This window comes from Plectropomus leopardus, chromosome 1 (genome assembly GCF_008729295.1).
Source record: "Plectropomus leopardus isolate mb chromosome 1, YSFRI_Pleo_2.0, whole genome shotgun sequence".
Classification (NCBI taxonomy): Eukaryota; Metazoa; Chordata; class Actinopteri; order Perciformes; family Serranidae; genus Plectropomus; species Plectropomus leopardus.
This window is the reverse complement of record NC_056463.1, coordinates 28,183,237-28,327,415: the sequence shown is the minus strand read 5'-3', so window position 1 is coordinate 28,327,415 and position 144,179 is coordinate 28,183,237. Positions and strand designations below refer to the sequence as shown.

Below are 144,179 nucleotides of genomic sequence, written 5' to 3'. Positions count from 1 at the left end.
GGTAACACACCAAATGAAAGCATGACATTATGATTTTCACCTTTATTTGGTGGTCAACTGCAGTGCTCATTGTACACTTACTTTTACCACATGCCTTATGCACCACAATGCTGTTATCCATCTACTGTAGTTATGCTATTATCGACTTGTGCAACTGCAAAAAGCCAGCCAGCTTAGCACTGTTGTACCCAAGGACTGTTGTAGTGGTGAAAATTTAGAATTAAAAAACAAATATATCATATTTGTTGGCGGGTACATCAACATGCAGCTTTTATTCATTGTTCACTGCAACATCTGATGTTAACCTTTTTACTACAGACTTAAAATAGTAGCTATTTCTGACATGGATCAGTATTCCTTATGAGCATCTCTCCTGCCCTCTGTTTCTTCAGGGTCTGAGCCCAGGCTGCTACGATACATACAATGCTGATATTGACTGCCAGTGGATCGATATCACGGATGTCCAGCCTGGAAACTACATACTAAAGGTAGGAGTCAAGTGAGAATCCAGAAGGGTATGGACATGGCAAGTTTGTGGAGAGCACAAGGTCACATTTCTAGAAGAGAGTGAGGGTGTAGGCCACCAAAACAAATTGATCTGGGTTATAAAAGAGTTATAAAGCTTATACAATTTTTAGGTTTCGAGTTACCTGGCATTTGAGCACTACATGTATCAGTAGCAGTGGTTTCCCATCCATCTTATTGTCTGCTCTCATGCATATTTTATTTGGTCAGTGGGGCTGCAGAAAGATTTTGTACATGATGTGTTAAGTGTTATTTATCTGAAATACCTTCAGTCTGAGGCATTATTGGGACTATTAGCTGTTTTATTTTAATTTCATGATTGTGGTGAGTTTATAATGTGCCTTCTGTTCTTCGTCTCTCAGCTCCAGGTTAATCCTAAATTCCTGGTGATGGAATCAGACTTCACCAACAATGTGGTCAGGTGTAATATACACTACACAGGGCGGTTTGTAACAACAACCAACTGCAAGATCGCACAGTAAGTAAAAAAGAACATAAATCTTGTATCACATAGTTTGAAACTGATTAGAAATCATTTTTATGTCCCTGTGCCAGCAACAGCCGTGGCCGGATGCATTATATATTCAATTTGACTGTATGTACATAAGTCTATCTGTCTATCTGTCCATCTATCTACACATTCATGTGAACGCAATATCCCAAGAACCCCTTGAGGGAATTTCTTGAAATTTGGCACAAATGTCCACTTGGTCTCACAGTGAACTAATTAGGTTTTGGTGTTCATGGGTCAAAGGTCAAGGTCACTTGGACCCTGCCTGTCTCATTCTTGTGAACGGATATCTCAAGAACACTGTGAGGGATTTTTTGTGGCACAAACGTTCACTTGGATTCAAAAATGAACTGATTAAATTTCGGTGATCAAAGGTCATGGTCAGTGTGACCCCACAAAACATGGTTTTGGCCATGACTTAAAAGCCAATTATGACAAAATTTTCACACAAATATGTAATGGAATAGAATGAGGAAGTGATGACATTTTATATTCAAAATGTTCAGCTTCACTGTGATATCTTAATTTTCTGCAAAAACCACACGTGTAACTTCTGTACGTCTGGGTTAAAGATATGTGTGAAGCATTCACATTTACAATATGTAGCTTCTTTGCAGCAACATCCATATTTGAAGCATTGTTAACTGTCATGGCTACATATGAGTCTGGACAGACATGGATGTAAACTGTAACTTGACTTGGGACTTGACCCAGAGGCCTACAACCACCAGGTGGTAATTGTAATTTTTAGAAATCCATTTATTTGTAATGTTTTCATAATCTACTGCCTGTTTGTTAAAGTAAAACCTTTGCAATTTTTCCATACTGTGCTTATGTAGAACAGGTATTTAAAAGAAAACCATAAATCACGTTGTATCATGTTCCCACTGGGTTACACTGAACCACGTGACAAGGTGGCAGCTAAATGCAGTTTTATGAAGAGCCTCACAGTGTTTTGAATTACTTAGTGGACTTAATGGGTTCCTGGCTGAAATATTTGATGATTTAATGAATTATGTTCTCATTCTCCAGTTAAGATTAATAGCCTCTGAAACTTTCATATTCTCCCTCAAAGGGAGATGTAGGGGTGTTGAACTTTTGAATAGCGCTATTAGGAAGTGTATCATTGCACTCAGAATTACTATAATATCCACTTGAAAAGACTTTATATAGAGAGTTGATATACATGAGGAAAGCATCATTAGGTTCAAGTGCTCTAGTCGGGCTCGCTTAGTTTCACTGGTGCAGTGAAACATACTCTTAAAAGTATGTTTGCCAAAGCATTTATGCAGTGAATGAAAGCTGAATATACTAGTAAGGTACAGATGCCTGTAAAAAAAATTACAATAGCAGATGCCATAAGCCCTATCCCCATCATTAAAGTCTGATATTTAACAGTTTTAATACTTGGAGGGAAAAAATCCCCTCACATCATGTTAATGTATGTAATTATGTCCACACTAATATGGTTACAGTTTAACAGGCATTTTCTGCCCAGTGTGGTATGAGGGATGAATGTTAAAAATCAGTAAGCTAATAAATGGCAAATTAAAAACAAGTGAGCAAGATTATAATTGCAAATGAACCGAATACATTTTAAACTGAAACAAAATGGCAAATATTCTGATAACAGTATGTCTTGATTATAACAAATGGCTTCAGATATAACCAGGATGAAATACCATATATGCATTTGAAAATAATTTTTTTTGATTATGTGTTGACACACTGTAGCTGATTACAAACAGAGGCATTGTTAATGGCATGAATTTCAAATTTTGTTGTAAAATAACTGCACAAGCATGAAAAAGTTATATGACTAAATGTTTCAGTGCTGCAGCCGACCCAGGAAAAGAACAGTTATTTTTTTATGCTAAGTCCATCCCACCAACAGTGATTGTCCAGTCTTCAAAAAGCTATCAGAGTTTTGATAGTGGCTCTGTCCTGCTCTTTGTTAGAATAGGAAAAGTTGACTCTCCAGCAACCCCAAAACACACTGATTAGTCCTCATCCTAAAAGCTTTTTCTCTTGTAACTTTAAAAGTTAGAAATATAAAAATACCAATTGTAAGCTATCCGGCCAAACAGTGATATGTTCAGATGAAAAAGTCAAATCTTAAGTTTTTTTCTGATATTTCTTATGTTAATTTTTTTTTTTTTTTTTTTTTGCTTGGGACATGCGACTTGTGCATGTTTAAGACCCCTTTTACAAAAGTGTCATTGTTTTCGAACAGTTTATGAAGCTACTATTAGCTTTATTAGCTAGCTAGAAATCTGCCAGCAACAAATAAAAAGATAGCTCATGATATATTTGCTCTGGCAGATGCGTCTGGTCCCTCTCCGCTACGGATAGATTTCCTGCCGGGCTAATCACAACCATTTATCTCATATGGGACATGTTTAAACATTGAGGTGCGCCGTTGAGGCCTTTTCAGAAACAACCAAGCTGACTGCAGCAGATGTGGAACTTTCTGTTGAAGCTGCTGTCACTGAAAGAACAATCAGCTGCACTTTTTTCTGCATGCTGTAGACAGTTTTTAAATTTTATTTTTGCTCAAGCTTTTTTGTTTGTCCTTTGCTCCAAGTTCCAGTACTTCTGTGGTAGCTTTAGATTACCCCTGCCTGAAATTTAGGCCCTACTGTTTTAAAATTAATTTTAGAACTAAAGTGGTAAATCTGCCACTGTTACCACTGCAAACTGCATTATGTTTGGTCCACGGACAGGCATAGTAACACAAAGTAAGGGGGTGGGACTCATCCAATCTCCTGAGCAGATGGTGGCTGTACTTTACAATTTAGAAGAATCAAAGTACAAGATAAAAAGTTTTTGTTTACTTTTGTCACACAGTGTGAATAAAATGGTCTAAAAATTAATGTGAACAGAAAACATCTTTCATGTGAATGTAATTTTGAATTTGCATTAACATTTTTTGTAAATCATTGGGTCGAAGATAGTTAATAATGCCATATAAGCAATTCATTTGTTTGAGTCGAATTGTTCAGTAAGTAGGGTATCTCATATTGCATTGAAATTCTCCATTGACTCTGGAGTGTTTTGGCTGCTCTAACAAAAGTGTTATTTGTTGTGTGTTTCTGTTACAGGTCTTGATCAGGCGCTGGAAGGCTGCCACACTAGAGTGACCCTGATTGCTATTCCATTGAAATGTGAATGGAATCCATTTGTTGTTGGTTTATTGTTGATGTTGTTTGTCTCTACTATTTTGTGCTGTCTCGGTATCTCGAGCCCATGGCAAACAAGGGTTCCACTGGCACTGAAAAGATTGTCGGGGTTAAAAATAGACAGACACACACACACACACACACACACACACACACACCATGTTGTATGATGCGTGTTACATGTTGATATCCAAATAGTGAATCAGCAGTTGACATCCCTTCAATCTGTGTTATGATATTGTCCCACCAACTACATTACTCATATTGCATCTCTACCATTCTGGTTTGGTTAATGCGAGGACCTTGCATTGACTTTCAAACGAGGTGTTTACTGTATCTGCACACAAACATCTATGCACACCCCCGGCAGTGTGACTCTGTTTGAATTATAAATAAAGCGTGAAACAGTGCTGGTGCTGAAATTAGTGGTTCCAGACAAGTCAGGGTTCAGCTGCGATCCAACAAATAACATTAGGGGACAAAATCTTCCCAGGTGCATTCATCCATGCTGCGTGGGGACAGACAGAGATGCCAAGTGACTCAGAAGAACTATAATGTGTGAGGGTTTTTTTGTTTTGTTTTTTCTCTTCACTGCCTCGGTGGGTCAGGCTGGGATACTGTGATTCTCTGGGCACATCCTGTTTAATGTTGTGTTAACAGCAAGAGGAAGACAGCAGGTCATATTTGTATTTGTCAAATTATAAGTCAACATAAAAACAGACTGTCAGTACTAGGCGCTGTACTCCTCTAAATCTTTGCATATTTATGCCATATCCCCGTTTGTCCTTTCTTATTTCAGTAAAACAGGAACAGGAAACTCAACTTGCTTTTCAGAAAACAAGCCTCACAGTATGTAAGCTGTATATTTATACTGTCTTGGGGTTTCTTCTTCAACTACCAACACTGGTCAGATGGCAAAAAGGTCGTCTTTACCTTTTGAAGAATGTACATACAAATATTCCACTGATGCATGACTTCAATGATGAAAATGATTTTGTTGTAACTGATTTTACTTTGTTTATCCAGTTTGACTTGTTACTGTATTTTGTGATATTCAAAGAACTTTTTTTTTTCTTGATAATCTGAATCATTCAAATATTTGTTGGAAAAAAACACTACTGCTACGGCAACGGTTCTTGCATGAAACGTAAAACTTTTGTTGCGGTTTGGCCTTTCGTTCATATGACAATGCCATTTTGGGGGCCTGAAAACGCAGACTTTGGAAACTGGGTTCCAGAGTATAAGCTTTAGAAAACAGAGCCCCCATCTGTTGCCGTGTAAACTGGCAATGTGCGGATCCTGTAAGAACGGCTATGTCATGGCCGCACTTTGCACATGCATGTAGTGTTCTTCTGTGGTACACCACCAACAATTGGCCTGGCATGCATACTACAGCACATTTGGTTGTTTTTGCAGATCCGTATTCACCAGGACTGTTCTGACAATATTATCATATGAACGTGGATTTTTTTTTTTTTTAAACGCAACGGAAAGACTTTCCGTTTTTAGTAGGGCCATTCCTGTCTAAATGAGGCCTCAGTATTATAATGCAGAGCGTAAGAAAGCCGTCTTTACCTACCTCTCCAATTGAGTGAGCTATCGTTTCCTATTAGATGTTTGCTTTCTATTGGAAATCCATGCAGTGGTTCACTGTGGCCTTTTACAATTGTCGCAGCAAACAACTAAAAGCCACAAATCTGTTCAATTTATCAAAGATTACAAAATCTTTGATAAATTGTAATAATAACATTCCAAAAGACCTGAAATTAAAATGCGTAAGATTTCCAACCTGGTTATTGATGGTAACAGCAAATGTAGGTTAATACTTCATCAGGCACTCCTTAAACAGCTACTTTGTTAGCCGCAGTACAGCAGAAGAGCACCTGGTGTATCTGTTTACAGTGGAACCAAACAGACTAAAGTTTTAATAAAGAAATCAGTCAGTAATTGGCCTCCCTCCATCATGCCATGAGTTGTGATGTGATTTCATAGTGCACAAGGTGTGAGCAGTTTTCAGTGCAACAGCAGGGCACAGTATTTGGGTTTTCATCCAGATGTAGTGCAAATCCCAATAGACTTGGCAAAAAAATGCAGATCTATGTGTTTTTCCATCTATTCCTGTTATGCAAATATTTAGAGTTTGATCACACACATGAGCAGTAGGTTACGCTAACTTTCTAGTCAGGCCAGATTTGGCCCAAGGGTTTTGAGTTAAGTATCATTGCTTTACAGCATCATTATCAACAACATTTGACAAAGCCTTTAGCCTCCGTTACAAACTTTGGTTGTGTAATTTCAAAGAACTGGTCACTTAACCGACAAGGTAAGTCTAATGGCAGGTGCTACTGAGTTATGGGAAATCTAGGATCTGGGTATTTGGAGCTTGGCCCACACTAGTGACTAAAACTTAGGGCATCTCAAGCTTCGATTTTGGCTAGTCCTAAAAAGTCTCTCATGTAGGTCCTAAACTTTATGAAAATTCAGTGAAAAATTGGTGGAATACCATATGTAATTTAATAACTTTCTCATGAAGTTGGTAATTAAAGAGAAGAGTTTTTGCTGACAACAATAGAAGGAACTGCATAAGATATGGATCTATAGTTGGCTAAAACAACAGGATCAAGCGTGGGCTTTTTAAGATGAGGTTTAATTGTAGTTACTTTAAAGCACTGGTTCCTAATGTGGTGGTCCTGGTCACCACTAGGGTTTGCCAAAGCTTAACAGGGGGTCAACAGGCCTTCTTGATTTTATGGGGTATAAAAAAGATTTTTTTATTATTAATATTATTATTTTTAATATATGGTAGGCTTATACTTCAGAAATTTATAAACTTATGTGAAGAAAACTAAATTAAATTGACATTTTTAGTGTTTACATTAGTTTTCAAGATATTCATTAAAATAGATAAAAAATGCTTACAGTGCACAATGAAGACTTTAACACAAGCTATATTCACAGTCTTCACTCTCTACACAGCCTTGTCCTGCATTAGAAAAGTATACAGATAAAACCAACATAGAGCTTATAGAACAATGGCCAAGCAAAAGGAAGACAAAAACAAAACAAAAAAGAGGCCTTTTAGTACAAATATGATGAAATATGATATGTTAAAAAAAAACCCTCAAAAAAACCCCAACACAAACAATCCTATAAAAAGTTCCTACAAATATCAGAAAACTTATCTCGGATGCAATATTCGCAGGAAATAATCTGCTTAAAATTAATCATACATCATACACAAACTGCTTACAGTTAGGCATTTAGTTTAAATGTACAATTTATCTGCTGCTTTGTACTGTTGTTGTTATGCACTGAGTAAATATAAGCAATATCCATAAAATATGTCACTTAGTCAGGGGTCGTCAGTTTACTTATCCAATTTATTGCCCATAAAAAAAGCATGTAAATAGCCAGCCCCTTAATTTCATCTGCATTTTCCCACATGGGTAGCTTAAGACTGTATGCTCACTGACAAGATGCAAGAGCATGATTCTGACGTTCAGTGGAACAACAGCACAAGAGTAGGTGACAGTTATACAGCATCTCTGTCATGCAGTGATGAAATTTGTATTCTCTAACAGCGAACACCTGTCAAAAATGTCATATACAATAAATACATTTACACATCTGCTGTGTGCGCTGAGTGGAATATGAACGCTATACACCGCTCTTCCAGCAGATCCCTGCGCTTCTTCATATGAGGTTTACACAGAATACGTATCAGTAAATTCTAAGGAAATGCTTTGTGACAGGTGTGACAGGTTACCGAAATCATCCCCGTCATAAAAGATTAGGTGTAATATGTTTAATTCATTAAGGCAGTTTCCTGGGTACTGTATGTAATTCTGTCATGCATGATTCAGGCAGGGATGCAAATCTGACCTTTATGAATACAAAAAAAAATACACACTGCATATAAGATGCCTGCAAACACCAAACATTGGATGCTGGGTGGTGGCACTGAGGCTGTGCATAAAAGAATCAGTCACACCAGTTTTTACGTTGTAGTTGATTTCCCACAATGTGACATGTTGAGATGTGTGAAGACATTCTTAAAAGTAATCAGCTTGGGCCATACTCTGTCACTGCACAGCCACAGATTGATTCATTTCTCTCAAGTTCGCACTCCAGCTTTCTCTCAAGTTAAAGCTGGAGTGCGGGAATTTACAATACACCTACTGCCGCCAGGGAAAGCTCTTGGTATTTCGCAGTAGGGCCATACTGGAATTTTGGTGTCTGTGGCAACCTGCCTGCACTGGTGTACTGGAAGCAAAGCATTTTATGTGAACCAGCGAAAGCCTAAGAAGGCAGGAGGAGGGGTGACACCAAAGCAACAGAGCAGCTGGTACGTACGAGTATGATGGAACCAATGGAAGAAAATCCCCAGAAGAGCCCAAGAAAGGCTTTTCTGGAATGGATGACGCCGATAACAGAAGAAACTCTGCGTTCAGAGGATGGATTAAAGTTTTTAAAAAGAGCACTGCTGGGAGCAGGGAAAAAGCAGCAAGCTCACCTGGAGGCATATGACGTAGGTGCGGACATTTTCAGTTGCCTCTTTGTCAGCTCAGCTAAATTTGTGCTAAATTTACATATTTTTTGCAAGTCTCAGTGGTGCTTTTTGTGTTTGGCTGTGGACGGTGGCGTGTGGCTGTGAGTCACTCATCGGGGTGTGGAAATCACCTGTAAACTCTCCTCTCGCCGGCTTCAAGCTGGCTAGCTGCTAGCTGGCCAGGTCGAGGTATTCAAATGTAGATATAAGTAAACATCGAGGAAAAGTTGGAGAAGAATGGGAACCAGCTGGACTTGCATCATGCTAGACATTGTACAGGTGTTCAGAAAATAAAATGGACGGCCTCTGTGCTGCATTAGTGTCCAAGAGGATACCAGGCACCTCCTTTGAATCACAAAACTAAATCCTTGACAATGCTATTCAACCAGGAAACTCTTTTTCTTTATGCCGATCGAACAGAGTAGAGGACTCTGGCGAGAGAAGGAATAGAGGCGTGTGCTTCACAGTGAGTAAGGACCGGTGTGATGGTGAAAATGTGAGGTGCTGTCCCATTCCTGCGTTGGATCACTGCTACATGCTGTTCAGAGGCGGCTGCAGAGCGGAGTCGCTACCATTGCTCAGGAGAAGCGACCATACAGCTGTCTTGTTTAGGCTGGGATTTGTGGAAACATGGTCGATGATAAAGCAGTAGCCAACAATGCAAGAGGGCGCAAAACAAGGAATAAATTGCAGTCCACAAGTTAAAGGAGCTGAAGCATCATGCATCATTACATTAAACACACCACCATGTTGCAACAGTAATAGAGGAGCTTATAATGTTATCTAATCCTAGAACTACACAAAAAGTAATCTTTGTTTTTTTTCCAAGTAAGGATATTGACTCTCCTCTGTTTTGTTTTTCTCCAACTTTGTTGCAAATTTCTCATAACCAAACAGTAACTGGAGAAGAGGTAGCAACTTTGTACCATACTGTCATTTCAAAATGGAAATTTAGACAAATGGGCGGTACTTGTGGAGTGATTACAAACTTCATCACACTTTTATGACTAAGTGTCGAGATAATCTGTTGTCACTCTTAACAGAAAACCATTCAATCGGGAACAGAAATTACAAGCTCAAAAGAAATAATCTACTTCAATAGAAATATGAGGACATGCCTTCCAAAATATTTATTCAGTCTCTGAAAATAAGATATAAAGAATGAAAGGAAAGAAAACAGAGGAGAGGACATTACAGCAAGCACCAACAGAAAGTACAACACACACCTGCACTGATACACACCAGCACCAAGTCTAACAGAGAAGAGGCAGGTTAAATTTTATTCTGTCTAGAAGGCCATGTGTAATCCAGCTGTTCAAATGGTAATTTGAATTTTAATTACATCAAATACAACAACATTGTCCATTTCCTCTACTTTTTTTTGTTTTCATCCTTGACCCGATAAGTATTCATAGAAAAAATTGAAATAAGATAAAAAATGTTAAACTGAAGTTTTAATCCAATTTTTAGCCAACATGAATGAGAAGTCCTCAATATATTTAAAAAATAAATCAAAACATCTAATTCCTTGGTGAATGGGCAACCGTCATCTTTTGAAGATAACCATGTATTATGATTCAAGCTCTTAAGCATTTGCTAAAGGACACTGTCCCATGATATTTTACCTACAACCTAAAAAATGACAATAAAGTTGGGTCTGACTAAGTCTTGACATAAACTGGTCATGATAATCCTCTCAAACATAATATTCATTGAACGGCTATTGTATTACATTGTGCAGTGTACCAATACCACCAGTGTACTAATAAACTGGTTACAGTGCAGTTGTTTCAGTTGAGAACAGTGGCAGGCTGTCAGGGCCATCAGGCTGTCAAAATCAAAACCATAATTTTAACCATAACTAAATAGAAATGTGCCTGAAACGTGTGTGTATGTTATTACTTGTTCAGTGTGCTACCTATCCACAAAATATGTTTTTTTTTCTCTTATGGGGCTATGCTAGGATTTCCTATGTCACATAAATGCATCACAGCTCCTCAAACCAGCTCTTGTGGTAGTGCTAGCCTTTTGCTGGAGCCCAGACTATGGGTCTATCATAGACCTGCAAATTGATAACAACTTTGAGTGACAGTATTATCAACCAATCAGATTTCGATATGTAGTGACAGACCGCCCCGGGGGCGCTCGTCATCAGCTTTGAATGTACCTGGCGGGGTTTGACGTTAGCGCACGAGCTATGTACGCACTGATGGGAAAATACAATGGCAGCTGCAACCGACCTTGTTGCCAACCTACTTCAAGTTCCTTTTTCAAGAAGACAGGAAAAAACTGATACAGGAGAAAGAAAGACCTACACCTAAACTGGGTATGCGGCATTTCACCCGGAGCAACTATGACCGCTATTAGTGGCTAACAGCTAGCACGGAGCGGAACAAGCTATTTAGCTGGCCATGTTTACTGTTTAACAGCACTGAGGGGACGCGGAATATCTCTGGTTTTAGCAGCCTGGTCAACTTCACCGAGGCAGCTATCAAACATCAAGCCTCTGAGCGTTATCTCATGGCTGTGGAGCATCTGAGGAGGTTTGGTGAGTCCAGAGTGGATTTACAGTAGCGGAGACGTGAGACAAGTCTGCACAATGAGAGAATTAAAAGCGAAAATGATCTTACAGGGGACATGAGGAAGCGAAAGAGTCGCTAAAACGAGGTAGTTACTCGGAGTTACTAACTTTGCCATCAGAATATGATGCTAACTTGCAACGCCACCTTGCCACCACCACAGTTTTTACTGAGACATCGGGAAAAATTCAAAATGACTGCTGAGGTGCTTCATGATGCTATCAAGAAAGAGATCAGCCAAGTTTGTGGCAGTTATGAGACCAGGACTTCAGCAATGCTGCCCAGCTGTCATGTGTTTACTTAGGTACGTCACTGAAACAGGTGTAAAAGAGATTTTTAAAGTTCCAGGAGCATTGAAGGTGAGCGGGGAACATTTAATGGCATCTTTGACAAGACGGTAGAGACCATGGGACAGCCAATGGCAACCAGATGAAGACCAAACTGTCGCACACACTACAGAGAGGTACACACAGCTGTGATGGACAGCATCCTTGCACAAACTAAGAATCGTTTTGAAGATAACAAGAGGCTGCTGTTTGTTGCATTGCTTGATTCGCAACTGTTCCCACAATTCAAGCAGACATTTCCTGAGTCAGAGCTGAGGAGCCTGAATGAGAGCTATGGAGCACAGTTTGACCTTCCCAGACCCAGAGCTGAACTCAGAGTGATGTGTAACATGACAAACTTTCAGGAGAAGAGCCCAAGTGATCTACTGACATTTCTGAGGAGCACAGGGCTTGCAGATAATCAGATAGCCATCACATGCTTGATCATAACAATCCCAGTGTCCACAGCCTCATTCATCTAAAGCAGGAAGCGCAACCGCAGGAGGTCATTGAATGTTTCATCAGAGAGGATGGAAGGATGGATTTTATTTACAAGTGATGGGTGAGTGCTATTTTTTTTCCTCAGATATCGTTATTGTATTGTGTTTTATACAACAGTATGCATTGTTAAGGCTGTAATAAGTATTGCTGGGTGTAACTTACACATTTAATTTTTTCTTATTGAACTGAAGGTAATTATTGCTGGCCCTGACTGACACCCCACGGTATGCTACTGGTTGTGAAATATGATATTTGGGAAAAACACACAGACATTCCTCATAGAAGTATTTCCTGTCCCCCCCAGAAGAGTGAGAATCCATTATCTGGTTGTTTTCATACGATGTTCTCACTCTCATATTTGGTCTGTCCTAACAAAACCCTGACCCCCGTGATGGGACATCCTGTTGGTATGGGCTGTTTGTTCAGGCTGCTCACACGAAATCACCCCATTCCAGCTCTCTATGCCACATTATGCTGTTTTGTTAAAGTGCTGCAGTACATGTTGCCATGTACTCGACTTTGACCGTATGTGTTTATGTTTGAGTATTTGTGTGTGTGTCTGTGTCTTTGTATGTGTGTAAGAGAGAGAAAGACAGATGGGTAACTCCTAATGAGGGAGAGATGAGCCAAATGATGCAATGAATTGTTTTACTTAGAGGTACTCTTCCAAAAAGAATGGACAGTCTTTGCCTGTCCTGTTAAAAAGTCTGGCTGTTAAATATCCATTTTTCATAAGCACGCCCCGGTTTTTGCTCCTATGTATTCTTGTGCAGCTACTGGTTAAGCAGCTTAAATGAAGCCATACATTCCTCTGTAGGGTAAAGGCAGTAATGCAGTGTCCACCAGGAGCCTCTTTTACAGTGCTGGCTTCATGCTCTTGTTATTGATAATGAAAAGGACATACTGCAGCACATTCCCAGCAGCAGTGTCTGCATGGCTGTCAATGCATTTGGATTTCGTAAATGATTCAGGATTGTTTCTTGCAACAAATGAATATGCAATTGTGTTTATCAGAGATGTGCTAGAGGGTGTTTCCCAAGTGAATCCAAACAGTGTGCGATTCTGAGTGGAGCACATAAAAATACCCCAAGGGGCGTACAGAACAAAATCCCACACATACTGTATCGCTGAGATACAGAATATACATGATGCACAATGGCAGAGATGCCAACGCAAGCATGGTCGTGAGAAACTAGAATAGGAGGAGACTGGGGGGGGGATTAGCACAACTAGAAGCATATAGCAGGAGGAAGTGTTTGTTTTCTCAGAGTATGAGGTGAGGGGTTGTCACTGCTCTTTCTGATCCAGGAGTTAAATCATGCTGAGGTACTCTATGGGGCATTAAATATTCTGCACTTAGAGCTCCATCCCAGGGGAATTCAGACATCAAAAATGATCTCAAATCTATCTCCTTAATATTACATTTTCCTGCTCCGACTTCTAGGAATTATGTTTATATACTAGTGATTTGAAAACGCAAATACATTTATAGGAAAATGTAATGTGGAGCATATTACTGTTTTTGTTAACAATTAATTAATGTATCTAATATTTAACATTAGGTTACATAACGTAGATGTAGACAAGGCTGAGTGTTTTTCGCTATCTAATCTTGTGGAATATTCACATGAAGCAGAGACAAAAACAGAACCAATAACGGTTGGCAACAGATAAATGAGGAGATCAGCCTGTCAGGAAGTCAGTTTTATGGAATATTTTGTGGAAAGACGTACAATCCACAAAACACGCACTCTATATGTTGCACAGCTAGCATGCTACCAATGTTAGCTAGATGAATTTTCACTTAGAAAAAGTGTAATCAAGGCAAAAGGTTGTAGGTTCTTATAGGAATGAATGAACTTCCTGCCGTCTCACATACCTATACATAGCTATGTGGAGACAAGGCTTAAAAATAACTCAGACTTCACTTGTGCAGTTCCAAAAACTGGGAAAGCTGCTCAACCTTGTAGCATTTTCCCCCAGTGGCCACTTATGGTACTGCAGCAAAAACAATCTGTGATGTCATCATAATGTGAAGTCTATGAGGTGGGAGCTGGCGGCCAGGGCCAGTGGGAGGCATGCTGCTGCGAATAGTCAGTGGGCAGCATCTTTTTCGGCCTATGCACCAGGCAAGCAACTCCATGGACATGAATAGGCACAGTCTTTGGTCTGCTGTCTAGGTTAAACTGTTAAAGTCAGTGGGGAAGTCCTGTGTTTTGTGGTCTTAATATTAAATCCTCATTGGCGCATTTGTCACATGATCACTGCCTTCCCGATTATGTAGGTTTTATACAAATTATGGTGCATTACTCTTTATAAACAGCCTATACATACCAGCAGTGCATGAAGACAGCCAGATTTCAGTTATGTACTTAAATGATGTACACTTCCCAAAAAGGCAATCTTGTAGTACAATATCCACTTGTTCTGAATTCGGCATTTTTTAATTACCTTTTTAGTATAATTTTCAAAACAGTCTTTCATAACCAAAGTGCTTTTGTTGCCTAAACCCAGGACAAGTGTCTGCACGCAAAAAGTTCTGGTGTCAAGGTTTTGCACTTGTAGTCTGTGCCTGCCATCCTCCTCAACCACCTCTTTCCGAAGCATAAGCGGAATGTGAATTTAGTGTTTTGTCACCTGACGGAAAAGTTGCCTCTGAATGTAAGCCCAGGCAACAGTTCCATTGCTACAACAGCATTATTAAGAAAGCAGTTTAGTGACATACAGCTGTAATTTCCAGGAGACAAGATTGCATTTTCTGACTGTATCTGAAGTAACAAGCATGTTGTAATTCTCCTTGAACATTGCAGGCGCCTTCTCTTTCAGCGCGTGAGCTCTGCAAGCATGCTGGCACCTGATCAAAGGAACATGTGGCGAGATAGTCGTATCATGAGAAAAGGGAATGGCTCATACAGATGAGGTTGCAACATGATAAGAGCAAATGCATAACATATGTAAATACCTCGCTTTGGGCAGCAAAACGTTACGTCTGATCGTCGATAAGCGGAAGATCTGTAGGGAGGGCTGTAAAGAACCTCAAGACAAATATTTCCCCTTACAGCAGGCTGCGTTTACTTTACCAGCAAACCCATGTAAAGCAACAACCATTTTGCAGCTGCAAGCTTGCAACCTAATTGAGGAAACAGATCAAGTGAAGTGAAGCACGACTGATTAGATCTTCTAGCGTTCTCAGTGGCGAGACGTCATTGAATACACAATACCCCCATGGGAACAGGAGCCATGGGTGTAATGCTGCTGATGCTGAAAATGGAAAAACACGAGGAAACACCTTTTTGGGGGTTGAAGTTGTCAGTCAGGACCAAATGAGGGCTCGGTATCATCAGTGGCCTTTGGCTTAAATTTCTGGCAATACCAGTAAAGCAGGATGATAGTGGGCCATTACAGTTGCACTGCCTGCACAGTGATGAAGCTGAAAGAGGTCAGACCTTGGGGATCTGTGATGAGTACAAGCAGATTGTGGAGGTTGTTATGCCTGTCATCACTGACCTATCATCATCCACTGAGGCTGAGCTGTCCCTCTCCAACATCCATCATATCTCTGCTAAGCCATGATCACAGTGTAGTTCGGCACCTTAGGCAAGTTGTGAAAATGATAAACACAAAATAATAAATTGAACATAATAAATCAATGAAATAAATATAACAAACTCCCAATTCTCGTATAACCTTTTCCTTCACTTTGAAAGATATTATTACAAAATGACATCCCTGCTCCTATCTCCTTTACCTTCTTTTTTCTTCCCCTGTGCACCAGATAGTTTAGTTGATCTGACATTTATTTCACTCATGCAGCGCATAATCATAAGTTTCTGGTGACACTGATGACAAGGTGACAACATTCTGCTTCAGTAATTTGCTCACCCTCCCCACGCCTGTCCTTTTTTAGCCACAGTGTGTGTGTTGGTTCATGGCGAGGTCACGTCACGAGGGAGTGTTTGTGCTCAAATTATAATTATTATTTGTGTTTAATCAGACTTTTTGTTTGGGGCACTTTGCCTCGATAATCCACATGCTGCATGTGAAAGAGCTTAATTAAGCTTTTACTGAATGCATACATCTTTATTTAATAGTTTGGACTATCTCTCAGGCAGTTTTTTTAAATTGTAATTTGCAAGATTTATAGATGTAACATTCAAAAGCACAAGTCCTTCTGGAGCAAATTGCTCAACTTACGAACGCCCTCTTTGTCCAACACAGCGACAAAGTTTCCTTCTACATCGTTTGACTTTCTCCCATATTAATAAAAAGACTATTGACAAATACTCAGACTACTCCACCCTAATGTAACCATCTGGCGTACACTGAGACAGGGCTAAAAGACACGACTTGAGACCTTTATTCTTCACTCCAGCAGGTTTATGTGAGGATAATTGAATTTAGTAGAAAGAGAGAATAGGGACTAGCCTGTGAGCCAACATTGCCAAAAAGCCCACCTTCAGACTTGAGGTCTAATTTCTGCAGAGCCTACTGTGTAGAGATTCTGTGGCACAATATCAAGGCCACAGGTAATTCATCTTCTGGCTCTAGCTCTGCTTTGCGACCTAATTAAATGAATAAAGATGTGAAGAAATCTTCATTTCCGTAGGGATAAACACATTGCTGCACGGGAAAGGTAAGAGGAAAGGCTGGCTTTGTAAAGGAAGAATAGATGCAGATGAGAAACCACTGGCTGGAAGATAGTGAATGGCTGAGGACATTTGAATAGTGAGAGGGGAAAACTGTGCTCCGATTTACATGCAGCTGCAGTTGCTGGCTCATTTGTTTTGATAATACCTCATCCTGCACACACTTTGTGCAGCGCTGACTCCACCATATATGTCTGAGTTAACAAACATTTCACTTCTTGTGTTAACACTCCACATTGAAAGCGATGGGCGTTATACGAGACAAAGAAGCAGCTTGTGTCATAGACACAAGACACACTCGAGTGCACTGCCTGACAGTTTAAATACCGCCTGCCTCATCACTGAAACATCTGGCTTGTATTTGGTGTCAGCTGCAAAAAAGCACCCACTCTTACAACTTAGTTCCCTCACTTTCCCCACTCATCAATTTTAAGGAGTATGCAAATGGACAATTCCTCCAGCATCCCTAGGAGTCCACACAGTTACAACAACAGGGCAATAAATTCTCATTAAGGCTTTTCTTCCTTGAAAGGCAGAAATTGAAGTTGGGATATTCGTGTTTATTGTCCCAGGCAATTGGAACAAATGAGGAGATCTTGTGGAGGGAAGATAGGCTTCTAGCCTTAATCGGGCCTCCGCAAAAGCCCCGCTACTGCACCCACCAACCCACCCACTCCTCCACTGGCTCCATGGGGAGTGTCAATGATGAAGTCAGTCACGGGGAGCATCAGCCCTGCACTGCTGTGCTCAGCCTCTCTCCCCACTGACAGGCCCATATTTCACCAGACTCATTCTCCAACCTCCACTGTCACCGTTTCCTGTGCTGTCAGGGGGACGACTCCCATCATCAGATCGGTGATTTCACAGGCTGGTGGCAGCAGCACTCCCTCGCTGTAGCTGACTAACACGGCCCCGCTCCAGACAGCTGGGTGACCCCTCCTTAGTAGCTGGCTGGATGCTCTGATTCCTCTCATCATGCACATGTAAAGATGATCTAGGGTGGGATTTTGTTGTTGCGTGATGAAGCAGCTAGCCTGCTTCAAAGGCAACAAAATCTTCCTTGACTCAGAGCAGTAACTCCTTGACATCACATCCCTAGCTGCTTTTAAATTGCACATTCAAGATGGGAGTATCGCTCCATTATGCCGTTTCGAATTTCTATATAAGGTATGATCGCAGAAATTGGGGGGGGGGGGGCTCTTCTTGCCTTCTTGCCTTTAAGCTGCCACTGGAGGTTGTAACAGTGTTGAAACGGCACCTGTATAAACAAGACAGCCGGCAGGACAGGACCATGGGCAGGATGGGTGTGACGTTTTCACAGTGTGTTGTCTGTGTGACCCACAGCGAGAGATTTAAAAAGCAACTACAGTTAGCAGCTAACTCAAAGAAGAAGAATAGCGACCGTAAATGTCTGCAAATTAGAAAAAAAACAGTGACATTCGGAAGCTTCTTACCCTCCAAGCAGAAAACGAGGTCAACCACCACATAGCAGAAATGAAAGTGATTGTTTTTGTCATGTTATTGCTAAGAAAGGGCTGCCGATGTATGTGTAATGTCACATGAGAGGCAGACGCTGTTGTGTTAAACATCACGCCTGTCCAACATGTTCTCACTCCAAACTCGTCACATGGTGCCACTCTGGCCTGCCACGCCCCTTTTGGTTCCACGATGGAGGATACAATTATTCTACAATTATTGCTTAGTCTCTTTATGAAGATACGTGGACTACAGAGAACATGTACAATGTTTTAAAACAGCAAAAAAGTCAAAACAAAATGGCTTCTTCTGACTGAAGACAATATTTAGTGTGAAACATGGAATCATACAACCATAACAAAAGGTAGCTCAAACAATCAATATGTAGCTTTGGACATGCCTTGAATGCTACCTGGTGTAAACACACCAGAGGTTGAGTATTGTAAATATCATATTGCCTGCCTAAGAGAGGTCGAGACATGCTGAGTGGAAATGGTGGAAACAGTAAATATTTGCAACTTAAGCCTGATGAGGCTGTTTTACTCTGAAATATTTGCATTTTTTTAATACTGTATACTGGTTGTATTTTAGTAATGAGACTACTGAGAAATAAATATGATATATATAATAATAATATAATAATACTGTATATTGTGTGAATTAGCTTTAGAGGTACTGGTAGGCGGGTTTTGAAAGCTTTGCAGTGTTGCCGTGTAATCATGCATTTTAGTAAAGAGACAAAGCGTCCTCACTGAAGGAGAAACAATTCGTTGCTCTCCAGTGACTTTGTATTGTGTAAAGGAGCCTCCTTGTCATGTCCATCTGCTAGCCAATAACAGGAAAAAGCTGAATAGCTGCTGTGTCATGGGATGCAGTAGGCCCACTAAATGGATAAAGAACCAACAACTAAGTTTTTATAAGCATGCTGAGTTTTTTTTAATTTTCTTTTTTTAAACAAGCCTTTTAAGCAAGACACGAGGCATCAGCAGGAAGAGTCAGAAACTGGGATCCTGACAGTCAGTACGCTGTGAGCAGCAAGCATTTTGCTTATTTGGCCAGACAAACTGTAGAGATTGAGGCTAACTAAGCTCAGCAAAGCTATTATGATCTTCCCTGGTGATCTGATAAAATAGTTGTAAATATCAAAGTGTTTCACTACTAGCCATTCTGTGGGATTATTTCTCCAAGATAAGCAAGATAAGGAGACGTGACACTGAGGCAGACCAACAGCATCTAGTATGTCAATATAATGTTTACAATCTGGTAGCCATATGGTGCTAAATAATCCTTTTTCATGCAGAAATCTAATGTTTTTAGCCAGCTGCCGGCATTTTGTCGACATTTCAGCCCTGTTTTCCGCTCTGTGGTGTGTTTTTCAGTGTGTAACATATTGCGCTCTGTCTCTTTAGTTCCCCAAAATCAATACTGTAGCTACACATGTCCAGTCGGGCCTGGACTTTACGATGGTTGTGTCACGTCCAAATATTTTGAATTATTTTTCCTTTCTTCATAGTCAACTATATTCAAGATTACAAAGCTTCAACTTTCTATCAGTCTCATATGACCATTGGAAGTCACACCAAACTTTTGATGATCTATGTGAAATTCTTTGATTTTAGTTGCTGTTATGTTACTAGTGACATCTTGCAGTGACATCGGTGATCACACATAGGGAAAGAGTTTTTTGGTTCACCAGCTTTAATTCCATCATTAACAGCAACCACTTACAGAGATGCAAATGGACAATTTTGCAAACAATTATGAATGCAATTATTTTTTGCTGTCTTACTTTTCATTCTATTTTAAGCCAGCCTGATCTTTAACTACCCAATTTGCAGAACCTCAGGCTGCAGATGCACATTCACAGAGGCAGAGGTAAATGACTCACTCCCAGACATTGATTCCAGTCTTTTTCTTGAGGTCATTTGGTAAACTCAATCCAAACATTTGTTTCGGATTCTTGTCATGTGCTTATCATTAGTCTTAGTCAACTTTGTCTCCCTTAGACCAAAAAAAGAAAGTCTTAAACAGGTAGCATTTTGAATAGCAACATGGCCAATGAGTTAGATGTATTTGCAAGCCTGTATGATCCACCATGTTTAGGACAGCACCTCCTACTTAGCCTTCTCCCCGAACTCAGCTCTGCTACATTTCACCCACAGGTAGTCTGAGTGGGTTCATGACCTCAGAAAACACTTTTATAGCATACATGTTGAGTAGTGGGACTCCAGCTCTATGTGTACATGTGTGATACACAAGCATAAATGCATGCCTGTGTGAGTGCATGACTCCACATCTGTACACCTTTGTCGAGACGGTAACGTGTGTGTGCATGTGCGTGTGTGGGTGCGTGTGTGCGTGTGCATTTAACAGTATGAAAGGGCACTCTATCTCCATCTCTCCTGAGAAATTAAACAAAAAGGCCCTCTGTGCTCCGTCAACTTTAGGTCATACTGTGCCCTTTATGTGGAATTCACCTCCTCCGTCCTTCCTCCAACCTCTCTGTTCTCCCCTGTTGGTATGACTGATAATGAGGAGGAGTTGCGTATCAGAGAACTCTTGTTGGTGTAAATGTACCATCATTAAGAGGAGTCATGAAAACATCATTTTTCATTAAATTTATGGATTCTCACAAGTAATAAATTGATCTTTCTTGTTCGGTCATGCAGCGATTGACGTCCAATCGAAACACGAGGTCTTTACATAAGATAAGTGACTTACAGCTTCTATCATCAATATTTTTATATATGGATCAAAAGACCATATGTAAATGAAAGGTGTCACCCGTAATGCCATTCCCTCGACGAATTATTACCCAACTATGTAGCATTTTAGCATCCTTAACCCCATTGTTTTGGTTTTAAGGCCCGCAACTCTACAGTTTTGTTTCACTCCAGACACAGCAGGCAGCAATTTGAAGAAGTGAAAGAGCTCTTAAAAAAAAGCATTCTAGGCTACCTGCTGTGAACCAGTCTGCAGACAAACAAAACTGCCTACTTGCTGTCTAACACAGTGGAGCATTTAGCAGTGGAAGATATTTGCCACAGGAGTCGGTGTAGACCAAAAAATGAGCAAAAAGGAGAGAATGTTGATGAAGTAAATATTTCTCTTATAGTACACTCATCTGGGAACTATAAACACTGTTTACAAATGAATACTAATGTTGCTCCACATTGGCTGGATGTATAAAATCAGCAGGCTGTTCTCATGCACTGCTCATGTGTATACAGATGTACCACAATTCGTGTATAATCCACTTAATCATGAGACAATAATTCATTAATGTTCCACATAATTGGGAAAGCTGCAATCACGTGACCCGTGCATAAATGGCATAGACTGTGTAGAGTAATAGACATAGCTACCAGGATGTCACCCAATTGTTTGCTGACTGCTTGTTTTGAAGCCTTTAAGTTTGGCATTTCAGCTGTCACTATCTTGTTTTTTGAGACATTTTTTGAGCCCTTTTTTAAACCTAACCTACATAACTTTACTTGCCTAAACCTAAAGACGCTCAACCAGGTTTGTTTTCCTAAACCTAACCAGAGTAACTTTATGTTTAGTATGTAACTTAACATTCTATACGTCACATCCTTCTTGGGGGCGCAAATTAATTAAATGTCATACAAATTTTTGTATGTACATTTTCATAAGATACCTTACGTTGTACCATTGTGTGTGGATACGATGGAATAAACAATCATTTGCTAACAAGCTTGCCAAGGGGATAATATGTCAGCATTGTGTTTACAGCTTGTTTTTATACTGAAATGAATTGTCTGTGCCTATGTAAAAACAAATCATAACAGCTGCTGAATGCTAATAATATGAAAGTTGACTAGTTTGTTAAAATTACAAGATTTAGATATACCAAAGCAAGAAACCCCGTGTACATAAAAGCTGTGAAACACTGACCTGTTGAACACAGTGACAGTGAGGGTTGAGACTTTTGCTTTTGTAACCCTTAAATACCTCCCACCTTTTCCTTAACCAAAACAGAATGCTTCAAACTAGTCTTTGCAGCACTCCCAACATGATAGTGGCTATGAGGGATCTTGCTCAAGAGTACCTTGTTAGCTTGTATGGAAATCACAAACCAGATGAGAACCTGGCCCTCTTGTAGTGGCGTGGCTTGAACAGCCACTAGCACACTGTAAATTGGGATTTAGGTCAGATATGCATTTTTTTTGTTCCAGCCAGAATGAAACGATGAGAGCGTGTTGGATGTTTTTCCACCTATGTTTTACAATTGGACAAATTTATTTTAAAAGGAAAAGCATCTGTGCAGTTTTGATTTGTCATGAATCATTGACTATATTCTGTAGCTGACAACCAGTTCTGTTTACCTGAAGGCGCAAGTCTTTGCTGTCAACACTTGTCACAAGAGATTTTCAATGTGTATGGCAATTACAGTGTTTGTTGGTGGCTGCTGGTGGGTCCTCTGGGTATCTATATAGCTGTATAATTTCATCCCCCTCTCTGCAGAGTAATTCTATCACTCTCACAACACAGGGAGAGGCAGACAGTAGGGAAGAGGGCATCCACAGACAAATCCTTTTAAAGTGTATTTTGAATCCGATCTATGATGGTCACCTTCTCACAAGAGAAATTGTATTTCCTCTTGTGTAAGTTTAAAAAAAACCCACAATTTTTGGTCAATCAAGTCACATCAATTATCTCAGATTCCTTATGTACTTGTACAGACTTTATAAATAGATCAGTGGCAAGAAAAAGGAAGGTCATATAGTGCCCCCGGTGGACAGTCTGTGTGATTATCAGATGGCTGCAGAGAACCAATACTACCACCTGAAGGCAAAGAAAGTTCCTCCTCTTTTTAATTTCCCATTTTAACAGTGTTTAAATGTGGCTGCAGCACCATTTGCTGTGTGTAATGTATTGGAAACAATTTAAAATCACATTTTAATGATTGAGTACAATGTCTTGATTAAATGGGGCAAACATAACAAAATACTCAAATGAGAAACAAAGAGGATCTATGCAAAGCAACCTTCTTGAGTAATAATATAATGAATTGTTTGCAGGCTGTTGATATAGCAGCTTGTCTCAAGACTTTATGTAAACAGTCGGGTGGTCAATACCCCATGATCCCTGATCTCAGCCTATGAAGTTGTGTGAGTATGAATGTAATAACTGCTGTGTGGCTAAAATGTAGCCCACAGTACCTTCATATAGCCACAATTTGTTACAGGAGAAAAACAAAACAAGAGTCACATCTCGCATCTTTTGGCAAATATGAGTTAAACGAATTGTCAAGAGTGATGTGTCTATATATCAAAGCACCTTTAAAGGAGCTATAGGCCTATGCGACTTTCAGAGCATACAGCAGCATGCCGCTTCTTGCTATGTAAAGATGCAGTGTAGTAATGGCATCCCGTACAAATAATGAAGTCACACTACCTTTGTGTGTGATGCAATCTGAGCTTCTCTGTTGTATGTTTTGGTCTGTGGTCTGGCCGTGCGTGCATATTAGTGCATGTAAGTCCTGCTTGTGTACCCCACTTGCTAGCTAATTGCTGCTGTTTAGTGTTAGCACTGTTTCTCTTATTAGCGCTTTCTTGAGTTAGCACCATTAACTGCTAGCTGCCAACTCAGCCACCTCCATGTTGAGAACCATTTGCAGATTTCCATTTCCAATTTGTTTCATGTTGTTTTATTTTAGCACATATTCCTCAATATAGAATCAGAAGTGAAATGCGGATGGTGGTGGTTAAAAGGGGGCTGAGAGAAAGTCTATACCTGTTGTTTCATACCCAAGCTTGGTGGGAGGAGTGACTGAGTGAGCGATAATCTGCCATTCACTACCAGCTGTCCTTGAGGTGCCTTTGAGCAAGGTTTTTTTTACCATCCCCTGCTGCAGTACAGCTATATAGGGTCCCCAGCGACTTCAAATAACCATATATGTAACTGTGTCAATATGATGCAGATTACTATTAAAATAGAGCATAAAATAACAAACAATACTTGATATGTGTTGCTGTAGTTGGATAGTAATTACCTTTATTTCCAAAGATCTCATTCAGTGTGATGGCAAGGGAATGCAAGAAAGTGGAGGGGAGGGAGGGACACAAAGAAAGAGAGACAGAGAAAAAGAGAGACGCAGGAAATAGAAGGAGTATCATAAATTCAGACTATGATCTGTGAAGGATGAATGAAGGTAATCTGTACATGTTGGAGCTTTTTTTATTTCTTACTAAAACCACCAGTGCCTCCCTGTGGCAGAATGGCCATACTACAGGAGAAAAGTTGACATTCAGTACAAAACTAGAGCAGATTACAGCACATGGGTCAGATATTTCACTTGTTTTTTTGCTGAATTAACATGGAAACATTAACACTGATGTAATTCCTCTGTGATGTAAATCTGATGTTTTCAGTGAAAGATAGACACATCAACAGAGAGCTTCAAGTACATCAAAGAGTGAGCTTCAAGTAAGTTTAAATTTTGTGTTTCTGTTGAAATCCAGCTGAGTTCTTGCAATAATACTGTTTCTTACTGTGCTGCAGATAGACTTCCTGTCAACATTACAGCATTCTTTCATCTCACAGTGCAATTGTTGATGAACTGCATAGATATGACCAAATGATGCTGAGGTCATATGAAGTATCATGATTTAAATTAAAGTTACAACATTACAACAATATTCTTTGGTTTATATTTGAACTTAAAGTACAAGAAAAAACCTAACATCCCGGACAAATTACCATTTTAATAGTGTACTGATTAAATAGATTATACTAAATCACTGAATCTTCATCACAAAAAAATCACTGTACTTCAAAAATGATGTTTTGCTTTCTCTTGTAAAAATTGCCAAAACCGCAGATCAACACAAACAATACATTTGTATGCAGCTCTTACAGAATTGCTAAGGTAAAATACACATTCAACACTATGTTCTTTTCAACCTCCCGAACAGAAAAAAAACATATGAAATTATATAAAACACTACAAATAATCAGTATGCCCTTCAAAAGTCTAGTACAGGATTAGGTGGCATCTAGCAGTGAGGTTGCAGAGCTGAAACTTCTTTGAATCTGACAGACATATAAAAAAACACGTGACCCAATATAGAGCCAGTATTTGGTTTGTCTGTTCTGGGCTTCTGTAGGAACAACATGGCGGACTCTGTGGGAGAGGACCGGTTCCATATGTAGATACAAACAGCTCATTCTGAGGTAACAAAAGCACACTTTTATTTTATTTTATTTTTACAGGTGATTTTAAACTAATAAAAACATAGTTAAAGATATTAAATAGGCTGCTATTTCTGCCAATAGATGTCTCTAGATCCTACATACTGGACCTTTAATCCAGGGAAGCAAAAACCAGCTTCCAACAGACTTTCAGATGTGATTGTTTGCAAAATGATAAAATTGCTAGAAATCACTGATAATGTAAAACCTGTATATGCTAAATAAAGAATTATTCTTTAGTTTAATAATCACCAATATAGTGGGAAATGGTCATATCTACCTAATCCTGTTGCTCAAACTTTGGCATAACTGACACATCTTTCCTTAAACACCTCTAGGCTACATCTGGTTGTCATTATATTGTGGGCTGGAGTACTGTTCCTGCATGGCTCCAGCAGCCGCACCCATGGCTGCCTGCTGGGCCGCAGCCTGGACGTGAGGGTTCTTCCAGGCTCCTGTAGTCCATTCCTCCTGAGCTTTGGACATGCTGGCCCCACTGCCACGGTAGTAATTATGGATCTGTAGGCAAGGTGTGTTCACAAGTGAATATCAACAAGACCTCATGTGTGTAAGGTAAGTGCTTTAAACTACTTCAATTAATGTCATTATGTAGATTTTTGAAGTTATGCAACTGTATTTTCTTATCAGTAAATTTGTTTAAGGAGTAATGTTTTAGGTACAGCTAAGTATTTAATGTGACTTTGGCATTTAGAATTTTAAACCTAAAAATGCTAAATATAAATACATCTTGAATCCTGGACTGACAAAGACCTTAACCCTTTGAAACCTGTGCAAACTGGTTTGATTTCTTTCAAAAGCATAGGTACAAGGCAACAAGCAACTTAACAAGACATGGCCTAAAAACTAGCCAAAAAAAGGTTTAAAAAAAACCACACAAACAAAAAGTCATATGAAAATTACCTGTCAATGAGGAAAAAAAAGTAAAAAAAAACCCCAATGACTTAGAAAATATAATATATAAAATATTATTTTATATATTATATTTTCTAATGTAACATCATTTTAAATATAAAAACACTACAATTATAGTTTTGGACATTTTACCCTATGTTTTGGGGTTGTTTTCTAAAAGTCCTCCCCTCTTTTTTAAAAAATATTTCTAAGTAAAATTTCTTGCAATTTAAGGGACATTTCTTGTTAAGTTGGTCATTGCCTTTTATCCCATATAAAAAAATCTAACCAATAGGCTCAGGATTCAAAGAGTCAAATAGCTTGTGAAAGGCATCTGCACGCAGCTCAAGAAAACTGGTGTCGATCCAGGTTTCTCAGGGTTAAACATTATTTTCTCCAAAAAACACAAAAAACACTTCTTTGCAGGAGTGTACAAATGAAATTCTTACCCTGGTGAGGGCGATGAAGGACAGTGAGGCCACTGCAGTGAACATGATAGTAGGGACCAACATGATCAGTGCAATCAAAATGTTATAGCTGAAGTAGGAGATGGTGGCCAACCAACCACTGAAAAAGACAAATTCATACAAAAAAAAAAAAAAATTAATTATGCAAACAACATGAAGCATAATTATCTGTTATTGGGTTGTCTGGTGTTCCTTATCATGACACCACCACCGAACATCTGGATGTTAAATGCCAGTAATTTTTGTGGACTTTAAGTGCTGCGATATAAAGTTTAAAAGTTTTATAGCTCATACATGAGAATATCCAATTGCACATGGTGACATTTATAAACTTTATGGAGGCTGTCATAATATTAATTTCTGATCATCAGCCTGAGTGAGGTGACATTTTGAGGATCTCTTTAACGGCCTCTCAAAATCTAATAACAGGACGATCATAAAAGTTATATGAGGGCAATTTCTGATGTTCCATCACTGTCGTGTTAATGAAAGCAGCGAACAAGGTCTTTATGAAAAAAAAAGAAAAAAAGGAAGAAATATTCCCCCTGAGAAGACAGTTGAGCTCAAAATGCTCCATTCAAAAGTAAATTTGTAGTCTTATTAAAACAACTTCTTATTCTATTCTCTGTTAATGAATGCGTAACAATGAATTAATTATTTAAACACTTGTAGAAGAATCTTAACTTCAGTAATGGCTCTGGTGCCTGAGTTGCATTAGACTGGCTGACTCCAAGTATGAGTCTTTGTACCTTGGTGTAATGGCACTCACTTGAGAAGTTATTTTCTCTTCCTTTAGTACTTAAAAAAAGCGAATGAAGATTTAACCTAAAAAATGAACGAATAGCTGATGAATATGCAAAAAAAAACTGAATATGATTCCTTTTGTATTCTGAATGTTCTTAAAAACATTAAAAACTATTTGAGAGAATATTTTTAATGCATTTTAAATCTCTGAATCTTACCATACTCCCCAACCAGGGATGCCTATGCACTGGATAATGCTGATGCCAACTTGGGCCATGAACACGAAAAAGAACTGCATGAAGTTGAAGGAGCTGTCAGTCCTGAGAAAAAAAAACAAAATGAACAAGAAATATTTACATGTGCATACAAAATTTATCACCACTACATGTCTTATTTTGCAGTTGCATGCTGTACCGTGTTTTATGTTATCCATGATGTATTTCAGGGTGATGCACGTTTGACACAGGCTTCACCCTCCACTGTGGTTCTTCACTCAGGTATTCACACACTGATCATTTCCAGGTTTATTCACAGTCAGTCACAATGAAACTATTTGATCACATGCCTCTATAACCATGGTGTCACTTCTCCCACCTTTCTGTAGTGATAATAACGCAGCCATCAACGGCCTTGTTGGAAGGGTCTGGAAATGACGCTGCCCTTCAGTGAAGGCAAAGAGAGGATGTTCTGGGTGCCCTTCTGTCTCCAGAGGAAATGACTGAATTATTTATTTTCGGCTGCCACTCAACATTTTCAGAGAATGGAGGAAAAATTTGCTTAAAGCCGCCACCCATGATGGACCATTGCCCTTGGTAAGTACACATTGCTATTCTGTTGACTATGGATTGCAGAAATGATTTAATGGCAGAGTGTGATGATGAGCCTCTCAAACGCAAAGTATAAAGCGATTTTTTTCCTGCATTTTCACATTAAATGTTTCCCAAAATATGGTCACCTATTATATTTTACTTCAACAGATTAGACACTGAAGTAATAACAAATATGAATGCCACCATCCTCACCAGTAGTTTCCCACTTAGTCTTTAGTAACACTTGATATATGTGATTATAGAAACTCATTGACAAGAGTTATGTTAATTGTTAGTTCTTATGGACTCTCATACTGAGAGATGTTTTTTGAATATCTATTGTTAAACGCACAATAATAATGTGTTTTAAAAAATGTTTCACTTCGTGGTATACTCAGCTGGCACCAGATGTCAATATGACGTCAGAAAGACATTTAAATTTTTCGGCAGACAGACATTAAATTTCGGTCGGAATGAAGACTGGGTTAGACATTTTAAATGTCTAACATTGGAATTTCACATTGTTTGGACATTTTGACGTTTTGCAGGCACTGGGTTTTGTTCTGGATACCATACAACTAAATGTCATTATCACACATCAAGATGACGTTGGCATGAGATGTTTGGAAAACGTTGGATATTGGTTACTTAACAACCCAACTTAAAACCAAAAAAATGTTATCTGTCGTCTGTATTTGAATTAACAGTGGCATTAGACATCGTCTTGACATTGAATCTTGGTGACCCAACGTTACAACCTAAATTCAACCAAATATCAAAATCTTACAACGTGGTGGCCATCTGGGAGAAGAAAATATCCGGTGATGTGTACACTGATATATCAAATCTCCACATATTTTTGGCATGTTGATATGTAAAGAAGGGAGGAAGCCAAAAAAGGGCAACTGCAATGATCATAGACGTACTACCATATGCGTCTCAGCCAGAATTCATCTCTATGCAACTCGATGTCACTTGTGTTACTTGTGCACCAACTAAACAGTATTGTGTGTGTCTGTGCTTTATGTTTGACTTACTTGAAGGCCTTGTAGATGGGCCTGAACCAACAGACATAAGAGCAGGGAGTGAACATGATTAGCCAGATGATAGCCAGTCCAAAGTTGGTCACGCCACCTCCACCAAACATCCAAGCAAAGCAGCCAATGAGATTCACCACAAGAGTAGCAGTATTCACTGTAAGACCAAAACATAAAACACATTGTATTTTAGGTACAAATAAGGTATCTTTTTGGTACACCGACATAAACACGCAGAAACGTGTTTGAACAAAGACTGATATGTGATTATGAAGGCAGCCAGCATTAACATAATGTGAAATATATAATTGCTATGCTTCACTCACAAGATGGCTTGTGTTCCCTGAATAGCCTTTTTGCCCGCGTCCTTTTCTATTAATTCTCAGTAATGTTATGAGGCTACAGTACTCCCCGCTTAAGTTGCACTTAGTTCTAATTGGAGCTCTGTGCTTTGGTCCCATCTTTCTTCTCTAAACCAGCAAAGAAGACCAATCAGCTTCAAATTTCGGTCTATGGAGAAAATGCAGAGTACTTTACAAGAGAATTATGAGGCAAAACACAGCTGCAACATGACAGCCATTGAGGATCACAGTTAAGTGTCTTAAATACACAGAAAAAAAAATCTGTGGGCTTCAACTGATTTTCAAGCATGAAATGAGAAAGGAAAAGTAAATGCAAACGGAAAAAATAGTTGAATAACACTCGAATATACAAGTGATGTGCATGCCATGCATACAGTAAACTGCTACAGAGGGAAACAGAATAACAGCACATCCAAAAGCAGATCAGGAATATGAATACCTGCTGATGTTTAGGTTTACTAAAAAAGACGACACCTGCAGAGAGAACAGAGTTGCAATGACAGACAGTTCACAATAATAGATAAATATTTCTAGTGTGAAAACCAAATAGAAAACATATTTTTATGTGGGCACAGCAAAGAAAATTGAAATCAGGTATACGAGAGTGGAGAGGCACTTCTGGAATTTCATTGTGCCAGTTGCCACCTGGCATCAACATGCCAGCTTCAACTTTATTTTCGTTATCTTCATGTACCTCTACTGTATATTGGCTCACTGTGTGACTCCCCACTGCTAGTGTCATTGCACCTATGTAAATGTTATAGTAGCTTTGAGCTATTTCGCTCACTCGGCTCCCTCGCACGCTTTCATGGACGGGCAGGGAGCTTCCAGACCAGAGCAATATCACAAACATCATTGTACTGCTTGTTTATGGTGTAATAAACTTTGATGAAAGTGCTTCTGGCAAAAATTGTTTAACACAATTTCAATGTTAACTACTCTGCTCAAACCAAGGCCATCTGGTCAGCGCTATGACTCATTAGCAAATAAACCAGTCAGGATAACACAGCCACAGCCAATAAAAAGAATATATTTTTGGAGCAAAGGGACACTTGTAAACCATTGCCCTTCTGTTGCATAGTTCTTATTACGAGGTAACCATAGAGGAGAAGACAGTTTATAGGACCTTCAGGAAAATTCTGGGCTTCTGTTGTTTTATTGAAGCATCAGGTGGCGTCTGCAGGAAAAAAAGTCAGTTTAAAGTTTCATAGAGGAGCCTGATGCAAGGATAATGTAACATAATGTGTTGGAAACCACTCACTCACAATACAACTTTACTTTAAGCCACTCACACATCCACAGGTGGTACATTTTTTTGCACATGCTGCGGTGCTGTTCAGGGATCTCATCAAAGTCCTGGTAGAAGCATGGCTTGACTGGAATGAATCCCGGCAGTGGGGGAAAGTTGGGCTCTGAGACAAATAATTTAACAGTTAGACATGGCAGCTTGCACATAGTAATTATTTCCTAGCATAGCTTGTAGCACCCAATAATGTAATAACTTCCTAAAAATTGAATAATACCTTAAAATTAAATGCAATTGGAACTTAACATAATTTAGAATATAATTAAACACAATTATGTAATAACGTAACAAAATGTCCTGACATGTATTGTGGTAACATTTCTATCAATAATGTTATACTTTTCCAGTAGTTTTCTTCTCAAAACTAATTTTGACAAGTAAGGTAAAAAGTATGCTTTTTTTCCCTCAGAAATGTAAAATGCGCAAGTTTATAAAAATGTACAGTAATGTTAGTGTAATGTTAGCCTTCATGAAAACATTTGACATTGATTTCATGTTTGTAAATGTAAACTCTCAGCTTTATGTTGGATTTAAAATTTACAACAGATGGAATGTGGTACATTGTTATCAGGCAAAAAATGCATCGAACTAATATCAATGGGAATTAAAGCCATCCACACCCATGTTGATCGTCTTTTTGACCAGAGTGACAACATCAGAAATAGACAAATAAGATGCTTTGCCTTTGCATGGTCTTATGAAATTTCTGCATAGGTAGAGGGGAGCTTGCACAACCAATTGTAAACCTAATAAATACCAATAACTATCTTACAGAGGAACAATACATTTGAACAGTAACATCAAACTTCCTAAATAGTCCTGCAGGGATAAGTTGATAGGAATTCAGTTGTACTATTCAAAAGTATGTATTTGTTATTTGCTATGAACTGGAGCTTTACTGACAGCGAGCCCTTCTTCTTACACCAGTACAGCTTTTTTAATATATGTTTTGGATTAGGGTTAGATGTGTTATTATTTTTTTTTTTTAATCACAATACCAGTAAGGCCATTTTATTACATATTTTGTGTACATACTGGTGTTTACATGAATGGGTTTTATAACAGTTTTGATCAAGTTAAGTGCAAATTTTATTATACTATCAGGCATAATTCTATTTTCAGGACATTGTTGCATTGTTGGCATTATTATTACATAGCTATTTCTTTATAATCACTGACCTGCCATGTGGATAAAGTGTGGAGTTTGCTGCACAGATTTACACCTTCTTCGGTCTCCTGAGCCTGTCAGATAAGAAGAAACTGGAGGTTAGGACTTACTTGTTGGTGCTTGCTTATTTTTGCAGCCCTCGTATAAGCAGTGTGGTCACTAGCAGATGTTTTCACATGCATGTCGCAGGTGTTGGATAGACCTTTGGCCTAACAGAATAACGTATTTCTGCGAGGAAGGCGTTTAACAGAGGGTGCTATAAGCTAAGCGTCGCCGTCCAGACGTACTGCCGGGGGATTTAATGTGTGAGCCCTCCAGGCACCGTCTCAGTAGTGGTGAGAAGATTTTAACAACTGAATCTTTGCGGTTTCAGGGGCAAATAGTGACACGCACGCACACCGTGAGACACACGCGCTAGTTACAAAAACACGCACGCTCCACCACCCTGAACGTAATCAGGCAGCAATATTAGCTGTACATGTGCGGAGACGTGGATATTTTTGACAGAGAGCTAGCCATCACAGCCAGGAATTACGGATTCCACCGGAAACCTAATCTGCTTACCTCCTCCAGAAAGCACAGCCTCTCCGTTTACAGTGCACAGTCTCCAACTGAAGCTTCAGCTGCGCGACGGATGAGTGGAACTGTAAATGATATCTGCAAGCAAACTATTAGACTATTAAAATACTCTGTTCTGTAGTTACAATATGAGCGATCAATCCTAACTATCCAGACCATCTACCAATCAGCGTGCGTGAGTCTGCTGTCACTTTGATTCAGACCAATAGGCAGATGACTCTAATCCTTGAGCGTTGTACTGTTGAGCCAATCACTGTTTAGCTCTCTGTCCATGGTGCTGAACCTGTCCTACTGACGGAGGTAAACAGTGTGGCGTTAAACTGCAAACTGCAAGCTGCTCTATCGCCATTTCTCTAACAGTATCATTTATGATGACCACATTGCATTTACAGTTAATGTGGAATGATGTCGTCACACATTTAATCACATGATTGTGCTGTTTTGTAACTTGATATTTTTGTAATCCAGTGGGATGTCCAGTGTCCCATGTTCATACTTTGCAATAGCAAATAAATAAATAAAAAACAAATTAAAATAAACATCACAATTTATAAAATGTAGAAAGTAGCCTAAATAATATATTCAGAGCAGCAGCAATATTAGAAATATGCGGTTCAGATGGTTGAGTTAAATAAGAAGATAGAAATACTTTACATTTGACTTGTGTTTATGATGCTGCCCTAAATACAAAGTTGACTCCGGCTCTCCAGCTGGGGTTGCTGTTTCACTGCAGTGAGTGACTCTGGAGGGAAACTTGGTTGGCGCCACAGGAAACAGTTTCTTGGCAGTAAACACACTTGTTGGCATAGTATTGCTTGGCTAACTGAGAAGGACTTTTTTTCCCCCCAACAACAGAGTCACATGTGGTTGGTGTGGTGCTATAGTACATGACTACAAGTCCTGTGGAGTAAAGCAGGACTGAAAGCAGACTAGACTAAAAAAGTTTTATTTTAAACAATGTGGAAAAAATCAAAATATGATGACAAAAAAATAAGTAATAAAACAATATAAGAGTACCTGGCAGACATATTCAGTCAACAACATAAGTATTATATAGCTAAAGTTGAATAGGCAGAAGTGAATACTTAACAGTTCATCAATTTATATTTTAGCAATAAACTTAAATTTAAACATGAACATTAATAAAGCAAACAAAAAAACCCCAAAAACAACAAGAACAGATAATTAAATAATAATTTTTAAAAAAACAATAAAAAAACAACAGAATCTCCCCTTTCAGAATAATGCACCTTATTATGTTTTTATTTATAAAATACTCATTGTATTCATGCCAATTCATGATGTGATGATTGGAGGCAGACTTTATTTTATTTATTTTTGTCATAATAGCACATTTAAGGTATAAAGTAAGTCTTTGAGAAAATAAGTGGAAAAGTATTTTTCTGACTTAAAGTAATTAATATCAAGGCCCATTTTTTCCAACAACATAACTTTCACTTTCGTCACATTTTGAGCTCTCAGTAATAGTCTGATGACATTGAATTTTAAATCACAATATGTTACACACTGTACTCAACATTGCCTTGATTATATAGAGCTCTGACATAACATACACTTGATCTCCTTGTGGAGGTGGAGAAAAGAAAAGAGAAATTCTCTCTGGGAATCATCTGTATTAATCACTGCATATGTCAGTGTACGACATCATGCACTCTGATAAGCCCACATGGATCACAAGGTGTCACAGGTGTTTTAACTACATTACAAAGCTTTAATTTACAGAGACCTCTTGATCTGCAAACTTTGGCCAAACAAAGTTAATTTGTGACACACAGCAAAGACAGTCCTTGCAACTTTGGCATACTATCAACGTTTTTGATGACACTCAGTAAAGATGAACTGGTGTGGACACAGTTTAAATACAGAATAGGGTTGGTCTATTAAATACATTAGTTTTTCAGCACATGTCAAGAGAAAATGTCACTAAGTTTGTCAGAACAAAAAATTTAAAAAATGACTTTATTGAGAAACATTAGTCATCTCACCAATAGGAGTTATTGCAATAAAACTATGGTGTGTCACTAGGTGTCTTTCCCTTCACATCCAGAACAATATAAACCTGAAACACAGGATCCACTGTGCTCATAGAAAACAGTCACGTACAGGTAAACTGGCTTAAACGATGTAAACAAACTGCTGTAGTGTAGAAATAATGTTCATACAGTTTACGTGAAACTGAAATAGCGTCGAAGTGCCAGGAAAATAGAGAGTAGTATATGTATAAGGATAGTATATCACTTTCACATAAGAAAAACAAAACACATGCAACTTATCACATGTGAAACAGCATTTCACATGTGATAAGTTTTGAAATTTGTTGTGTAGGCTAACATTTAAGCAGTGCTTTTTTTCTGTGAATGAACCACTGACAATTGCTTGTCCCTTTATTGCGAAGGAACGAGAAACCATGATCCCTGTACTTTTCCTGCCCGCTTACAAATGAGCTTAAATTAGCTGTACGCTAACACATGCAGAATAGTTATTTAGCAGAAAGCCAGTATTTAGTTTAAACTTAGTTAAATACTCAGAGGACATTTATTAAATGTTAGGCCATAGTTATTTAGTTAGGTTAGTTAAGTTTAGTTTGTACGTGTAAAAAATATCAGTGTGGGCATGATAATTAGTTTTTAGTTAGTTAATAGTTGGTAAATAAGTAGCAACAAAATTTCCCAATTGTGAAATTTGGTTTACATGTGAAATCACAACATCAGATGTAAGATGTTTGACTTCATGTGTGAAAGCTTGCATTTGACATGTTTTTATTTTTTTTTAAGAGTCTTACATTAATGTTATTTCATGGTATTGCTTTACCCAATATTTATTCAAACTGAAATGTAATATTCTTACAATGATTCATTCAATTTTCATTTCAGATTTTGGTCATTTTACTTTAATCACAAAATCTCTCTCATCCATCATGTTGAAATGTAAAATATATAAGAATTGGTAGAAATGTTAATTTGTCCCATGTGCAAGATTTCTTTTTTTGTGTGTAAAAATAGTAGCAAGATGATAAGACACTGAAATCTACTTACCACAGTAATTTAAACAAAAGACAAGCAATTAAGGCATTTGAATGTTCATAATTTAAAGTAGAGTCACAAATATTCTGGACTACTCTCAGCCTGGGAACCAGACGAATCTTTGAGCTCATGTTATATTTGCTTTGGCAGATGTGAATAAGTCCAGCAGTGCCAGACTAGATTAGTCTTGTCGAGGTTGAATCAGTAATAAGTGACTTCCTTGAAAATGAGCAATGAATGCAGCATGAAAATGTGTGAGAAATTTATATAATGAGTGAATACTGCTTCTTTATTAGTCATATGGAAAATTAGATTTGTGTAGCTTTTCATCAGGTTTAACGTTTTCATGCATGTTTTCGATCATCTAATCAGTGCCGTCTCTTCAGTCCACAGCTATTAGTGAATTCAGCAGCGTGGTTGTTTAGGTAACTGTCTAATCATTGTCATTTTAACAAAAAACATCCAACTCAGATAAAAGTCTGCAGGAACTAAAGAGTTAGTCAGATGCAATTGTTATCTGTCAAGTCAAGGTCGCTCAGTTTGGAAAGCGAGTAAAGCTTACCTCACACTGTCACAACTGCCTTTCTCTCATTTTTTCTCTCTCCATTAATATTTATCTGGCAGACTTTCAGTCTAGACAAGCTTCTGACAGGTTGTTCTAAGGCCACCATGGCATGGGCCTGAAACAGAAATCTACAGAAGAGTTGACCCTAAGTGGTCTCTCTTTCTTGCCTCTTTGTCTGTCTTTCTCACTCCATCCCTCATTCTGCCTTTCCAGTCTCCCTGCCAAACAAGGCCACCATTGACAGGACCATTGAGATGAGCTCCTTTCTGTAACGCCTTGCAATTTTCAACAGAGATTCAGAATCTACTTTTTAAGCTAATTAGGACACGGGCTGCTTCTTTCAGAGAGTAATGGTCCCACTCTGTATTTGCAGAGCCCACTGTCCACCTCCCACTTCAGCTCACCAACAGTGCTTCACTCTGCATAGATTAGAATGGGAAAGTCACATTTCCCCCATGAGTTTTCCCAACACACTATTGATGCAGCACAATGAGTCTTTTCTGAGTCCTCTTTGCTGAGTGCTTTGTCTAGATGCACAGTAGACAGAAGGCAGGATATTAAGTATAGAGAAAGACAGTGAGAGAATGAGAGGGGTAGGAGGGAAATAGAAAGAAGACAGAGAGAAGAAAAGAGGAAATGAAGGGTGAGAGATGGGCCTGCCATCTTAGTGTCAACATTTATTGAACATCAGAGGCAGAGAGATACAATGTTGTATTTTTGTTGGAGCCGAAGGTTTATTTTGGATCAGTGAAAATTCCTTTGCTGCTTCCTGTCTTGGATGTTGACTCACAAATAATCAATTAATTTAGATGTACAAAATTACACTTTGAAATCTTCCTGCTCAACTGTTTGGTAGAGCACATTTTAAATCTCTGTATCTTAATGAAATGTGTGATGAATTCTCAACCTGATTGAGCTATCTCTACTATTCACTTGAGATAAGTTACGCTACAAAATCCACGAGATGTTGCTGTATTTTTAAATTTTCAGTTTGTCTTCCACAGGAAGTTAGCAACAAAAAGTCACTCCATACATGAGGGCTCTGTGTGGTGTGGTAATGCTCAAAGTCATATTTTTGGGCATGTTATAGTTTCAGAAGTCTTTCTAAACAGATGTATGTAACCTTGTACAAAAATTGTAAATCTAATAAGGGTCAAGTAATTTCTTTTAAAAATTTGCTCTACCAAACTTATATTTTGTACTTTTATAGTTTAGGGAGTGAGGCTAATCACTGCTAATCATTGTTTGAAAGGTTTTTTTCCTTCAGAAGTCAAAATATGTATGAAAATACACATTAACATGAATCCAACCTATTGTTAGCAAAGAAAAATTTCCCAATTAAAAAAAAAAGATAAACATGTCGTTTACATTTCACAATGTTGATGATAGGCCTACTGTTACCTTTAATCCTCATCAAAAGGGTTCATGATGTACAAATATATGAATCTGTCAACAATTATTATTTTATTTTATTTTTATTTTTATAACAATATATAGGAATGTTTAAGACACATAAGGCCACCCTATGATGTACACTTAGTTTAATATGCAACTCAGTTTTATGCAGTACTTGTAGTAGGAGTACCTGTCCCATCTCAACTTCAGCTAAGGGGTCCTTGGCCTGAAAAACATTGAAGACTTCTGATCTTAAATAAATATGTGTAAATAATACTTGAACTGGTAATACCAGTAATCCATTGGTAACAAATTGATATATGTTAGTATTAGCGTTGGTATGTTGGTATTGTTGCAAGCATTATGACAGTAAGTGATTTCTCATATTCTTTTCTTTATGTTTTTCAGATACCATGAAAGTACATCTCAACCTAGGGGTAGAAGCCTATATTTAAAAAAAAAAAAGTAAGTAAAAAAAAAAAAAGTTCATTATTCACCAATTATCTATGTTTATCATCCACATTTGTGTTGTCATTTTTGAAAGAGAGGGAAAAAAAGACAATGTCCTTTAAAAGTGTTATCCTTTTATTGTGAGTTTGTGCTAAATTTTCAAACAACTTTGTCACATTTTGCCAGTTAAATGTGGAAGTCCCACACCACCACCGCAAGCACGCACACACTGACACTGCAGCAGACACTTAAACACACACACTTTCGTCCACTTTTTTCGCATTGAACGCATGAATACATTTATTTCTCTCCATTATTTGCTTGTAAATGCACTTTAAATGAGGTAAAAATAAGTGTCTGTTGTTCAGCACTCAATATCCCTGCTTGATGCTCTCAATTGTGGCCCAGCGCCAGTGCACCCCAGTGTCATTGTCCTCCAAGAGAAAAAAACATTTTCCCAATCACCCTCTAAGCCCATGTGTCACCGTTGTCTTGGTTTCTATGGAGACGCTTTCCTCCAGACCAAGCATGTGGAGGGCACCCCTCCAGCGGAAGGAGGTGGAATAACATTGTGGAAAGGCAATCATACACCAACCTCATTTACATATCCAAACATGGACCATGGACCGTGGCATACAGTGTTTGTTCACTAAACAGTTCACAGTAGTTGGTTAAACCCAGCTGAAAGTGAAGCACAGATATTATTATTTTCATTATAATAATAATTATTATTCATTTTCAAATTTTATGCAAGCTAAAGAAAAAAGTTAGAGTGAAAAATGCTCTTCTTCTCTCAGAATGAAAAAAAAACATCTTTCACTGTGCACTGGGATCTCTCAGCATTCAGGTCAGTGGTGCTCCCTTTGTACCGCTGACATGAATGATGCATGCTTGTGTCTGGACCTTATGTGGTCACTCCTCAGCACCTCCAGCTGGGGGCACTGTTTTATCTGTCTGTCAGTCAGCTCTGTGGTATTTCCTTACCTATTCAAGAGACGCTCTGCTGTCAGATGGAGCTGTGTGTCTCTGACCTTGAGGAAGATGAAAGACAGCCACCAAGGAGGCTACTGTACTCAGCATTCAAATATACAAACCTCACAGAGTCAAGACGCTTGTGGCCTAGATACAAGGACACAAACAAAGAGAGGAAGAGGCAAGATGACAAATAACTTTTATATTTTATTTATTGACAGCCACATTAAAACTACTGTCATTTCATGCCACTTCCTAAAAAAAAGAGCTACTTTTGAGGCAACTTGTGATTTGGTCATTTTTTCTGGCTTTATGTCAAATCAGTGTTTACAACTTTTTACAACTGACATGGAAATATAAGGCTAAATAGAACAAAAATACAGAAAGCAGGGTCATTTTCACTCATTTAAATATTTGTAAGGTTCACTGATTAATTGGCTAAATATTCATGGAATCAAAAGAAACAGAACTAGAGCTAAAACATGATTAACATATTTTGCTGGGGCTGTGATTATAGTCGTGACTAACTGCCGCACAGCCACAATGATTCAATGATTTCTATATAATAATACCCCCCCCCCCCCGCTGTTAGGATGAAAGTAATGAAGTTGAGCATTTTAATCAGTGAAATGCTCCTTTTAGACTCTTTAACATTGTGAAAAAAAACACATCATGATAAATACATTTCAATTAAAGGTTTTAAAAAAATGAAAGACTCCAATTAAAATGATTTTCTAATAACCATATCACCACTTAATAACACATAAAAGACATAAAAGGTCAATATTATAGTATATGTCATATACATCATTTTGGCATATGAACACTTAATCCTGCACCACAGGGTGGCTAATGAACCTCATAATGACATCATCAATAAACATTTCTGCACAATTCCCTGTTCCTTATGGGAAAATACACTAAACTTATTTAATGATGCTTACATTTATGATGCTTAATATGTAATGTTTTATGCCAATGATTGTAATGTATCATTAAGCATACAGTATGTATTCTTTAAGAATGGCGATAATGATCAATAAGTGTGTTATCATCATTAGACAACCCACTTAATGTGCCATGAACTTAAAAGACACCAGGATAGATTTGAGCTATTAATCTTATCATTTTATGTGTTTGTTTTTGCTTGAGGACTCCCTAATTTAGCCTCTTAGAGTGCCATGCAATTAGGAGAAAATTTTAATACATGCTCTGTGCTTAGACATATTATATGCAAATCAAAAAGAAATAATATTGCATTAATTAAAATTGCAAGTGAGTTTTTATATTCAGTACTAATTCCAGTGTTGACTTTTGTGGCTTCTCTAACACAGCAGCAGCAGCCAGCAGAACCCCAAATCTCATTGCTAAGTATTACAGCAACTTCTGGATGACATTTTCCTCTGGAGCAGTAGCATCAGGCTGGCATAAGATTGAAGAGGGGATAATCACAGGGTGCACCATCGCACAGTCAACACAGAGTCGGTAGCCAGGCTGTAGGTGGATACTGCAGTGGCTGGAGAGACTGATGAAGTGGGCCCGAATGCAACTAACAAAGTCTGGGTCACTGCTGCTAAAGAGAGCAGTTTCAGCATTGGAGGCATTACTATCCTCACTATCACAGTAAAGCCAGTAGAGAGCCTTGACAAGGTGTTTGACAAGCACCCTGAGGGATGCATCATCCATCCGACCCCCCTGCATTGATTTGAAGAGGTGAGTAGGAGCAGTGGATCAGCATGCCGTTCTGCCTTGAATCCTGTAGCCACTCGAGGCCCAGTTGTTGAAAAAATGTAATCTGGATCAGAATCATCTAGATATGGAAATCCATGTTTTTCTATTAAAGCTCAGCTGATCCATTTTACTTTTGTGCCACTTTTTCAAGACAACATTGAAATGGATCACCCTGATCCAGATTTAAACTTTTCAAGATTACTAAATCTGGATTACCAGTGCTCTTAATAGGACTACATGTCAAAATGTAGGCCACCAGTTATGTAAAGAGTAACAGGTAGAGTAGCCAGTCTGGGGTCACTTTAAGCGTTTTTATTTGAAGAGACCGAAAACAGCACGAGGGGACGAAATTGTTAGGTTCTTTTTTGAAAGTGTCATTGTAATTTACATAAAGTGACAAATTCAAGTAGAAATTGAGTACTTTTAGTTTAATATTGACAGCTATTAAGGGGATAATTTTATGGATTATAGTCTTTCTTCACTTTAATAATTAAACAAATCAAGTGCAAAATATAATTAAAGTTACATTTTTCTCTTTACCAATTTTACATTTTTATTACATTTTTTCCTGAAATCCACCTTGAATTCACTCCTCTGCTTGGATCAGGATAATCCTGATTTTTTTTTTTTAAATCAAAGGTGATACATACTAAATGTTTGATCTAGATCAAAACCAAAATTATATTACGTTATTTAATCTTATTTCAGAATCTATTTTTATTTTTATTTTAAACAACCAATGTTCATGATTTGATCAGAATACTTCTGAACAACTCAGCCCGAGGTGCCAGTCTCGACAGACGAGACCCTGGAGAGGAAAATAAGTTCTCACCTCAGAAGATAACACTCTATGAGCACAACAACACACTGCAGCTGCCACTCAGATCTTTGGAAGTGAAATTCAAGGTGACAAGAATTGCAGAGATGTTGCAGCACATAGAGTCGACTGACCTGAAGGTGGCCAAAGCAGGAATCAAGGTAAGGACTGGGAGTAAATGGTGAGCAGTGATAGTGAAAGCCGTTCAACAGGTAGAGTCAAGACTGCAGCAAAGCAAGGCAGTGGGACTCAAGACAGACCAGAGCGGGGATCTTTTTGACCTTTCCAGATTGACAGTGCCAAAAAGAAGGAGTGCTGCCTGGTTCAGAGGGAGGGGAGAGCAGTTGTAGAGGAGGAAAGCTTATGCAAGATGATGGTAGCAAGGCTCCTGGGAAAGGTTTAGAGATAGGTAGCATTGGCAATGCTGTGAAAAAGCTGAGCCCCACTGCGTCAAGTTCCATGTCCTAGCAGTTTACGACATGCTTCTCAGACCGTCATATCTCTACACATGTTGCAAAACTTAGACACTGGCATGCCTGCTGCGCTATGATGAGCATATCTTGGGTTGCTGCCCCAAGGCACTAGAGGAGGGCTGATTGGTATCATGATCAACCCCTCAGAGTTATTGTAGAAATCATCAGCACCAGAGTTAAGTGGACCAAGGAGTTCCACTTCTTAAACCAAACCACCACCACCCTCAGAGCAAGGGAATAGCCAGGACCCTCAGTGAGGACACAAATATGAATCTTTACCTTTGCACGGGACTGGAAGCTGATGGTGGATCTGGAAAAACAGCTCAAGTTCCCTTGGAACATCAAAGTCCCTACCTTGTAATCAGATAACGCTCTTATGTCTGAATCCTCAGAGCAAGTCATCATGCGTGAGCTAACACTGGGTAAATTTCTTGAACAAGGCCTTCAAGAGAAAGCCTATCTGGTTGGTGAATGCAGACAAAGTGGCTGGAGGATAAGGTGCTTCCTGGTTAAAGTTGGATGTATAGACTTTCTAGTGTAATCCTTCACAAGTTCTTACAGCACATTGGGCATAGAGGGAGAATGGAGAAGAGGCACCAGTAACACAACAGATGCAGCAAAGAGAATCTCAAGATGGTTCTGGCTAAAGAGAGGAGAACTATGGGGCAAGTAGCTTGATAGCCATCTGGACACAAGCTGAGGTCTCATCAGGAGGGTGTATGATGCTGAAACACCCAGTGATGGCAGATTGCATTTCTTCAGTTGATTCAAGAATACTTGGGTCTGCAGAGTAAGTAAGCAAGCACTGGAAACAAGTGTGTTTAATCTCAATCCATCCAGCGTTTTCCCTCACCGTACATATAACCGTTTTCTGGAGCACAACGGAGTTGCTCAGCTCCTTGCCAACCAATTACAATCTTGTCTGTAGTAGAAGAATCTAATTTGTTTTCAAAGAAAAACAGCAACACCAACTTACCATTCACTGCCAATAGAAACTACTAAAACCTCTTGCTGTTTGACTCAAGCCAGACAAGTTTACTATCCTAATTAGTCTCAGTGGGCAGAGCATCAAATGTGTAAATAATTTTCTCAGCATTTGGCCAGCTCTGTCTTTGGCTATTCTGGCTTTCCTTCTTTGAGTGGGAAAAGAAAGCCGTGCCTGTTGGAACAATGTCCTGTTATTCCTAGAGCACATTGTTTTTATCTTGTAACTGCTTTTAAAATGCTAATAAGAGACTGATGTTCAATCACAGAGCCACCAAGCTTATAATGCATATCAACCTGAGTACATGGCCAGCAATGTCTGTCGGGGCGGTAACATATTGCAGATTGGATATCAACTGTTGCTGCGGCATGTTCAGTGGGACTGTGGTTACTGTGTTTAAGGGAATCAGGTTACTCATAATTAAGAACATAGCTTGGAGCGGGTCATACCCTCCGGCGGGTCAGCTTTTGTGATTCTAACAGGACGCAAGTTGTTTTACTCCTGTATGTCTGGACTGTTAGCACTGCAGTATAAACTCGTTTTGCATGCCCTGCATTGTACACTTGCACTGCTTTTATTTGCAAACACTTCCTCCGTAACCATAGAGCAACACACACACACACACACACACACACACACACACACACACACACACACACACACACACACACACACACACACACACACACAGTGAGATGGATAGAGGCACACAGCCAAAACTGCAGCAAATAGTGAAGTGTCAACATTTTGTGACAAAACTGAACCAAAGCTACTTCTCATATGGTTTGCGATTCAGATCATAGCACTTTTGCAGAGTGATTTGCGAGCAGCTGGTAGTTTGTGTTCATTATTTCACGGGAGCTGGGGAGAGTAAAAGGAGAAGCAGGGAAATTACAGCTTGACCACAATCACAGAGGACACAGCAATGCTATTAGTTTTCCAATGCAATCACATAATCCGATGGCCCAGACATTTGCTTTAATCAGACACCTGGGAAATGCATCCATCCCATTTCATTTCATCAGCTCAAATCAATCTCATATCAGCATTAAATGAATACGCTGAGACGAGAAATCTGGGTGGACAAGATATTATTACCAAAGAGAACTCATTCATTACTTCCTTTTATGATTGCCTGTCTTTTTTCTCCACAGTGTCGGCAATATAGAGAGCATTCCACTCCTACATGTTCTGAACACATTTGGAAAAAAAGAAAAGGAGCACACACTTTTAACTTAAATTTAAATGGTGCAATATGTCTCTGTGAAAGGCTGTATTTTCATCCCAAACAGCATGCAAAGATGTCCCATCAAAAGGTCTGATTAAAGCAAACGTCTGGGCCATCAGATTATGTGATAGCATTTTGGAACTTCTAAGGACAATACTTTGCTAATTACAGCGTCATAAGTAGCAGCTTTTATTTACATGTAGATTGCTGTAGCCACATTGGACTGGTTTGAGCTTGTGCTTTCCCCTCTCCTGCTCTATCTTTGTATGCTGGTGAATATGGGGATGCTGCTGGTATCAGTGATGCTGAGAATGCTGCACGAGGCGAGTCTTTGTCTGCTCTGGGAAGGCTGGGCTCCAGCTGGCTCCCGCTATGTGCAAAAGTCAGTGGGTCCCTCAGCACTCAGTGCAGGAGGCAAGCTGGTTGATTGATTGGGATGCACACCACCAATGCCCCCCTCCTCCTCCTCCTCCTGCCTGTTCTTGCTCAGGGAGCACATGTGCCTCTCCTACTCCCTTTTTTTTCCCTTTTTACCCAGACCTGCTTTATTACACACACACATTCGTGCAGCCATGCATACATGTCCGTGCATGTGTATAAACACAGGTGCACGCTCACACACACATACAAACACACACACACACACACACACACACACACTGAGGGGAACCAAAAACACACTGATATCTTGATTAAATCATATGAATGAATGAGTGCAGATTTTGCATGAGTAGAAAATGTTGTTTTCAGGAGAACATGTGTATCTGGATGTGTAAGTGCAAATTAAAAATAACCAGTGTCTGCAACATTGGGTTCATTCAGGGCAACACATTTGCAGTCATTACAGATAACTGCTTAGCAGGACCATTCTCCACACTAGCAGAGATCCCTAACGAATTCATCATTCCAGACAGAGAGAGGGCGCCTGGGGTAAAATATAGGACTCATTTTGACAGATCCGGTCTTACAAATGTTTTCCACAACGTACGCGCTTTGAATGAATCTCCCATGTGTTAGTGGGAAGCATGGAGTTGAACAAAAAGGAGGAAGAAGGGGTGTGTTAGAATCACCGACAGCTTTTCAGGACTCCAGCGACGACCAGCCAGCCAGTGTCTGGTGAACGTGCGTGTGCGCGTATGTGCGCGCGCATGTGTGCGTCCATGCGTGTGTGTGTGTGTATGTGTGGACCAGCAGCTAACACACACTTAACATTCGTTCGCAACATGGCGTTGAAGCGCCGAGAGACACGACGGCTCTCCCCCGACTAATGAAAGCTTATTGTTTGGAAAGCCAGGGGACTGTTAACCAAAGAGACCTAAACATTCACAGAGAGTCCTTTACGCACCGGCGGAGACAATAGCGGATTCCAACATATGCATGTCGCTATAACGGTATAGCTGCTTGTATAGACGAACGCTGCTACCCCACTGGTGGAAATCAAAGGCTGTACATGGCGGTGGAGAGTACAATTTGGCTGTTCTGTCTTCTTTCGCTGTTTTGTGGTCCATCCAAGCAAGGTAAAACGCTCACTTTAATCATCTGCATGTTTTTTCCAGTGGACTGCATGCGTGAAGCAGTGGGCCACTCACATTACACTGAAGTGCAGTTACTCAGAACATAAGTGGGCTGCGATGAAAGATATGAGAGCTTCTGGGTGATTTTGCACCTTGCACGGTAGACGTGCAATATCCCCTCCATGTTCTGTGTTCACCTCATGTGGCCTCTCCGGTTCGTATGAGGTAGGGTTGTATTGTTACTTCATGGGTGTCTCTGTCAGGACGCGCTGGGAGGATTTGGCGATGCGAAGTTGCAGCGCATTGCCGGAGGAGCAGCCCCTGAGTGGTGCCACAGAGCGGCCGGGGGGGGCTTTGAACCGACCGTGGAAGTTTCGGATCAAACACGGGATAGGGCTCATTATGAGGACATGTGGGCTTGGTCTTTAATAAGAGTAGAGCGCGCTGGAAGCAGCTCAGTCTCAAATTCGTCCGTTGCCAATAAAAAAATGAAGTTTTTTTTTTCTCACGGTTTAATAACATAGAACGACATCTGTGCGCGTGGGACGTCTGGTCTTTTAGCCGCTGGCTCACAAAGTTGAGTGAGAGGATTGTGAGGAAAGCGTTATCATGTCAACTAAATTGTATCTTCATCTGAATAATGCTGATAAAATTGAAGTGGTATGTGTGTGAGCTGGTGAAAGATGCACAGTGGCAGTTTTATCTCCCAGACATTGCGGTGGCTCGTGAGAGTGGAAGCGTGCTAGTTAGAGAGGGAGGTCTGCCTACACAGGCAGCGATGAGTGGGTGAAAGACCGACCACAGGATTTCCATGACAAAGACCTCTGCAGAGTATCAGTGGAGGTTACACAGTTCAGAGCCAAGAGAAAATATATAGGCTAACATTTAGAAAATACAGTGAGCCTGTCACGCATTTTTTTTCTTAGAACTTTTTCTCTTTTTTTCCAACTTTTTTTCCATTTAAGATAGATGTTTTGTCCCATGGAAGCACTTTCATGGCTGCATTGCACAAAGCAAAATTGTCTAATTCCTATCTCACCCACAATATCTTTGTACAATCTTTAGGGGGTAAAATAGCACTGAAATTAAACCACTTGTCATCAAAATGTGTATGTAAAACTGCTACAAACTGTAGCTTTAGTTTTCTGCTTTCAAGTGTTGACCGTGACTGATATTTATCCACATAAAGTTTTAAGGTAGCTATGAAGCATTAACATGTTAACAGGTTGGTAGACCTATTTATTAGGTGTGTAACGATCCATCGATCTGCATATTGATTAAATGAGCAACAATCACATAACATAGATGCAAAGTGTAAACAGAGATCCACATCCTCTTTCAGGCGCGCCCTTATTTTGAAATTCTGTGTCACACGGCCTCCAGCAGATGATGATGTCATGATGAGCAGCCAAGAGAAAGATGATAAGGATAATGCTGTTTGCCTGGGAATAAATCATCAGTGTGGAAATGTTTTGTTTTCGAAGAAACTGCGAGTAAACAGACAGTGCACATCATAGGCTAACAAAAGCTGTACTGAGGAAACACGACATACCTGCCGGGCCACTTCACTGACTTCTTGCTAATGTCACTTTAGCTGCTTTGTTTCAACAATGTTAACTAAAAATGTGCATTTAGATTGAAAATCATCCGTGCCGTTCTGTCGGGAGGTGTAGGGACTTAAACCAGCTGTGAGTGAGAAAAAGCATAAATATTAGTGAATTTCTAAAGTTTTGAGTAGAGTAAAGTCCACTAGCCGCTAAGCTAATTTCTGCATTGTAAAATGCCATAGGCTTATGCTTATGACGTTAGCATGTTAATCTACCTTTCGAGGATGTTGCGGGAAGTTTGTCTTCAAGTCAGACAGACCTGAAGTTTAAACAAGATGATCATGGTTTGAATTAAAATGAAAACATTTTTTCCACAAGCGTTTTAAAACAGAATAAGCCAGTTTTAATTATTTCAGATTAATTATATGTTGTTTTTATTTTTTATTTTGTGGCCAAAAGCAGCTTATCCTGTAACCGACTGTGTAAAATGAGCATATATTTTGGCCCATATGGATCGCAGGCCCCTAAATCAAATCAAAATCGTATTGTAGTAGACTTAATCATATTGGAAAGTATCATGTTGTCCAAAGTATCGATATAATATCGTATCGCGATGAAACCAGTTATTTACACCCCTACTATTTATTTGTCAAGAGCCTGTCATGAGAGGACCAGAGGAGTGGCACTGTGTGTTTGAGAGAGAGAGAGACAGAGAGGGAGAGAGAAGCATCTGTTACACTGCTTGTTCAGGAATATTGCGCTGTTATGCTGCCTTGCCGTTCTGTATATAAGGTACAATTGTTAAATGGGGGAAAGAGTTGTCTCGCCTCAAGGGGCATTTTGAGTTATTTTCAGATTCTGAAAGTGTAGTTTCTAAGCTTTCTAACAGTGTCTAACACATGGAAATATGAAAATATTTGAAGAAGATTTGGCCATTTAAATTCAGGCACTCCTCAAAATAGTTTTGTGAGAAATCCAGTCTCAAAGTTTCTGAAAGATTCTCATCTACCTGGGGAGCCAGGTAACAGTGGCTGCTCATCTGCATCACATTTACATAAATCCAACCCCCTACCAGTCTAGCTATCACTGACATCTGTTAACCCACAGGTGTCAGTGAATACTTTATTCATTCACCCATGGGTGTGTTACTCACACATTATCAGGTTGGTGTGTTTTTCAAATTAATAGCAGATGCTGATGTACAATACTGAGCTAGCTAGCTAAATAACCTGGACATTAATGAAACTCACAGTGGATTATTAAAAGATAGCTTCTGGCTTCTTGAAGAAGTACTGTCAAAGATTTGCGCTGTAACAGCCCCCATTTAGGTCTTCTGCAATGCGTTTTTCCTGCTCCATCTTCATTCAATGATGAAAACACACACAGCTTCCAGCACTAGCAGTAACAGTTACTAGCCTACTTTAAATGCAGCGGCAGCTGCTCAAGTAGCCATGTGGTTCCTCTTTAATGTGTAGCTGATTGGCTGAAAAGGAACAAAACACATGAATTGCCAAAGAAAGCCAGTATGCTTATTTACTGCAGTATCACCACACCCGCAGGGTGGAAAAGGGTGAAATAGGGTGAAATACTGCCCTTCATTTAGTTGGACTGGGTGGCTGGAACTTACATAATGCAACTTTAAAAATACTTTATGGGTTTTGGACATTCTTTGATTTAAAGACGAAATTAGAAAATAATTTGCAAGTTTGTTCATGGACAAGAGGCTCATGCTTGTGACAGCGCATCAATGGCATCCTCCTTGGCTGGGCTGTAACGTTAGCAAGCTCAATGGTGCGAGGTGAACTCAGTAAATGCACACTCCCTTTTGCACAGTAAAGTGGTCGGTGCGTGTAGCTTGGTAGAGAAAAAACAGTTCCTATATGAAACTAGACTCGATAAAGTCTGTGGATTATGTTGAATATCCGCTGTTGAGTTTTTTGAATGTCTTTTTCTGGCTTTTTGAGCACCACAAGCTGACTACCTCTGACTGGTATCTTAGGTGTATACAATTTCTGATGCATTTTATTACTGATTTGTGTTTGTTGAGAGGTTGCAAATACTGCACAAGCTATTATTTCCCTCCAGATCTCTCGCTGACGCTTTGTCCAATCTCAGTTCCAAAGTACATCTCTTGGCAAAAATATCTGCTTAAAGATTTACATTGCCTTATTGTAATGTTGTTTGTGTGTGATGTCTCTTTTTCTGCAACACACATGTAAGTGGAGATTTAGTAACAAATTGCATCGAGAACTTTGCTTACCGTTGCCTTTTGTCTTACTCACCTGCCAGTGGAGTTGTGTTAAGTATAAAGCTGCATTAATAAAGTTTTTGTTAGAGTATTTTATCCTTCTCTTGTGTCTGGAGATTGCCTGCACGTAGTTTTGCTGCTGCTGCAACTCCAGTATGACGTGCTCCGCTGTAATTGTTACCAACACGATGGCAAGAAATAAAGGGATAATGTTTACAAGGATTGGTGTGGTGGTGAAAAGTCATGCATGGCAGGATGAATATATCAGAAAGTCTAAAGTACTATAGCACATGCAAGTAGACACCACCCCCTCTCAGATATACTGTAATTTTATCACACAAGTTTCATTATTCATTGTTCAATTATGCATATAAAGGCCTTAAAAAGAAGGCAACTAGAGGTATGCCTCCTTGACTTCCATCTGATTAAATGGTAGAAGGTCAGAGGATACAATTTATATAGAGTTAGATTACCATGCCCTGCAGACTCCATCAGAGACAGAGTAAAAAATGACTCCCCTTGAGATCCTCCTGACAGGAGAGTGAGTGCCACACTGAGGGCGATCACATCCAGATGATGAAATCTCTTGCAGGTAAATGGCGATTGTGATAGAGGTTGTCTGTGATAAGGGTGAAGTGGAAATTGATTTATTTGAACTGGGAGATTTATCACTGCAAGTTGGTACCAGTAAGTTTTGACATGTGGTTGATGTTGAAAAATGCTTTGGATTTAAAATATCAAACTTATAAAATGACTGAACGAACGTGAAACAAATAGCAGAATAAAAGCCATTAAAATATTTAAGTATAGTCACTGTCAATGTGTTTTGCCTCAGAGCTGAAGCCACATGCGTATCTCTCTGCAAACACTGACAGCAGCATCATGCATGTATTATCACTAATACATGACTTTGCATTGTTAGTAGTCATCAGGATCAGTAGACAACACAGCCATTAAGACTTAGTGCGTGCATATTTCTCTGTGTGTGCATTTCGTTGTGTTTAAAAAGTGGAGCACGCATGTAGTGGGTGTTGGTCGTTGTGGGAACTGAGGCTGGTGTGTGTGTGGGGGGGGGGATTCTGGGACAGGGATGAATTAGCGGGTGCTGGTGGGGCGAATTTGAGGGTAAGGGCCATTGCTACAACCACAAACAAAGACCTTATTTTGCCCATTCTAAAGATAAAATGGAAGTATGTCAACTTTGGTTAATAACATATCCCAAGCAAATGAATGAAACAAAAGGGCCGGAGCGTCTGTGTGTTCACAGTCCACACATACAGGTATTAATGAGCATAATGAAATCTGCACTCGTCTAAGACTTTATGAGCAAATAAATGTGATTATTGTAACGCCTTTGGCTATTTTATATGCACATGAAAACTGTAAACACAGCAACAGTTGCATGATCAAGCGTTGGCTCTACACTGATTGAGAATGTCGTGTGAGATCATTTATCTAAATTAGTATATGAAACAGTTTGTATCAACAATGTTATTGTACACCTTTATCCTCAGTGAAACTCACAGTCTTCCTACTCATTTGATTTGTACCACCACGTTTAGATTAGACTCACATGAAGCTTTTCTGCAGTGTCATGCATAGTAGTTACACAGTTGGGAGATGCAGTGCAACAGCAGTCTGCTGTCATTGCAATCTAGTGTGATTGCAAGTAAATTCTCACTAATATGTGGCATCATAGAGCCTGTTTACATTTGGTATTAGCATGCATTTTGGTGATCCACACAAGTGTACAGCAGAAAAACATTGCTGTTCTCACCCATGTATATCGTGTTCCCAGCTGACCACTTGTGTTCATATTACATTACTCACTTAGGCTCAAAGGTCAAAGGGCCCTGTACACAGTTTTTACGTCTGTACTTAACTTTTTTTCTGTATTTTTTGTAGTGATTGTATCAGTTAAGCGGGAAATATTGCTGCTAGCCATAGGGCAAAACAGTGGACGGTCACGCAACACTTTGTCCAACACTTATAGATCATTAGTGCGTTACCACCAAAACAACCACCATGTTCTGCATTGATAACTTGGAGCTTGTGTGTGACTAATCAAGACGCATAAGCAGTTACAGTAAAAAAGATATGTGGTAAAATTCATCCCAGACCACCCAGATATGTGTTTTGAGTGATTATATCGCAATGCGTCATGGTAGTTGTTTACACTTGCTTTAGCACTGTCCACTTGTAATCGGATTACCCAAGAAGCTGGTGTGAAAAGTGCCATTGATTAAACACCTTTTTAAACCCGAAAGAAGAACTACCAAACATTTATTAAGGGCAGTTTGTCAAAAACAATGTCTTCCAATTGGTAGCAGTCAAAACTGTGACTGTGGGTCTAATCTGTTTTAGCTCAGTTTTTGGTCTCTACTGTCTCTTGCAGGAAATATCCAAATGCTTGTATGCTAAATGAAGATAAACACTTCAGTATGTTCACCAGTTATCCGGTAACTGTTTTTGTCTGCCGCATAGTGCTTAGCAGGAAGTGTACAGTGGATTTTTAGAGCTTTTTTTGCTGGAATAAAAGCTGCCTGGTGTGACTGAAAATTGTATTATGAAAGCTTTGAGAGCAGTACGCTCTTTGTTAATTTTTAATTTTTAAAATATTTTATTCTCTGTGCCCTCAGTTCAGTTTTGAGTGGGTATGTCTGCTCAAAAGATGCTCTGTGCTTTGTCTTGTTTTGGCACCTCACATTGCCACTTTCAATAATCACCACAGTCGCTGAACATATGATGAGACATTCTGCTTTCTAACTGCCCGTGGGAAGAATGAACATGCAAGAATTTGTCTGTTCTTGATTGAAAGCACTGTTTTTGCTGTGTACTTTTTTTCTCTTTGGAACACACCATGTTAAATTACTTTTCTCTGAATCACTTCTCTGAATGCTGTCTTCACACTCGTCTCTCTTGTGTGTTTATCTCACTTGGTTCGCATCGCTCATCTGAATGCACAGATTTGATTGGCTGAGCAGCATTACGTAAGATCAAATCTGTATATATACGATGTATTGTATGGAATTGGTCTGTGAGTTTCCTCCTTGCTAAACCAGTCGTACAAATGCTTCAACAGTTAAGATAGAAAGGCTGCGTCAAATAATTCTCAATCATTTAAAAAATATAGGCCTGTGCCTAAATAGTATGGCGTCTTGGTCTGTTACCAGGATGTATGGAGAGGTATGGCAGGTTAACAAGGGGGATGCATTTTGGTCATTTTGCTAACAAGGGGGCTGGTGCCCCTCATGTCCCTCCTCAAATTGCCTGCTGCCCTGAAAGTGAACCAAAGTAAAGAAAAAAAAGTACCACAGTAAAGTTGATATCATTACTGTATAGTAGGGGTGTAAAATGAACAACGATCATGTAATATCAATGCAAAGTATAATCATCGATCCATAACATACTTTTTAGATGCGCCCTTATTTTGAAATACTTTGTCACCATCACACAACGTCAAGGAGATGATGGTGAGCTAATGCTAATGGTGTTAGCATGTTAATCCACCTTTTGAGGATGCTGGGGGAAGTTTGTCTTCAAGTAAGAAAAGTCCGCTAGCTGCTAAGCAATTTTATACAGTGTAAAATGAAAGCATTTTAAAACAGAATGAACCAGTTTTAGTTATTTCCAATTATGTATATGTTGCGTTTATCTTTTCTGGCCAAAAGCAAAGAAAGAGGTGTCAGCTTCTTCTGTAACCGACAATGTTGGGCATATGATATCGGCCCATATTGATCACACGCCCCTAAATCAAATCTAATTTTAATCTTACCGTGGCAGACTTTGTGATACCAGCGAATATCGTATAGTTGTCCAAAGTATGAATGTAATATCTTATCATGATGAAACCAGTGATTTACACCCCTTCTATATAAATAGGTGCTTTAAAAGTAAAGTTTGACAAAACATTGTATTCAGGATTAAAAACAACTTTGATACCTTTTCAGCAGAGAAATCGTTTTAACGCCTTGCTATTAACATAAAAAAAAAAGAAGTCAAAATAAGCAGCCTGAAGGAGTTTGGTCTAATTGCGGTTACAGCGTCTTTAATGTCATTGTTTTCTAAGCCCCAGTGGTGTTTTCTTTTTGCCATGCATTTTATTTCATTGGGTTTTAAGCCCAAATTACATTTTCTTCAATTTTATTTCCGTGTTGTGAAATTAAATGGGAGAAAATTGAAGACCCTGTGTGGTTAGTGACTTAATGACTGGGGAGAAATGTGGACCCTGAGGCTCGAAAAGTCAAAAACCACCGGTGTAAGGTTTTGTATGAACACCTGCAGAGTCTTATTAATGTGTCTCTGATTATAATGTGTTTTTCACAGCTTCACCCTTTCATTAACTTGTAATGTGACCTTATACCGACAAAGTGATAACAGTGAACAGCTAATGCATACTTTTATTTAATCTAGAAATAAAAGCAAATGAAAGGGAATAACTGGCCATCACAGATTTCTGAATATTAAGCATGCTGTAACCCAGTTTAGTGAAAACTGAAAACTATGATGATCTTCATTCAAAATAAAGGAATCCATATGAATAGCATTTTCTCACATGCTCTTTACAAGCCTATCAGACCGGTGAGCAGACCTGTTATAATCACTACACCATTGATGTCTTATTTTTAATTCGCTTTGAAATCAACTAAGATTAAGTGTGTATTTTTATATTTTTTTTTATTGTGAAACTGATGGATAACTCTTCAACCCAACATTAGTTACTGTTTTAGGCTAGAAAATAAAGTTATTCCTCCAATATTCTCAGGTCAGACATGGTCATCTCAACAGCTCGCTTCATACGAAGTTAATATTTTGAACACCCGAGGAACATTAGCTGTTGGAAAGTTACTGCCGAAGTGACCCTGTGCAATGTTAGGCATAGTGGTGGGAGGGAAATGTGTTTTGAGTCAACCATTTATTCCACACACTGCAGCAGGGTACTGTGGGGCAAAGTCCATTCTCTAGCTTAAATATCATGGAGATGTAAAGTTTCACAAGGGGTTACATTTTTTTGGCTTGGCACAGTGTCAAAGGAAGATATTTTGGATCTAGTGAGATTGGTGTGTTACAAACAGTGTGCCATTAAACAAAAAAGTCTGAACAAGGTTATTTGTTAGGAAATTTAAAGATCGATTTTTACCACAAACTGGACAAACTTTAGTTTGTGGCATAGTTAAGTAATGGGTCTCTCACTCTCACAAAAGTTGCATCACTGACTGCTGAAGCTGAATGGCAATCTGTATGATAGTTGTACCTGTGCTACATTTAATTGCAACAACAGCCATTTCTTCTCAACACACACACACATTCAAAAATTGAGATTTTAAATCAAACTTTTTTTGGTTTTTTAACCAAATATTTTTCTGCTTCTGTGGTAACTTCCATTTAGTTGCCCTCAAGCTAGGAGTGTCAAAACACCAGAGAAATGTAAAGCAAAGATACAAACACAAACCTGTGATATAACAAACTATATTTGTTTTGTCAGAGCATCTGGACATTTTTAATAGAAAGTGCATCAAGAACACTCACAGCACAAACAAAGCAGCATGGACATCCCACTGGAATTTTTTTTCTCTCCACCGCAGTTTGAATTTAAGTCCAGTACTCTTGTCTTTTGGCCTTTACTGGTCTTCCAAATTTTGAGAAAAATTTCTGGCTCAGAAATTAAAGTTTTCTTTAAAGCTTGGTTTTGGTTTCTGGCACTGGTTGTCTCCCTGCTGACTGTTTTTGTCTAATGATCTGATTCTGTTGCGCTGGTCCACGAGGCATCAGTATGCCAGTGATCTAGTAGTGTTTTTGAGGTCATCCATCATTCTTCAGTTTTACATACTTGGTATCAAAGTGGTTTCAGAACTTGAAGTAGAGTCAAGCTTTCAGCCACGTTTGTATGCATACAGATGGAGTTGTCAGTGGCAATGTAAAGACTAACGAACAAACATAATAGGTAAAGACATTAGGGATGTCAGTTTTGGACAACTTTAGATAGCCTCACATCCATTAATTATGAAACTTGAAATCTAAGTGGCCTTTCCTTCAAGTCTGGCACTGTGCAGACTCTGAACTTTAGAGCAGCATTTCAAAGTGATATGCATTCAGGGCTGTTGAAATTTCAGTGATCTGTGATTTAAATGTCTTGCCTTTATTATGTTTTCTGTTTTCGGTCACCAGAAACATAGTAGCCACCATCTGGTCTCCCCACAGGTTACCTCTTTAGCATTGTTAACTATGTTAGCACCGTTGAGTGCTGACACTGCTAACCATGTTAACAGAGCTAACAGTGATAACATAGATGCTTAAGGGGGCTTTGGGCATAAAATTGAGCCAGTTACCAGTGTGAGCTGTGGGAAGACCAGAGGGTGGGCATAATGTTATTACAGCAGCAACGTTAGTGGTAATCGCTGAATGAGTGGCACCGCTAGCTAACTCCCTCCTGACCCGGTTGGATGTTCAGAGCAGTAAACTGAAGAGAAGCAAAATGAATCTGTTGCCCAACATGTTTAACCTGGTATTGACATCCGTAGTAGAAAGAGCCACAGAAACAAATTGGTCATAATAGAAGTGAATGCAGACCCGGTGGCAAGCAGAGCTTTCTTAACCACTGCTGGAAGATGGAGTCAGTGTTGGTCTCCACCTTTAGTCAGCGTCCAGGTCTCCTCCTGAGTTCTTCTGTCATCTGTAATGTTTAGAGTGTGTTCAGCTCTAGTTTGTTGTGCCTACTCCAGAGGGCCAGCTGTTCAGCCTCCTGTATAGTGGCAGCTACAGAATATTAAACACTGAATTTGTAGAGGGAGGTATTCTTTCTGTAGAACTTGCTCTGGCCTTTACTGCCTTTACTGATGCTGCTCATGTGCCTAATATTGGTGTGAAATGGCTCTGAGGTCACAAAAAAATATTTATGAAGGTTGTATTTGTGGTTCTTATTCTGACAAGTCAATCCAGTCTCACTCCCAAATTCGTAAACATAGAGCCTCTGGATTTTCTGACGCTCGAATCAACCGTCGTAATGAGAGAGAAAGTATGCAATAGGTTGGGTGGGAGTTGAGGTGGATGGGTCAAACAAATTCTGTACTTAATCTGGGAGCCTGCTGTTCATTTCTTGTGTAAAACTAAAAGTCAGTAAAGTTATTTAAATAACAACATAGTTTGTTAGTAAGTGTAACATATTACGCCACTGACTTATGTGATGTATGTGCATGGTATATTACATTAGGTTTGTGAGAAACATACTTATTTCAAGCCAAACCATGATGTTTTGTTTTTTTTTTAAACCTAACCACATGCTTTTATTGCCTAAACCTATGGAACTAAAGCTAAAAACAAAGTTTCTTTCCCTACGTTTGAAGTTTATTTTGAAAACAGACTGCACGCATTTAAGGAACAGAAATAGTGCATTTCCTGTGAAAATTGAAATGTATTATAAAAAAGAGACTTTTCATGTAACGAGTGTAAATTGATAAGCTGTCTCTGGTCGTCAAAAGCTGACACAGAAGGGCTCCCTGGCACGTCATATTTTGACATATAAGGCCACTGACCAGAGTTTGGAGTAACAATGTGTTGCACAAGTTGGCAAATACGAAGAAAAATACATTATACCCAATTATTAACGTTCCGTTCTTCCATGTCCTGTAGCAGATTAAGAGATCCCCTCCTTAATGACTTCATGCAATTACATTTCTAATTTAACTGATGTATAAATGATGTACTTATGTAAATTGTACTTTTAATGACTGTGTTCTAATTTGTTAGCCTTGTTTAAACTTTGTGCCCAAACTTATTACAATCTTTCTGTGAACATACATGCACAGCTCTCTTGAGAATCAGAGCTTGTTTGACAGCAGTGCATGTGGAAAATAGCCCGTTACACATTAGCAGTAAATTAAGTATCTGTGTGTTTACTGAGGTACATTCACCCCCAGTGTGCCTGCCTGCTTGCTTGTGTGTAAGCGTGGGTGTGTCAGCTGCGATTTGTGAGTGCATCTTGATCCCCTCCCCAGAGAGTCCATGCTAAATTAGGATGCATATTATTTAAAGATGCCCTGGGCTGAGTTTCAGCGGGGTATATTTGTGCAGTGAATATGTTGATTTTTATGGTGCCCTGTGCGCGCCTATTCATGCTGCCAGGGAGGCAATCATAAGCGCAGAAGTGTTTGTGTGAAAGGAAAGGAAGTCTTGAGCTCGATTTTGTCTGCAATGAATTCAAATGATTTGCTCTCTTGGGATGTTCAAAGCACTGTGTTGAATTTATTTTGCTAGTTCTTTTTTTCCAATGATGAATAGCACAGCCTCTTAGAACTATCTGAAAATAGAACCTTGTGAACTAATGAGTGTTTAATTTCGCATAAGCATACATGTATGCATTTATGTGAAGCGTGGGTTATATCTTTGATAAAATATCTCTAAAACCTTTGACAGGGGTTATAATTGTATAATTTGCCGAACAAATATATTTAGAGACCACGACCCTTCAATTCCCATAAGTTCGTCATTCATTTTTTTTTATTTTATTGCATTCCAGTATGCTGTAATTAGATGTATAGACCATTTTCAGATATAGAACATTTTTAACCATCTGCTAAAGTAATGGCTTTTTGGCATTCACTCGTTGGTCTCAGTAATGGAAAAGATCAATTTGACTCTTTTCAATCATGACAGGAGGGTTATATAGAGCTGTTTGGAATTTGGCCCATGAGACATGCCAGGTGCCAAAGTGAGAGATTGTTTATTGCAGTGTATCACTAAGATATCTTGTTATCTTGCCATCTGAAGGAGAGCCATTCTCTAATTTGGCCATCACACCAATTCTCAGTCATTTTCTTTTTTAAAAAAAGAATGTTTCTTGCACAGCTCATATTAGTCACATTTCAGAGTCATAGCTTCACCTAAAAGTCTTTTGTGAGTGGTTTGCACTCAGTACACCAAAAATGTCATATGTAACAGCTATGTAATCTTGAATGTGTTGGTACCAGCAATGATACTACTTTTGTTCACACTTGCTCTGTGTAGAAAAAAATTACAAGGTAGTACTTTCAGATGACGCCAACACATAAAATAGGCAGAGCATTTACATCACAGAGAACCTCACAGGACCTATAACAATATTCTCTCTTAGCAGCTTTTGCATGGAGTTGCACCTCAATTGCATACAGAAATCAAATATTTTCAGGTCTCTGTGAAGCTGCTATCTGTTAATTCTTTGATGCCAGGAACACAAATAGATATCACTGCTGCAGTGATGCAACTCAGATGGATTGTGCTATTTTATCCTATTGGCTTACCTGGTCAGTGAGGTTTGCCACATAGTGCAATTGATAACATGATGTTACATGATGTGTTTTGAGCTGAGGTTGGCGTACAGCATTGGAGAATTTTGCCTCTCCGGCAGAAATCCGTTCACTTTACCCCAAACCAGAAATCTTTTCCTTGAGCTAACCAACAAACTGAAGGTGAAATTTGCCCAACAACTCATAGGCAGGTCACAGCTGCACTGAAGGGAGTATCCTGTATTTTATCTGATCAAGCCAACGCTAACCTTAGTCCAAGGTCTAATCATAACCTCATTTGAATCCCAGCACTTGTTCTAACTATAGCCACAACTCCGCTGACAGCGGTTGCAGTATTGAACATCAACTTCAACCAGCCCTTTATAGTAGTGGATATTTTGTTACTCCACAAATTCCTCTAGGGATCCTTTGTTATTTACAGTTATTTACAAAAAAAATAACCTAGTTTAGAGTTATCTGGATCTGGAAAACCCATGTTTTGGGAACCACGATGAACTAATCTTTTTTACTTTCTTTTTTTTCAAGGCAACATTGGATTGGATCAGCCTGATCCAGATACAAACTTTTTAAGATTGCCAAATAACTAGATAACCAGTCTGCTAAATTGGACTACATATCCCTATGTAGGCTATGTAGCTATGTAACAAACAACAGGCAGAATAGCCAGTGTGCAGTCACAGTGTTTTTATTTGAAGAGACAGAAAACAGCACAGGGAAAGCAATTGTTAGAAACTTTTGACTGTATCATTGCAATTAATGTAAAGCACAAAATGAAAGTTAATATAATGTAAATTTAAGTTTATATTATTACTATATGTGAGGTTATTTTATGTGGATTTTTTTTTTCATTTACTGTACTGAGAGGCCTGTATTATATGTCTATTTTATCTGCTTTATCACTGTAGTGGTTAAAAAGTGTAACATATAAATAAATGTATATATATTTGACAACTTTAAAACTGGTATTGCATTTTGTGCCTGAAATCTACCTTTCCTGTGAGATGAGGATAATGGCTTTTTTTATTGTATCCCAATCAAAAGTTTTGTACAGCACATACTGAAGGTTTGATCCAAATCAAAACCAAAACTGGATTACGTGATCTACAGCAATCTGATTTCAAAACTTTTGAATAACCTGTTTCCAAGATTTGATCTAATCAGATCAGATTACTTCTGATCAACTCACCCAGGATCTTGTATTCTGGTCACTAAAAGGTCTACCTATCATACTTCTGGTTTTATTTACCTTTTACAACTCGTCAGTGATTTGTCACTGCCTTTTTTTCTTCTTTTTTTTTTACTTTGGCTTTTATTCTACCAGTGTAGCTTTATCTTTGTGTGTGTGTGTGTGTGTGGTTGTGCACTTTTATGAGAGAAGCAGCAGTCTGGGGGTGCTTGCTTGGTCAACTAACCTGCATTCGCATTCCTTCCATTCCTCCCCGCTGTCTGCTTGGTCACATGACAGCAGAGGAGTTAAACTGAAGGTGGCCATGCAGGTGGGAAGATTTGGGTAAAAAAATGCTGTGTCACTCCCGAGTTGTGGTTCAGCTTCAGAGGAATGGTACATTGATGAGTATGTGCTGCAGTGGGGATAGGCAGTTCAGGAAATTCACATGCATAGAAACCACAGGAGGATTGTCACATTAGATTGTACTTTAAATCCTGGATAACTCATATTGCATTTGGAATCTCTGCATTCTAGGTTACACCCGCCCTTTAGTTCTCATTCAGATGCAGTATATTACTCAAAGATCGCAGCACATCTCTCTCACATCAGTGCTGGGAAATGTCATTAATGAGAACCCCAATGTGTGAGCATAATAATGTGAAGTTTGCTCAGTGCAGTATGCCCTTCCCTGCATGTGCCAGGTAGTGTCACATAGCAGTCTCATTCATCATCCTGACCTTGTGTGAGATGCTCAACCCTGATCCTTGCACACGAGCATTAAAATGTACATGTGCCTCACTTCAAAGAGTTGAGTAGGAGGAGGGTGTTTTTCCATATAAGACCTTCCAGTACGTGCCATTTTGCTGCGCTTCTCTCCACATACCATGAACCTTTACGCTACCAGTATAGCGTCTCATACACCAATGTTGCCGGCACAAATTCCTGGACATTCATTGCGCTGCTGCATGAACAAACAGATTCTGATTTGGATCTCCCGTGTTACTCCCATGTTAGTTTTATTGTCTCGCTTTGTTGACTCATGCAAGTGGGCCTGGCACTTGACATGGCCATGTGGAGGCCCCATGCTGCTGGGAGGCCCTGCATACAGGAATGCTGCTCTGTGATTGGAGGAAGCCAGACTGGGATGAATGAGCACTGTACATAGAACAGGAGGCATGAGGGACTGTACTGGTGCGCCCCCCCTCTCTCATTCTCTATCCCTCTTTCTCTGCTCTGCTCCCTTTTTTCCCTCTTGTGCACACACTTTCAGCGGGACACAGGAGCCATGTTTGTCTCACCACAGCCCCTCTTTCTTTCATTCCACACTTTCATGCCATTTGCTGTTATGCTGGCTTTGAGAAAAGTCACTTCATGATCATAAATATAAATGTCAACTTTGTGGTTCATTACTGTATGCAAAACATGAAAACTTTTCATGTAAAATGTTTGGACAGTAGTAGTGTTTTACAGTGTGACAGGTGCAAAGGCAGGTTGACAAATTGTCAGTGAAGTTTTGTTAACATGTAGAGCTGAAACAATGTGGAACCAATTTTATTCAAAAATGCCCAAAATCTACTGGTTCCAACATTTTAAATGTAGTTATTCATCTATTTGCTAGATTTCTTTTTCTTTAGCAATATTTAACTAAAAATGTTAGGGACAAATCATGCAATTTAAGTATGTCAACTTAAGCAATAGGAATGGGGATGACCCTTTATATGACCATTTATTTGATATTTTAAAGCCAGACAGCCGCTGAACTATTTGATTAATCACACGACATAATCATTAGATTCACTAATAATGAAGATAAACATTTCTTCTTCATCTTAACATGTCAGTAATGTGCTTTTTGGAGGTAATTAGATTGTGATAATTCAAATGTGTAGTTTTTTTTAATTTACAGTGAAGATTTTCAATATGCCATTTGATCTTGACACCAGTGGTCCAGAGCAGAAACTGAATACTTAAAGAGAAACGTTGGAATTTTTCAACCTGGATCCTATTTCCCATGTTTTTGTGTCTCAGTGACTAATGAGAACAACTTTTTTTTCATGTAACAACTCAACTCCCGCAAGACTTCAGAGTGAGACTCCTTAAGCAAGACTCAGACACAATAACAAACAGACTTGATCGAGCGAAAGACAAAGAAAAACGCTGGATCCTTTCCGTACTTTTGCCGGACACTTACAATAACAATCTATGCCTGTCAGTGGCAAAAGAAAGAAAGAAACAAACAAGCAAGCAATTTTAATGGTTTCACATTGACAGTGCATTTAAAGTTTCTACATGAGATTTTGAAAATTAATATAGCAAAAAACAACTCTTTGCTATGTAAAAATATAAAGGAATAATGGCATCCTGAGCAGAGAATGAATTCATGGACCTTCAGTGTGTTGTCATCCGAGCTTATCTGTTTTTTGTTTTGGTAGACAGGCTGGCTGCATGTACATGCTTGTACATGCTTGTACACGTGAGCCCCTCCCTTCGTGTCCGACTGGATTGCTAACCGCTGCCGCTCTGCACTGCGCTTATATGATGGTTACAGCTAATGGTTGGGAAGATTGCTGCTGCAATTTTGGCTCATCCGTCCCCATGTTTTTGACGTCAGAGGTGAGAGCTACGTGCTCGCAATCTCGGCACAGACTTTGAACGTCATAAATAGGCCTAGCACCTTTTATTTAGAAACATGCTTTAGACTGTTTTTTGTCAGAAAAAAGAAGTGCATAAAGCAAGTTCTATTAATACTGCATCCCTGTCGGTATCTGTAAACTCAGTCAACTCTCCAGTGCGCTGAGTGAAATCTTTGTTTCATTCTATCAGCTTTCTGTCGGTGAGAGTGAGTGTGTGTGTTTGTGGTTAAGATGACGGGGTGTGAGAAGAACCCTGCTGTATCGTCATGGGAGGAAACACAGCTTGAACGGTTAACACCTGACACGGCAGCTGTTTAGATTGTTGAGTGACTCACAGCCTCACTGTGGATTCAGTGAAATGTTGAGCTCTCTGTATTCAGCATTGCTTAACTAGTAAATAGAGACTTTTATTTGCCATCAGAGGAATTTAAGACTCATAAAGAGGTTTGAGTGTGTAGCATGCTTCAGACACATGATGACACTTTTTTTTTTTTTTTTTTACATTTTTCTGGAAAGATCCCAATTCCCAAGGCAACATTTTTAGCATGAAAGACAGAGATAAAGCCTACTTACTTGATAAAAGCGTTACCACTTCGACAGTGGTTAGGCACATCTGTCAGTGAAGCTTTCTGTTTCTTTGCTATTACACAGGCATTTCCACCTGCATACTGAAACCTGAGAGTCTCCGTATCCCTGCAGGGTATATAGCTATCTGCCGCTCTGCTCAGATTATCACAACTGTGGCTTCAAAATATCGATTCATTCACACGCAGGTTAGTTTTTGGCCACAAGCACGTGTAAGTGCCGGGGCTATTTTTTTACCTTGTTGTTATCGATGTACGGGGATTGAATTTGCAAACAAGGGCTGCGCTAGAACAACAGGCGAGCACTAGTTGAGCTTGAATTGAGGTTTGGTTTGTGGCATCCAGACCTACCACACACATGCACACACACACACAGGAGTTATCCTGCTGTAAATGGCCCAGTGCTATCAATCAGACCATCTGTCCCTGTCCACTCAGCATGTATTTAGGTTTCAGTGAATGGTGGTGGCCTCCAGTGCTGTTTTTCCAAGTACTTCCTCAGTGTATGGTACAATACATTGCCAACATAATTCAGGAACAACTCATAGCAATTATCTGCTGCTTCTGTGTCAATTTAACAGGGGATACAAGGCAATCTGGTTATCCGTACTTCTGAGTGCTTTTGTGGTCCCTCTTCACAAAAGTGTCTGTAATCACATTTCGCTGCTCTCTTTCAATTGAGTCTCAAGGCTGCCCTAATCTTATCTGCACTGTTCAGTCCTGTATTTCATTCTGTAATTCTGGGTTTTATCTCTTGGTCTTGTATCCTCTCTCTCAATATCTTTTTTGTGACCTTGGTCAGTCTACTACTTGGCACTTGTTATTCAGCACCACTTGTGGCACTTTTAAACCATGCTTGCAGTGTTCTGTGGATGGCAGTGCCGGTCTGTTGGTCCTGAATTAAATAAATGAATTAAATGCCGTGAAATTTGGTACTCATACATGTTTCCCAGTGGATAAATGATTATAACTTACTTAATTTTTAATTCATCCATTAATTGGATTTATCACCAAATACTTTCAAACTAATGACATTCCCATCTGCCTCAGCTAGTGTTGTCATGATGCTGGCATTTCTAACTTTGATACAACACCTTAAAGGAGATATAGATGTTCATTCTTGATACCAGAGGAAATTGAAAATGACAGCGTACAATTTATTTTTATGTTTTTTATTAAAAGATAAATATAACAAGGCTATAACGTGACAATGGTGTATATTCTTGGTTTGTAGCAGAGAATTAGCCTGCTGTAGTAAATATTAGTGATGATAGAGGACCAAAAAAAGAGCAGTTAGTACTAGTGGTGGGGCACATGAAGCAGTGGCTATAGTGGGTTTCTGCGCAAAATGATGTGCATCAAACACTTAATTTCCTATATTGTGGTGAATTTTTATGCTGCAGTTTTTTGCATTAATTTACGGTGTAGAACTAGGGTGTAGAAATATGGTGTAGAAAATTTCTACCTCAATGTTTTTATGGATGGGGACAAATGCACATTTCAAATGTACACCTATGTCAAACACTTTAGCTTCCATTAAAAAAAAAGTGATTGTACTGTTTTGATCTCCTGGTTTTAACTCAAGTGTTGTCTTATGAGAGGCAGTCTTATTATTATATGATTAAGTACAGTATGTTTTTATCATTTCTTGATTAAATTTAAAGAACAATTACTGTATTGGTGTATATATATATATATATATATACACACCATACACTGATTTTGTAATTATACTGTGATAGAAGATTTTAGCCATATATTTCACCTCTACTTGGGTATCACTTGGGTACATCGCATCGGGGTTAAAACAATATTCGATGCATCACGTAAAGCACCCGTTTTTGGAGCCTTTTTGGCGAGCCTCTTTATCTGTTGTTCCTGAAAGGCCTGAGGTATTGGATACCTTCACTTCAGAGACTGTGGAAACCTGAGTTGTGGCCCCCGGGTCATGTGGTGTTCAGTCTCTGTTGACAGTGAGCTGTGCTGGGTCACTCTCCTCCTCCTGCTCCTCCTCTTTCTCCTTCTGTTTTCCCAAACATTTTGTGAATAGGTGATCCATTAACAGAAATGGACCAGCCAAATAGTGTTGATGGTATCAAGAGCGCTGCCCTCCTAACTTCTCCATTTCCCTTTCCTTTTCTCTGTCTTTTTCTCCGTCAGTATGACAGACAGAGACTGTCTGTTTCTTTGTCTAAGTGTGTTTTGTTTCTCCTCTTTGTGTGTGTGTTTAATAACTAATAGGGCTACAAATCAGTCTTTAACCATTTAACCGCCTGATATATGGCAGTCATGTGAAGGTGCACCAAACAGGAACTCACAAAATCTTTGGAACCATTATAACCTCCCACCCAAAATACTGTTATTGGCACAATTAAAAGGATATTATAATTCCAGATAAGGTGTCAATTTTTTTTCAGATCTGCTAAGGGGTACTTTATTGTCTGTGTGTGGTTTGCCTGCGTCTTTGTTTCTCCCTTTTTGTATTTCTCCTGCTGTCCATCAGGCTGTCATGGTCCTCGGGTTTGTTTGTAGTAACCGCGACAGAGGCTGTATTTCATCCTCTCTCCCTTTTGTAAACCCCTGTCCTCTCTCTACTTAGAGTAAGCTATGAACCTCTTGGCGCAGGGCCATCACAATCCATTCACTACAGGTCAGTGAGACCGCACAGCCGCTACTATATCCCAGAGTGCACCCCGTCCTTTCCAGCAGCTCCCATTCGTACAGTAAAATGGCAAAATGGCCACTTCACAGTTCCCCCCACCCCTTTTTACCACAATGTGTCCGCATGAGACACTGATAGTTACTCTGTGGGCGTGCATGTGTCTGTGTATGTGTTGTAAATGGGCATGTGGGTACATGTCAGTGTGTGAACATGTGTGTGTGCTGCACATGGCCACAAATCAAGGACACTTCGAGGTTTCCGGTGGGAACGTGTCTCAATATCAAGTGTTTTATTCCCAAATGAAATAGCCACTACGTGAAACATGTGTTATGCTTACTATGCCTATTATTTTAAAGGACAGCAGGTCATGCTGTAAAAGGACCTTACTGTAGCAGTAACTTTTTTAACACCCATGTTTTATTTCATCTTAGTACATAATTTGTAGTGCACAGGTTAATTAGGAAAATTTGTGTTTTCCTGCTTTTTTCTGTTTTGCATGTTCCTCATCACACTTCTACTTCACTTTTATGAGACGTAATGGCTTCCATATCCAACGCAGAATGATCCCCACCTCTCGCCAACTGAAACCATTGGCAGTGAGCTGGGAAATGGCTGCTAACGTTTTAATGACTTAATGAGACCTAATTAGTCGAAATGGGAGTGAGTAAGAGAGGAGCCGTGGAGGTGATCTGTGTCAGTGTGTGTGTTGGCGCGCTCCAACGCCAGTGAGAGCGTGTTTTAGTTTTCTTTACATGTGTGTCTGTTTGGGTGCATGTGTGTGCATGCATGTTTATGTTGTCTCCATGGCAGATGTGTATGTGTGTGTTTGTGTGTGCAGCCTCTCTCAGCATTACCCAGCCTCTTCATCAGGAAGCGATGGTGGGGGGTCAGGCCTCATTTAATCAAGGAAAAAATTCCATCTCCCATTAACTTAATTAATCCAATGCTGGAGAAAGAGAAGCTGAAAGAAACCTGCCTATGTGTGTATGTGTGTGTGTGTGTTAATGTAAGTATGAGAAAATAGTGTTTCTAAGCTGGATTCATGAAGTGGTTTGTTAAATGAACTGTAGAAGGGGAGTTTAAATGATATTACTTGCACGGATGCAGTAATGACTTCATGAAAAAGACATTTTAAGTAACATGTCCTTAATTTTAATTTTTTTGTCAGTTGTAGGTGTACCCTGGCGGTAACACAATCTACCATTGCTGTGATGGCAGTGGTCCTTTCAGAAATTCGGCATAGGGGTGACCAGCTGGGGCTTCTTGGGATGGCACCAAAACCAAAAGCCATAACAGACTTTAAGGAATTCAATTATGGTGTTGAAGTACATAAGCTAGTAGGAAACTATGTCAATATGGAGAGAATCCTGATGTAATTTGGGTTCTTATTTTGCAGTTAATAATACAAATATCTGGTGTTTACTGACTAATACTAGTACAGTCAACATTTTGACTACTAACAAGCCTGTTTAAATGTATAATTTATCTAGGTGGTTCATTTTTTCTTCAAATAGGCTGGTAGTCCTTTTCCTTAAAAAGACAAATATGCAGCTTTAATTTGGAAGAGCACATTGGCTGTAAGGAACAAAACATTTACAGGGAACAAGCCTTAAGTTATGGGGAGACTAAGAATCCATATTCATTCAAGGAACCCCCTTGAAAATGGACATGCTAGTTGTTCTTTCGTCAAAATTTAGCCAGATTTTGGAGTATTATTTAGGTCCCTTCTCTCTAAGCTATGTTGGTAAAGTTGGTACCAATTGATTCCTTAAGTTGTCTACTGAGAGGCAATAATGGAAGCTTTCAACTCTTTTTACATGAGGGGGGCAGTAATTGTATTAGGGTGGCCATCGCCCTGCTTGACTTTCCCTTGGGGGCGCCCCTGTGTGGTGGAAACTCACTTGTACATCCCTGTGTATAGTACTGTAATAAATGACACTTTGCCCAAAAAGCTGTCCAAGTGTTCAGTAAAGCAGTTTATTTTCATTAAATGAAAAGAAAGGATGTTGTTGTTTTTTTTTAAAGCAAAATTTCAGGGGACTTTGGTCCAGTTTTGACAGATGGCTGGATGTATTTTTTAGGCTGCTGTTATTCGCTGCTCTGCCAACAAGCTTTCACTTTTGAAAAGAGTGAAATATATATTTTTTATTAAGAGATGATTTTCTTCTGATTACATTGCAATGAATTGTAGGGTGATGATTTAAATCATAAGCCAGCAAGTAATTCCAGGTGGGTTTAATTGCTGCACTGCACTTTCACATCCAGACTGTGGAGGTCGAACTAAAGCGATAGGTTAATGTTGTTTTATTTCCCAAAGGCTGTCAAAGCTAATTTGAAACTAGTGACTTTTATGACTGAAAAACCTCCACATTCACGCAGACTACTTTCATCTGACGACTGGCTACAACCCAAACATCTCTGCTTTCAGTGTTAATGTGTTCAGTTGGATTCTGACGCCGCAGTAATTGCGACTGCACTTAAGAGCAAAACAGAAAAGTCAGACACCAGGTTTGTGTACAGAGGAGGTCAGACAATAGGAATACAGAGGTTTTATAAGCAAGATGAGAGAACTCACTCAGAAGATGTTAAATTGGTCACGGCACTTCAGTTACAAGAGGGAAAGCTAAATGATGTATAATTCTAATGGAAAGCAAGTTTGAAAATCCTGACTACAAACAGCATGTCAAATACAGTTACCTAACAGCATGAATTTCTGAACTGACCTACCAGACACATGACCAGGGGTCTAAAGTGTTAGGGCCCCCTGGACTTTACCTGCAAAATGTAATACAAGTTAAAACGTACTCACTCCACATGCCGATGAGACCACATGCAAAGCAACTGCAAAGAGACACAATTGTCTTATTATTATATTTTGCCTTTTTCTGCTTACTTATAATATTGTTCTGTTTTTTACGGTAGACTTATTACACTGATCTGTGTTTTTTAAACCAATGCATAATTATTATGTTGCTTCATGTTTTTGGTTTTTTGTTTTTGTTTTGTTTTTTTCAGGATGCCTGCCGTTTGCGCTGTCTCTTATATGATCTTAAATTAAGTAAAAAAGGGGCAAAACAATGACAAGGAGACACAAAACCACAAGATGATGTATTATGTAATGGTAACAAACAGATGCAAAACAAATAAAGAGACAAAATTACCACAAAGTCTATGTTTCTAGTTCTTGTATAGGAGGGGTGGTGCATACCTGTGCCCAGAGGCCCACTCTCTCATGATCTGCCCATGTCCAACAGAGATATGATTAATGCTTTATCCTAATTGCTATTTAATGTCTCTAAATGTCTTTTTAAAAGTTTGATTCTCCCTTCTTCTGTTATAAAATACAAGCATAAAAAAATGTAGTTAAACATCACCTGAGCACTAAATGCGGCAGATTCACTCTCCTTCAACTTGTCTTGTACTTCTTGTCTGGCCTCCCCTGGATAACAGAATATATGTTAATGCATGCATTAAAAGCACCAACACTACTCTCAATAAGATAATATGGGTTGTCCATCAAAGTAGTGCAAAGTAGAGCTACTGTGGCCCTTACTTTTTATGTTCTTTCCTTATTTCTGTAATGCTATTCAGCCTGTTTGTCGTGTCAGTCGAGGTTTGAAGTCTGTAGTTCTTTTTTTATCTCATATCACTAGTTCTCTCTTGATCTTTCCCCTCTACTTTTTTCATGAAATCCCTTTTTCATTAGATTTGTCACTATTTTTTCTTACCCTTTTCTATCTCGTTCTTTAAAGAACAGAATTAAAACTGTTAAGCAGCACTTAACAGTGCTGATGACTTGGCTACAACCCAAACATCTCTAACAAAAATAAAGTGCAACAACACAGAGATAATATCAACTATGTAGGTGAGATATACGTAATGATATAAAGATAGGATAAAGGTTCAAAAAGTGTGTTAAAACATTTACAATGTGGCCATGAATGCATTCATTTTTTGAACAATTTGCAACTTTCTGTCACAATCATGTTTTATATTGAGAATTTAAGCATGGTAGAATGGCTGTGGTCAGACAACTACATCACCTTTCACTGCAGTTTATGTAGCACTCTGTAGCTCATCTCACACAGACTCATCAACCTCTCACTCCAGGACTTCTCCTCTCTCCCACTGACATTTAAGTCCTGCTGCTAAAATACAAATCCCTCCATGCCTCTGCACCCAGTTAATTTTCAGAACTCCTCCTACTCTTCCTCTGACTCTGGCCTCTTGTCTGTCCCCAAAACACCCAGTGTCTGGAATCCACTACCCTTACTCATCTGTCTTGCCAACACTATTGATTTCATTGAAGTTATGATATAAAATGACAAATTGCCAAACATTCCAACTGACAAAGAAGACAGAAAAATGACAAATGATGCAGATATCTGAAAAATTGGATCAGTGGAGAAGAAACATGCAATATTTAGTTCAGCTGTGATAGTGTTCACAGAGCAATATAAAGGTTCCTCCAGAGGCTTTGGATATATTGTGCACAAACTATGCTGACAAATAGAAAATGACTTAGGGATGTATTTTTTACATCAAGGATGAACTTTTGCAGGTACAAAGAATGGTTAACAAACTTTTTTTTCTCTTTGTCCCTCACAGAAAAGCCTGTTTCGGTGGAGCTGAGCTGTGGCGCTGGGCCCAGCCATGTAGTGTTGGAGCCAGGTTTGCCCCTCTTGCTGGACTGCAACCTTGGGGCCAGCGATACACCTTTCAATGTCACCTGGCTTCATGATGGCCAGCCTCTGCCTCCAGAGGGGAGTAACTTCCTGCAGTATCTGGCCAACGGATCCCTCCTCCTGCTGCCGATCTCTAAGTCTGGCCAGCCTCCCCAGGGCATGGAGGGGGGCTACAGCTGCATGAGTGCCAGCGCCATAGGAGCCCTGAACAGCCGGACTGTAAATGTTCTTCTAGCAAGTAGGTGTCCAGCAGATACATTTAGTGGTTTGTTTTGATTAGTGAAATGAATCACATAGTATGCAAATTAAAGCATATGCTGCATGTAGTGCCCCAGGTTAGCTGGAAGCTTTGTAGGTGCACTATTCTGTATTCTGCATTTCTGACTGACTGGTGATTTGCCTGGGGTTAAGTAATGAGTAGATGGAGTAGAGTTAAGAAATTACAAATTTAATCGATACATTGGTAAACAAAAAATGAATCCACAACAACACAGTGGTACATGAAAATCCACAAAACAGTGGTACAATAATTTGTCCCTGGCCTTGAAGTCAATGTTTTTTTGTTTTTTTGTTTTGAATGCGGTTTTTGTTAGAAGCCTCAGAATAGGTCTGTGGTTAATACAAGCTTAAGAAATTAAGACATAAAATATGTCAGTAAATACCCCACTTGTAAATTTTGAAGGCTTTAGGTGTCCTGGTGGTCGTATTAACCCTTTCAAACCTGAGCAAATTGACTTGATTCTTCAGAAAACAAAGTTTTCTGTAACATAATTGTATATATTCTTGAGAGAATTATGCATATAGTTTTAAAGATAATTATACATATATTTTTCTGGACATTTTTAATCAAATACCCAAATCATAATAGAAATCCAAATCATATCGATTTTCTCAATTTTAAATGGTTGAAATGCTAATGAAAGGTGTCTAAATGCAGCACAAGAAAACTGATGTCGATGCAAGTGTTAAAGGGTTAAGCCATGTCACCGTGGTGTAGTTAATTTATAGCACACTTCTGGTGATTGCATTTGCACATAATCCAAAATCCAATGAAAAAATCCCATCGGCAGTCGAGGGAACCAGATTGACGCTTAAATAAAAAAAAAATTGTAATCTTTTAAGTAAAAATGCTCCAGATCCAGTTTTTTGTAGATGTGGATATTTGTAGCTTTGTGGAGTCTTCCACGATAGTAAATTGTGTATATTTGACTTTCTCTACTCTAAGTTGGGGAAATCAAGACATTTGAAGACATCACCTATGGGAAACTGTGATGAACATGTTTCACCATTTTTTTTACATTTTATTGAAAGTAAGCCTAAGGTGGGAGCCACAGCCGTAACAATCGTGATATTGGATTGTAGTGTGAAACCATAATACATTATATCAATATGATAAAGGCACCCCTTCTGCCTGAAAAAAATGTGATTGTAGAAAAATGCTGTAGACTGCAGCGATTTTATTGTGCACATGTGTTGTGTGTATGTGTTGGGGCAGTCCAAATGTTTGAAATTGCAGGAAGACGATAATGTAATGGAGGAATATTGGTTTGATTCATCCACCCATTTAAAGCATTCGGTTGGGTATACAGAGAGAGAGAGAGTGCAATGTGATTTGTCAGATTTGCCGAGGGAATTTCCTTGCATGGATGGAGATGAACTTGGTTTTCCTCTGCCTCAGATAGCAGACTTATCCTCTAGTGGAGCGCTAACAAGTGTCCTGGGAACAGGTACACTTTTAAGCAATAGTCTGTTAAAAGGCACAGAGCAAAGGAGGAAGAGTGGGTTGAAATGAAGAGAAATGAAGAGGGAGATGCGGGTGGGAGAGATGAGAGGACAGGCTGTAGCTTTTTAATCACCCTTCCAAGAAGGCCTCTTTCTCTTACACTCTTAAGTGTTAGTCTTTATTTAGTCATTAGCTTTGTGTAAAATGAGACTGTATCCTTTGTGGATGCCCCTGCTTTTGTCAGCTGTCACATGCCTATTTATGAGGAGCTCTTGTTTGGGGGACAATAAGGCGTAAAGGAGGGGTAGGGGTATGTGTGGGATGAATGGCGAGACGGCGGAAAAGGCTGAAGAGAGTTTGCAGTGATGGTGAAAGGAAAAGCTTCAGAGACCATTAAGAATGACCTTCAGTTTGTGTGTGTGTGTGTGTGTGTGTGTTTATGTATGCGCACATGCATTTGTGTGTGGCTCTTGAATTAAATCAACGGCAAGAGGCTATGAGATAGATGTGACCAGTGTGTGCGGGAGGTCGAAGCAGAAACTGCCTCAACATTGACATTGAGCGGACGTTCCCGTTTCCTACTGCGTCTTCGCCAGCAGAAATGAGACTGAAGAGAGAACGTAGCAGAGATCACATCTGTGAAAACACATTACGAAAACCCACCTGCTCCAGTTTCCTTGTCGCAGTACATGATGCATGTGGCCTTGTCTAAAAGCATGTGAACGTGTCGGAAAAGGAGAGACAGTGTGAAAGAAACTGGCTTCCTCTTTGGATAAACAGCATTTCAGTCTCTAACTCGCTCTTTTCTCGGCAAAATGCCAGAGGCGGCGTACAGTGTGTACATTACATTTCCCAAACACATTCACGGGTAAATGATGATGCAGGGAAAAAAGCAGCTTTTAATGTTAATTAGACCAATTAACCTTTCTCGTTATGAGACTGCTGAGGTGAATGTCAGTATTTCCTAATTCCTACCAGCTTTTGCAAAGCCATTACAGTCAAAGAGCTGATGTCATAATCATAAAAAGTGTGCTCCCTCCTCCATACAAACAAGCTGTACTTTTTACGTTTGAATTTTTGCTCTTCATTTACAAAGGACATGGTAGAAAGTGCATTTTCTTTTTTATTTTAAGCTCAAGAAACTGATATTTTTGCACACGTTTTCGGCAATGCACGCTGATGCATCAAAGTGCCTCTTCATTTTCAACAGACATGGTTTTAGTAAATTATAATTTTAAGGCAGCCTTATATTAATGCATACAGTCTTCATCAGTCATAAAATATACAAGTCTGTGCACCCCATGCCTTTAAAAGATGAAGAAGGAGAATCATTCAAGATCAACAATGGTAGTTCATGTGCATCTAACACTAATTTACAGGCTAAATCAGTTTACATAAAAAGTGCCACAGAGTTACTGTAAATGGATTTCTTCTGTCAGGGCTACTGTTTGGCAGATCAGTCCTACATGAATGCGAAAACTGAGAGAATTGGGCGCCTTTTTAAAGCTTTTAAGGGCAGCATACTGTAAATTGGAAATTAACATTTCATACTGCTCCCTGTTGCTATTACAAATATCTGTCGAGGCCAGGGGCATGCTTGATGGGTTTTTTACACTGTTAGTCTGCCTAAGAGCTGGGTAGCAAAGAGGTCACGGGTGGAATTATCTGCTTGCACAAGGGGAGGGGAAAAATGCTGCAATCTGATAGCTGTGGGGCCAAAGAGTGGGGCATAGATAGGGGGACGGACAAAGACGGAGAAAGAGAAAGAGTTGGGGGTAAAGTCAAGGGCAGGAGAGAGAGAGACAAATGAGAAAGAGCAAAGAAAGACAAGATGGGGACTTTTAATGGAGTGCATTGAGGGGTTACACACTTTTCTTAGAGCAATGTCCAAAGAGCTGCCTGCATGTTGTTGTTTTTTTTTGTTTTGCTTTTTTTAACATAGAAAGTTCCCATTGCTAGGAAGCAATTGGACATATTTTTTGACCCTGTGGCTTGATATGTCACCTTTCGTTGGGAGTGTTACTCTGAAAAACACTATGGTTCCTGGTACGTCTGTCAAGGAATTTCATTGCGTGGGACACTCATGGAGTCCTGGGAAAAGACTCATATGATTATGCTTTGACAGAGTGGAGGTGGAAGCCCAGCCAGTCGCCATTGTTCCATCACAGCATGGGCAAAGTGTCTTTTCTGAACACCCTCCGCCCCCTTTTGCGCTAAAGTGTGCTCATGTGCACTCTCGCTGATCAGCTGTTGTTCACCACTCACATACAGACACCCCCCCACCGACACTCATAGATGCACACAGTGATCCAGTAATGTAATCACAAGCAGTCCATGCACAGGCATCAAGGCACACACTCAAGCACCAGAGCCAACACTGAGGTACAAGTAGCTTGTGCTCAATTTTATACACATGCACACACACATGCAGTGAGTCTGGCACCCTGTCAGGCACTTTCTGGCAGTGTCACAGGTGGTGTGTTTACATGAGGGCATCGTGCTGTGTAATGGCTAGAAGTGGCGGGTTTAATGATCAAAACCTCCTGCAAAGCTTGCTACGCAACAATCATTGCAAGTGTTTTGAGAATGAATGAAATGCTTTCTGCTATTATGGCCAAGCAAGTGTGTCTGCCTCTGTGTGCTCATTGAGAAACTTTGTTCCCTCAGAGTGGTAGGAAAACACAGATGGCCAGTTTGTTGCCATGACTAACAGTTGGTGTGTTAGGGGTTAGAGTAATCTGGGAAAGTCCGCCCTGTGTCTCCTCAAGCTTGCAGTGGTTTTTGGAGGAAATCTTGTCCAATAAATTGGGGTAGCTAGAAATCTTGAGGCAACTGCAAGTTTGAAAACACCCACAAACAGAAGTAAGTTTGGGAGGTGGTGCAAGGCTCTGCACTCAGTCCTTCCTTCCATAGTTTGTTTGTTTAAAGTCAGATGACATCCACGTCTCCACTCTTATGCTGGTTTTTAGCAATGCTAGCAGCAGGTCAATGGGAATGGGATGGGAATGTTGTTGTGTTGGACTGTTAGTCCACTACTTTGGTCCTGACCGAAATATCCTGACAACTATTGGATGCATTGGCATGATTTTTTTTCACAGAGAATCATGGTCCTCGGAGGATGAATATGAGTGTTTTTAAAGTGATTTCCTTGTTACCTCCAGTGATACCAGCAGATCTGCATTTTTCATTTCAGTGCATTTATGTGGTGCCATTATCAAGTCAAAATACACTTTGTATGGTGTTTCAGTTTGCACTTCATTGCACTTTTTATTCAGTGCTAATAAGAAAATGTTGGCTTGCTTGCACACTAAAATATGACAGTGAATAACATGGTGAACATTGTGTTAAACATCTGTATGTTAGCATGATGGGAGCCCCTTGGCTGATTTATAGTTGTGCTTAGGCTCTGCGTAGAACCTATGCCGAAGCCTACGCAGCTGTTGTGAGCATTTATACTTGTGAGGTTATGTGTCTAAGTTGCTTGCAAATACACTGACAAAACTGTGGGGTTCCTTTGCCATTGTGTTGACTTTCTATGAAGTGCAGGGAACTTTAATTTATTCAGAACACACTTAAAACAAACAGAAGACACTGCTTAATGGCAATATTAAACATTCAACATCCAAATCCATTGTAACTCACAAGGTTCACAGACAAAACAACTGTCTCTTGGTAGACAAGCTTTCCCACAAATATAACATGCAAAAGTTATTAGCGTAGGCCAATGAAATTTTACTTAAACCCACTGTTAGCCAAGCAGCTAGCAGCATTTTCCTCTACTCATATGATGCTGGGAACAACAGAAACATTTACATAGGTAATGTTTAAAATTTCAGACCCATTATAACTCACATCGTTCACCAACAAAACAGTTGTCTAATACTAGACATGTTTTCTACACACATGCTAACGGTATTGGCATAAGTCTTTAACATTTCCCGTTGCATAAATTAGCCTAGCAGTGTATTGGTTTTTCTATGTTCAAACTAAGCTGGGATAAATCACACACAGTACTTAAAATACTATTTTGTGGTGTATGTCTTCACAATTTCTTACTGCTAATCTGAGAAATAGAAGCTAACAAAAGCTTAATTTGTGCTGTGGGAAATGGTTTTCAGTAGGAATTTATGTAACATATTGTTACTTTTCTATGGGTGTGCACGTCAGCCTACACTGTAGGTAAACTATGACGTCAATACAACAACACAGTAAACCCTGCTTTCCGATACCAACGATTACATTTAACATGTAACACCTCTTTGCCTATGTACAATAAGTGCTAGACACACTTGGGCAGAAAATGACTGGTGGAAACTGACAATCTTGCTGATGTGAGAGGCGTCACGCTGATGTGAAATGTATACAGCAGTTAAAATTTGGAAGCAAATTACACGTTACCTCTTAATAAGATCCAATCTATTGTTGAAAAAAGATAAGTTACAGTGAAGAAGCTGTGTAATTTGTTCTCATGTAATCACTTGTATAATTAAACAGTATCTTTGCCACCAGCAGCTCTTTGAAATGCATGAATCAGCTCTGTCTTTCCTGCAAGGTGGATTTCTGTATGTTATAAAGTGCTGGTTAATCTTTACATGTTTTCATGCTGTGCAGATCTGGTCTGAATCAGTTCTGTGATTAGCCTCACATGGAGAAAATGTGTTAACAGAACAGGATAAAGAGACTAGAAAGAATGACTGATTACAGACCGCTTTTGTATCAGGATGCTCTTTTTTTTTGTCCCATGCCGTGCCTTGTTTTTTTTTTTTTTTTACCAAACACACAAATTAGGCTATAATGCTTTATAATGATTGTTGTGGTGCAAAGGTTGGTTTTCTGCCGTTACTACATAGGCCTACAGCACTGTATTTTACTAGTCTGATTATATCAGTTGGGATTCGGGGTCTCCTTCTGTTACCTTCCTGTTTTCTTCCTGCCTTTGGTTGCCTTCTCTGTCTTCTCTCTCTGCTCTCTCCTTTTATCCACCCCCCACTCCTCAGTCAGAGCTACAGGCAAAGTGGCTGGGACAGCCAACCAGTTTTGTTCTCTTCTCCAACAGCCTGTTGGGGTCAGAGGTTAGAGGCCCTCAGACAGTGCTCACTGCTGCCCCCTGGTGCTCAGTGTTATCTATAGTAGGAAGCTTTCCCGTGCGTGTGAATGTGTTGAGGCCATGAAAACTGGAGCCCTGCCAAGACTCGACCTGGAGAGAAATAATCTAGCCAAGCCTGATTAAATCCCCAAATTTCTCCTAATCAGGACATTCAAGGGTATTTAAATGGTCTCAACAAGTTTTTAATTAAATTACAAAAATGGAAATGGTACCTTTAACATCCCTAAAATGGCCTAAATGCACTGATCAGAAGTTTGCATGGACAGATTCTAACCTCGATTATGCTATTTTTTAAAGTGAACCAAGTGAAATAAAGTAACTCATAAATTTGATAATTTAAGCAAAAACTGTGAATGGGATTGTTGTTTTATTAAGGACTGAGCCCACAATTAGTGCATAGAACCCTTTCCCCTGAGACCACATTGGTTTTGCAGCCAAGTGTGTGTGTGTGTGTATGTGTGTGTGTGTGTGTGTGTGTGTGTGTGTGTTCTGATTTTGTCCATGAGGGAGCTGTCAACCGCCTTCAAGATAATTGCACAGTCAGTCACATCATGTGTGACCTACATCAAACAAACTGTGTCCTAGAGGTAGACAACATGTTACACATATTTTAGATCATTTATTAAAGGTCATTTGCACAGGCAGTAGTTTAGATGTGGGTCACCTTTTGTGTCTGTCTTTCCTGTGGGAAATCACCAATTCTTCTTTGATAGATACCTCCCTGACCTCTATCACCTCTCTACCCCTAGGTCTGTCGAAGTTCCATCAGGAGCCATCACCCCAAACGGTGCCCATTGGGGGATCTGCTCGCTTTGAGTGCCAGATTGAGGGAGTACCCACACCTCTTATTACCTGGGAAAAGGACACAGTGGCTATGCCTGAGGACACCAGGTGACTCTTTTATGTGTTGTTTTTGACCTTCACCATCTCCTTCTTCCGTTTTCTCTTTTGTCTTTTGATTTTCTTACAATATATCAATAAATAAACAATGTCATTACTCAGGTTTGTTTCAGGAATTAAGGGATTTTAACCAAATTATTTTGAGTGTATACCTTTTTTGGTTACCTTATACATTCTCTTAATTTGTTCTCACGTTAATATCCTAGAACTGTCCATTACATGGCATCAAGTCATTTAAATGATGGACATGATAAGTCATATTTGACATGGCTCTAGTTTATTTACTTCCTGTAAAATTGAAATAACCCATAGTTTAGGAAGTAATTAATCTGGGAAACACACACAAGTTAAGTGTGAATTTTAGCTGACCTCAGTGCATATGATGTGAAGACCACTGTTAAGCTCGAGCTGGCTGAGCCCTCCACTTTTTGATTTAAGGTTAAATCTCAGTGCACATAAAAACGGTTTAATATAAAAAATAACAAATATTGTGTTAGCTTGCATTCAATTTGAAAAAAAAAATCATGCTGAGTTCCACAAATTTTCAGAAATGAAAGCACGTGCCACACAGAAGTGACCTTGTTTATAGCTCATTTAGCTATGTGGGTTTATTTTTCAGCCATGCAAAAGAAAAAGTGCGGCAAATAAATCTGCTTTTTTCACTGGAATATGTTTTTGATTTTCAAAGTGAAAAGTGGAAGGTCTTCTTGTATAATTTCCTGGCATCTCTTGCACTAATGTTAGTGGAAGTATGGACTTAAAACTCATTCACAAAGAGCCAATAGTTGTCTCCTTTTGCAAACTATCCTTTCATGACAGTAAATGATTTCAGAATTTGCTCTGTGTAAAACACCTAAATTAAAAATTCCAATACCTTATTTCCATGGCCTAGGAAAGTTCAATCAATATTTGTGAACATGAGCTTCTCTCTGTCAAAGCCTGAAACCAGAGAATAAGTCTCAAACTTGTGATGTCATCAAGTATAAAGTCTGGAGCGGCTCCATAGACAGTGAATGAGAACCTTACCCAGAGATGGTTTGTTTTCTTGTTATGTCCAAATGAGCTTTATTTTAGTGTTTTTCAGCTCTGAAATAGAAAATGTCCCTATATATTTATAACATTTCCCTGGATGCTCTGTGTCATCTAGAACATCCCAATTCATTGCCTATGGTGCAGCTCCAGACTTTCTACCCTAATCACAAATTTAAGTTTTAGCACTCTAGTTTTGGATTTTTGAGAGTTGTTATTGGTTACTAATATTTGTGGATTGTCTTAGATCATAGGAATAAAATGTATGAATTTTCAAAATGGACATAGTTCTTAAGCTTGAGGCTCAGCAGGAGTTACTCCGTACATCAGAGTTTTTCAGTTTCCTTTAATTTTATTTGAAATTGCTCCTAGGATTCGTACATGCCCCGCATGCTGCCTGTACCCAGATGTTTTGGTTTTTTTTTTCTTTTTTATTTTTTCTCCTTTTTCGTTTTTATTGCCTGTACCCAGATGTGACTGTGCTGTGTTTACAAAGTATACTTGGAAATCTTAAAAACCTTTAAGTCGTCTAGTTGACATTGACGTGTTCTTAAGACATAAAGAACATACATGTGCATGCATATCATTGTAGTGCCATTTAATTACAGTCATATCATTTCCCCATCCTTCCTTTATGTATTTCTTGGAACATAACTATATGCAATAACAAGCTTCAGTGCAGAGGTCAGAGTGAAGTGATTACTAAGCACTCTAATTTAACCCTGATAATACACTACAAGACTTACTAACAATAGAGACAAATAACAGCACATGTAGTCACATCAAGTGCGTTTATTTAATTGTTGTGTCACAGTAGAAAAACCGTATAAGTGCTCTATACATATAGAGCTATTTTCCAAGCAGATCTGTTGCCAAGGGAGGATTTGTATATCCTCCTTATACAAAGGAAAAAATGGAACTTATGAAATAAAATGTAAACATTGATAATGTTTCTGGTATTTCCAATGATTGTTTTTAATGGTTAATCTTTTGAAACCTGGGTCCACATTACTTTTCTTGTGCTGCATTCAGAAACCTATCCTAAACCTAACCTACCCTTATTATTTAATTTTTAATTAATTTTTTTTTTATTTAGTATTTAAAACTTCGTATTCTGAACAAATTGCTTTGCTTTCTTTTGAAAACATGGGAACAAAAGGCAATGAGCAACTTTGAAAGGACTGTTCTGCAGATTGCCAGCAATGAGTAGATGTGGAAAATTCTTTTTAAAGAAGTGAGGGAAAAATCTATGTTTATCATAATTATATATTCAAAATTAGTGCAGTTTCTTCACAAGTTGCTCATTGTCCTTTACCAATGTATTTTAAAGACAAAAAGGCAATTTGCTCAGGTCTCAAAGGGTTAATGTATGTTTTAAAACTCCTCTTGCCAGAAAAATCGCATGCCAATGGAAGAATTTTCTTTTAGCTACAGGACTGTTTCAAAGTAAATATTCAGGTTTTGTACATCTATTATAACAGCACTAAATAATCACCTTGAGGTTATATAACACTGCTCACTATGAACTCCCTGTGCTCTTACTAGTAATGAAAAAAACATTTTCAGAATGCACGTCTGCTGTCACATCCTTGACAGATCCCTCTCTGTCTGGTCGCTCTTGCACATAGTCTCATTTACAGGGCCACTTAACGATGCTGACATTTTACTGTGACTCTACTGGCTCCGGCGCCTTGGAATTTGTTTTCAACCTTATTGCACAGAAATAAGTGCTAATGGCTGCTGTAGCCCTGCATGACCCGCAAACAGCTCGCTGCTTATGAGGTCTTATTGGTGGGATGTAGTTCTCCGACCTCAGGCGCCGTTAATGGCCTCTCACAAAGATGAGCCAAAGGATGGCTGATATATCACTGGCTTTTTCTCTCACTGTTCTCTCCTGCTCTAATGTGCCTTTTTCTCTCTATTGGCGCTTCTGCCACCTCTTGTTCTATCTCTTTGCTGTTACCCCCTTTACATCTCTATTTCTGTTACCCCTCTATTCCCATTTTCTCTTCATTCGAGGCTCCCCCCCCCCATTATCTCTTTCTTTTCTCATTCTTTGTTTTTCCCATCAACTGCCCCTTTATTCTCCCTCTCTCTTTTTTCTTAACTCCTCTCCACTCACTTTCCCTGCCCCCTTTCTACTCAGGCTACCACTGGTCATATTTTGGTGGGATTAATAGGCTGTGATAAAGATGATAAGAGGTTGTGCAGTGGCATTACATTGCCAGGGCCCTGAGGGGCTTGGAGTAATATGTTTGGATCATGACCTCTGTGAAGGAGGGAGAAGTAGAGACATGTAGGATTTAAGCAGAAATAGTAACTATCAACAGCACAGATATGTTTACAGAAAGATAATATACACAAATGAAATCATTCTGTGTTTCTGTGAAGGTTGAAAAAATAACGTTCATCATTCTGTCCTTGTATTTTATGAGATACTTTACCGATTTCTAACCAGCTTTGTACCAAAATAGTGTCTGTCTGTAAATTATGTAGATGAACTGTGATAGACTTTCCTCCATTGTGCCTAGATATCCCTCCTCCCTCCAAGGCAAAACTCTGCTGAATAAAGTAAAATACATTCAGCGGAGTTTCGCTGGGTCTCAGGTGGTTGCTCAAACCACAGACTGTACTTTCACATCTGTGTATTGCCCGCCATCTGTGCCGCCACTGCGGACACAAATAGTATAGAGCTTGACCCCCTCCTCTCTCTCCAACTCTGACTGAAATCCAATCAAACAGTAAAACTAGCCAGTGCTGATCGAATATAACTTAAGATTATGTTACAGCACTGCTCATTTCTTTCCTATAATATTTTTAGAAACATATTTTAATGCTCTGTTTAGCTTTAATAGTGACAGATTGTGATCATGAAGTGGGCGCCATACTGCTTCCTGCACAGCGAAAACAAAGGCAGAAAAAACAATCAAATGTTAAAGCAGCGCTAATCAAATATAAACCAAGATTCTGTTACTGAGTTGCCTGTTTTAACTTACTGTTAAACTGGAATATGAGATCAACGACTACCATTGTTTTGCACGGACCTATCTACATCGCGTCACCCACTAGAGGAAGCTTTTATTCATCTGGTAAAGCACTGCGATCCTGTTAATTGTAATTTTCTACCTATTAAGCAAAAGTGTGTGCCACAGAACCTTTTCTCTGTTTTCTTTGGTTGTGTTGCACCAATTTCAAAAGTATTGATGTTTTTTTACACTAGTGACGTACTGATTTTATATTGGTGATATACTTCTTTAAGTCACTTTTTGAATGCATGACATATAATTGCAACCCTTCCTTGTAGTGGTTGTGCACAAAAAGCCTCTCTCTGTAATAAATAAGGATGGAGTCCTGTGAGGACCCAGCAGGATCCCTGCAGAGTTGATCAACTGGATGCTTCATGCTGCAGAGCACGAAGCCCTTTATTCAGTCGATTTTCTCTCTCTGCCATTTGCCTTTTTCCCTCTGTCACATCTTCCTCTGTTTTGCCCTGTGTACAACAGGTTCATTTCCCTTCTTAACGGGGTGCTGCAGATTCTGGAGGTGACCAAGGAGGATGAGGGCGCCTACCGCTGTGTTGCGTCCAACTCTGCCAGGAAGGACATCAGTCATGAAGCCAGGCTCACTGTCGCCACAGGTGAGGTCTGTTGCAGTGCTTTATAGCGTTTGAATAGGCAGCCAGGCCCCGCTGGGAGCTGCCAGGGCCAACCTTAAAAAATCTAATGTGAGTTTTAGGACTAGATGCTTGAAAAGTGTCTCACCGTGTATTGTGTGTGCTTGTTTTGTCTGTCAGTGACTAATCTAATCCAGTTTGAAAAAAAAATGTAGTCAATTATTTTACAGACTGAACTAGCAAGTTTTGAATAATAATGTTTCTGATTTTCTACATCACACTTGTCTGAGTTGCATTTTGTCCTGATTGTCCTCTAAACTTGATACTGCTGATACAAAATTATGATCGTACATACACCCCTTAACCTCTGATTTAGGGTGAGAAAGAGAAACAGAGAAACGTTTTGCCTCTTCAGCAGATGAATGTGAAAACAGCATTCTAGTGTTAAACTCTGTTCATACCTCGCTCTGCACAGTGAAGGTCAAACAAACGGGTGAAGTAACAATGAGCTGGTGAACGAGTTCCTTAATTATTTTTCAAGCTGCAGTAGGTTAATAAAAGAAACCTCTGAATCAATCTCATCATCAGTGAGCAGGAAAGCGTTATGATCTCTATCTTGGGCAGGAATTTAGCGCCATCATTCTGCCTCATGGCTCTTTATCAAAGGTGCAATCACAGAGTTGGGGGGGCAGAGTTGACTGGCCTTTAAGCCGGTCACGCAGACAGCAACAGCACCAATTCGACATCTGTGTAAAAGGGACAGCCAGCAGGACAGAACAATGAATGGGATGGGTGTGATGTTTTAATGTCGTCTTATGTGTGGTACCGTACAGCCAAGAGATTTATAATGCATATCTCAAATAAGAACAACAGTAGCCGAAAATGTCCACATATTGGGAAAACAATGAGGTCCAGGAGCTCCTTACCATCTGAGCAGAGGACAAGACCAGCTGCCATTGTTATTGTTATGAGGATGCTGCCAACGCATACGTTATATGTAACACGAGATGCTGATGCTGTTGTGTAACATGTCACGCCTTTTTTGCTTCTGGAATGCCAGCATGCTATCTCAAAATCACTCACTGGGGTGAGAAGGTCTGGCAGTTATGTGACCTCAATCCACAATCAGCCCTCTTGGTCCGGAAGAACTGAAGAAAATGCTAAGATAACGTTTAGCTAGCTATGAAGTGTTAAGTAAAAAGAGAAGCGGTTATTAAAGAACCCCAGGAATGAGTCTTAAATCCCAGGAATCTGTTAGCATTTCACCACCTTCGGTTCCCTAGTCTCAAAGTCAATGGGTTTTTTGAATCGGTTTTTGGTTAGTAGCCTTAAATAAGGTCTTTGGTTAACGCTTTAACGCTTGCTTAAAAAAGACTTTAATGTTTTGTTGTACGACATGAAATTCAGCAAGCCAAACCGCGCTGAGCGCGACTTTACAGCCGCACAGTGGAGGCGACACAGCAGTAGTTTAGTTTGTTTAAGCCAAGCAATAGCTTCTTACTTCAGACAATTGCATTTAAGCTTTAAAAATCCAGAAAGTGTCGTTCATTAGAAAAGATTATTTTGCTGAACAAAACCTGTGAGTATCATAAATGGTTGTTTGCTTATTTTCTGCAATGATCAAAAATCCAATGGAAAAATCCCATAGGCTTTTTGACAAGGGAAAAAGGGCGGTGTTAGCTTCTTAGTTGGCCTGGGGCATTCAATGTTAGGATAAGGGTAAGGGTTACAACTTGTTACTTGTAAGGTACATCATGTCTTCATGTGTAACAAATAAAGTATATGGATAAAGTGGATTATTGTTATGTTTTATGTTTAGCCTCATATTTGGTCCCTATAAGTCCTGTTAGTGGAGTTCAACTAACCGTTGTGTTGGTGAGTTTGCCCCATGGTTTGCCCTGTAGTGGAGGTGGGCGTGGTTTGTCTGGAGTATGTCATGTCGCCCTCAAGTTGATTGTCGCTGCAGCTATGCATGTCACCACTAGGGCAGCATGATGTCGCTGTTTTGTTCTGTGTAAAAATAAAAAGGCAGCATAAAGACCGGACTTCACTGTGGCCCGATAGCACAGTTTCTGTGAAAAAGGGGCTTCTGTTACAAAAGTTCTAAAGCAGTCATTCCGTAACGCAAAAATAAAAAGACTCCATTATTACAGCAATAGTAGTATTTCATCCAATGCCAGGGTAAGACTGCTTGCTGCATAATATAAGTGATATGGTTATGTACCTTAGATATAGCTGTAAACTTAAGAGATATTTAAACCGAAAGTGGACAGAATAGGAGCTTAGAATATGCGTTTGGTAAAGACCAACAACTCTGAGGATCTAAGACTTGGCATCTTTCTCTTGAAAGAAGTTTAAAAACCTTTTTCATGTGACTTCAGCCAACTAAAACTTCAGCAACCTTTGCCATGCTTTCTTTATACAGTATTATTTCTATACATTTCAGTCCCATTTCTCATTAAAAGCATCAGCAAGCTGCTGATGGCTTGTATAGAATGCAAGTGTGCGCCTGTCCTTCAGACTCCATTTGCTGCAACACATACAGATATGAAGAAAATGGCATTGATTCATTGATTGAATTCATAGTCTATATTAGTGCTGGCATTGGGCTTAAACTTTCAGTTTAAACTTTCAGTCTCCTGTGTGCAACTGGCATTGTTTGTTTGGTCATCCCTTCATCCACAGGACTCATTCTCCCTGTTTGGTAAGAATTGCAAATTGCAAGAAATTGCAAATTGTTCAGTATTTCAGTTCAGTGACTAAGAGCATGACACATTCAAAGTTATGCAATTCAGATAAAAATGTTATGTTAGTCATAAGTAAATGCTGGCAAGAGTGAGTTTTTTTTTTTTTTTTTTTTTTTTTTTTACATATGTACACTTTATTGTCTCCCAATAAAGCTCATCTAAACTGCATTACTCATAATTTTGTAAAAACCACAGCAAATTGACTCCAGTAGCCTTTGTTTTCTACAATTTACCTCAGTTTACAATAATCAAAATGATTACACATAATCTACAACAAGCAAGAAGAAATCAAATTATCAAAATGTTATTAAGATCAATTCATACCATTGCAACAAACAAAGGGTACATTTTACTTTATGATGTAATTATGCTTCATCAATGAAACCCAATCTGACAATTACATGAAATGATTAATGCTGTTTACAGATTAAAGGGATATCCTTCAGGATCCATCCATGGTATTTGACTACTTTGATATCAATATACACCTTACTCCAGTTTGATCAAATGCCCAGGGTGACTGCACCCTACATGGACATGCATTAGTGGATTACATGGTGCAGTGAAACAGTGAATAGTGGTGTGATGATGTGTTTCTCCATTAGGCAACCCACATTAAAGTTATGTTGTATTATCTGCCTCTGTCGCTATCTGTCAGCTGTAATTGGCTGCTCTGTGGAAACCATTGTGTCCTTCTTGAGTCACAGTCTTTGTGTCCTTTAAAAGAAAGACAAAGAGGAGGAGAGACAGACAGATGAGGCCAAAAGAAGTGAGTCAGAAACAGCATTTGGACATTAAATATTTCTTCTCACTTTTCTCGTACTTACATTACAAAATATGAAGAAAAGTATCCTCTCTTTTTTTGCATAACAAATGCTCTTGTCTTTGGATAGTGAAAAAGCTTTTTGAATATTAGTTTGCCAAAATGTATGCTTCATATTCTGATGGATTTTCATACCTGTAATGATAGTTATGATGCGTCCAGGATATTTTCCTTGATGGTTTTCCTGCTGTCATGGAAGCAAAGTACAAAGTGCTTCCCTGTGTGTAACTTGCCAAGTGATAATGAAGTTGGTTCTGTGGGCTTTGGAACCATAGGCTATTTTAACTGGTACTTAATTAATTAGCTTGATTGTTTTTAGGATGCATTGATTTGATTAATCTATTTTAATGTGAAATGTAAAACAAACCTCATCATGACTCTGCTGCTTTGCATTCCCTCCGGTACAGTGAGGTATTTATTTAATTAAGTAGTTAATTTCTAAACAGATTGTACTCTTTTTACACCATTTTTATGTATTTTTTACTTGTTGGAGGGCCGCTAAGCCATGCATAGAGAATAAAAAAGATTGACCACCCACATAGAAATTGTGTTGAGCAGCGCAGTCCCTGCACAGGAAAGTGCAGCTTCTTTGGTCAGTGTAGAAGCTACAGCTGATTATGGTAAATGATCTTTGCAGCAGGTATTTTGCAGCCAGATGTGCTGCTCCCAAGTGATCACCTTCGTCTTTGCCGTTCATTGAATGGCCACTAGAGGTTGACTCGCTTCTGGAGTCAGATCACCATGGTAAAATGCTCATCTTAAAGTGATAGTTTGGGATTTTTGAAGTGGGCTGTATGAGAAACGTATGTATGGTTTGTGTATTTCATATTACATGGTGTCCGTGAAAGGTGCTATGTAAATTAACTTTACATACAGTACCTAGCTGTCGGCGCGCTTCCGGTTTGCAGAAACAGAGGGGGCGCGCAACTCAAGGTTTAGCATAAGCCAGCTGTGTGGTTGATATAAAAACGTATTTTAGTCACTTTAAATAGGCCAACTTGAAAAAAGTCAATGCCAGTCTAAGTGAAAGCTGTATTGAGAGGATTTTACCGCTTTACCTTGCCGTCACACAGCCTTTAATTTTGGCGCTACATTTTTCAACCACATAACATCCATATTCCTACGCAGTAGCCCAACAGAGCCGCCCACAGTATCACGCCGCCGGTCAGCTGTTTGAGTCAAACTTGGCGGTTTACGGAAGAAACAACAAACACAAACCTCAGGATCTGTCTGATTCAGAATATGTCAGCTCTTCACACTTAACTGGTTGTTTGGTGAGTCGTTTCATTTATGCGTAGGTATTTAGTGTAATATTACGTGGATGGGTTAAGCGTTGCTCTCCGGAGTTGACGGTTTGGCGGTGGTTTTATGTAATTGTCTTGAGAAATGTTCGCTGCAGCTGCAGAGTTGTCTCAGTCGTGCAAGTGAAGTGTTGATATCTGTATTCAGTGAAACTGGCCACAGCAGTTTTCATTTCTTTCTTCGAACAACCAGCAAAAACGCAATATGAAATCCTCGGAAACATGTAACAGCACTTTCTGACCTAAACAGATGACCGTAATGCCGTGGACGGCTCAGCTGAGCTTCTGTGTAGGAATATGGATGTTTTATGGTTGAAAAATGTAGCCTCAAAAGAAAGGGCTGTGTGACAGCGAGGCAAAGCGTGACAATATTATCAATACAGCGTCCACTTAGACTGGCATGGCTTTTTTTTTCTGGTAGGCCTTTTTACAGTGGCTAAATGTCTTATGATATTAGCCACTCTACAGCAGCATAATGCTAAGCCTTGGGGTGCGCGCCCCCTCTGTTTCTGCAAACCGGGAGCGTGCCGACCGCCAGCTACTGTATAATAGACTACAGTAACTACACATAATGCAGCCCCGCTTCAGAAATCCCCAACTATCACTTTAACAGCAGAAAAAAAGTCCATTGTTAATACAGACTTTTTTTTTAACAACGCACTCTACTGTCCCCTGGAGAAAACACGCCTTCTGAAGGCTTTATATCATTGACAAACACATTCAAACAAAACTTAACTCACCAAAACCATCTTGGCTAGTCTTTTTACTGATCCAGCAGTCATCACCTCTGGTTTCATCAAAATAAACCTTTAATTTTATACAGTTAGACGAGGAAATATGCTGGCTCTACTGCTGTTTTCCCCCATTGTCTCTCTCTGCTATTGGTGGCTGGCTGTGAAGTCCCTGAATTGTTATCCATACTCGTGCCATTGTCTCAGCTCAGCGGCTTGTTCCACCAGTAGATGTTGGCCTCTGGTGATGCATGCTGTGCATTACAATACATTGCCTACATACAGCATCACTATATTTGTTTAATAGAAAGAGGAGTGTTTTTGATAGTATTAAAATTCTCTATTTCTAAATACCTTGGTATACCCTAATAACTTGATACTGCCCAAGCCTACTCAACGCACATAGCCAAGCTCTAATGCTCCAATGCTGAGGTGCACAAGTCCTTGTATTTTACATGTACTCCAGCTGCCTCAAACCTCAAGTTTCTACTTTCTTCACTTTACCCCCAGTTTTCTTCATGCTTTATGCTGCATTCACACTCATTACATCTACATATAAGACCCCTATGAAGGCGCACCCTGCAGTGCAGCCCGCAAAGGAGGACTGACCCACTTAAAGCCTTATGTATAACCAAGGATTGCTGAATGTAATCTCAATGATTAATTTATAATGTGTTTATAGAATGCCAGGCCTCTCTCTGGAGGTCATTAGCATTATGTGCTGCTGAGGATGGCTGGGCTGAGTGTAATTGCAGTGAATTAAGGCCCCCTCACAACAGTGTTACCTTGGGGACTGATACACACTCAAGAAATGAGTAGTCTGGTCCCTTCAACCCAAATACCAATATGCTTTCAATAACATCCTTAGTTAGTGAAGAGGAGAGATGTTCCTCAGTTCTATTATTGAGGCTATTCCATTAACTGTTTTACCCTTTTCTCTCATAGAAAGATTCCTTTTGTGTTCTCTTTTTGCCTCTTTCTTTTGTTCGAACACCTCTTTGCTTCATTAGTTGTCTTTAGTCACAGCATCACCTTCTTTCTCGTTCACACCATCACCTCTGTTACGTCAGATTATGCTGCTACCTGTAAATAATATGTGCTATAAGGGCCTCTATCCTGTCATATTCTCACATTAAAACCACTATAGTCAAGGTTTCCTATTCAGATTGTATCCATATCCAACCTCCACTAAGAACTGATTAAGCCTTAACCGTGTACCAGTCAGTCAACGATAGGTTCTGTTTTTATGATGATGTGATTTGCTGTATTAAACGGAGAGTCTCCCATACAAGTTCTCACTGAGTTATTTCAAACTTTGTTTGGAAACCTGTCTTCTGCCTGGACTAGTGTGAAGTACCATAGTCAGTATAAAGTAGTGGACAGAGCCACTGTGACATCACCCGTTGGTTTTTGGACTCCATTTTTGAAGCCTCAAGTGTGGCATTTTGGCCGTTGCCATATTTGATTTTAGAGCCAGAAGTTACCATATTTGGATGAGATAATCCTAACTGTAGCTGCTAGCTTGATTAGCACAGTGCATTTACCACTATGGTAAACAATGATAATACTTATATAAATGCTTTTTTCTTTTTTAAAAAACAGGCTTATAACTAAAACAAAACATACTTACTGGAAAGACTAAATATCTTTTTGAACAACCAAATGCTAAACTAGACTTTTTAGGCAACCAAAATGTCACAAATAACTTTAATGGACTGAAAACTCACTGAAACAGTGGCGTCCTCTGAATCTTTGGTTACTCCAGCGAAATGTTGCCTAGATAATGCTGTTGACGTGGCAGTGACTTGCTAACGGATGGCACCCACCTGTCACTCAAAGAGGCCACGCCCTAATTATGCGTAACTTAAAGCCTTAATGAGATTTAAAAGAATGAATTAGAAAAAAAAAAAAGATTTAAAAAATCACCCAGAGTACAGTCATCATTAACAAAGAACATTAGCTATACAGAAAACTGTGTTTTGTACCAGGCTATGAAAACGTCTATTTCTGCTTTAGGTATTTTAACATGGGTATCTTCTCTTAGAGCCAGCCTCAAGTGGCCATCTGAAGAACATGAGTTTTTCACACCTCTGTGTTGGCTTCATTTTTGAGCCCTTGTGCTTGACGACTGTGAAATTCTAGCTGCTGATCTAATGGCCATGCTATCAGGATGCTAATGCTAATCAGTATTTGGGTCATCACCAGAAAATCCCCTTTGCAGGTCAGAAAGTCAGTTGTGTCTTTGATGGCTTCATTAGGTATGTGTCTAAAAGTCAATTTTTCCTCCTCTTTTAAGGGTTTTCAGCAGCTAAAAATGAGGCAAAAATAGTGCTGGGCTTGCGTCCTGTCTCCTCTCATTTGAACATTTTTCAGATAGAACAGAGGAAATCTATTTCTCGACTACTTCATGTTGGCAGTTAACAGGAAACACTTATGCATAGTGCCACGCACTGGTCAGGGAATGTCCCTGTGTTATAAGTGGTTACCCCATGTTGTAACTTGAAGTGTGTGTACAGTAGAAGTGTGGATAAGTTAGTTCACGAGGCATGCAAACGTTTCTAATGACTCATCCTCAAATGGGAGAAAGTCCTCACCAGAACTCAGTGAGGAGAGTGAAAATTGGGAACCAGTATTTAGAGGGTCGACCAATTTCCTTAGTTGATCTGATCCTTCTTAACTTAATAATTTATCATCATTGTGTTGTTGAGAATACAAGCTGTTTGTTCACATAAATATTCTGCAGTTACACCCAAAAAGGCCTGGACGTTTTTCAGCTCACTCGTAATGTGGTGTCTATGTCGTTGGAAGGAATAGTTAGAGAAACTTCAACAATAATTAGGGAGAAGTGGAAAAGCTCTGTAGCCCGATAATCAGACTGAATTGCCACTTTGTTTCACCTCATTGGTAAAGAATGAAGTATTTGATTTGCAGAAAAACCTGTGAGAGATTGAGAATACTGGACTAGGCTGATAGCATCTCTCATTCAGTCAGTGGAGTCAAACAGGCACTTTTCCCAATCACAAACTTACTACTCTATTATACACTGGATACTACTTTTTTTTGTTGTAGGCTCTGCTGAAGCCCTGAACAGAGTTGCGATTGTTGCACCACCTCAGAATGCAACAGTTGTGCTCGGCCGTCCTGCTGTGATGGAGTGTATGGCACAAGGCAAGCCGAAGCCACTGGTGTCCTGGAGCAGACAAGGTAACGCTCACAAGTGCTCTTGGTCGCTCTTTTATTGCCACCATTCTCATCCTTTTCTTTTTTTTTAAACTGCACTGATCCCACTTCCATAATCTCTGTTTGTCCGCTTTCCAGCTATCTGTATAACACAGAAGGAACAAACAACACTTCAGAATCAGATTTGCAGAGCTGCTGTTTTTATGACGATAGCTTTCTCCTTTTTGCTAGTCCTGTGTTGTTCTGTTGTGCACTGAGTCATGCTTTACATCACATGAGTTGTCACATTGATTAATTCACACCTCTACAGCTTTGATGCACACACACTTTTAGTTTTGGTGGAAATTATGTCATGTAAAACAAATTCCTTTGCGCTGTGATTTGGCATCATTGCTGCAGTTTTTCTAAATGGAGTTCTGCATCTGAAATTCCTCCTTCATTTACATTTAAAATCAAAAATACATATTTTCCCTTTTACCCGTAGTGCTATTTATCAGTCTTGGTTGTTTTGGTGTGAGTTGCTGAGTGTTAAGGACATCGGCCATAGAGATGTCTGCCTTCTCTCCAATATGATGGAACTAGATGACACTCAGTTTGAGGTGCTCAAAGGGCCAAAAAACCTCAAACATTTGAAAAACAGAACAGCAGTGTCTCTTTCCATGAATCATGACCTGGTTACTCAAGATAATCCATAGACCTCGTTGTGAGCAGTTTCATGATGGAACTATTTTCTTTCTACCAAAACTGCATCCACAAACTGTGCAGAAGGATGCATGCATCTAGCTGACCTAGCACCACTAAGGTAACCAGCATTACAGCTCAGAAGAGGAGGACGTCATTAACGTCTTCTTCTCCTGCTGTCACAAACACGAGCCTCTCATCCATGAGCAGATGCACGCTTCCCTCTGCGCTGTGATACAATTTGCGTATGCAGTTTGGCAGAAAGAAAATCGTGCAAACATTAAACTGCTCACAACAAGGTTTGTAGAATGTCTTGAGTAACAGGGTCATGATTCCTGGAAAGAGACACTGCTGTTTTGTTTTTTAAATGTATTTTTTTGGCGCTTTTAACACCACAAGCTGAGTGCCACATAGTTCTATTATATTTGTGAGAAAGTAAAATATTTCTATTGCTGTTATCTCCAGCACTCAGCAAGTTCACAAAACCACCACAAAATGGCTCTACAGCTAAGACGAAAAATATGGATTTTTGATTTTGGGTTGAACTGCACTTTCAACATTTTACTTCAAAAACTGCACCACACTATTCAGATTTGGTGCTCAATAGCTATATTTTTTATGTGACACGGTGAGAAAATTCACTATGACGGTGATGATCACTCTCTGTAAAACAACCAACAACAGCACAAAATGGCGGACAAACTAAATACTGGTCTATATAGTGAACAGTAAAGGATTTTACACACAGCCTAGGAATGTGCCAGTGCAGACACCTCAGTGAACCCAAACTAAAAAGTCACAGAGCCTCCTGTTGGTCATCTTGTGGGATTACAGGTCAAATCCTCTGCTGCTCAAAGTGCTGCCTCTCCTTTGTGCTGTTTCTCAGGCAACTGAAAGCCTGGGAAATGATCTCCACTTTTCATAAGGCAAATCTCTGGCTGTCTTCATCTGTATGATCTGTCCTGTTTTCCTTTGTTGCTTTCTCCTTTGATCAGATGGAAAGCCCATTTCCACTGATGTGGTCGTCCTCGCAACAAACCTGGTGATTAGGGACACGAGGCGTCACCATGCCGGCGTCTATGTCTGCCGGGCCAACAAGCCCAAGACCAGAGAGTTTGTCACTGCTGCTGCCGAGCTGCATGTGCCTGGTAGGAGGTTGTGTTTTCTACTGTATATAATGACAGATTTACATTTCAGAGAGAAAGTGTCAACTATTTTCAGTCAGTAGCTTCCCTTTAAGTCACCAAATAATTTAAAGTTTAAAGCTGCATTTTTGCATTTCGCTTGTGAAAAGTTGTTGGCAGTACCTTTGGAACCGCTCCTTATCATACTCATTTTTTGTCACCCATCTGCTTGGGGTACGTAGCACACCGATTTGTTACCAAAAGGTGGATCTAGAAAAACTGCAGTCCGTTTAACACTCACTATGGCTGCTATGGCTGGTTTAACAACTGTTCATATTGTGATACGTTTTTCATACATTAGCTGACTATAACTATAAAATGAAAGGATGTTTTGCAGCCTCTAGCAGTAGCTGTAAACTGAGGACAAAAAGAAAATTCACTTGGTTGTGTGCCGGCAACTATTAAGATGGAACATTTGCTTGAAATGTTACTTAATGCTTCATGGCGTGAATCCATCAACACACCTTAAATTTCAATGCGACGACTTTGGCCATTGCATTCGTTTTAGGATATGATATGGGAAACTCATTTGCCACCATGGTCAGCATACAACTACGAGACCTTAGACAAGTACAGTAAAACATACAAATCTAAAAATCGCAATAGGCATAGGCATAAAATGCTAAAAAGTATATAAAAAAAATAAATAAATATGCAATGTGCAAAAATAGCTATGCCACCCATGGCAATGTGCCAGATTGCTACAGCAATCTGTATATTCTCTCTTGGATAACATACACTTTTAGTAATAAATGGATCTTCAAGTGTTTTAAAAAATGTATATTAACTACGGGCAGTTTATGTGGAGTGTATATATTCTAATCCTCACTTTGAGTAAAAAAACTTGGTGGAGAATCATGCTTGTGGGCTCCGGCAGCAATAAAACCCTGCTCTTGCCTGACAAGGATTGAACACTCAAACCTGCTATTTGTAAATCTCATCAGGAGAGCCTCTCACTTCAGCCTGTTCTTTTTTGTTCTGAAAAAGTGGCTGTGCATTCCTCTTCTCTGGATGATAAAGGGGGTGCAGACTTCCCTCTGTATCACCAGTGAACAAGGAAATACAGTCGGTGCTGCTGGACTGAGCAGCGAGTGACAACAACCCCACCCACATGTAAGAGCACTGTCTTCGATGGAGACGCTCAATAGATCTAGGGTCTAGGTTCCTGTTTGTAGGTGTTACTTTTGGTTCCAAAGGTACTACATTGATGGTATCTATATCTTTTGGTGGAAACGTGGCTTAATGGTACTGGAGAAGAAAAAGTATTTTACTGTTTTTAAAGGTAATTTCTATCTTTGCAGCATTTCCTCTAACTTTATCAAAGTGCAATACAGGCCTTTTAATTTTATAGTACATATAAAATTGGCATAGGTCTGAGCTTTGTGTCTTCGTTTCAACAGCCCCTCCAGTGATTCTCCAACCTCCAGAGACAGTGTCCCTCTCCCGGGGAAACACAGCCAGGTTTGTGTGCAACAGCTCTGGGGAACCTCCTCCAGTGTTGCACTGGCTTAAAGACGGGAAGCCCATCAGATCGTTCAGACGGGTGAAGACCCAAAGCCCCGGAGTCCTGCTCATCAACCAGCTGGCACTGGAGGATGCGGGCTACTACCAGTGCATAGCAGACAATGGGCTGGGCACGGCCTGTGCCACTGCCAAGCTGACGGTCATTGTGAGGGAAGGTCTTCCCAGCCCTCCTCGCCACCTGTCCGTCACGCCCTACTCAAGCACAACTGCCTTGCTCATCTGGGAGAAACCTGAGTACAACTCAGATCAAATCATCGGCTACTCTGTGCACTGCCAACGTGCTGCAGGTTTGTATTCATGGTTGTGTGTGTAGCTGTACAGCATGCATGTCCACATTTCCTTAAGAATGTGTTAGATTTTAATATTTTTATCCCGTTCAGGCTCAGATAATGTGGAGTACCAGTTTGCGATGAACAACGACACCACAGAGTATCATGTAAAAGAGCTTCTCCCCCATACTGCCTACACATTCTTTGTGGTGGCTTACTCTCCCATGGGTGCCAGCCGCCCATCCCTGCCTGTTACGGTAGAGATGCTGGAGGACGGTGAGTAATCAGACTAATGCACAGGTAAAATAAGGCCGCACAGGTAAAATAAGGTCAGCCTTGGATGCCTCACAGACTCACAGAGCAATAATCATTACAAAACCAACCTTGTAACACCTTACGATTTTTAAGAGCTTGTGAATCATCAATATCATCCGTTCATGGAGCGTCAGTTTAGCTTTTAAAAAGCAGTATTAGTATAGGCAGTATATAGACTATAAGCAGTATAGTATAGTATTTCACTTGAGACTCAACTGAGTACTTTTGCTATAAAATCAGATAGACAATTGATCCACTTCTTTGAGAAAACACAGACTTTGTGCACGCTTGTAAAGGTTTACTAGACATAGTGTGTCTTACAGTCGTCCAGTAACTGTGCAGATATACCTTGAATGTTCATCATCAAACAGTTAAGTGTGTGTCATTTTATTTCCTTCTGCAGTGCCAAGTGCACCTCCTCAGCTGTCTATAGCCAGCACCTCCCCCACAGACATCAGGCTGATGTGGCATCCGTTGTCGTCGCAGCACAGTCGAGGAGCTGTTACCCGCTACCGCATTGAGTACAGCACTCTGGATCAGGGTGAGTTGACTGCTGGACTGGAAAACAGGTTGACCTTGAAGCTGTAGTTAGTGCTTTTATTTAAAAAACACAACAAAAAAAGCTTTTTCATATTTTCTGAAACTGCCACTACAGTATGTTCACAGAACTCTGAAGGAGACGGATAATCTGTGAAAAAGAATCACATTCCTCCGCCTAGTCCATGCTTTGAAGCCTTTCTAATGGCCTTATTGCATGTAAAGGAAAATAACAAAACAGAGCTGAGGAGTCTCAAACAAAGCTGTCAATTATATCAATAACAGCTTGTGAGCTTTGCTCAATCTAGGCAGCTGCACTTTTCATCACCTCAAATGCTCTCAGAAACATATGTTAGTGTACTATTTACATGTAAAATGAGAAAGTTTGCTACCTGGCTGCCATGTTGGATACAGTTGAACAGGAGCACCAAGCACCGCCCACCAGCAGATCAACTTTCTCATTTTACAGCTAAACCGGACACAAAATATGTATTTGAAAACATTTGAGGAGAAAAAAAGTCAATGCTGTAACATAATCCTGATTCATGTTTGATCAGTGCTGCCTAGTTTACAATTTGACCACAGTACTTGAGCAGTGATCGACATGATTGACAGCTATGTTGGGGACTCTTGGGCTCTAATGGTTTTTGCTGACTGCTGCAGTCTGATCCTAGCAAATGCCATTAGAACCAGTAGGAAGAGGACAAGGGACATGTTTTTTTTTAAAGGCTGCTTGTCTCATCTACTTCTTTCAGAAGATAGTGAAAGTTTCAGCAAATATGATTCAATGGTTACTTTCATAAAAGTTACCATATTTGTAAGTGCAAGTGAACACAGAATATAATGACACAGCATAATTCAGGAGATGTATTCTTTATTGTGTCCTCTCATAAGTTCTTAATATAAAACAATTATTAACAACCTTCTTTACTAATTTTGTGTGTTTTTGTTCTGTTTCTGATAATAGTTAAAATAGCTTAATAGTGCAAAGAAACATGCATGATGGGGTTCAGTATATTTTGAAGGGAAAAAAAATGTATACGCTGATTAGCTAGAGCTCCAGAATGTACAGATCAAGTTCACTCTGTATGGAGCCCATTATCCCAGATTGTCCTTGAGAGACAGCAACAAATTAATGAATGTAATGAAGCATGGAACATGCAATTTTTTCTTTGTGTGATACATAATACAGGTTGAATTCCATGAATTGTGCATTTTTTGAAAGAAAACATTCAGAACATCATGATAATTAGATACTCTATTAGTAGATACATACAGTATGTGAATGTCTGTATTGTGTGTTCCCACAGTGGACGCAGTGTTCTCAGTGGAAGTCGGAGGTAATGAGACTCAGTTCACACTAAGAGAGCTGCAGCCCAACCAGGTCTACCGACTGAGGATAGCAGCTGGGACAGGCATAGGCTTTGGGGTTCCCTCTGAGTGGGCCCAGCACCAAACATTAGCCCACTACAGCCACAGTGACCACAGCATGGGTAAGGAAGACACCCGACCTGCCTCCCTTAGCATTTGTTCTGTTTGTGCTCAGTCATATTCCGTACAGGGACTGTAATATTTCACTGTGCAACAACTAATTTTTTGTAACGTAAATTTTCTGCTTGAGAGATATATAAAGGCCCAGAAACACCAAGCTGACATCCAAAAACTTGTGGCGATGAAGGCCGACTGGTTCTCCGCCGGAAAGTTGCACTTAAATACAATGCAAAGACAACAGCCAACAGCTAACATGAGAGGAACTAATTGTACCAGCAGATGTTGTTAGTCTGTATTTGTTATCCAAAAAGGACCATAAGACTGACAGGACAGAGTCAAGATGCTAGTTAGCCAGTCAGCACATTAACAACACAACCCAATGTTAAAAGAAGAGATTATATTAACCCTGTGCTAGCAAACAATTACACCATTCTTTCTCCAGAATTAAATACAGCACTTTTAAATAGCATTATCAAGATTATGAACTTTCAGTTTGATGCACATGCTTAATACGCATCACTTGTTTTCCTCCACAGTCAAATCTTTTCATCTTGTATTTGTCGGTCTTGCATGACAGCGGTCTTGTTTCATTATTGTTCAATTCATACATCTTTTTTTAAATTACAGACATAGATTTATTGTGAATTGCTTATCATATACATGTTATATGAGGTATCAGTTAGTAGCAGTACTGTTTGGATTTAGACATTGATCCTTTCCACAAGCAACAGGTCAAAATGTTGCTTGAGTTAGTGTTTCAGTTATTGTGTGGAAATATTTGTTATCGTTTTGTTTTCCTTTCCCAAATGTTTTCAGTGATCTTTGCCCCCACTGAGCTTAAAGTCAGAGCCAGAGTGAACACCCTCAATGTGACATGGCATCTCTCGCCCAATCACACACTGGTCTCTGGTTACAAGCTGTCATGTCGAGAGGTGGAGGCCGATGAATCAGCCAATGGAAAGAGGACGACACAGACCCACACTATCAGGCTCCGTAAGAAGGCCAGGTATCACCTCCTCACAGGGCTTGGTGAGTTCCTGACAGAGTCCTCTCCAAATCTGATATGTAGTCTGCTTTCATTTTTCTCACTTCGACTAAATACAAAATCAAATGATGTTGTGCATCATTCAAAGACTTCTTTCAGAAGTGCTCTTACTTTTAAAAAGAAAAAGGAGCAGAAATAGGCAGACTCCTTTCATGAGAAGTAATTAATGATTCAGCATTTCATTTGAAAGCTTTCTTTCATTCAAAAGCATTTGATTGAATGTTGTGGCTCAGTTGCCGTTTCATGTCACATCATATCAGACCAGAGCTGGATCGACTGCTTTTAAATTACATCTAGGGCCGAGTGTCAATATGCAAGAGGCTGCCTAGCTTTACTTGTAACACATGCATACGGCAGGTATGGCTGTAAAAAAGATTTTTCTGTTTCCATTGCTCCCCCCCCCCCCCTCTCTCTTGCTCTCACTGTATATTTGTGTCAGTCCCGGACCGGCAATATGAGGTGAAAGTTTGGGCGTTCAACAAGCAGGTAGATGGAGCAGCTGCTGTGTGGAAGGGAAGGACAGACAAGGCTCATGACAGAAGTAACATTTCTCTTACTACATGTGTGCATACATACAGAAATTATTGACTGTCTCATAAAAGAAAATATGACCTCCATCACTTTTATGGGATAATAAATAATGAAATTATATTGAGGCAAATAATGTTTATGTGTGTGTTAAAGCGCCACCACCGCCCATGCGGCCCCCTCCATTGCCCCCGAGCAGCATCCAAGCCATGGCCAACAGCTCCACCTCCATCTGGCTGCGCTGGGAGAAACCAAGGTTCAGCAACGTACGCATCATCAACTACACAGTGCGCTGCAGCCCAGCGGGAACCACCAACGCCTCCCTGGTCTCCTATTACACCAGGTCAGAGAACACTTTGCACAACAGAAACATAATTATTGTTTGTAACATCTAAAATCTTGTCACCATAGTCCAACACCTGAACAAAACTGCTTCCTGCATAACTCCCTGTGTATCAATGTTTTAATCACAGAGCTCATTTTAAATGTGTGTGTGTATGAACAAATCTTCAGTAATGGTATAAACCTACACTGTTATGAAATAAACACCTTTACAAGTGCCATGATATTATTTATTAAAAATGGTCACCAAAAAGAAGTATTCCTCAGACACAGATAGTTGTTACTTTTTTTTTCTCATCAAAGTTAGATTGCATTTGAAGTCAATAAATTGCTTCACTAAATAATGTCTTTAATACCTTTTTTTCTGCTGGAAGCGTCAGAAAGGCCTTTCCTTTACATCCTGGCTTCTGCATTTTAAACACTAGGAAAAAAAACAATTCATTTTTCTTGTAATGGCTTTACTATCTTTTGAGTAGCTTTAAGTAGCTTCACTACTTTATTACTTTTACTCTACACACAGAACAAAACGAAGCATATTGTCCTTGCATTGATTTTACCCTGTACACTTACAGTGGTACTAATTTTACTCTGCCAAGAAATAGGCCCTGTATTCTGCCTGTCCTTACCCCTTCTAGGGTTAAAGAGGTGCGTACATGCTTGCAGTGTACATAATACAGTAAATGGTTGTCACGCAGAAGGCAGGTAATAAGAGTTAACAATATAAAGATAATATATTTTGCATCCAATAGGGTGAGCGCAGAATATAAACATAAAGCACACACTCAGAACTCAGCTATGTTTGTGTGTTGCAGCTCTGCTCAGGAGATACTGCTTGGGGCGTTGAGGCCCTTCACCCGTTATGAGCTGGCGGTGCAGTCTAATGGAGTGGACGTGGTGGGACCCTTCAGCAGCACAGTGGAGGAGTCGACTCTGTCTGACCGTGAGTCGCTGCTGTGCTTCCTTTCTTTGTAGTCAGTGAAGTTTGTATTGTACCCAACGAACAAAATCCCTGAAGATTTTTCTGTAGTATTTTGTGGCTTTTTTTTTTTTTAACAATTTATTCTTTGCTTTTTATGCCTCTGCGCTGGCATTATGTTTTTGGGTCGTCCTCCATCCATCCGTCCCCTTCTTGTGTAAACATTTTTTTTTAGGAATGCCTTGAAGGAGTTCCTTCATATGCGGCTCAACATCCACTTGGACTCAAGGATGAACTGTTTAGAGTGTTAATGTCACTGTGACCTAACAAAACATGTTTTTGGTCATAACTCAAGAACTCATAAAATATCTATAACAATATTTCACACAAACTTCTAATGGAATATCAGATATTTGTTTTTTGTATTTTATATTCAAAGGGTCAGAAGTGAACTTCACTGTGACATCATAATGTTTTTTGACCATTATTCAGTGCTATAACTTAGGAACAGATAGGGGGACCTTTGGTCAGATACTGAACTATCAACACTAATCTTGGGTGCCCACCATGAAATTGGGCTGATTGTATAGATCCACTGCACTTTTAGGTTGGAAATGTGTTTGAAGGATCACCTTTTATAAAATGTATAGCTTCCTTGCAGCAACATCCACATTTGAAGCATTTCCTACTGTCATGACTACATATGAGTCTGGATAGATATGGATGTTAACTGTAACTTGACTGGTTGGCAGAAGCTACAAAGTGCTAATTCTGTTTGTTTCTTGTGAAAAGCACCATGTAACTGTTTTTGAAGAGTGCTCGTAAAGTTATTTTTAAAAGATGCAGGCATTCTGACACTTGCACAGTTATGACATAGGGGGAAGCACATACATGCATTTACCTGCTTGGGAAAAAAATGGTCAGTAAACACACTCAAGTGTGCACTTCGAGTATTTTTTCACTCACTTGATATTGATTAATGGAAGCAGCTCCTTCTGTCACAACCTTTGCAGTGCCCTTAAACAAGACACTTAACGCAGAACAGCTCAAGGGGAACTACAGTGTGCCAAAAAATAGAGTGTAGTTCTTTGTTTGATAGGTTTATGTGTAAAGGTATGTAAATGTGTGGGAATATTTTTTTTGAATAGGATGAGGTCAGTGAGCATTTTCCTTTTTAATAACAGTCAAAGAAAGAAGTAAGTGGTTAAACTTCAGGGTCTTTTTAAATTCATTTAAACCAATGCAGCTATAAAAGACCTTAGAATTGACCCTGTCTACTGTTACATTTACAGTTGGGCTTGAAATATGTCACACTTATCTTTTCACTGTGTCTGTTAAAATATATTACATCGTATCCCTTATAGATATTCGATCTTTGTTCTTGAAGTGCACACTTTTAAAGCTTTTGTCCGATTAGCTCCACTTGAGTTTTATTCTGTTATTTTAACATTGGTCTCCAGCTAGTCAGGTAAAGGTGTTTTGCTCTCTGAAGTCTGCAGTACTGTAATATATGCATATGCATATGCTTGTGCATGCAAGTGAGTGTGCTCAGTTACGTGTGGACCAGCGTGTTGGCTGGCCAGTGGCCAGCGGACAAGGGAATTCATAGCTGGCATTGATGGCTGATAACTGGCTGTAATGAAATACCCAGGTGTAGTAGTGGCTCTCATGTTGGCCAGCAGCTCTGTCTCCAAGCCAAGTAAGGGTGGAGAGTGTAGAGTGGGCTGTTTTAATGACATTATTACCACCAGTCACCTGCCACGCTCCCCACTGCCATGCATCATTACCTGAGCCCCAGCCCATTCCCCCACTGCCCTGCTTGTCCCCTCTCTCTTGTACCCAGGTGGCGGGGACACAAGGACGCAGATGGTTGTCACACAACATGTCAAATCCCCCACCAAGACAATATATATTCTGCAGCTGTGAGGCCTCATTTCTGGGCTCTAATTACTGACCCAGTCCTTCTCTCTCCTTCAGGGCCCTCCACGCCTCCTGAGGAGCTGCAGCTGAGTGCTCTGGACTCCTCCTCTGTGCTGGCGAGCTGGCGCCCTCCGCTGGAGCCTAACGGTATCATCGTCAGCTACAGGATCTTGTTCAGTGGCAACCTCAGTCAGCCGGAGCACTTGTGGGAAAACCTCTCTCAGGATGGTGGGTGTCAGATGTCATGACATGACTCCTCTTCACTGCACTGAACTTTTGGCTCATAGCTTCATTAAGTTTAAGCACAACTTACCCCTTTATCTTTATAATCTTGTTTGATATTCAATAAAGTTCCATGTCTTTGTGATTTATGATGGCCCTTGACTCTTGTCTTTTTCAGGGAGCATTACCAGTGTGGAGGTCCAGGGTTTGTCCAGTGGCACCCAATACTTTTTTAAGCTGGGAGCATCTACTGAGGTTGGACCAGGGCCTTATTCACCTGTAAAGGATGTTCACATCCCCCTGCAGAAATATGGTATGTGTCAAAAAGCACATAAACAGGTGACAATGATAAGAAGAAATTGAGTCATTACAAGAAATTAGCAGTAGTCATGGTTGTGGTAATAGTAGCAGTTAAGTTAGGTTAAATTTGTGAATGGAAATTGACAACAGAAGGAGTAAGAAAGAGGCAGTCTCAGTATCAGAAGGTCCAAAGATGTTTAATAAAAAAGGGACTCTACTTATCTCTTTACTAGGGGCAGAGGCATTACTGTGGCTGTGACGGTTAAGATAGAAACTGACTACCAGGAGAATGAAGAGCACCTTTCTTATCTAATGCCTTTTTTATACATAAAGGGACTACTTTTATGATGCACATAAACCATTGATTATTATTATTCCAAGAACATTGATACTTTTGTTATTTTTTAATTTCAATGTGTACAAAATGAAAGTAACATAAGATATTTTGTTTTTGCCCCTATTTTCATCTTTTCTTTGAACAAAATGTATTCAAGTTCTCACATAGGTGTAGATTTTTGGGGGGATGCAGGAAACATGTCCCCCTCTTTATTTAGAACGTGTGCATTTGTACCCCTCAATAAAAACATGAAAGGAGCAGTGTAATTTGAAATATGACCAAATTAAAGACATTTACATTATATACTGATGCAGAAAAGGCACAATTTAGTGCATTAAGTTTACAAGAAAGCAATAAATTAAGTGTGTGACGCTAAAAATTTTCTGACGGAGGACCCCCAAACCATCTGTTTCATATGTTTCCCCTAAATCGTAAAATCAAATCTACACTCTTAATAATAGTAAGATAATAATTCGTAATAATTTGAAGTTGAATTCAGAAGCTGCGGAATACCTTACTGTAAACTTTAATCACTAGTAATTACATTCAGTTCAAAAATTACATCTTTGAATTTACGTCTTTTTTTTACCTTATGGAAATGTAGAGCAGAATTCAAACCACGTAGATTCAGATGGTTTTGTAAGTAAACTCATTCAGTGCTGTACATTTTGTAGTATTTTGATTGTAACACTAAGTATTCAAAAGTATTGGTTAAATTACAAAATAAGATATTGATTTGCCTCTAAGATTCTAAATATTATAGATATTTTTGCTTTCGTAAACAGACAAGAGCACAAGCACACACACACACACACACACACACACACACACACACACACACACACACACACACACACACACACTCTTTCACATCCATAATCGTACACACACACTTGCACAGCCTTTCCTATTAAAGTGGGTGATTTGTCCCTGCCAGCAGAGAAAGTTTTGCTCGGCTGGACACCGTTATTTCGCTTCTTCCATTCTGGTGCGTTCTGAGGACAGTATTAAGTGTGCATATCAAAGGGGCGGCCTCATCAGCGACCCCCAGGGGAGATCTTTGAATTACTGCTCTGTGTGCCTAGCAGACTTGCTGTGAAAAGCACTTTCTTTACTCTCATGTCACTTTGTGTTTAAGCACGCAATCTCATTATACACTTTTTAATTCCATAAGTCAGCACTTTAGCTTTGCCTGTAATTATTAAATGCCCCTTTTGTCTTTAAACAGAGGGAGTCATAAATAGAAAACTGTTATGTGAACCACCAGCAATAGAAATAAGAAGTATACATTTTAGTTAAGCATTTAAAGGGCTAATTAGGATTTTTGGCGTGCGGTTGTATGGGTTACTTATCTATTGTCAGTGTATTACATACAGTAGATGCTGGTTGCCATGCCCCCAGTTTAGAGAAACAGGCTGGAGCCAGAAATGGGAACTTAGAAATCAGCTGCTGGGGATTGGGGTCAGCAAAAAAATGTATTTTTGTCACTTAAAAAAGTCCCACCTAAAAAGTCAATATCAACATCAGTTTATGTAATATTAAGAGGTTTTTCACTGCTTTACTTTTCCATCGGACAGTCTGTTTCAACGCATAAACTGTTAATGGTTTCAGTTCCCCATCTATGCTTATGTCAAATTCACCAGACGCCATTGACAAAAACAGTGATTTTAGCCCCCTGGACAATGGAGCTGGTGTTCTTCCACTGCTTTGATCAGTTAGTTAGTTTTCTGTGTTATTGTGTGACTTTGGTGAAAAAACTAACCATTTCCAACGCCAAAATCACACAATAATACAATCAAACTAACTGATCGAGACAGTAGACTAGCAGCTATTGTGTTCAGCAGTGAGAATTCATAGTATTTTTCAATGGAGTTCTTATTTTCCAGTATGAAATCACTGAAATTTTTGTAATATAGCTTACACATAAACTGATATTTAGATGGAACTTTTTTAGGTTGCAAAAAATATGTTTTGCTGCTGACCCCTTTACAGCAGCTGATTGCTTAGTTTCCATGTCGAACTACTGACTTCTTTTCCAAGCTGGGGGCGTGCCAAACGCCATCTACTGTAGGTAACACACTGTCTATGGATAAATACCCCATAGAACAAAGCTACAAAAAATCTGAGCCATACCTTTAACTTCTCTTTCAAACTACGAGGAATATTGTTGTGTTCATACTATCCACCAACCAATAGTACTTATCCACAAAGACTTTTTATTTTGTTTTTCTCTTGCCAGTCATTAAGTGCATAATCAGTAGGAACCGATTGCGAAAAGAATCATATATCTTGAATATCCAAATATTGAACTTCCCTGATTCAATAAGCAGTGCAAATGCATTTTGTTGTACCCATATCCTTACTAAGAGAGAGTAACAGGTTTATTTTGTTCACATAGGCTGAAAAAGTGTTGCCAGTATGCAGTGTGTATGGGAGTGAGGTGGCTGGTGGGTGGGTGAGAGCTCCTGCCATCTGTTTCCTCTCCTCTCAATGTCCAGGCTGCCAAAGATACCCAGCATAAATGAATATCAATGAAGGTCTGCTGTCCCTGGTTGAATGTTGCCTCATATCTTTTCACTAATGTAACTTTGTCTTAAATTAAGGAATCAATATGCAGTCTCTTTACAGCAGACCTGAGCCAAATAGTATTTCAATCGAGATATGTTATTTTAAATTTTAGTATTTTTTCAAGCTGGTGTTCTAGATATGAGCCAAAGCTACTGGCAACATATGACAACCAATATGGCATATATTTCTGGGAGTGGCAGCATCTCTGCCATGTGTCAACACTGATTGTTGTTTACACTAATTCTTACATTGTTTTCCTCCTGTTCCATGTTGTGTGACATTTGGACAGAACTGGACATCCATGCAGTGACAGGCATCATAGTCGGTGTGTGTCTGGGACTGATATGCATCCTGCTCTGCATGTGTTTCAGCTTTCGTAATGGTAAATCCAGGTAAGGTGTCTCCACAGTGTCAGGACACATTTTTTAGTTGTTTTACTTACACAGACTAGCTGTTTGTCCTACAAACAGAGAGCAAGCTAAAACAACCCTGGCAACTGTATTACGTTTAGTCTTGTATTGTGCACAACTCTTATACTATCCCTTTCATTTCTCCTCCAAATAGAGAGGTGTCTGGGGTCCTGGATTCTACAGCTGTGACCCCTCACTACAGGCGAGGGGGCTGCCCCGTTCCTTCCAACGTGCCAGAGTGCAGCGATAGCCACGAGCTGGAGACACTGATGCCCCCAGGCAGCCAAGAGTCTGGTCAGCCGCTAGAAGAGGCCCCAGAGGAGCAGAGCCTGATGGCAAGTGCTAATCCAGGGGAAGGGGAGGATGCCCCTGCACCTGAACCCAAGGTCAAAACCTGCAAGAGGGGGGGGTTAGCTCTTCTCCGGATGGGCCTTGGATACTGGGTTATTTTTCATGTGTTGATAGAGGGATAATAGTTGTAATTTTGGTGCATTCCACTGTCTTGCAGGCTGCTTGGAATGGCTCTGTGAGTCATAACTGGGCCAACAGAATCACAAGATACAGAGACACCATAACAGAAGACTCTCCATCACTCATTAATGGAGCTCTCAACATGCTAATTACTGATAACGGCACGGTAAATAAATAAACTAAATTCAGTGACTGATCAATTTTAGCTATCAGCCTGTCTCTGATAAGCAACTTTAGCTGTAGCATGAATTGGTTAAATAGCATTTGTAATTGACTGTTTACTAAACCACATATCGTTGTTGTCGGGTGCAATCCTCGCATCTCTACATTTAAATTTTTTTCTTTTTTTTCCCCTTGTTTCATAAATTAATTCTATCAGTCCCCCTCTATGTGTATCAGTGGGTTAAACCTTTTCTCGACTAATGAAATTTATTTTGAAAAGCCTGTGACTGAATCTCCTGTCTCCATTGGATCCTTTGAAACACTTTGTTTTTTCTAATTCCTGAAAAATAGCGATTTTGGAGATTAGAGGTATGCACTCGACAGCAGCAATATATAGTTTATAATAAGGGCCACCGGTTAGATTTTATGCTAAAATTTCTAGTCACTCTTGAAACAACAGCTCCATGAATACAGACAGAGGTTAACAAAATCCGGGTTTTCATTCCTAGAAATGAAAATTTTCACTGGCAGATTTAATCAGGTATTTCTAGCTGGCTAATTAGGCTAAGTTTAACTCCACAAACTAAAAATGCTGTCTCCTTTGGACCTTTTGAGGTTTCCAGCTGATCGGTTTAAAACAAAAACATGTACGTAATGACTTTTTTCTGTGGGCCAACATGGAGGTTAGCATCGCCCTAGGCCATCATCAAAAAGCTTTTGGGATTTTTGCATTGAATTTTAGGTTATTGCAGAAAATAAGCTCTGTGGCAAACTAAAGTTTATGATACTTGCAGGTTCTGTTCAGCAAGATAATCTTCACAAATTAACACCACTTTCAGGATTTTTGAAGCCTAAATGCAATTGTTAGAGGTAAAAAGCTAACATTAGGCTATAAACAAACTAAACTTTGATAGCACGACTTTAATGCTGCCACCTCTTTAAGGCTGTAAAGCCATGTTCGCCATAATAATGTTCTGTAGTCTCATTTAGTCATTTGTTAGCAGCCGCCTTTTTTGAAATAATCAAAACTTCAAAGTTCATGATTGGGGTTTTTACTGACGTGTTTTATATCCTAAAACAAAACGTAAAAGTCTTTTTTGTTCTTTGTTATTTAAAAATATACACCACTTACCATCAGCATGGAAAATTCAAAACTTAATTGTCCAGCTACAGGCACTAAGCTAAGATGGGCCCATGGCTGTTTGGGGAAGGGGTTTAGTGGACAGTGAAAATGATGATTGCTGATAATGCAATGCGTTCTCATCCCAGCTTGTCATACATTGCTGCTTTTGCAGTGGCCTCTCGTGTAAATATAACATGCTGGGTCACCTTCTGCATCTGTTGTTGACGTTCTAAGAGGGTGTGTCAATTTACACTTGGTATATGCATTGTGTCTTTTCAAGAATACCTTTGTTTTTATTGGAAATGTACAGTTTCTTGGATGCATTGCATTGGATGTTTTTCATTTCCAATACTCTTACAACATTGGTAAAACACCTCATTTTGGTGGTCAGGTTTAGAAAAATACATCATGGTTTGTCTCAACAATCTCATGGGAAGCGAATAGGGTGAAAGTGGAGGGCTTGTTCGACTAATCCACCTCCCCTCCCACCTGCCCTATGGGGACTTTCTGGCACCTTTTATAACATTTTTACCAGTGGCGTTTTTAAACTGATGTTTTACGACAGCATTTTAAAGTAATGCTGTCTAATTCAAGTCAATTTTATTTATAAAGCCCATTATCACAAATCACAGTTTGCCTCAGCAGGCTTTACAGCAGACGACACCCCTCTGTCCTTAGACCTTCACATGGGCTGCCCAGTGGCATACCATACCACGGCACCTAAATCACTGACAAAGAGGCAGGATTTGATGAGTTGGGAATGAGAACGGGCTGGACTCTCTGTGAAATGTTCTTCTTATGCTTTTTATTTGTAGTATTTGAGTAACAATTACAAACAGTGCACTTTCTATATACTTAACCAAAATCATGCATGGATTGAGTTACCCAATAGATCAACTAATAGAACAACCTGAAGTAACATTTTTATTGTTGCAGGACTTAGAGGATCGTCTGTGTACATCCGTGTGTAGTAACCAGGTGGAGGCAGAAGTCATTGTTCACTCAGAGCTGTCGGACCGAGGGGTGGAGAAAGAGGAGGAAGACGGCAAACGAGAGAAGGATTCTAACATCACCAGGGGACCCTCATTATCAGAGGACAGATATTCCCCTTTGAGTCAGCCGAGCCCACGTGCAGAGGGGGACAGTCTCGAAAAACTATCACTGGCTGAAAGCCCCTCGAGCTTTTCCTTGATGAAGTTGGTGGCTAATCACAACGGAGAGCTACAGGGCACAGTAGGCCAGCCAAGCGCTGACATAGAGCCACAACAGGACATGGGGTTAACCAATGGCTTCCACTCCCCAAAAAACGTGCGTTCTGCGCTGAGGTCAGAGCATCTGGAGAATGGGGACTCCAGACACTGCCCTTCGGCACCAGGGAAGACCATCTCTGCTGGGCTGTCCCCTGCCCCCTTTGTCAGCTCGGGCCTTGTCCACTCTACCTCAGCAGCACACAGTTATCTGTGCCCGTAGCCCCTGCATGTAGGGCGTTGACCCTTACACATACAGACGTCAGACTGATTTTTGTTCTTTCACGTGCCCAGGAAGAGTCCATGAGGATTATTTTTATGCACCTCATTACTGGATTCCTGTCTCGTCCTTGCAAAGTTTTTATAGGTACTTTGAATCCATTGTTTCATACTTGTGTGCATACATACAGTACACATACAGTATATTTTTAGTGGTTGAGTACTTTATATGGGTATGCATTCTCTAGTATTGCAACCATATTTTCCTCTGGGGTTTTTTTTCCTGTCTGTGGGAAAGAAAAGAAAGAATGAACTCACATAGTGGATAAGTGGATTGAAGGAGGCTATTCCCACTGTGTCGCACATGGCTCTGTTCCACTCAGGAATGAGAAAGCCTGGAATGTTCTGCGAGACAAGCTATCATCATAGATGGAAGGATAGGAAATGCAGGCTTGAATGATCTCCCTGGGCTTCGTCGTGTGGATGGTACTTTACCGTGACACTGAGGAATAAGCCTTAAAGTTTCTGCACACTCGGAGAGTGCAGAACACCTGTGTCTCTCTCCAGCCTCCTGCTGTCTCAGGGTACACACACACACACACACACACACACACACACACACACTCTGAAACACACACATACAGAAAGCTAAGATACGGCTGATTCCACGGTATCTCAAACAAACTCAAAACAGCCACCCATAAACACACATTTACACACACATTTCCTGACTGGAGTGTGGGGGTCTCAGGTGCCTAATTATTGTAGGTGCATTTATAACCTCTGTATATTTCTATAGATGATTCTATAAAGTACAAGTACAAAACACACGTCAACATGAAGGAAAAAAAAAACAAAGCTTAAAATGTCAAAAGATACGGAGTATACAGATTTGGTACACATGTAGTCTTTTCTAAAATGCCATTTATCCAGGTGGTGTGATTTTGTAAAGCAGGGACACTCATTTTGGATTAAAAATATTTACATGTTCATCTTGGTTTGATTATGTTGGTGGGTGATCTAGCGAAGATGTTACAATGACCTATCTGTAGACCACTCTTCTGATTCGGCTCCCAATTAGGGATGCACCACTGTGATACTGTGTGTTTGGTTGCGATTTTTAACCCGGTATAATAATTTTCTAAAGTGAATTGCTAGCCATGTTTTTAATTAGAGGAGAATCCAACTTGACTCTAGAAGCCTATCTGACTACAGCAGTGTGAGAAAATTTCCACAATGCTATACTCTGCTATAGTACCAAAAACCAACATAAGCTAAACAAAATTGAATTTATCCACTGGAAAGGACTTTGGATAAGAAAGTAAAATAAATGCCCTCCATTTTCTTTTACATTGACCCCAAACAAGTATTAAATCAGATTGCTTTCCATAATTGACTGATATGCAAAGCGGAGTGAGTCAGTTTTGGTTTTGGGAGTGTAAAAGCGGAACTGGTGCATCCCTACTCCTTATCAACAACACTACCTCATTTCTTTTCAGGAAGGTTTCCAGTGTGGTTTTATTAGTTTAATGTAACTGGCACCTTTTTAAGATCTTTTTCTTAACCTGTCTGATTTTACAGCCTTTGGTATTTGCAGAAATAATCGTCCGACACTGACTGTACATTCTTATGTTATTTCAAAGGAATTAATGTCGCTTTAATGCATTGCAGCTTCCTCTCATATCTCTGAAAGATTGTCACTCAGTATTATGTTACTATATAATCTCTAACAAAACATTAACACCTAGTGTCTTTGATACGAAGCACCTGAAACTAGGTCCAGCCAAATCAGCGCCAACTGGGCAAGAAAAGTAATAGTTCCTGCAATTTCACATTTGTGCCACCTTCAGGCAAAAAGTGTTACTGCTACTTTTTTCTTTTCTTACATGCTGGTTTGTTTGTGTCTGTGTTGGATGTTTTGTCGAACACATTTTAAATAATACCTTATTTTTAATCCCCTTCTATCCTGCCCATGTTTCTACCTGTGTCCATGCAAGTGTCAAAATCTCACCAGCTCAATTCAATCACATCAGCAACAGAAATGTAAATGGTTCCTTAAGACATGACATGTATGATACACCCTGAACATGTTACTCACCAACATAATTGTGCTTTCTCTAAAAAGTATATAGTTCTTGACTTTCTGAACAAAATGCATGGTTGGTACCTTAAAGAGAATTATTTTTTTTAACCTTGCCATGTATGTATACTTAACATTACAACAAGATCAGCATGTTCTTGCAGCAGTAGCAGACATATAGGGACAGAAGTGAATGTGTTCATAGCAAACCTGGGTCAAACATTAATTGCAAGATCTTTTGGGGGTTTGCCACATCGGGAAAATTCAAATTTTGCCAACTGTCAGTTAGAGAAATGTTTATGATATACCTTCTTATTAGACTTAAAATGTATGGCGCTCATTGTACTGTGCTATTTAACAAACACCATTTAAATGGTACATAAAGAGCAATTCAACATCAAGATCACCTATGGCAGGAAACTGCTGCTGCACCACACAACCCATCAATCTAAAGTGACAAGCATGCTTTACTTGTGGCCCCGTTTCAATTAGTGATGCCAGAGCAGGTTTCCATCAGTGCAGCTGCAGGTTTGGCTCTGTGGTTTGTTGACCATTTGTCCTTTATATGCAGTAAGCTAAAGCAAACCACCAAAATGTGTATATTTTTGATCCAGGTTCTTCACTGATACTGGTCTATAGTAATGCTGTTTCTCGTTGTCTTTAAAGGCCTGTATGTCCTGAGTGCAGAAAGAATCATAATATTCTAAAAAGCATTCCAGTTCGATATCTTGAACATACCTCTCTCAGTCCAGGTCAGCCATGATGATGAACCTTTAAGAAGAGAAGTGCTAACACCCCAGACTGTGTTCCTACGCTGACAGGTTTCATGAACATCTTGGTTCAGTTATTTCATTCACTACAGCATTTGCAAATACTGAAGCCTGAGCTGCAGAGTTTGCAAATCAACGATCAAGTGGATGAAGGTCACTGAACCCATTAAAGAAACACTTCACCTGCAAAATGACCATTTGTGTATCAATTACCTTCCCCATATTAGCTTGAAATTGTAAGGAAACTTTTCTCCCATGCCTTCAAGGTGAGCGGAGAATAGAAAAATGATGAACATCCTTCATGAATTGAAGTAACTGAGGTCCAAAAGCTAAATGGTATTAAAAAAATCTGATTAGAAACTTTCACACAACTCCTGCAGTATAATCCAAGTCTCACTTATCCTGTTATATGCTCAGTACTCCCCAAACATGTGCATTTTCCCTAAAACGTTACAATATGAAACACGTACAAGAAGCAACCTGAGCATGCTCATGCTTATGACTGTTTGTACTAATGGGTTTTAAATCATAATGTTTCCACAAAAACATTGTGACTTGATAAATAAGACTTGGATTATACTGCACAAGTTGTGTGATGTTTTGATATAGTTCCGCTGTTGTTATATGTGGACCCTGATTACTTCAGTTCGTAAGGAATGTTTAATTTTTTGATTCTCCATTCAATGCAAATGCATGAGAGAAAACAAAGTTTTCTTCACAAATCATTTTGTGGGTGAAGTATTCCTTTTACAAAAATGAAATTGACTTTTCAAACATTTTCTTGTTTTGAGTGTAGTGTTCATGAAGTTTTCTCTCACCAAACATAGAATTTTCAAAAGAAAGGTTTTTATTTTGTATGTCTTTTTCTAAGTTGATGCAAAGCAACCATTACCTTCCATCTATTACATAGCAGCGGGTCACTCTTCCATGATGGAGAGTGTTGAATGAAATTCTGTCACAAAGACAGACCACAGCATTTGGCAATACAAGTAAACTATCATAAAGTACTAATTATTTGCGGTTATGCCTTTCTGCTCAGTAATTCTTGGTTTGTTCTGAATTTAATACATTGATTGAAAATTATTTTTGTGTCAGCGACTTGCAGCATTTGGATGTTGATTTTACGATAACTGCCAAAATCTAATCGTTCTTCGAAATGGTACAGTGTACAGTAGATTTCATTTTAGTAACACAGTATTGACAATTAGGGGTTTCATAAATGTTTCAGTCAAATCCCGCTGTTTTGCCTTTGTTTCAAGTCTCAATGCAGTAGTGGATTATTATGGTGTGTGGAGCCAACACAGAGGCTCTAAAGTGGGGATTTGCATAAAACCTGCCTCCAGCATTAAGGCTGCATGCTTTCCTTGTAGGACCTCTATTAACTCTTTTAACCACTATCTTTTGAAAACATGTAACTCTTTTGGTTTTGTTCGTCTTTTTGTTGGCTAGAACAATCAGATTTGTTGTTGGAGGATACATGCTCATGCTCTCATTTTGTAGAGATGATAATTACTTGGATAATTCTGTTTATCTCATCCTCTTTTTTTTTAAGGGTTTTATGAAACAGTATACCTCATGTTGGTAACTTGTTGATTTGATTCAGATCATTTTCTCTATACTGCACATTTTGTAATGAGTAGAACATATATACCGTACGCTAGCATCCGGTTGTGTTGTGAGTTGAGAGAGGACAGAATAGACTGTTTTCGTTTTACCTCACAGTTTTTACTCAGTGGCCTAGATGGTCCAGTCTAGTGGTGAAGGGGTAAACAAACGAGGGGAGGACTGGTCAGTGGAAGCAATCTGGTTTGACTTTTACATTGGTATTTTGCAATAGTAGTTGGTTTTTGAAGAGTTAAAAGCTTGGGTTCACTCAAATGGTACTTGTGAATGGAGAAAAAGAAAAAAATGTGCTTGTGCTGGATAACAACCTAACAGTCACTATTTGAAAGAACTCAACTAACACAACCCAGGCGACTAAAGTACTAAGCAGGGAGAAGGGCTAAAGGGACATCCTCCCCAGGCAGGTCATACCTCTCAGTGCAGACAGCCATTTTGGAAATAATTGTCTCTTCTCAGGTGCCCCATCTTTGCATAAAATTGTAGAGGATCATGCCAGCATGTCCGATTCAGATACATGTCATTTGTTGTCAAACGATGCCTCATTTTGTTCTTTTGGAAAGCAAATCAAGGAAACTCTTATGCATAAATGATATTTTGTACAAATCACGCAGTGTATTTTTGTCTCTGGCTTTTCTCTGTACATTCTGGTGCTTTGGTGGTGAGCTGCTTTGTCCAGTGATGTCACATTGTGCATTCTTCTGTACGTCTTCTCTAGTTTTGTGTGTACCAGCTCGGTCGTGCTTCTCAGAAGTGTGTAAGCACAGACTCTGTGTTCATGTGCCACCAGCGACATTCTGCAGCTAGTCAGACACCTTTGTAATCATTGTGTGCTGAACAAGACCTCATCTATGTCAAAAGACGCTACTGTAGGAGCACTTAGATTAGCACTTCTTCTTGGGCCAGGAGCAACTTTGGACTGTCATCTTTACATTTCTAGAAGTGCAATTTTCTTAGTCTGTAAAATGACAGATGGATAACTCAGTGTTAGTCATGGCGACCGTAGTCATGATTTGTGATAGAAACATTGCTTGTTCAGAGGTACCATAACAGGATAGGTAGAACTTGTGGTTTGTAAGAATATTTCCACTGTGTTACCATATGTGAAAATGTCAAAACTCACAGCAACTCTCAAGATGTCTGTGGAAACTACTCTTCTGTAAATAAACATCAAAGAAAGAAGGTAAGGCTCAATGTTTTTTTTCTTTTCACCTAAACCAAACTCTGTTTTCTTCATCTTAATTTATCTTTAAATCCCTTTCCTGTCCCTCTGTCTTTAAAGATTTATCAGTCAATTTAACTCCTTGTTTCACTGCTTTTCCTGGAATTTACATTCTTAAAACTGACATCTAAGATCACCACGGAGCCTGACTTCTTGGGCTATTTATTGTCGTATTTCAATCAATTTGACCTTTACTTTATATCTCAGTGTATTATACATTGTGCTGTGTGGGCTTGCATTCATAGATTAAATTAAGCTCACCTTCTTAACTGTGATAGAAGCATTGCATAGGATAGAGTGTATGTTAAAAAATTGCAATGAAACAAAAAGACCATGTATGAGCTAAAGTAGTTCCCCTTGAAGGAAAGACTGTATGCTATATAACAAAACACTGATTCACTTAACATTGAACCTATTGTCTATTTTTCCCAGCCATTCAGTCAGTCATTCATATATCAGACAGTAGTTTGCAGTAGGCAACATCTTTATTTGTTATTTTGTTACTTTGTTGCAACCAATATTTTGTCATTTTACCAAGAGTTACATATCTATAATTGCAATGCCACTTGAAGGTCCACTGTGTTAGATGTAGGGGGATTTAGTGGCACCTAGTGGTGAGGATAGCAGACTGCAATCGGCTAAGACTTCTCCCAGTTAGATTTCCTTCAGTTTTCATTGTTGAAGAGCTTTTTACTGGGAGCCAAACGATCCAGAGGTCTCTTACTCTCCAAAACAAATGGACCGAGCGATTTGAACAGGTAAAAGCACCGAATTAAGCATTTCATGTTACAGATGAGTGTTTCTCTTAAGCAGTTTTTTTTGCTAACATCTGCTTACCTTTTTTCTCAGATAACTTAAGATCCAGACATTCAGGAGGGTTTTCTGGGAGTCAGATTACCCACAGAGGTCTTCTCCACTCCAAAAACAATAGGACCTTGAAATTTAAACAGGTAAAAACAATGAATAAAGCAGTTTCATGTTACAAATGAGTGTTAATCCTACACTGTTTAATATGTGGCCGGCAGGCTACTAACCCAGTTTGCCAATGTGTGCTTCCCTTTTTTTTTTCTTTGATGACTTAAGATCCAGATGTCTAGGAGGGTTTTTCCAGGACCCAAATTATCCACAGAGGTCTCCACTCCAAACCAAAAGGACCTGGAAATTTAAAGAGGTAAAAGCACTGAATGAAGTAGGTCATGTTAAAAAAACAAAAAGTGTTTTTCTGACACTGCTTTTTATGGAGGGGCTGCTAACTACAGAGGCTGATGTATTTTCACACTTATAATGGTATAGAATTGTAAACATTATTCTGGTTCATTCTCCCGTTCTCAGATGCTCTGGGTATGTGTATCGTATCAGCATTCAGCAGCTTCGCTTCAGATAATGGCAGATCATGGCAGGGAAACACCAGGCCAATGGAGAGTGAGAGACTTTTAGTCTGTGTTTGTGGTCCAAAATTTGGACACATTTTGGCTTAAAAATGGAGAAGTTCTTGATGCTTTTTGCAAAATGTACAGGTTTGAGATCAAATATAATGGCAATTTGCCATTCAATTGTGACCTATTATGTTGATTAATCTCTGATTACCTTGCAAACCCCCCCCCCCCCCCCCACTCCCAAAACATTGACTGTTTGTGCAGTTCAGTGTATCATGTGTTTCCAGTGTTTTAACTCTGCAAAAGAAATAGGCATTTTCTTTTCTTATATTTGTGGGGGGGAAAAGTTACTATATAGATTTCTATACATTGAATCAAATCATATCATATCACTCTAAATGAGCCCTTATCATTCTTGTATCGTGTCACCAACCATGTATCATAACACTCATCGTATCGTTGTTAAAATGTATCGTTACACCCCAACAATTGTTTGTACACTTCATCTATATGGATTGAATAAAAATATATTACGTGTTAATTAGTGAGAGTGCTGGTTGACAGATTTCTTTGCCTTTGGAAGACAGAGGACAGAAATATTATAGGCATAGCTGTTCCCACTGTTTCTGGTCTTCAGTTTATGCCAAGCTAAAAAGGTAACTTGCAGCTGGCTGTAGCCAAAATAAGTGTATCTTCATTCTCATATTGGTATGCTGTGACTCCATGATTATAATATATCTGTAAATCTGAAATTTGTATAGGCCAGAGGGGATCTTTTTGTAGATGTAAATTATTTACTGCATTTAGTTGTTTTTAAATATTGCCATTTAAATTTAAATATAGGAACAGGAGAAATAGAAATGTTACTTTTTATTCTTACTATTTACACAAAGTGTGTTATTTCTAGGACACAGGCTAAAGTTGAATAAATCCTCCATAGTAATGGCCGGCTTCACAGTTTCCCTTTACACACATCAGCCAGGTAACAGTTGCTTTGTGCCCCACCCTATTCACTCTCACACAGCCTCAGGGTAATAATCAGTCATACTTAAAGATGTATTTTTTGTATGAACCACTAGGGGGCAGTGTAATCCTTCCTAATGATTTTATAGCAGAAACACAGTAACCCTGTGCCACTCCCATTGAGATTGCTGCCTGAGTAGTGGATCTCATTTGCTGAGCTGACCTCATACATACCTGCCTTAGCTGCAGGATTATGTAAATGTATAGAATACATCACCTTCATTCCTTACTTCATTATAACAGTACATCACCTCTAGTGTAACTGAAAAAAGGAGGTGAAAAAACCCAATCCTAATATCATGAAATACAAAATGTGTGAGAAATGTGTGTGCATTTGTGTCTTCTTGTCAGTCTGGCTGTGCCCCTGATGTGCATGCTTGCATGTTTGTGTGTGGGGTCTGTGGTTCTGAGTATGTTTATGTGTGAACAGAGGAGGCAGACAGACTGAAAAAAAGACAGGAGAGAGAGGTGAAGGAGATAAGAGGGTGAGATGAGGGCACAGAGTTAAGACAGGAGCAGTGAGGCGACATCACATGGCAGAATCCCCAGAGAAGTTAGATAAAAGCTCTCGCTGAGCGACAGAGGGGTCGGGCTCACTATCTTCAGCCACTCATCGCCGTTAATCAGAGGGCGAGGCTCCTATGCAGAGGTCTGAGAGAGGACACATATGCACAAAACCACACATGATCACACAATATCACCAATGAGCATACAGACAAATACTGTACAAGCACGCATGCATGCATACTCATACTATACTGAACCCGCCTATGCACCTGTCTGAATGTGTATTATTAGTGTGTGCGTTGTGTTTCCATCCTCCAGCAGCAGCCAAGTGGTTTCTGGGCTATTCAGCATGCCTCATATTTCATTGGCGGGGCAGGCAAGTGGAGCACAGCGAGTCAGGTGAGGGCTGGACTCATGAGGTACAGCTCACCGCCTGTGGGGAAATAACTGTGCGAAGCTCTTGAATCAGCCCATTCATTCTGCCTCTTCCTGCTTCTGCAAATGTAGTAGTGTACTACTACAGTCTCCACCTTCAGCGTCAGCTTTGCTTGTTTCACTGCTGAACTGTATGTGCTCTCTGACAGTTCAAAGCGTACAGCAGGAAAACCCTTGGGTTGGCGAGTATTTGCAAATCATTTTTTTGTGCTTGTGGAAACTGGCAGTTCTACTATCCATTTTGCAACAGTGCATTAAAGAAAAGAGTTTAGAAACTCCAGGAGCAGAAATACAACCACAAAAGTATCTATCAATAAAGGAATGTTTACTTCTTTAAAATGTGGCATTTTAATCATGGTGGCCCTCCATTAGATCCCAATGATCTCGTGCATTTTTATGTTTTTGCTAACATGGCCATCTAGTTTGTACCTCTTAAACATCATCCTGACGTTTCCACAACTGTCTGCCCCATATGGTAACGTCCATCTTGTCTTCTAAGTAGGTTAAGACAAAGTCTTATGTGCAAATGTCACAGTTTATTCGTCTTTCAATAGTGGCTCTTTCATTTTCAAACTTTTACTCTAAAAGCATTATATTGACCACTTCTCTTTTCTTCGACTATTTCTGCTATACGTCCCAAAATAAAAGCTGCTGGTGTTTTAGTTTGTATAGGTGTACGCTGTACGGTGTACGTATGTGGTAATGACATCATGGATACAGCCCTGCCGCGTGACCTTAGCTGAAAGTCACTCAATCTCTGCTGTCTTTTCTGTTGGCCTTTAAATTTCCTTTCAGATATGTTTTAAAGTATGTCAAAATTTTATGATTAACATTTAGTTTAACAAGATTTCTCCACATAAGAAGTAAAAAAAAAAAAACTAAACAAACATTGAAAAGGGACTGGAGGCATACTACTACGCCCTCAGTGAAATTCTAAATCTGCAACTAATAGATGTATCAGAATGTTGAGTGTAGTTAGCATGTGTTATTTATGTCGGTTGTCAGCTTGCTAGCTTGTGTGTCGCTTGGCTGATTGGGCGTTAGTTGTTATGAAACACACGATAATATCTGCTACAATATTACAGTGTGTTCACATTGTAACATTGTTATTATGTAATTTTATACCAGAGATCTAGTCAAAGTTTGCATAAAGATCCGTAATTCATCAGGCTGAGATTTTTATATTATGTAAAATAAGTCTGCTTTGCAGTGGAGATTTCATGTTTCTTTGCTGGTGTTTGCATATTAAGCGGGAGTTATACTGCGTTAAATCCACACTGTATCTGGGGTGTAGGCTTTGCGTAGATGCTATGGATATATTAAGGGCTCTGGATACAGTGTTGACCTTGGGGCTCTGTTCATGCCTATGGGTATTACACAGTGGTGCATGAAGCCAAAATGGTTCAATGTGGCTGATCTGGGGATGGTTTGCACTGTACTGTGTGGCCTGTAGAGCATGTGAATCAGTGATTTATGGCGGTCAGGTGGATAACCTCATCTGAATGGCTAATTTGTGGTTTGGTGCTCCACGAACTTGAATTTGGATTAAGTTTTTGAATCTTGCAGGTCTTTTAGACCCTTGAAATTTTATTGGTCCAAATGGATCAAATCCCAATAGTGAAACCAGTCATCACTGATTAACAGATGTCTCTTTTTTGGGAAAAAGTATTTTTGGGCTGCATGGCATTACATGAAAGTGTAATTGCACTGCTTCAAAGCCCAGCAGAAAACAAAGCTTTTAATTACTTTATTTAATTTTAATGTATTTGCTTAAAATATGGGACAGGGCATATTAATGAATATTTACATGTAAATATGCAAGATTATAGCCAGAGGCTACTTTCCATTTCACAACATGAAACAAAAAAAATTGAAGAGATTAATATCCACCACAAAATAGGCAAGTGTTGATCTTCATAAGTTGAGAAAAGTCTGTTAACTACAAGGCTGATTTATGCAATTCATGTAAAATGTCATAGGCTCATGCTGTATGCATGGGGAAAGCATGTGTAGTATAAGACAATTGTTTTGTCAGTGAACCTTTTAATGGAGCAGAGTTTTGTAACCTTTCCTTTGTTAAATGTTGCCGTTGGTGCTGAACTCATATGAGTAGTGGAAAACTCTGCTTGCTGCTAAGCTAATTTATGTAATGTAAAATGCCATAAGCCTAAACCAATACCATTAGGGTGTTGTATTTGTGGGACAAAAAACCCCAAAACGAAACATAAAAAACCTGTCCATTAACAGATAAGTGCTTTGTCTGTGAACCTTGAGTTTTAGAGGTCTAAATGCTCACAGTGGTGTAGACCACTTGCTCAGGCAACAATGAAAATTGTGCATAGAGAACAAATATAAATCAGCCTTTGGACAGTGATTGGCTCTTGAAATTTTTGACCTACATAATCTAGCTTGCCTAGGGTATGTCAGACTCCCAGATATTAGGGGATTGCAATGTCCCCCTTAAATAGAAGAATGTGAAAACACCTCATTGGTGACCAAGTTTTGAGATACAAGTCAGTCATTTTAGGGGACATAAACATATACGACAAACACATTTTTGAGTGAAGAGGATCTTTAAGTGAACCAGGAAAAAAATAAAAATCCTGAAAACCTAAGAGAGTGTCCTTGTAAAATGTGCTTGGGGATCATCAGTTTATTCTGCTGTGTGTGAGGTTTATATTTAAGCCATTTTCTTCTTTCCATGTGAAACTTAAACAATACTTTGAAAGATTTCACAACCCAAGCTTATGTAGGCTTGCTGACTACATGCACATTCCTATTTCTGTCAGTATATACATTTGTGTCCACTCTCTTCCTCTCTTCCTGCATCACTTTGGCCGTTCTCTTACTATATTAACTATATTTATATTACTATACTTAAGGATAAGACATTTTCTCAATGTCGGACCTACTGTGGGTTATAACCTGCCAATCAAATATTCCCCAAACTAAACAGAGACAGCCTGAAGAGGAAGAGAATGAACAGGGATGAGGCAGAAGATAAATGAATGAAGTCAGGGAGTGGGGGATTTGAGAGAAGGATGAATATGGAGAAAGTCATCTGCTTTATTTGGTCTACATATCTCTGGAATTATATTAAATCCTGTGTGCTTTAGAATAAGCTTTCATATACCTTATAAAGTAGCTGTAAAAGGTGAGCTCTCAGGGCATGGCCGAGAGAGAAAGCAGGGAGCTGTCAGTAATGGCTGTGGACTGTATGCCCCAGCTTCTTCTCTCCCCTGGGTTCTGTGTGCCGCTCTCCATTCACTCTTGGCTGGCCACAATAGGACCCCAGAGAGGAGCAGCTTTAAAACTCACTGTATACTAGTTTTATATACTGCAACCATGGGCGAAGTGTGACACTGTTATTTGAAGTGAAGAAATGGTGCATCCTTGACTCCCTTTTCCAGAAAAATGAAAGGATGGACTGGAGGAAGCAGGGGTTTGTTATGTAGCTATTGAGATTCAGGTGCCAATGCATGAAGGTTAAGTTTGAAGTTGGGTGTGGTCCGAGCAAAGATGCACCAAGTAGGGGTGTGGGAAGTAGGGAAGGAGCCATTTGCCACCCCAATTTACACCCAGGCACACATTTGTTTTTAAATCGAGTTTTTGATAAGACAAATCTTATCCAACATGTTCTCATCCCAACTCATCACATGGTGCTGCTTTGTCTACTTATTACATTTCCGTTACCTTTCTGTGTCAGCTGTACAACGGTGTTCAGGGTGGACGCACAAGGTGCCTTTTGGCATCATGCACTGTCTTATCCTTCACTGGCCTCTCCCTCTTATAGTCCAGAAAGGTCCATGGCTGATAAGGGCATGCCTTGAACATGACTGACAGCATGCCTGTCTCCCTGGTTTTACATTGGCCAACAGTGACTTGATCCAGCTATAGCTGTGAGCCAACCATGGCGATGAAAACCTTCAGCTTTGGACGATGCATGTGGATCAAAGCCTGCATGTTGCCTGCCAGTGAGGGCTTGCTCAGAGTAAAGTGCTGGCTCCTGGCCATCAGTCATCCGACAAGGCTTTTACGTGCCCTTACATTACATCCAACTCTGACCTCATGTCAAAGCTGCAGGAGCTCACATCTCTGCATACATTACATTCGGCCTGGCAGAGTCACATAAACGCACAGGTTCTCTAAACCCCAGGGATATAATACTACCAGAGTTAATGCCTGCTAGCAACAATTCAAAGTTATGCATTTCTACTGTTTTTGCAATATGTTAGAAACAGTCACAGCCAAGTTTATGGGGCAACTCTGTCTGTAGTATGGAACTTGAATTAGAGTTCATGAGGAAGATGCTATATACCCTATTTGTAATTTTTTTCCCCAGATTTTCTTGTTTGTTTTGCTGGATTAAGGCAGAAACAACATGTTGTTTTATTGCCAAAAAGTCACGAGGTAATTCCTTGGACAAAGAAAAGCATTTATAGGCATGTGTTTCATCCACTGATAATAATCTAAATGCCATATAACCACATTAAGAAAACAGATTCAGGTTCTAGTGCTCAGATTCAGTCTGTCATCCATTACCAGTGAAAGGTGTCCCGAGTGTGCCAGCTAGACCTGTGTTCTGGTGTTATTTTGTTAAATCAACATCATAAAGTGCAGGTGTATAATTATTGTAGGGTGGATTTTCAAGGGCTATTTTTTAGCAAAGCTATTACAACAGTGTGGGGCACCATGCATTTCTGTCTCAACACAACACAGTCCTCTGAATGTTTTAAAAAATACAAAACATTGACTGTAGTTGTGCACTCCAAACAGAGATGAAGTGAGAATGACTCACTCTTAGTTAAGCTTTGTGTAGCTGGCTGCTGACTGACTGCTGGCGGTGTTTGGTAGTGCAGCCTTGCTAGCTGGCCTGATGTAGGAGACTTATTTCCACATCAGTGAATGGTACAGGCTGAATCACAGTGGGCTGGGTGACCCACTTTTCTGCTCCCTAAGTGTATGTAAACATTGTGCGCTGCACATCGCACAGCACTTGGCCGTTATCTAGATTCACTCACGTGTCTCTGCCAGCGTCTCGTAGCAAAAGGCACGGACTACAGCAAGGCTTGTGAGCCAATACCGTCACATCCCAAAGAGCTTCAAGAAGATAGATAAAAATAATTTGTTGTATATCTTACATGGTATTCATCACAGCCTTAATGACACTATTATTCTACAACCTATACTTCTTTTACTTTTTTTTAATAACATTCAATACTGTTTCTTTTTATGACTAACTTTATTATGACATACTATTCTATGCCTTTTTTTAGCATTATGACTATATTCATGAGACACCATGCCATTTAAGCAATATCACATGACTGTGATGTTGCGTTTATACAGCAGTTCTACAAGCATCTTTTATTAGTTAACAGTAACAAGCAACAACAGATTATGATTTGTTTGTTTAATTAATGATTTTTTTGGCTCCGCCGACACAAATAGATCCGCAACCGCTGGAGGTGACAGCTGTTGCCTAGCAACACATAAACATTTTCCAGCACTGTGTGCTAATCTGTGGAAGCTCGGTATTCATGTAATGCACAGATCAGCTGCTTAGTATCATGAACATTTATCTCTGTGTTTTCAGTGAAATAAGAGTCTGTTAACAGACACTCTGGTGGCCTGTGTAATTCAGATGTGTTAGTTTGATCAGACAATTCGTCGCTGCAGCGTGTGTCCGCTCACAGCCATGATCTTCATCACCTCGAGTCCTGTATCAGACAGTGTGTGTGTGTGTGTGTGTGTGTCGTTGTCTCTCAGGCTGCGGTTAGTATTAGATAAGTGTGTCTCTGTCTCACTGCACATCCTTGTAACATCTGTGACAGCTGGTTTACACCCAGTGAACTGCAGTTTACCACAACCCGTTTGTCACAGCTGCTCACCCCCTGGGCTGCAGGTGGAGGGCTTTTGCATCAGGCAGGATTTTGCACAGGTATTTTTTGAGTGATGTTGCTGGTCAGACGGGAATTCCTCACTCTTTCAACATTGATACAATCTAAGGTAACATTTGATAACTACCAACCGTTAATGTAAGCCTAATTAAAGAATTTTGAACAGCTGTGAAGTAGACTGATGCATGCAGATTTAAAGGTTAACAGTTCCAGTGATGTTGTACTGTAATAATAACTCATGGAAAGTCTCTCGACCAATCAAATTGCTTGGTCAGAACTAACTGTTGTACAATATACTATGACGTTTTGGCATGATTTTTGACGACATATCATACTGTGATGATTTGGTTAGAACCAACTGTTGTAAGAGCTTTTATAGGATACTATACTATGACATTTTTATGACATAATTTACTATTACATTTAATGGTATATTACTCCAAGACTTTTTGATTACATACTAGTTCTAACCTATTTATAACATACTATTCTATAACCTTTTTTTATACAACAGTCAGTTCCGACCAAGCAATTTGATTGGTCGAGAGGCATTCCATGAGTGCTGATATAGGAGTACAACGTCACTGGGACTGTCAACTTTTTATCTTTGCTAGTATCTCTCTGCTTCACAGCTGTTCAAAAATTAATTAGTATAAGAGTGAAAGTGGGTTAAGTTTATATGTAGTATGATGTAAGCACAGGTTCAAACAGCTAGTTGCCGCTGTTCACGTAGCTGTCAATTGGTCAGGTTGAGAGAGGAGAGAAGAAGAGAGGAGAGAGAGAGAGGAGTGGGGCGAGCAAGAAAGGTCAGGAATTTTGAAATGTAGCCTGACAGACACACACATGCTGTCTGATATGGGACTCAAGTGACAAAGATCACGGCAGGGAGTAGACACACGCTGGAGCGACAAACTGCCTGATCAAACTAACTCATCTGAGTCACACAGGCCACCAAAGTGTCTGTTAACAGACTCTTATTTCACTGAAAATACATATAAATGTTCATGATACTAAGCAGCTGGTCTGTGCATTACATGAATACCGAGCTTCCACAGATTAGCACGCAGTGGTGGAAAATGTTTATGTGTTGCTAGGCAACAGCTGTCACTTCCAGCGGTTGTGGAACAATTTGTGTCAGCGGAGCCAAAAAAATCATTAATTTAACAAACAAAACATAATCTGCTGTTGCTTGTTACTGATAACAAATAAAAGATGCTTGAAGTATTGTAAAAAAGCAACATCACACTCAAGGTTGTGTGTTGTGCTGTATATCATCACGGCTGTAATTATTATTTTACCTACGACCGAATCACAGCCATGATGATATACAAGCAGAACATCACTCCCTCTCATGTGATATTGCTCAAGTATGTGGTCAAAAATCATGCAAAAACGTCATAGTATAGTATATCTTCAAAAACATGCCAAATGGTCATCGTATAGTATTTCGTCAAAAATAATGCATAAACATCTTAGTGTAATATGTCAACAAAAATCATGCCAAATTGTCATAGTATAGTATGTCATCAAAAATCATGCTAAAACATCATAGGGTGGCATGTTGGCAAAAATAATGCCAAAACGTCATAGTAGAATATGTCATCAAAAAAACACACCAAATAGTCATAGTATAGTATGTCGCAAAAAATCATGTCAAAATCCATCCATCCCTCCATCCATTTTCTTCTGCTTATCCAGAGTCGGGTCACGGGGTCATGTGAAAATGTCATACTATATTATGTTGTCAAAAATCATGCCAAAGCCTTATACTATACTATGTTGTAAAAAATCATGCGAAACGTCATAATATAGTATGTTGTCAAAAATCATGCCATTATATGTTATAGTATCGTATTTTGTCAAGAATCATACAAAAATGTCATACTATATTATGTCGTCACATATATCAAGACAACATACATGTCGGCAAAAATCAGGCCAAAACGACATAGTATGGTATGTGGCTGAAAAATCAGGCCAAATATCATACTATAGTATTTCATTAGAGATCAGGCCAAAACGTCATAGTATAAAATGTCTTCAAAAATCCTGCCAAGGGGCATGGTCAAGTATGTCATCAAAAATCATGCCATGAACTCATATTAGAGTATGTAATCAAAAATCATGCCAAAATATCATAGTATAGTATGTCGTCAAAAATCTTGCCAAAACATCATATTGTAGCATGTTGTCAAAAATAATGCAAATAAATTCATAGTATATAATAACAATAATCATGCCAATTTCATACTATTGCATGTCATCAAAAATCATGCCAAAACATCATACCACAGCATATTGGCAAAAATCATGCCAAAACCTCATACTAAATGCCAAATACTCATTGTATAGTATGAAGTCAGAAGTGACAAAGTCATCCAATATTCAAAATTTGACATGTCCCAAAAACAACTGAAAACACCTCAAGAAGGCATAAAATAGCATGCTGATACATGGCATAGCATTGAAATGTGAAAAAATGGTCAAGAACAGTATAATATAGCATGTTGAGAAAATGACGAAAACAGCAAGGCTATAGTGTGGCAAAAATGTCAAAATTTGACATGTCCCAAAAACAGCTGAAAACACCTCAAGAAGGTATGAAATAGCGTGCTGAAACACGCCATAGCATTCAAACGTGCAAAAATAGTCAAAAACAACATAATATAGCATGTTGAATAACTGACGAAAAAAGCAAGGCTATAGTATGGCAAAAATGTCAAAATTTGACATGTTCCAAAAACAGCTGAAAACACCTCAAGAAGGCATGAAATAGCGTGCTGAGACACGCTATAGCATTTAAACGTACAAAAATAGTCAAAAACAACATAATATAGCATGTTGAAAAACTGACGAAAAAAGCAAGGCTATAGTATGGCAAAAATGTCAAAATTTGACAAGTCCCAAAAACGGCTCTGAAAACACCTCAAGGAGGCATAAAATAGCGTGCTGAGAAACTCCATAGCATTCAAACGTGCAAAAATAGTCAAAAACAACATAATATAGCATGTTGAAAAACTGATGAAAAAAGCAAGGCTATAGTATGGCAAAAAATATCAAAAATTGACATGTCCCAAAAATAGCTGAAAACACCTTAAAACAGCATAAAACAGTGTGCTGAGACACGCTATAGCAGTCAAACGTGCAAAAATAGTCAAAAACAACATAATATAGCATGTTGAAAAACTGACGAAAAAAGCAAGGCTATAGTATGGCAAAAATGTCAAAATTTGGCATGTCCCAAAAAAGGCTGAAAACACCTCAAGAAGGAATAAAAATAGCGAGCTTAGACACGCTATAGCATTCAAACGTGCAAAAATAGTCAAAAACAACATAATATAGCATGTTGAAAAACTGACGAAAAAAGCAAGGCTATAGTATGGCAAAAATGTCAAAATTTGGCATGTCCCAAAAACAGCTGAACACAACTTAAAACAGCATAAAATAGCGTGCTGAGACACACCATAGCATTTCAAACGTGCAAAAATAGTCAAAAACAACATAATATAGCATGTTTAAAAACTGTCGAAAAAAGCAAGGCTATAGTATGGCAAAAATGTCAAAATTTGGCATGTCCCAAAAAAAGCTGAAAACACCTCAAGAAGGAATAAAATAGTGTGCTGAAACACGCCATAGCATTCAAACGTGCAAAAATAGTCAAAAACAACATAATATAGCATGTTGAAAAACTGACGAAAAAAGCAAGGCTATAGTATGGCAAAAATGTCAAAATTTGGCATGTCCCAAAAAACGGCTGAAAACACCTCAAGAAGGAATAAAATAGCGTGCTGAGACACGCTATAGCATTCAAACGTACAAAAATAATCAAAAACAACATAATATAGCATGTTTAAAAACTGACGAAAAAAGCAAGGCTATAGTATGGCAAAAATGTCAAAATTTGACATGTCCCAAAAATAGGCTGAAAACACCTTAAAACAGCATAAAACATTGTGCTGAGACACGCTATAGCATTTAAACGTGCAAAAACAGTCAAAAACAACATAATATAGCATGTTGAAAAAACTGACGAAAAAAGCAAGGCTATAGTATGGCAAAAATGTCAAAAAATTGACAAGTCCCAAAAAACGGCTGAAAACACCTCAAGAAGGCATAAAATAGTGTGCTGAAACACGCCATAGCATTCAAACGTGCAAAAATAGTCAAAAACAACATAATATAGCATGTTGAAAAACTGACGAAAAAAGCAAGGCTATAGTATGGCAAAAATGTCAAAATTTGACATGTCCCAAAAATAGAGCTGAAAACACCTTAAAACAGCATAAAACAGTGTGCTGAGACACGCTATAGCAGTTAAAACGTGCAAAAATAGTCAAAAACAACATAATATAGCATGTTGAAAAACTGATGAAAAAAGCAAGGCTATAGTATGGCAAAAATGTCAAAATTTGGCATGTCCCAAAAACGGCTGAAAACACCTCAAGAAGGCATGAAATAGCGTGCTGAGACACGCTATAGCATTCAAACGTGCAAAAATAGTCAAAAACAACATAATATAGCATGTTGAAAAACTGACGAAAAAAGCAAGGCTATAGTATGGCAAAAATGTCAAAATTTGACATGTCCCAAAAAATAGCTGAAAACACCTTAAAACAGCATAAAACATGTGCTGAGACACGCTATAGCATTCAAACGTACAAAAATAATCAAAAACAACATAACATAGCATGTTTAAAAACTGACGAAAAAAGCAAGGCTATAGTATGGCAAAAATGTCAAAATTTGACATGTCCCAAAAATAGCTGAAAACACCTTAAAACAGCATAAAACAGTGTGCTGAGACACGCTATAGCAGTCAAACGTGCAAAAATAGTCAAAAACAACATAATATAGCATGTTGAAAAACTGATGAAAAAAGCAAGGCTATAGTATGGCAAAAATGTCAAAATTTGGCATGTCCCAAAAACGGCTGAAAACACCTCAAGAAGGAATAAAATAGCGTGCTGAGACACGCCTATAGCATTCAAAAACGTGCAAAAATAGTCAAAAACAAACATAATATTGCATGTTGAAAAACTGACGAAAAAAGCAAGGCTATAGTATGGCAAAAATTTCAAAATTTGACATGTCCCAAAAATAGCTGAAAACACCTTAAAACAGCATAAAAACAGTGTGCTGAGACACGCTATAGCAGTCAAACGTGCAAAAATAGTCAAAAACAACATAATATAGCATGTTGAAAAACTGACGAAAAAAGCAAGGCTATAGTATGGCAAAAATGTCAAAATTTGACAAGTCCCAAAAACGGCTGAAAACACCTCAAGAAGGCATAAAATAGTGTGCTGAAACACGCCATAGCATTTAAACGTGCAAAAAAATAGTCAAAAACAACATAATATAGCATGTTGAAAAACTGACGAAAAAAAAGCAAGGCTATAGTATGGCAAAAATGTCAAAATTTGACATGTCCCAAAAATAGCTGAAAACACCTTAAAACAGCATAAAAACAGTGTGCTGAGACACGCTATAGCAGTCAAACGTGCAAAAAAATTCAAAAACAACATAATAATATAGCATGTTGATTGAAAAACTGATGAAAAAAGCAAGGCTATAGTATGGCAAAAAAATGTCAAAATTTGGCATGTCCCAAAAACGGCTGAAAAACACCTCAAGAAGGCATAAAAATAGCGTGCTGAGACACGCTATAGCATTCAAACGTGCAAAAATAATCAAAAACAACATAATATAGCATGTTGAAAAACTGACGAAAAAAGCAAGGCTATAGTATGGCAAAAATGTCAAAATTTGACATGTCCCAAAAATAGCTGAAAACACCTTAAAACAGCATAAAACAGTGTGCTGAGACACGCTATAGCAGTCAAAAAACGTGCAAAAATAGTCAAAAACAACATAATATAGCATGTTGAAAAATTGACGAAAAAAGCAAGGCTATAGTATGGCAAAAATGTCAAAATTTGACATGTCCCAAAAACAGCTGAAAACACCTTAAAACAGCATAAAATAGCGTGCTGAGACACACCATAGCATTTAAACGTCCAAAAATAGTCAAAAACAACATAATATAGCATGTTTAAAAACTGTCGAAAAAAGCAAGGCTATAGTATGGCAAAAATGTCAAAATTTGGCATGTCCCAAAAAGGCTGAAAACACCTCAAGAAGGAATAAAATAGTGTGCTGAAACACGCCATAGTATTTAAACGTGCAAAAATAGTCAAAAACAACATAATATAGCATATTGAAAAACTGTCGAAAAAAGCAAGGCTATAGTATGGCAAAAATGTCCAAATTTGGCATGTCCCAAAAAGGCTGAAAACACCTCAAGAAGGCATAAAATAGTGTGCTGAAACACGCCATAGCATTCAAACGTGCAAAAATAGTCAAAAACAACATAATATGGCATGTTGAAAAACTGACGAAAAAAGCAAGGCTATAGTATGGCAAAAATGACAAAAATTGACAAGTCCCAAAAACTGCTGAAAACACCTTAAAACAGCATAAAACAGCGTGCTGAGACACGTCATGGCATTAAAATGTGCAAAAATGATTAAAAACACATTAATATGGCATGTTGAAAAAAAGACAAAAACAGCAAGGCTATAGTATGGAAAAAATTTCATTATTTGACATGTCCCAAAAACAGCTGAAAACACCTCAAAACAGCGTAAAATGCCGTGCTGAGACACGCCATAGAATTAAAATGTGCAAAAATGGTCAAAAAGCATGTTGAGAAAATGACGAAAAATGTTTAAATATGAAATGTCCCGAAATAGCTGAAAGCATCTGGAATGGCCTACAATAGCTTGCTGAGACACGCCACAGTACAGAATGTTGCAAAAAACTTCCAAAAACACAATAATATCGCATGTTGAAAAAAAGACCCACAACGCCACACTATAGTATGGGAAATAAATGTCAAGACATTACATGTTCCAACAACTGCTGAAAACTGCCTAAAATAGTGTACGGAGGCACGCCATAGCATAGAATGTTGCAAAAACTGCGGAAAACACTATGATATAGAATGTTAACTGACACAAAATGCCATACTGCTATAGTATGGCAAAAATTGATAAAATACGACATGTTCCAAAAACAGCTGAAAACCACCTCAAATAGCATGCAGAGACACACCATATTATTGGGGTTAGATCATTTTACATAATGGCTTAGCCAACTCTCCCCTACATCACACTACATTCTGCAAGTAGAGAATTGATGGCTATTTGCAGTTAAAAAATAACTGCAGATGGTTTCACCTCTGACATATACAACAAACAAGAGCAAGCATGTATCAAAGTCTGCTTGAGAAGAAACATCATTCAAGAAGGAAGTGTTGCAAACCACTTAACACACCATGAGTAATGTGTCATTAGTAGGTAGGTATTGCAAGCTGTCGGTCACAGAATTGTTTGTTCATGTATTTATTTTACTTGTTTATTTGACAGGGTTTATTATATTGATTTTCAAATAATATAACAGCTGAACCTTTTGACTGCCCTGTGCAGAAATTCCTGCTCATCTAGTTGAGGAAATGACATTTAAAGCATTTGCAAACTCTGACTCAGGTCAGCACAATAAGGACACAGTGACATACTGAATGGTTCTAATCATTTTGCAAGCATCTCATCTCAGACTGATTTTTCAGGCGGGGACATTAACAGAGTATCATTGTCCTAGAAAGAAGGCGCTGAGACACTTCCAGCCAAACAGATGACTTGTGCCACGAGGCCATGAGGACACTAGCTCAGCCCGAGTGGGCTCAGCTGATTTATGATTTCAGCGCTCTGCCTGAGCCGAGATGATTATGCAGGCAGCTCCCTGGGCCCCAAGCAGCACCATAAAGGCTATTAGGGGTGCTGCTCCACTCCACACCCAGCCATATGGAGAGACTGTGGACAGATGAGTTTTTAAGTGCCGCATTGTGAATCGGAGCCCTCAAAGGGGATTGGGATCACCTCTATGCAGACCGTCACCAGCATTCAATACAGCACAAACACTTTCACTTTCTTTCATATACATTTCTAATCTCAGGCTGAGCTTGATCTCTTCTCAGCACTATCAGTACCAATCTATGTGGTTCCCACCAAAAACCTGACTAGCTCTTGCCAAAGGACTGTGTGCAGGGCCTCTGGGAAGAGGTGAAAATCAATATGGGATTGCATCTCCCTCCTTTTCTGATCCTCCCAGGCTGCATCATGTTAAGTCATTTTCTTTTCCATGTGTGTATATTGGGACTGCAGGTTATTGCTAGTCAGCCTGCACCAATATCCCACAGTTTACGAGAGATCACTCTCAGTGGTGTGTTAAAGGAATCTTCATTTGGAAAACAGATGACCACATGTTAAAAGGCAATGAATCTCAATCTGAACAACCTCTGTGCCCTGTCCTGAACTATTTTATGAACCTAACAGGCAATCACATCTGTTCACAAATTGGGCAAACACTTAAGAGGAATACAGGTTTTGCCCTTTTGCTCCATTATTTTCTTTTTCTCTCTGTTACTAGAACAATTATTGTGCTGAAGGAATTGCATGGAATTGTATGGATTTTTTAAGGAAAGTTTATCAATTTGACGACAGTGTGAGGATTGTGTAGGTATAGCTATATACTTGTATCTTTGTAAAGGACACAGGTTGTGTGGCAGCTGAGTCATTAGCTCTATGACTGGCTGTAAACTCAAATTTTGTCTTAGGTTTTTGTCTTAGATTAAATGTTGGCATTTAATGCCCTTGGTGATTTCGTTTCAAACACTGCATGTTGGGCAGACAACCAGAGACTTTAAAAATAGTACAGAAAGAGTACAGAAAAAAAAATCTAATTTCTATGGACATGTTTGGCTTAGTAAACTGTAAATCATCTGATCAATTTAATACCAATAAACATAGTGGGTAATCAATACACAGTCATCAGTGAGATTTATTTTGACAGCAGCACTTGTGCATAACAGTAGAAGTGTGAAATATATAGCTGCCCCCTCTTGTGCTAGCCATTTTCAACTCATCATGGCCTCATTCAAAAAGCCTTTCATTATCATGCAGCATTAGCAGCCACTGCTGAACACAACTAATATCTCTAACAACATTCTCATGTGCCATAACTTCACTGACTTAAACAAACAAACAATCAGCCATGCCATCATTAACAATTCACCATAACATTTATTACAGTAGGCTACCTTCCTGGGTTCATTTTCACCGTGAACAGGGAGCATTTATTTAAGTGATTTAAAATAGACATTTTAGGACTTTAGGAGTAGTGTATCTGATTAGTATTTCTGGTTAACTGATGGTGACTTGCTCCCTTGAAAGCTTCAGCAGGGGAATACTATACAAAATTGTGACTGGTTAGTGATGAATAAGTAAGGAATCCATCAGTAACGACCTGATTATAAATTAATCTTTAATAAGTTCTTCTACAATAAGTCTGATTCAGGACTATATGGTAGATAATGCCAAGTTACTAGAGAACAAAAACTGTGAGATACTATGTTAGGTAATCATTTGTTGATAGAGGTTCTCAGTCATCCGAGTCATGCTATCCGTAAGTGGTGTTTCGTTGGCAACTGGAAACAAAAGCCTCTTTTTTAAGGGCATTTCATGCCAAACCAAAGCCAGTGTGCTTAAATTAAACACATGCAAATCTGACCTTTTTTGGCAACACTAATGTGCAGAAGATAAGTCATTACCATAAGCAATAAGAGCAGCCCTTTTTGTAACACCAGAGGACAAGCCATATTGCTACATTTTGGGCCATTCACACCCTGTTATGCAATATAAATATCATTTTATCAACCATACACAATTTCAAAGAATCCCAATTCTCATTAACCGGCAATGGATTAGCAGTTTTACTAAAAAAAAAAAAAAAAAAGAAAAAATGACAGAATAAAAAAGAAGAGTCTACCTAAGCGCTTCGCTTGTGGATTAACAACCAATTATTTTCCTGGATATTACAGCTCACGTAGTCCTTAATCGCCTTGTTTCGGTCGACTGCTGTTTCATCTGAAAGAATATGGGACATTTTTTGCTAATGTGTTTTGTTCAGTACATTGGAGTTATACAGACAAAAATGTGGATTTGGGTTTTGAAAGGCCACCCTAACCTTACTACTTAAAAGTCAGCGCTGCCAGGTCACTCCCCATTTTCCATTTATCTTTCATCATTTTAAACTCATCTCTGAACCTGTATATGTCTATCTTCCCTACTAGATGCCATCACATCACTTTACCCTCTCTGTTCTCAAGAAATGGATCCCAGCTTTACTCAACTGTTTTATTTATTACCCTTGCACCTTTAACACAGAAAGAATCAGCAAACCTTTAAATGCCTCTTTTTCACTGCCTGTGATTTAGAAATTGAAGGTAATTCTAGTGTAAAGTCACTGAAGCTGAACTTCACTTTAATTTTTAGTCTTTAAAGCCCACATTTTAAAAGAGGTAGTTTGTGACTTGTATTATACCTGAATTACTCAAAAGGTCTGTGTTCAACATGTTACGTAACAAGCTAAACCTTCACTCTCTCTATTGAAAGATTTCCTGCATAAGTCAATTAAGCCATTTCATAAAACAGAAATCTATATGCCCTCTGTGGTGATAGACCAGGTAAAAGACCAGTTTATTAGACAAAGTGTTTTGCAGGGTCAGAACAGTCAGAACTATAAGCACTTCTAATTTTCTTTAACATTTTGACATTTTGGGAAATGTACATATTCATTAGCCTTCTTGCAAGGGTTAGATGAAAAGATTGATACAGTACCTCACTCAGGTACAGACTCAGTCTGTTGACAGTATGAAGCTACTGCCAGTAAGTGACAGTAAGACTTTAAACGAGGAGACAGCTCACCTAGTTCTATCTGAAGGTAATAAAATCAGCCTAACAGCTCCTCTAAAGCAAAATGAATGACATGTCTAATCTCAAATGAATGTGTTAAACCAGACAGGGTTATGTTTCCTCTGCAATCTAGATAATGGCAAAAAACACAGGGTCCCCACTGTCACAGAAAACCTGAAAAGCCATGGAATTTCACAATCACATTTCCAGACCTGGAAAAGTCATAGAATTAGTAAAAGTCATTGAAAGTTTCAGAAAAGTCATGGAATTTTGTGGTGTGTATTGAAACGGTTACAGTATTCTTCCATGGATAACATTACATGTAATGTAACATAACTGCAAATTATTTTCTGTAGCTGTTGACGTAACAAAGCTCAATGTGTGACATTTTGCTTACCATCATGTTATGTCATGTCCAGCTAGCTGAAATTATGTGTGAAAAGGAGTTCTTTTAAAAAACACAGGACAAGTAGGGCAAGAAAACCATGAGTTATGGGTCTTTGAAAAGTCATGGAAAAGTTCTGAATTTTTTTCCATGAACCCTAATGAGACCAGAGAAAACAATGTCCCCTTTGGATGCAGTTAGCCATGTTTTTAATGTCCTTCTATTTGTGCAATTCTATGCATCAGAGTGTACTGGAAATAAATCCTTAATAATTAGCAAATTTGACAATTTCCTGGAATTCCCCTTGGAAATATTGTTCACTATATATGCAATAAAAAATGTAAGATCATGGCACTTGTCATCTGTCTTCACAAGAGTTAGTCAGCCAGAGAGTGACTTTGGGATCGTCTTACTACAACTCAGACTGTTTCTGGCCCTCTGAGGCTCTGTGGGCATTAGGGCAGCCTGTCAGATGTAGAAACAAAGATGAGTGCGTAAAGAGGCTGCTGGTGATGATGCATCATCTAAGAAGGGGGGTATATACCTGTGCCATCTCCTCCCCTTATAGAGATTAATGACCCAGACATCCATATAAACCTATGGACGAGCCTGAACTACAGCATGCCACAAATCATCAGGTCTCCCAATGCAAGTGAAGGCAACAAATCCTCATGCTTTAGACAATGAGATGTGGATCAACTCAATGAGTTGTAACCACTAAATCACAGGGCTGTCTGGCTGGGACACCTTTGTATTGGTGTATACAAAGAGTGGTTGTCCTAGGTCACTTCTACATGTATGCAGATATTACTGAAAACTGACATTTTCCCCTCTGTTTTAAAAAGTAATTCTGTCCACACGACCTTTGTTTCCAAAAAATCTCTGTCCACACAAGAATGCAAAAATGACTCTAAATGCAAGCCAGCGTTGGCTGTGTTCAGCAGTCCACCTGATCACAAAGGCAGTGAAGTGTTTAAGCAAATGTTACCTTTTGGAAAAACACTTACTGGAGATCTCGTACATATATGAGTGATGCTCTGGACATGCAAAACTTTCCCTTCCAATCTTCATCAACAACATTTCCACTCTCACAACTGCCATCCACTGGTTCACATCATCAGCTGTAAAAATAATGAATGTAGCTAATGTGACATAATTTGGTTTGTTGACTTCTGTTTTGGAACCTGGAGTTGACATTTCAGTGGGCACTATTTTATTTTATTTTTCTGGAGTCAGTGTGACCATGTTTACTTCCATTTTCTAGCCATACAGGTTGCCACTTGGATCGACCAGGTCTGATCCAAAACCATTGTTCCTGGTAGACGTCATACCAAAGACGCTGAGGTGGAGCAAAAACTTTGGTGCAACAGATACCTCCATTTGTCAGTAAAGTGGTGCAGCAATATTAAGTTTAAGTGTAAAGTAGTCACAAGCAGCGCTAAAAAGGCGTTAGCAAAAAGGTAGTCTTCTCATTAGACAAAGCAGCTATAGAGCATGCATGAGAGGGGAGACTGTTTTCCACATCCTCCGTTTTCCACATCCACACAAATACATAATAACCAGAATTTGAAAAATCTGCACCTTTGCAGTACATAGAGTACATAGAGGTCTGTTGACAAAGTATTTCCATACGTGTAGAAATGACCTTCTTTCTGCTTTCCTTTCCACCTAGCTATTTGCAGTGTTAAGACCCATTTATAAACTAGGCTCATAAATGATGTCCAGTAGCCTAAAGTTTCTATATGTTTTGATGGGTTGACAAACCTAACCTTTTCACATAGAAATAATGAAAATGTAACGTAATGTCTGGAGCAAAAATACAGAGAAAAACCACACCTCAAAAGATACCTTGGGAATAAGCTTAAATGCCACAGAGTTTGCCAACCATTGCCAAATACAAGCAGCAAGAATTGATACCCTAAACAAGACGGAGGACTCAAAAACACTTGAGGTGCAGAAAAATAACTGACTTTGTGTCTACTGACCCGAAATGCAAAACCGGCATGGCGTTTGTTGAACTCAAACAATGGTAAAACTTTTACCAGTAGGTAATACCTCTGTAGCTCAGGAAGTTTGCTCAGCTATGAGCAATAAAATATTGCATCGACTAACAGATTGGTGGACTGAGAGAGCAACATACTCTATTGAAGGAAGAATACAACAAGCACAAACCACAATCTGGGAGGAAGACAACAGCAGGGACCATTTAAATTCTCATGATCAAAGAAAAATTCAAGGCAGGCTTTTGTCCGACCCACTTAGTTGCCAAATTTGCTCAAGAGATCCTCAGGTCCTTACCAAATTCCTGGATCCTGGCTAAAGTTAAACATAGGTTTAAAATAGCACCACATTTTATTGATTCCCCTTGGTGAATTACTTTGTTACTTTATCAGAAGTCAAATGATTCAGCAGAGGAAATGAAATGGATTACACAGACATATGGAATATAAAATAAAGCAAAGAAAGACTTATTGGATAGCATGGATTAAGGTTTATGTCTTTCTCTCAAGAATAATTGTATACAGGGGCGATACAAACATTATTAACAGTGAAAGGTAATACTGTGTGGGAAGAGGCCTTGAGAGGAATCCTGGAGGGAAAATTCCGACAGTGTAAATAGGTTTGTTGCTAACCCAGACAATAAGGTACAACAAAGTTATACTTCTCACTGAAACATGCTGTGTTATCACATTAAGAAGAGTTGGCCTCAGGCTCCCCAGGGCTGTGGTGACAGGGAATCTGGGTACAGTGTAATACATCAGTCACTCTTGGAAGTTATATACAAATTTCAGAGCACAGCATACAGTAAAAATCAAATAACAATGGTCAGCTAATGTACTGTGAGCTATATACAGTTGATGTTTTAGTAGGTAGTGATTTTTTTTACTGCATACAATCAAGAAAAAAAAAAAATTAGGGAAAAAAGAAAATGTTCATTAAGCACCCAAATGGACCAGCGGGAGCTGATTAGTTTGGATTTATGCTTCTATACATCTGAATCTGAGACCCTGAAGATAATCTGCCATTGAGTAGATTATCTATACAGCTCTAGTCTCCATGGTGACATACCTAACATGACAATGAACAGCCATCAAGAAGAACCAGCCCACTTTAATCAGGTCTTAGTCTGCTCAACAATCTTGCTCCCTGACAGTCCGCAAATTCAACCAGAGTAGCTAACAAAAAGAGAGATTTGAGCAGAGGCAAGAGACGAATCATATCTACGTTCAAAGAGCAAGGTGCTCAAGTGTTAACTGTTAGTGTGTGTTGTACATATTTTAATAAACAGATGATTTAAGCCGATCTCTAAAGATGATCTCTCTCTCCATCTATCTATCTATCTATCTATCTATCTATCTATCTATACACACACACACACACACACACACACACACACATATATATGTATATATATATGTGTGTGTGTGTGTGTGTGTGTGTGTGTGTGTGTTTTGTCATCCTTGTCTCTGCACATATACCACACACCAAGAGCAGCATCACCGGTGATTGTGGGGTAAGTGTAGTGTAGTTCAAGCCAGACACAACTGCAGGAGACAACAAAGACATTTTAAAAATAGTGAAACTGATGAAATCTGTAATAGAGTGCAAATGTGAGTTAGAATTCTCCCTCACCATATCAGACATGTTTAATGGCCTTACAGACACCACCATCTACAGCGCTGCCTTTCTTATATAGATACTTTATACGACGTCCTCCACCATCACCTTGTCTGTTGTGTGAATCATTTGACTCTGCCCTCTGGTGCCATGTATTGGCATTGTATCCTTTGTACGTCAAGGGAGTATAAATTAACCTTAAGATGCATGCGGTGACAGCAAAAACATGCTGATGGTAAACAGGTATGTTTCCGGCAAAACATTTAGGAGCATAGTTTGGTGTGATAACATGCTAAATATCACTAAACTCAGCTGTAGCTAATGAGAATGTGATTAGTTTTGCAATATATGGCCATCAACCAAAAGATAAGGCAAAGTCTTTTGTGCTTTGTGGTAAGTACAAAAGGAAAAATTAAGCTGTCACCAAAGACATTACAATCTATTGATAATTTCATGAAAATACATTAAACAATTTCAGACATTGCACCAAAAAAGTTTGGTTCAAAACTGTGTACCAAATGATACCAATCTACATTATAAAGTATTGCTAGCTTTTTTCTGTTCTAATTTTGCCTTATACAAACAGACATGTTGTAAAGGTTCAAATGAATGGCTAGGGATGCTGTACTGCCACATGTCCGTTTAGGGAACCACAGACACTTAAGCAGTTTTGTGGAAACTAAGCGATGAAACCCCTCTCTCTGACCATCTGCGATGGGGCTTTCCTCTGTACTCTGCAGTCTGGACAAAAACAGGGGCAGACTGTGGTGACCTAATGATGAATCTGAGACACAGCCGGCCTCAGACTGGGCAGGACATCTCCGCCTTGTTATTAATGGTCAGAGTGGGAGATGTAGCCACAAGAAAGTTGTACATCTTAAACTGTTACTGTGGATATTTGCAGTCTGACAACCTTCTCCAATCCCAAATGGCATGCTACACAAACACACGCACACACCGCGACACACATACTCACGTTTATACAAATATACACCTAACCCTGTACACAAATATGCACATATGCACAAAAAAGAAGCCATTGCACCGTATGTCACTGAGCAAATGGGCAACTTCAGCGTGTGAACAAAGTGTGAAAGGTGGCAGTATTCCAGTGATTATGATTAATAGCAAAACTGTCACCATGCAACAGCTATGGCTGAGTGCCTGCATATAAGATTATGTTCCACTCTATGAAGCTCTGACACACTGGTGGTGGATTTGCGAGGCAGCACAGGCATACAGCATCCCCACATGTCATTTACATTTAACATGATAGACAGCTTTCATGCTACATGGAAGTTATATGGCATTATAAACATTATAGGCAGGTGCTCCATGACGCTGCCTTAGCCTTGACACAGATAACAAGAGTGGGTCTTAATGGTTGGTGGGTAGAAACAACTGTAAATAAGCCATTTGTCACATAAATTGTCAGGAAAATAGCCCATAAAGCCACTTGAAAATCCATTACCTCTTGTCTTAAATAATAAACCACTGTCTGATTTTTTTTTTCATTCCAAATTTCCCTCATGCTCAAATCCAGTCAGCTAGAGAGGTATTTAACAGCTCATTTCTGACTTAAAACCACGTAAGCTGCAATTCAGGAGACAGAGCCAGCATTTACCTCTCAGCCAGGCTATAGGTTGGTCAGGGGGCCCTGGATTCAGACTGAGCAGAGAGCGATCCAACTGCAGCCCAAAGCTGTAATTACACATGAACAGATGGCCTTGCTGGAGGACTCTCCTCCTTCAATCCCTCCTTCTCTCAGACCTGCCACCTGCAGTGCACCGAGCTCTCACTGCCCTCAAAGCATTGTTACACATCGATTATTGTTCACAGTAAATGGGGGGTTGGCAAGTTGGCTTTACTGTAGAGTGACGGCTGTGTTACCAGGGAGTCATGAGCTCCATCACTGACAAAGCCAAACTATCATGCTTTCAATGGCAAACCATTTCTGAGCAGTGACAAGGTGAGTCTTATAGAGAGCCCCAGCAATGAGCCGTCAAACCCAAAAATAAGTTAGCATTTCAGTACCTCCGGTTCCCTCGTCTCAAGGTCATTGGGTCTTTTTAAATGGGTTTTGTTTAGATGCCTTAAATAAGGTCTGTGGTCAAGAACACAAGCTTAAGAAACTTTCATGTTTTGTTTTACGACATAAAGTACATCAGTAAACAACCCACTTGCAAACTTTGAAGCTTTTATGTGGCTTAAAAAAGACAGTATCTAACAAGTAGCTACATGAGAATGCAGAACGTCAACACGCCGAGCTACACTTTAAAGCCTCATTGTGATGGCAACTTTAAATCATGCAACCTGGGTGTAGCTCATCAGTATTTACCTCTGACGATTGCATTTAGGCCACAAAAATCCTGAAAGTAATGTTCATAGTGAAGATCATCTTACTGAAGAAAGCATGTATTATAAACATTTGTTTTTCCACAGAGCTCATTTCTACAGTAATTCTGTGTCAAAATAAAGAAAAACGTCATCCCTGGGGCACTCTATAGCTGTATATTGTGTTATTGCACAAACCAAAAAGAGGTCTTAAAATCCCCTAAGAGAAGATATCCCTGACCTGGAACATGTGGAATGCTTAATTGGCACAACATGGAAAACATTTGCTCTCTCTCAGATTTGAATAAACACTACATTCACTGACTGCAGCAGTAAGAAAAAAAACTGTATGCAGTACAGTGTAGTTGCCATGTATCAAGAGTCTTTCTGTAGACCCCCATGAGATAAAGTGGATTGGGATAGATGCTCGCCGTGCTTGCCATGTCCTTTGTTCTGTCTTTGAAATCATGCGGATGATTTACGAGTGAGGAATACAAATAATGCCTCTGTTGTGGTTCAGTGGCCCAGTGCAGACAGAAGCAGAATCATATTCTAACATAGGCCAACTGTAGTTATTCATCAAAGGCAATATGAAGACCAAAAAAATGAGACAAAAGAGAAACTCTTAGAGTCTTTTGGTACTTGTTAACTAAAGCTTTATGCAAAAAACTTAAGGACACCTTATAAATGATTTAGGGGCACTAGGGCTATGAAGCAAACAAGAGATTGTTTACTATTTAAGGGGCCAAATTGAGCTGTTTTCAAGGGTCCCAGAATAAGACATGATTTAAAATAATGTAATATGCAATGTAATGATTTGTCCTATCAAAGTGATAAACTTGCCATTGAACGATTTGGTGACCAGATTGTATTTGCAGGCACTTCCTTTTTTTAATCAAAAGCTGCAAAATGAAACTGTGCGCAGTCAACTGAAAACTACCCCCAGATGACTGTATCACAGAAGGAAATAAATTATGTCTCCCCTTCCCTTGCCGTCATGTGTGTTTGCTATAAAACTGTCAACCAGCAGAAGCAATTACAGCATTGTTTGCGCCAACTACACGCCAACGGTTGGCTGCTCAGTGTCACGGTTCAGCACAATGCCTCATCTATCAGGGTCAAAAACGGCAGCTCTGTTGTCCCGTACACCATTACAGAGGTCATTGCCGCAATCCATCGCTATGTCTAATCACCATAAGATCCCACCTTGTGCATCTGGGGTGGTGCGTTACTTAGTGCTCAACAAGTATAGCGTCCACCTCTGTGCTTTAATGGCTGCCTCTTACTTTCCCATTGTGGCTGTAGACCTGCTTTTTACTCTGTTTAATGGCAGGAGGAGGAGCGGACTCCCTGTCCCCACCGAGACGCATAGAAGTGTAATTACACTCAGCCAGATTGGTTAGGGAGAGAGGGCAGGGCAAGTGTACACCCACAGGGCCCACTCAAAACACATATTCAAGCACATGCTATATATATAGTTCATGGGGACACAACAGGCTCAGTACATCCTCATGCAGGTCACACGATGGCACCTTTCTTACAGAACATACTGAATATATGGTACACAAAAACGTACACATGCACATACCTCTCCAGACACACGGTTGTCATGATTTATTGAGGTGGTGAGAGGGTAGAAGAAGCAGCACTGCAGTCCAGCAATGGAGAGGGAGGGGGAGAAGTCGTGAGGAGATGAAGGAGGCTGGAAACCTGGGCGCCTTCTCACAATGATGCTGGTAAGCATGTGAGGGGATCCAACTGGGAAAAAAAGAAAAGTAAGACGTTTAAGTAAAATAATTTCGTTAGTTTTAAAGGTAATAACTGTAAATATAATTTCCATGGGGATTTCTCCAGGTGCATGCATCTGAAGGATAACACAGTATGATACAGTAAGAAGTTACACCACTTAATGAATCCAAAGAACTGTCATGCAGAGACTGAAATGTTCCAACAGACCTTTCTAACTGCAGTCATTTGTCAAACATAACATTAACATTGGCTGCAATCTATATTTGAGTTTTAGCTGGACCCAAATAAGCCGAAAGCCAAACAAACACTACCTCCATGCTATGAGGTGGAGCGGACACAAATGGCACAGAGGGGAAACAGGAATCTTGCGTCCGGGAGTGAGCCAGCAGGTACAGGTGGAGGTAATGAGTGGTGATGAAGCCAGGAGGAACAGGAGGGAGCACACGGGAAGCAATCTGGAGAAGTGGAGAAGCAATGATGAGTCCAAAGGCAAAAGGGGCCCCAAAGGCAA

General features: G+C 39.3%; 3 protein-coding genes across 3 annotated transcripts in view; 2 read left to right on the top strand and 1 right to left on the bottom strand.

The window, feature by feature from the left end:
* Positions 1–4,334, top strand: part of loxl1 (lysyl oxidase-like 1) — a 20,678-nt gene extending 16,344 nt beyond the window's left edge. The window contains exons 4-7 of the mRNA XM_042514161.1: position 1; positions 393–488; positions 888–1,003; positions 4,138–4,334. The exon at position 1 is cut by the window's left edge and continues 156 nt beyond it. Of these exons, the coding sequence (XP_042370095.1) occupies position 1; positions 393–488; positions 888–1,003; positions 4,138–4,144 (220 nt within the window). The 3' untranslated portion in view covers positions 4,145–4,334. The remainder of the gene's footprint in view (positions 2–392; positions 489–887; positions 1,004–4,137) is intronic.
* A 21,466-nt stretch (positions 4,335–25,800) lies between these two features.
* LOC121945475 (secretory carrier-associated membrane protein 5-like) lies at positions 25,801–33,010 on the bottom strand. Its single transcript, XM_042489668.1, has 7 exons — positions 32,877–33,010; positions 32,324–32,386; positions 31,131–31,250; positions 29,477–29,633; positions 27,849–27,950; positions 26,869–26,986; positions 25,801–26,026 (listed from the first exon to the last, which is right to left on the bottom strand). Exons 2-7 carry the CDS (start codon positions 32,328–32,330, stop codon positions 25,847–25,849), a joined length of 684 nt encoding a protein of 227 aa, XP_042345602.1. The 5' UTR covers positions 32,331–32,386; positions 32,877–33,010; the 3' UTR covers positions 25,801–25,846.
* Positions 33,011–45,999: 12,989 nt separating this feature from the next.
* Positions 46,000–110,190, top strand: igdcc4 (immunoglobulin superfamily, DCC subclass, member 4). The gene is made up of 20 exons (XM_042514062.1): positions 46,000–46,068; positions 70,797–71,111; positions 78,453–78,594; positions 83,136–83,269; positions 91,917–92,051; positions 93,704–93,856; positions 95,293–95,703; positions 95,797–95,961; positions 96,404–96,541; positions 97,848–98,030; positions 98,845–99,057; positions 99,513–99,614; positions 99,758–99,944; positions 100,756–100,883; positions 102,837–103,007; positions 103,180–103,314; positions 106,496–106,598; positions 106,771–107,002; positions 107,125–107,253; positions 109,309–110,190. The coding sequence occupies exons 1-20, from the start codon at positions 46,002–46,004 to the stop codon at positions 109,840–109,842; spliced, it is 3,777 nt and encodes a 1,258-aa protein (XP_042369996.1). The 5' UTR covers positions 46,000–46,001; the 3' UTR covers positions 109,843–110,190.
* Positions 110,191–144,179: the final 33,989 nt, after the last annotated feature.

Bases quoted from the DNA above. Each gene is read 5' to 3' on its own strand.
- LOC121945475 (XM_042489668.1), bottom strand. The intron at 26,987-27,848 runs GTAAGATTCAGA...TGTCTTTTTCAG, and splicing joins ATCCCTGGTTGGGGAGTATG to TGGTTGGTTGGCCACCATCT. The intron at 26,027-26,868 runs GTAAGAATTTCA...CCTTGCCTACAG, and splicing joins CCTTCATCGCCCTCACCAGG to ATCCATAATTACTACCGTGG.
- igdcc4 (XM_042514062.1), top strand. From the start codon at position 46,002: ATGGCGGTGGAGAGTACAATTTGGCTGTTCTGTCTTCTTTCGCTGTTT. The intron at 78,595-83,135 runs GTGACTCTTTTA...TGTGTACAACAG, and splicing joins GCTATGCCTGAGGACACCAG to GTTCATTTCCCTTCTTAACG. The intron at 93,857-95,292 runs GTAGGAGGTTGT...TCGTTTCAACAG, and splicing joins TGCCGAGCTGCATGTGCCTG to CCCCTCCAGTGATTCTCCAA.